Raw genomic sequence first — 144,179 nt, forward strand, 5'->3', positions numbered from 1 at the left:
TGCGTGCCAGTGCGCACAAAGGCTGTGGAGGTTGCCACAGGCTTTCCCTAGTGGAAGGGAGTCAGAGGCTCCTGACTGCACTGAGCCCCAGTTCTGACTGCACTGAACCCCAGTTCCAGGCGAGCCCCTGGGGACCCACGCTCTTGTGGGGGGAATCTGGACTCTCGGGCGGAGACTCGGGAGCCGGGGAAGGCAGAGGTCTGAGGCGCACACGTGCGCGCAAGGACAAGGCTGGCGGGAAGCCAAGACTGTCTGCTCCGCCCTGAGACTCCACCCCATCCAAGCTGAGCACAGAGGCTATTGCAATTTGGCAAGTCTAATCCTATAAGGCTGTCTCCAGCACCGAACTTCTCCCAGCATAGACACAGCTGATCCTTACAGCCAACTGGCCTGGAGGTCAATTCCTCCCAGTGATACCAACAACAATCAAGACTTAATTACAACAAGGCTGTACACACAGTCCACAAAGGGGTGCACCAAGAGTGTCCACCTCAGGTTAACTGGGGAGGCCGACCCACTGGGCCATATAGGAAACCTAGCACACAAATCTACCCTACCAACTCAGGGAAGCAGTGAAAATGCAGCATCAAAGAAACAGATCACAAACGAAAGAAATGGAGGAAAACAAATGACTGGATATAGAATTCAAAACCACGGTTATAAGGCTTTTCAAGAATATCCTAGAAAAGGCCAATAAATATAACGAGACCCTCGAAGATATGAAAAAGGACCAACTAGAAATTAAACATACACTGACTGATATAAAAAATATTATACAGAGACCCAAAAACAGACTAGAGGAACACAAGAATCAAGTCAAAGAATTGAAATACAAAGAAGCAAAAAACACTCAACTGAAAAAGCAAAAAGCAAAAAAAAAAAAAATCCAGAAAGTTGAAGATAGTGTAAGAAGACTCTGGGACAACTTCAAGCGTACCAACATCAGAATTATGGGGGTGCCAGAAGAAGAGAGAGAGCAAGATACTGAAAGCCTATTGGAAGAAATAATGACCGAAAACTTCCCCCACCTGGTGAAAGAAATAGACTTACAAGTCCAGGAAGCGCACAGAACCCCAAACAAAAGGAATCCAAAGAGGACCACACCAAGACACATCATAATTAAAATGCCAAGAGCAAAAGACAAAGAGAGAATATTAAAAGCAGCAAGAGAAAAACAGTTAATTACCTCCAAGGGAGCACCCATACGACTGTCAGCTGATTTCTCAACAGAAACTATGCAGGCCAGACGGGAGTGGCAAGAAATTTTCAATGTGATGAATAGCAAGAACCTACAACCAAGATTATTCTACCCAGCAAAGCTATCGTTCAGAATTGAAGGGCAGATAAAGAGCTTCACAGATAAGAAAAAGCTAAAGGAGTTCATCACCACCAAACCAGTATTATATGAAATGCTGAAAGGTATTCTTAAAGAAGAGGAAGAAGAAAAAAGTAAAGATAAAAATTATGAACAACAAATACATATCTATCAACAAGTGAACCTAAAAATCAAGTGAATTAAAAACCTGAGGAACAGAATAATCTGGTGAATATAATAGAATCAGGGGCATAGAAAGGGAGTGGAATGATAATTCTCAGGGGGAAAGAGGTATGGGGGGTTCAGGAAGAGACTGGACAAAAATCATACACCTATGGATGAGAACAGTGGGGGGGAGGTAAGGGCAGAAGGTGGGGTGGGAACCAGGTGGAGGGGAGCTATGGGGGGGAAAAGGAGAAACAATTGTAATAATCTGAATAAAGATTTATTAAAAAAAAAAAACTGAACATGCGCACAGCTGCCTGCCACATGACTGGGAATAGGGAGTAAGTAGCTGCTACTGTGCTAAGAGCTGAAATTGACCAAAATTAACCATCCAAGCCTTCTCATAAAAGTTGTAAGCCTTATTGATAGACTCCAGAGTTCCAAAATAGTTTATATCAGACAACTTCTGCCAATGAAATTGTTGTCTATGTGGGGAGACATTTCCTGTTGCCTCTTACTCCACCATCTTCCCAGAATCCTCCTTGGCACATCTACTCTAGAGTCTCCTGCCTACTCTCTCGTGCCCTATCACATGTACATATCCATGACCTCCATGAAGAATGCCTCCTGCTGGTGATACCTCCTACCACTTAGGTGTTCAAACCATTGAAGAGGTCGTGAATTCTGCTCAGCAATGGTCATTGGCCAAATGCAGGATTTATCAGTCTAGGAGGACTAAGGACCCACCTCTTTAAATCTCTCAGCTCCTCAATCATGCATCCTTTCACATTTTCTACCAATGTGATCAAAATCCCAAGAAAAAGAGAGGATCTTCATGCTGTGTTTGTATATGTGTACACATATGTGTGGATGTACAAAAACTTCTAACTCCCAAAACCACAAAAAATATATATATTTTAGAGTAAAATCCTATTGAGAAATTTCCCCAACCTCTCCGAGTTAACTACAAACAACAGGATTGCTTGAAATTTTCTTGGCAAAACTTAACATCTCCAAGAACTTGAACAAGGAAAGCCAGCCCATGAGCACATGTGCTTGATGCCTCTGAACTTGGAGCAGGTTCTCTGACCATTAGTAGTGGAGAGAAGTGGTGGCATTTCACCTTCCACCTCTCCCCTCTCTGCCTCTCACCCTCTGTATGATGTTGGTCTCATTGTGGACCAATTAACACTGGGTTGATGTGAGGGGAGACTGCAGACCCCTTCACTCAGCAGGGAACTTACTGGGCTGCTGAACTAGGTCTTTGTGAGAGACTGGTTCCCCCTGACTCTCCTCCCCCACTTTGTAACTGCCCTGGGAGAAAAGACTTACAGGGGAGTGGGTGGCCCTCACAGTTGTGGCTGGCCAATTCCTCACTTGCCTGTGAGTTCCCAGAGGAAATGCAAACAAATCAGACTACACTTGGCTGCTGGCCAGTGAATCTTTGAACTTCTTCAATAAGTCTTTAAAACTTTGATTCTGACCCAAATCTTTTGCTCCAACATAAAAACTGCTGGGCCTCAAGTCTCTCTGTGTAGGGAAACAGTGTGTCTGTGGCATTTGAATAAGGGTGTTTATCTAAAAATGGTTCCTTGAGTTCTACCAGATTGCACAATGAGCTCACTGTGCCTCACCTTCCACCTTCAAACCTTCCTGAATATCTAGTTTGTTCACCTACACCCTTTTCCTCGGCTGTTGGGTGTATTTACTTGTGAATGTTCCTAACTCTTGTCTTCTTTCTTTGTAAGCCCCCAATTGTGCTTTGTAAAAGGGCCCAGAGGTTGCTGAGTTTTCACTGAAACCAGGATGAGAGAGAACAAACGCTCCAGCGGGAGGCGTTTGGAAGGTATTGGCCGAGGGTATTCACTATGCAAAGTGGCTGTGGAGCAACCACTGTTACAAAAAAATGTTTTTAATTTGAGAAATTGGGGAGATATAAGGTACAGGTTTTTTTCTTTTAGACTAAATGGTACATTAGTTGTTGTTATTGTTTTCATTCTCTCTTTGTTGCTTAGTTTCAAAGCAGATTTTATGGCAGATACCTGCTCGCCAAAGCCACATCTCCTGCCCTTATAAACAAGTCTCAAGGGAGAACCAAGTGTTCTAGACCAGGCATTCCTCTGAGTCCCAAACCAATACCCTCCCCACCTTCACTCCCACACCCTCCTGGAAATACTATTATTGGGTTCACTGTGAGATGGAAAGGAAGCCAGTTGCCAGCGAACCACTAAGCAGGGTTTGTTTGTTTGGGGTTTTTTTTTATCTACCCTCCTACCAGTTTACCTATACAGCATGGATATTCCAACAGCAACCAAATCCTTCCCAGGGTGTCTCCTTAGGTACTAGACTTGAGACCTCCTCAACCTGAAACCTGCCTGCTCCAGACCTACAGCAGATCTGGGGATGAGAGGCATCAAGCCAGTTCCCCCAAAGAGCCCTAAATAGCTTGAAATGTAATTGGGAGCAAAGGAGGATTCCAGACTCAAGGAAGGAAGAGAAAATCACAGATAACACCCTAGGCGTCTTTTTAAAGAAAATTGGAGTGATCAATAATTGTTACCCACCCTAGCTGGTGTGGCTCAGTGAACAGAGCAATTGGCTCTTGGACTGAAGAGTCCCAGGTTCAATTCTGGTCAAGGGCTCCAACCCCCACCGGGGTCAGGGCATATGTGGGAGGCAACCAATCAATGTGTCTCTCTCACATCAATGTTTCTCTCTGTGTGTCTCTCCCTTCCTTCCACTCTAAAAAATAATGGAAAAATATCCTCAGGTGAGGATTAACCAAAAAAAAGAAATTGTTAACCCATTTCCATAACTGCTCTCTTAATCAACACCTCCATAGAGTCAGACCTGAGCTGTTCATTTTCATCTGAGTGACTTTTAGTGACAATAGCTGGAAACAGACTCCATTTCAGAATTAGTTTTCTTTATGGCACGCTTCCAGCATGTCACAGGGCATTGAGTGCTGTGAAGTAACATTCTTTGTTCCTCTTAAAGTGTCAGCTTAAACTTATCCTATATAATAAAAGCCCAGTGACCAAATGGCGGAACGACCAGAACGACCAGTCGACTAGTCACTATGACGTACACTGACCACCAGGGGGCAGATACTCAAGGCAGAAGGGTATTCACTATGCAAAGTGGTCAGTGCTCTCCCACAGTGGGCCGATCCCCACAGGCCACGCCCCCACTAGTGCACAAATCCTGTGCATCAGACCTCTAGTATTGTTATAATTGTTCTGTTTTATTAGTAGTTATTGTTATTCTCTTATTGTGCCTAATTTACAAATTAAACTTTATCATAGCTTTGTATGCATAGAAATAATATATATAGGGTTTGGTGCTATCCAAGGTTTCAGGCATCCACTAGGGGCCTTGGAATGTTTCCCCCATGGATAAGAGGCACTACCATACATATTTATTTTATACACTAGTGGCCCAGTGCACAGATTTGTGCACATTGAAAGGGAATTAATTAGAGGAAATAGCTGGCTTTCAGACATATTCTGTCACTGACACCGGCTACGGGGAGGGACCACGAGGAATTGGGCTCCCTCCTCCCTCCTGTCAGGGTCCGGGGTGCAGGTTTATCGGGATTCAGGGCTGTTAGGGCGCCGGCAGAAAGCTAACCAATGGCTGACTCCACGAGGAATCAGGTTCCCTCCTCCCTCCTGTTGGGGTCAGGAGTGGGGAGGGCCGATTGGGGCAGGGTCAGCTGGGCAGAGGGCTGCGGGAGTTTGGGGGAGCCGATCAGCCTGGATCCAGCTGGTTAGACGCCGTAGTGCACAGATAGGGTCCCTAGGCCTGGCCGGTGATCAGGGCCTATCAAAGCTTTCCTTCCCCCAGCTGCCGGCAGCTGGCCCCGCCCCCGCTCCTGCCACTGCTTGCCATCTATGCTGCACCACCCCCCATTCCTCCCCCACACCGGTCACCTCCCTCTGCAGGCAACAGGCATGGGGTGCAATTGCTTGGCTGGCCTGGGCCTCCCTCTGCAGGGCAATCGCTGGCCAGCCCTGCTCATCCACCACAGCATCTCTGGCCGGTGGCCTGGGCCTCACTCTGAGGGGCGATCACGGAGCCCCCCTGATTGATCGCCCCGCCGGCCAGTGGCCTGGGCCTCCTTCTGTGGGGCCATCGCTCATAGAGCCCCCTAATGGATCGTCCTGCAGAGGGTCGCCTGGGCCTCCCTCTTTAGGGTGATCATAGAGCCGCCCCAATTGATCGCCCTGCCAGCCGGTGGCCTGGGCCTCCCTCTGTGGGGCAATCGTGGGGCAATGGCGGGGCTCCCCGACCAATCGCATTGCACCCGCCTGGCTGGCCTGGTGCCAGTGCATGTCATGGCGTGGTCGTCCAGACGGACATTCTGCTGTTTGGCTGTTCGGTCTATTTGCATATTACACTTTTATTATTACAGATATTTTTTACTTAACTGAAAGTAAATTGCATACATGATGTTCCTTTATCCCTTTATCCCACTCCAGTGGATATTTCCTAAAAACAAAGACATTTTCTAACTTAATCTCAGTACAGTTATGAAGATTAGGAAATTATCATTGATATAGTATTCTATCATCTGATCTCAGACATTATTCAGATTTCCTTCATTGTCCAATAATGATCTTTTTAGCAAAACAAATTCAAAGTACAGTATAAGAAACATAGTTAATAATCCTATATAGCCCTAACCGGTTTGGCTCAGTGGATAGAGCGTTGGCCTGTGGACTGAAGGGTCCCAGGTTTGATTCTGGTCAAGGGCATGTACCTTGGTTGCGGGCACATCCCCAGTAGGGAGTGTGCAGGAAGCACCTGATCGATGTTTCTAACTCTCTATCCCTCTCCCTTCCTCTCTGTAAAAAATCAATAAAATATATATTTTTAAAAATATTAATAATCCTATATAATAAAATGCTAATATGCAAATTGTCCCCTTGACTGGGAGTTCAGTCAGGAATTCAATTGGGAGTTTGACCAGAGGGTGGGACTGGCCCACCAACCATCCGTGGCCCCTCCCCCCAGCTGGCCCCTCCCCTTGGCCGGCCCAGCCCGATCGGCCCGATCGGCCCGATCGGGGCAGGCCGAATTCGTGCACCAGGCCTCTAGTATGTACATAAATGTGCTGGGCCTAGTATTTCAGGACACCACCAAATCATTTACAAAGATGGACACCATCATCAGAAAAAATATGAGCTTCCAAAGATGCCTGCTCCTCGCATTCCCTATTTAGGCAACCTTTTTCTTTTTAGATGTGTTGATAATCACATCATCTTCCCGCCACCCCCAAAAAGGGTTTACTTTAACCACCCATAAAACAACTTCATATTCTATCATAATATTTGTGGATTAAATGTGATACTTGACCTCATTTTGTTCTGTTTTCATTTTTTCTGTACCCATCATATTCAGATATTTACATAGAAATTTCTAAAATTGGCCAGAACTCTGACAGAGCAGACAAGTTATGAGGGCCGATGAAATAACATATTCATGGATATTTATGATGTTGTTACTTTCTAAAATGCTGTGAAGTCAACTCCTCATACAAAGATAATATTGCTAGTGCTGGTATTTATGGCAAGTCATAAATGAAAAGGTGGGATGCCTATTTTGGGTAATGGCTGCTGTAGGTCACTTTGACATTACTCTCTGCTATAGAGAATTTCAGGATGGCAGTTTAAGAGCAGGCTGATCTTGGAGGGAGGCAGCCCAGGCTACATGTAAAGGGGTGCAGTCATTGTCACCTGCCCAGGTAAAGAGTGGTTTCTGCCGTCCTACCTCGGCTGCCTTGAGGTAGGTGGGGAGTCACACTGTGCACTCGCTTCTGCTTCTATCTTTGTGCTAGTTATCCCCACAAGAGCTAGGACCTCATTGCTCTGGAGCTCAAACACAATTACAGAAATACAGAAAATCCAGTAAGCGATGGCTCAATGTCCCTAAGGAGATTACTACCATGGTGTGAAGTGGGCAACATTAAGCACCCAAGAATTATGACCAAAAGAAAATAGGGGAGCTGTCTGAACCAACCAACATTCAATCAGGAAAACAAAAAGCACTCCAGACATTTCAAACAGAGAGAGTTTAGTATAGGGAATTGATTGCCGAGTTGACGAAAGAGCAAAAAAGCCTAACAGGATACAGTAATGCACCCCAGAGATCGGCAATAACCATAAACCCAAATTCCACCAATCTTTAGAGCTGGAGGTACCAAGCAAGGGAGGCAATGTTACTTGCTCTCAGGAGCGAGGGCATCCAGTTTGGATAAAAATGTGAAGTAGATTTTGGGCACATTCCAACCTCCATTTCCACCCCTTTTTCAGGAATCCCAGCCTGGGGGGCAACGCTTTCTTTATAGATTACTTAAAAGGTTAAAGAAAGCCATTGTACCTCATGGTACTCAGTCTAGATCCCATTAAGTAACAAAGAAATGTCGGGTCCTCTCAGGTCTTTGAATAAACATAAAGGAGAATAACAAATACAAGTGTGGCAAAAGTAGGTTTACAGTTGTATGTGAAACAGTTTATTCTTTTTTAAAAATATATTTTTATTGATTTCAGAGAGAGGGAGAAAGAGGGAGAAACATCAATGATGAGAGAGAATCACTGACTGGCTGCCTCCTGCATGCACCACACTAGGGATTGAGCCAACAACCCGGGCATGTGTCCTGACTGGGAATTGAACCATGACCTCCTGGTTCATAAGTCGACACTCACTGAACCATGCCGGCTGGGCTTAAACAGTTTATTCTTGCATTATTTTGCATATGAACTATAAATCTACTTTTGCCTCACCCTGTGTATATTGTTATTAACATAATAATCATTTATCCTATATAATAAAAGGCTAATATGCAAATCGACCGAAAGGTGGAATGACCAGTCGCTATGACACGCACTGACCACCAGGGGGAAGATGCTCAATGCAGGAGCTGCCCCATGGTGGTCAGTGAGCTCCCACAGGGGGAGCGCCACTCAGCCAGAAGCTGGGCTCATGGCTGGCGAGCGCAGCGGCAGTGGCGGAAGCCTCTCCCACCTCTGCGGCAGCGCTAAGGAGCAGCAAGCCCAGCAGTAAGGAGCAGCAAGCAGGCAGGCGGTAAGGAGCGAGGGGTCCCAGACATCCCCTGAGGGCTCCCATACTGCGAGAGGGCACAGGCCAGGCTGAGGGACCAGCCCTTACCCAAGTGCACAAATTTCGTACACCGGGCCTCTAGTATTAATATCTATATATATAAAAGCCTAAGCAACTGAACGACTGATCAACCAGTCGTTATGATGCACACTGACCACCAGGGGGCAGATGCTCAATACAGGAGCTGCCCCCTGGTGGTCAGTGTACTCCACAGCCAACCTCCTGCAGCTGGCCAACCTCCCGTGTTCTCTCCCCGCCAGACTAGGCGAGACAGCCCCAATTGGCCCCGATTGCTGGCCAGGCTAAGGGACCCCACCCATGCACAAATTTGTGCACTGGGCCTCTAGTAAAAACCTAAAAGATTTTATCTACCCTTGCCCCTGCCCTCCCCTACCCCAAGCTGGCTCTCTCCCACGGTCCATCAGAAGTACCGAGACCAGATGTCATGGTTTGCCAGGGACAACTATAATACACTTAATGTCCTGGTATCCCATTTTTTTAGTATGTGTCCTGGAATTTTTATCTTTTTTAAGAACTAAAACTTGAAAATGCTAAGAAGGAAATATAGGTGAAAAATCTGTGTGACCTTGGATTCAGCAACATTTTCTTGGATATGATACCAAATGCACAAGCAACTGAACAAAAAAATAAAACTGGACTTCATCAAAATTAAAAAACTTTGTGCTTTCAAAGGATACTATTAAGAAACTTGGAAGACAACCCACAGAATGGGGAAAATATTTGCAAATCATACATCTGATAAAGGTCTAGTATCCAGAATATCTAAAGAACTTAGAGCTAAACGATAAAACAAGTAACCCAATTTAAAAGTGGGTAAAGGATTACTGTTATTTCTCCATGGTGTTAAGTACATGAAAGGATGCTCAACATCATTAAAATTAGGGAAATGCAATCAAAACCACAATGAGATGCCACTTCACCCCTAGGATGGATCTATACTAATAAAAGGGTAATAAGCTAATTAAACCGGACATCTTCCAGACATCTTCCGAATGTCCTTCCAAACAAAGCCACGGTGGCAAGGGCTGAGTAAGAGGCAGTTAGGGGTGATCAGGCCGGCAGGGGGGGGGGGGGCAGTTAGGGAGCGATCAGGCCAGCAGAGGAGGGCAGTTGGGGGGTGATCAGGCCAGCAGGGGAAGGCAATTAGGGGCAATCAGGCCAGCAGGGGAGGGCAGTTAGGGGACAATCAGGCCAGCAGGGGATGGAAGTTAGGGGGTGATCAGGCCGGCAGGGGATGGCTGTTAGGGGGTGATCAGGCCGGCAGGCAGAGGCAGTTAGGGGTGATCAGGTTGGCAGGCAGAGGAGGTTAGGGGCAATCAGGCTGGCAGGGGAACAGTTAGGGGCATCAGGCAAGCAGGCAGAGGTGGTTAGGGGTGATCAGGCAGGCAGGCAGGTGAGTGGTTAGGAGCCAGCGGTCCCGAATTGCAAGAGAGATGTCCAACTGCCCATTTACCGGCAGTCAGACATCCCCCAAGGGGTCCTGGGTTGGAGAGGGTGCAGGCCGGGCTGAGGGACCCCCGCCCTCATGCACGAATTTTGTGCACTAGGCCTCTAGTATAATATAAATAACAGACAATAACAAGTGTTGCGGAGGATGTGGAAAAATTTGAATACATTGCTCTATGGGCCTCATTCTCCAATGGGGGGTCTGGGGACAACCGTGGGAAGCCTGGTGTGACCACTGGCACTTGCTCCCTCTCCTCCCTAGGCTTCTGGGACTGGCAACCACACCCCCCTTGGACCACACAGTAAACCTCAAAATGTGGCCTCAGACAGCCGGCCACCCCTGGCCAAGACACGCATCCTGAACTCTAGTCCTCCAGCACTGGGCTTGTTCCCAGCACTCTGGACAGGAGCTGGCCGTCTGATGCTTCTATATTATGCCCTGTTGGGAGCAGGCAGGGCACATTAGCTGAGAAACTTTATATTCAAAGGGTCTCAAATTGATGTAGCTGAAATAATTCATTTATTTTAAAAAGGCATTTCATGTATATAAATAAAAGTTAATAATTTCAAACACATTTATTTCATTAAGTAATTATACATATACCTGTGGGTGTATCTGTGTGTGCATTCTAGATTAATCTGATTATCACTCACTTTTAGGTGATGGTTGTTCTAATACGAAACACACACAAAATATCAGTGAATAATCAATTATCAATGAATGACTCATTGAAAATAGTATTCCTCTGGATTCACAATTACCTGCTTCAATTAAATAAAATAATTGTAGCATAATTTAATTTCCTGACAACTGCCAAATTAATCTAAAATTAAAAAATGACTGTAATTTCTCAATTTTCTTTAGACTACCTGGATTCTCAGCATTCAGAACAGCTTTAAATCTGGAAGTAACCAAGAAAAGAAAACGTAAAACGTGTCTCTCTCGAGTAGAAAAGGAAGAACCCTTCCAGCGACAGGCTTGTCAATCTGCTCGCAGAAGTTATGGCACCTTGTAATTGGCAGAACTCCCAACGGGCCAGCTGCTTCTCACCAAAGCCAAGAGGTATGGAAGGAAAAAAAGAAAAAATGAAATAAAATAGGCAGAGGATATTTAAGGACGATCATAATATCCCAGTCTAAGTACTACCTCTGCTGCTATATATCTGCATGACCTTAGGAAAGTCACTTAAGTTCTCTGAGCCTCAATTTTCTCATTAATAAAATAGGGAAATAGCCCTGGCTGCTGTAGCTCAGTTGGTTGAGCATAGTCCCATATACCAAAAGGTTGCCAGTTGATTCCTGGTCAGGGCACATGCCCAGGTTATAGGCACAATCCCCAGTAGGGGATGTGCAGGAGGCAGCTGATAGACGTAGCTCTCACATGGATGTTTCTCTCTCTCTCTCTTCCCCTCTTTCTAAAAATCAATAAAAAATCTTTTTAAAAAATAGGAAAATAATAATCTGTGTTCAGGGATTTAGGGAAATCAAGCACATGACTGTGTTTGGAACAGCTTTTGACCCAGTGGCAGTCAATAAATGTTTCCTTGTTTTTGTAATGACAAATTAATTTCTTTGGAGACCTTTAGGATTTAATTAGGGATTGAGTATCATTCTAGACTAGAGGCTCAGTGCACAAAATTCATGTACTTGGGAGGGCCCTCAGCCCAGCCTGCATCCTTTCGCAGTCCGGGAGCCCTCGGGGGAATGTCCAACTGCTGCGGAGGTGGGAGAGGCTCCTGCCACCGCTGCGTCGCTCACCAGCCGTGAGCCCGCCTCAGGGCTTCTGGCTGAGCAGCGCTCCCCCTGTGAGAGTGCACTGACCACCAGGGGGCAGCTCCTGCATTGACCGCCTGCCCCCTGGTGGTCAGTGCACGTTACAGCAACCGGTCATTCTGCCATTCAGTCAATTTGCATATTAGCCTTTTATTATATAGGAGAGTAGATAAATTATAGAGAGTAAGACTGAGGTACTTGCAGTCTACAAGCTGGGAACCCTCTAATGTGAGGGAGTTTGATACTTTAAACCAACTCTGTACTCCTTAAGGTAGAGGGCAAATAGGCTCATTTCAAATAGCTAACTCAGACTAACCAGTGATGGATGCCTGAAGCGCTGTGGTAGGAAGGAAACTGAAGCTGAGTCTTGAGTCCAGAGATAGGAGGAATGTGGTAGGTTGCAATGTCTGCCCTGAGCTCAGAAGAGGAAGTGAAGGCACGCTGCATTCCTGATCTTCTATGAACAAAGGATACACCTGCCTTTGGTTGTGGTAGCCAACTTCAAAAGAGAAACTCAGACAAGTAATACTACTTCTTAAACCAAGAAATAATTTAGTAAGAGAACCACTCCATTTAAAGAAAAATCTAACAAAAATGCCAAGACTGGTCAGATCCACGGCATGACAAGGACACTGTGAATACAGAGGAAGAGGCTGGGACAGGAAACTCTGTTGTGCAGCCCAGGAGCTGACATTTTCAACATGTGTAACTTTCATGTCTATTAGGAAACTTTAAAAACAAGAACACTCTCACCTGTTTCTCCAAAAAACAAACAAAAAGCCCTATTATTATGCACAGACAAATCAGTAGTTCAAAGTCCACAGCATTCTCTCACAAAGAACATTCCCAAATAGCACTCCCAGTGCCAGGGAGAGTTCAGCTCGGACCAGCCTACCATAGAATTCTTAGCCTGAGGCTGCCTCTGCTTGTGCCCTCCTGGCTTGTCAAAAAGTGCTTGTGGATGCAAAACTTCAAAGGCTTCATTCTGATGGGAAGATTTCAGAAATTGTTTTCTACTCCATTCTGCTTTCTTAACACCTTACTGCCATGCCAACCACATAAGGGGCTCTTCCTTTTTATCCTAATTGAACATTCTAAATGTAGGCTTATATCTTTAACTAGGGTCCCAGTGCACAAATTCGTGCACCTTGAAAGAAAATATGGGCTGCAAGGCTGTGGTGGGCACAGGGGCAGGTCTTAGCCCATCCTCCGCACCCCCTCCCAGTCCCTCCTGCCGTGGCCCTGGTCCCGTCTGCTGGCAGCCCCGCTCCCACTACCACCGTTCCCATGCACTGACGGTGCCGGCCCTGCTCGCACCCACTGACAGCGCGGAGCAATTGGGGCCCGCGCCAGCAGTGGGTGCAAGTGGGGCCGGCACCGTCAGAGGGTGCAAGCAGCAGCGGCTGCCCCAATCACCCCTCAGGAGCAGGGGGAGGTGGAGAAACCCTCAGGGGCAATCGGGGCCAGCAGCTGCCACTCGCACCTGCTGACAGCACCAAGTGATCGGGACCAGTGCTGGGCACTGGCAGCAGGTGCGAGCGGTGGCTCTGGCACTGGCTGAAGGTGCAAGCAGGGCTGGCACCAGCAGTGGGTGCAAGCGGCAGCTCTGGCGCCAGCTGCGGGTGTGAGCGAGGCCGTCACTGGCAGTGGGTGTGAGAGGCAGCTGCCGGCCCCGATTACCCCCCAGGAGCAGGGGGAGGTGGAGAAGCCCTGAGGAGTGATCGGAGCTGGTAGCCATTGCTCACACCCGTTGACGGCACTGAGTGATCGGGGCCGGCGCTGGGCTCCAGCAGCAGGTGTAAGTGGGGCCGGTACCAGCAGCAGGTGTGAGGGCCTGGCGAGAGCGTGGCACATGGGAGCAAATAATTTTCAGTAACCACCAGAGGCTTGCTCCGATGACAGCGACCGGCACCCCACCTTGGTCTGGCACCCTTGCTCACCTGTTCCACCATCCTGCCACGGCCAACACCTGCCATGTTCTGCATTCTGCCGCCTGCTGCCGCCGTCTGCCCACCATGTTCCACGCACACACCCTGGTGGTCAGCACACATCACAGCAACCAGTTGTTGAGTTGTTCAATTGTCCAGTTGTTCAGTTGTTCTGCCGTTCGGTTTATTTGCATATTAGGGTTTTATATATATATAGACTAGATGCCCAGTGCATGAAATTCGTGCAAAGGGGGGTTCCCTCAGCCCAGCCTGCATCCTCTCCAATCCAGGACCCCTGGCTCCTAACTGCTCACCTTCCTGCCTGCCTGATCGCCCCTAACTGCCCCCCCCCCCGCCAGCCTGATCACCCCTAACCACCTCTACCTGCCAGCCTGATCGCCCCAAACTGCCCAACCGCTGGCCTGGTCACCCCTAACAGCCCCCACCCGCCAGCCTGGTTGCCCCTCATTGCCTCCCCTGCCAGCCTGGTCAGCCCCAACTGTCCCCCTCTGCCAGCCTGGTTACCCCTAACTGTCCCCCCCGCCGGCCTTGTCACCCCTTACTGTCCCCCTGTCAGCCTGGTTGCCCCTAACTGCTCCCCTCTGCCGCCTGGTCGCCCCTTACTGCCCGCCCCCCACTGACCTGGTCACTCCCAACTGCCCCCCCACAAGCTGGTCACCCCCGAATGCTCCCCGCCCCCGCTGGCCTGGTCATCCCCAACTGCCCCCCTGCCAGCCTGGTTACCCCACGCAGCCTGCTGTTCGGTCATCCATCTGGTTGTTTCGGTTGTGATGGCCCCTGGCTTTTTATATATGAGGATAACCTGACCAAACCTAAAATATACAGAGAAGGGTTCTGTGTCTACACACAGTAATACAAATCTCTTCCTTCCAAATTCTATATGGAATTTGATCAAGGGCCTCAGAAATTTCTAGAACAGGATAGGGATGTGTCCCTCACAAAAGTAGAACCTGGCTAGGGCACTAACCCTTCTAGCCAAGAATAACACAGACTGGATTTACCCTCCTGCCTTAAACAACTAAGAAACTAGAGAAATTATATGAATATCTTGAATATTTTAGGCACTGAAAACTAATCAACACAGGACTCTGATTTCCCTGAAACATGGAAACAAGAACAAGGCAAGGCCTGTGACTGCCCCAACTTACTGCCTACACACAGTTTCCAGGGCACAAGATAAAGAGGAAAAATTCTAAGAGTTCAGGAAGGCAAGGATGGCTAGAATTTGGGGTGGAAATAGTTTATGTTTCCACCAAGCCACAGTGCCATCATGATACAGAGGTAGAATCCTCAGAAGGGTGTTTTCTTAGTGGGGATATATTATCAATAAAGACTGCTCTGGACTCGACATAATAAAGTTTATAGGCAGCTCTTGAAATGAGCAAACTCCAAGTGATCGAACTGTGCACCAAAACAAACTCTAACACTACATAAAAGAATACAGTAAAATCCAGCAACCAACAGGGTAAAACTCACAATGTCTGACATCTAGTAAAAATCACTAGGCATGCCCTAGCTGGTTTGGCTCAGTGGACAGAGTATCGGCCTGTGGACTGGAGGGTCCCAGGTTCGATTCCGGTCAAGGGCATGTACCTTGGCTGCAGGCACATCCCCAGTAGGAAGTGCGCAGGAGGCAGCTGATCGATGTTTCTCTCTCATCAATGTTTCCAACTCTCTATCCCTCTCCCTTCCTCTCTGTAAAAAAATCAATAAAATATATATTTTTTAAAAAATCACTAGGCATGCAAAAAGGCAGGAAAATACAACCAATAACTAGGAGAAAATGTAATCAGCAGAAACAGACACGGGCCCCATAGTGCAATGGTTAGCATTCTGGACTCTGAAACAGACAGAAAGCACAGAGATGGCAGAATTATCCAACAAAGACATTATAACAGCTATTACAAATATACTCCATAAGTTTAAGAAAGTAGTAGGAAACATAATCATGATGAAGAGAGAAACTGAAGATACAAGAAAGACCCAAATGGAACCTCTAGAAATGAAAATTATTATATCTGAACTGAAAAACATGTTAATAGCAGTTTAGACAAAGATAAGTTAGATATAGAAAAAAGACAAATACAGGACCAAATAAGAATTCTTCCAGAAGTAGAGGGAAATTCTTTCTTTTAAGAAGACATAATTCTGAGTTGCCATTAAAGTTTAAGAATAATGGATTTAATGTGAGGATTAGCAGTAATGTATAGAATAATCACTGATTGCTTTTTCTCGATTTGATCTTTACAGGACTATAAGTTGAGATTTTTTAAGTAAAAAATATGTTTTTATTGATTTCATAGAGAGGGAGAGAAACATCAATGATGAGAGAATCACTGACCAGCTGCCTCCCACACACCCCCTACTGGGGATTAAGCCCACAACCTGGGCATGTGCCCTGACCAGGAATAGAACAGATGACCTCTTGGTTCATTGGTTGACACTCAACCACTGAGCCACACCGGTCAAGATAAATTGAGATCTTGGTTAAACATTAGATCTAAGAGAGGACCATCCAATCCTATACAATAAAGAGGTAATATGCAAATTGACCATAACTCCAACACACAAGATGGCCACCCCCATATGGACATAAGATGGCCTCCACAAGATGCTTGGCACGGGAGGGCAGTTGTGGGTGATCAGGCCAGCTGGGAGGGCAGTTGGGAGGGACCAGGCCTGAAAGGGAGGGCAGTTGGGGGCGACCAGGCCAGCAGGGGAGGGCAGTTATGGGTGACCGGGCCAGTAGGGGAGGGCAGTTAGGGGCAACCTGGCCTGCAGGGGAAGGCAGTTGGGGGCAATCGGGCCGGCAGGGGAGCAGTTAGGCATCAATCAGGCTGGCAGGGGAGTGGTTAGGGGGTGATTGAGCTGGCAGGCAGAAGCAGGTAGGGGCAATCAGGCAGGCAAGTGGTTGGGAGCCAGCAGTTCTGGATTGTGAGAGGGATGTCTGACTGCCCATTTAGGCCCGATCTCACCAGGATCAGGCCTAAACAGGCAGTTGGACATCCCTCAAAGGGTCCCAGATTGGAGAGGGAGCAGGCTGGGCTGAGGGACACACTCCCTTCCCCCAAGCATGAATTTCGTGCACCAGGCCTCTAGTAAAAATATAATGAAATGCAGTCACATATGTAAGTTTAAATTTTTCTAGTAGCCACATTAAAAAATAATAAGAACAAGTAAAATTAATATTTATGTTTACTATTTTACATTTTTGTACTAAATCTTTAAAATCCAATATTTATTTTATACTTAGAACACATCTCAATTCTGACTAGCCATATTTCAAGAGCTCAGTTACCACATATGGCTAGTGGCTAATATATTGGACAGCATGGGTCTAAGCAGTTGCATCAATCAGGGTAAAGCTGGGTGCTGAAACAAACCCCAAAATCCCAGTGGCTTAACACAACCCAATAGTTATTTTTAATTCAGGTTACAGTCCAAGGAGGTTGACAGGAAAAAGAACTTGGCTTCATCCCAAAACCCAAGCTTCTTCCAGCCAGTGGCTCCACTGTCTCCTTTCTGGAGACTGTCACTGGACTTTCTTTAGCCACCACCTGATGAGCAAAGGGTAAGGGATGCCACTGAAGGAGCTGCAGCTACCAGCTCACTATCTCCTCATGGCTAATCACAACTATACAAGAGCCCAACCAGACCACATACACATTTAAGACCTCTGCTCTCTGCTCTCTCCTATTACATCACCAAAGAATGGAGGGAAAGAAGAATGAAATGTCACATCTTGTGGATGGTTCAATGTGAAAAGTCTTTGGAAAGGAGAGACACTAAAACTGAGCAAATGATGTGTTTCCTTCTCCACAGGCAGTGGTAGTCTTGCTGCCCCCATCTTCTCCAAAGAAGATACAACATAGATTAATGTATTATAATTACTATAGATAATCCTATATAATAAAAGGCTAATATGCAAATCGACCAAATGGTGGAATGACCAGTCGCTATGATGCGCATTGACCACCAGGGGGCAGACGCTCAACACAGGAGCGATAAGGATGTCCAACTGATGGCTCCCGGACTGCGAGAGGGTGGAGGCCAGGCTGAGGGAAACCGCCCCTCCACCCCTGAGTGCACGAATTTTATGCACTGGGCCTCTAGTAAATAATAATATGGACTGAAAACAATGATCATTACAGGAAATGACAAACTTCACACTAGGGGCATCTTAATGACCTACAACTTTTTAGAAAACCCTTTTTTAAAGCTGTAAAATAAACCCTAGACCCAGAAAATTGCATTCTACAAATGAGTAACTTAACAAACTATTAATAAGGGGGAAACTATTGTTATGCCACTTAGATTTAAAAAAAAATACTTTGCCAGTCCCACAAAAAGCCCCATTCCAATCATAATTTCCTGCCCCCAAAATACTACTACCCAGGCTGTTATTTCAATCACTTTCTTGTATTTCTTTTAGTTTTAATACCCAGCTGTGCATCCCTGGACACTATAGTCCTGCCCATTTTTAAGAAACTTGATATGTCCCTTTTAATCTGAAGATTCCTCTTCATGCCTTTCTTTTCCTTATCTGTTGAAGAACCCAGGCCATTTGGCCTCTAGGATTTTCTAATCTGAATTTTGCTGATTGCAAATTTGTGGTGCAGTTAAACTTATTCCTCTGTCCTCTGTATTTTGAGTTGCAAGTTGGCAATTCAATCTAAAGACTTAAACAAACTCACATTATTCTATCATTTTTTATAAGACCATGGGTGATTTGTATTCTTTCATCAGGAGGCACAAAACATCTGGTTGCCATTCTTTTCAATATTAGCAGTCATTAATTGGTGTCCACTGCCTAGATCTATTAATACACTGAACATTGCAAAGTGTAAGTATTCCATCTATTTGTTTTCATTTATTAGCAGGAGTACTTAAAAGATGCTTCTCTTTGTCTATTTTGCTACCCAGTGGTTTAATTTCTGTATTTGGTAGTTTTCAAGACAATGAATTTATTCCCTAGTAAGCAATATAAATTCAAGGATTTAAGCATATTTGGATTTCAATGCATACGTGTACTGAAGCTCAAATTGTGTAATGTTTGGCCAGTGGGAGTCTCTTCAAGTTAGCTACTGTGTCTTTTGTAATGACTTAGTAGTTTTTGATAGATTATTCACTACATGGTATAAAAGGCATTCTAGGCTCATTTTGTACAATTTCTGCCCCAGACCTGGAATGAACCATTTCTACAAGTAGCCTTAGTTTCTTTCAGTGGGAAATGGTGTTATAGTATTTCAGGACCATAATGTGGGTACTAGGGGTGTGTATGTGTATCCTCAACACAAAATGAAAACTAGAGTTTACTCACCCTCTTCTATAACTGTTTACTTTCTTCCACTGAGAATCCAAAGATACAGATTATGACAAAATTAATATAGCCTATAATCAATCATTTGTTTTATCCCACATTAGAATCTTAGATAATACTACCACTGCCAGTTACTAAAGGTGCTTTTTAAATTTTGCATATGCTTTTTCTACTTCCCCTTTTTTTCCAGTTGTACTGTATCTACCTTGTCAGTGCACATAGCCATTACATACTGTACTTTCTTCCTTTTAATTCTCTCTGTTCCTAGTTCTGCATGTATTTTATGCTTACAACCAGCCCTATGAACCTCATTCTCTAGGAAGTTCCTCAGGAAGGGTTCATAGGAACAATATTCTGTGACTCCTTATATGTTGACAACATTTTGTGCTCTTTATACTAGTACTTGAAGATCAATTTTACTGAGCATAAAATTCTTGGTTTACATCTTTCCTGGAATATTTAAAATGTATTATTCTATTTTCTTTTGGTGTAAAGCAAGTGTCAAAAAGTCTGATAATAACTTAACTTCTTTTCCTTATAAGTCACTGGCTCTTTTTTCTTAGATGGCCAACAAATTTTTTCTATTTTTAAAATGGTTTCGTAATCTTACTAGAATGTCGTCTTGGTGTTTGCCAGTTGAGATCCTCGGGTATGCAGTGTCTTTTTAGTTTCAAATCATTTTTTTTATTGTACTTTCAGGAATGTTTCCTGGAATTATTGTTTCATATTAGTTTTGGTTCTGTGCTTTGAATGTCTTCTATAGGAGCTCTTACAATCCATATGTTGGACCTTCTTTGCCTAGCTTCAATATTTAACACTCTCTTTGAATATTTACCACCATTTCACTTCATTTGAGTTTATAAAGCTCTAATTTATGTTGTGTTCTTCCTCTTTCTCTCTCTCTCTCCCCCTCCCTCCCCACTCCTACCCCTACAGAGTTTATATGGGATTTGACCATGGTATCCTTTTCTGTTGTTTGTATCTCTATAAAATTAGTTTTCCTAAATATTTAGGAGGCATGTTTCAGAGTAACTTTTCTGACTTTACAAAGCATTTTTTCTGTGTTTTTATAATGTTAAAATACTAGTAAAATGGCAACATGCTTTCTGACTCTGTTAACTTTTACCACTTTTATCTGGACCTTCTCTTTCCTGTATCTTTATTGCCTTCTCTTTGTTTCTTTTCTCATAATGATGCTAAGAAACTGATACAGAAACTGACAGATCATGATCACATGAACCACCATGTGCATTAACTCATTTCACAGTCCTGTAAGGTAGGTATTATTATCCCCATTATACAGATGGGAAACTGGAGCAGAGTATTTAAGTAATTTCCACAAAGGTATAAATTAGTAATAAGTGGAGCCAGGAATATAATTTGACAATATACCAGCAGCTATGTATCCTGCTCAATTTTGATACCTCTCCAAGCAGTTTCTACTCAGTATGTTGTCCTTTTCTGGAAGAGAACCATAACTAGTCAGTTTCAAGGGTTCATACAGTCTAGAATGCTTCAGACCTTACTGTGACTTGCACTCATTCCCTGTGAATTGTGCAAGACCCTGTACCGTTTCAGATGCTAACCTCAATTTGATTCACTGTGCCTTCCAGAGACCTGTTGGCTATTGTGGAGTTGTCCTGTTCTCGGGTCTATTACACAACCATTGCTTCCCTTTGCTTCCTCCTGCAAAGATGCAAATAAGATGCACATATTTTGGCTTTGATGACTTGTTACCATCTTCTTGAATTTTGAGACCCTGTCACTTAAGTTTTGTTGCAAAAATTGTATGTGGGTTTTTGGTTTTGCTATCTAGTTTCTCTGACCATTTTTGTGTGGAGATTCAGGAAAATTCAAACCCTAACTGCTACTGCCACCATCTCCCCAGGACCTACATTTTATACTCACACAAGATTCCTCTCCCACACCTGCCCAATCTTTCCAAATAATTCCCTTACCTCCCAAACACTTAATAGCGAATTACTTGTAATCAATCTCAATTGCAGGAATGGGTATGGGGAAAACACAATCACAAACAATCCCGCTGAGGACGAGGAGGGTGAGACAGCATCTAAAACAGTAGTTCTCAAACTTGGCTGTGCATGTAATTACCTGTGCAGTTTAAAAATTACTGAGGCCTGAGTCCCACACCTCAGAGACTCTGATTTAATGGCTTAGGGTATGGAATTTTTAAAAGGTCCCCAGTCTAATGGACAGCATGGTGATTATCCTATATAATAAAAGGCTAATATGCAAATCGACCCAATAGTGGAACCACCAGTCACTATGATGGGCACTGACCATCAGGGGAAGATGCTCAACGCAGGAGCTGCCCCCTGGTGGTCAGTGTGCTCCCACACGGGGAGCACCGCTCAGCCAGAAGCCGGGCTCACCGCTGGCGAGCACAGTGGCAGTGGCGGGAGCCTCTCCTGCCTCCGCATTAGCACTAAGGATATCCGACTGCCAACAGGGAGCGGGCCTAAGCCATCAGTTGGACACCCCCCGAGGGCTCCCAGACTGTGAGAGAGATCAGGCCGGGCTGAGGGACACCCGCCCTCTGTGCACGAATTTCAGGCACTGGGCCTCTAGTAGTAAATAATACTGTATTATATACTTAAAATTTTCTCTAAGATCTTGTGTTTTTTACCACACACACAACAAGTAACTATGAGGTGATGAACGGGTTAATTTGATTGTGGTAATAATTTCACAATGTATGTACATTAATTAAATCATCATTTATACACCTTTTTAAAAACCGCATTGTACAACCTAAATATAAAGCATTTTTGTTAAATGATGCTTTTCTTCCACACCATGAAGCAATTCTCTAGTTCTCAGCAGACATACACTAGGTGTCCCACAAATAAACTCAATTCTGACACTATCTACCTGGAGACAGCATCACAAGTTAAAGGCTCAGTCCCACAAGACTGCCCCCACTTCAGATGCCAATCGCAAGTCCAGGTTGTCACCTGTGCTTCTGACCAACTGACTATAAATTGGAGGCTCCCACAACCCTCTTCTCAATTAATTTGCTAGAGTGGCCCAGAGAATTCAGAAAAATATTTACTTCGTTTACCAGTTTATTACAAAGGATATTATAAAGGTTACAGATGAAGAGGTACATACAGTGAGAGACAGAAAGGTCCTAAGTGCAGGAACTTCTGTCCCCATGGAGCTGGGGTGCATCACCCTCGCAGGATGTGGATATTTTCACCAACATGGAAACTCATCAAGTCCCATTGTTTTTATAGAGCTTAACCTCTAGCTCCAAACCTCCCCTTTCCTGAGGTCAGTGGGTGGGGCTGAAAGTTCAAACTCTCTAATCATTTGGTCTTTCTGGTGACCAATCTCATTCTGAGGCTAAATACAGGCCCCACTCTGTCCGCTCATTAGCATAAACCCAGGTGTGCTCAAAAAGGCTCCTCAGGAGTAACAAAAGATACTCATCACTTCTGTAGGTGAAGACTGGTCCAATGTTTGGGTTCAAATCATTTCTTTTTCCCCATAGCTCACAATAACTCTTCTATTTAACCCCATCAACCATTAATCAGTCAACTAGATGAAAAAATATAAATTCTTATACCGTGATATCTATCATCAAGGGACCAGCTTGTTCTAATCACTGGTTTTGCCCTTACCTTCATTCAATTATGTGGTAACAATTCAGACCAAATGCCTCTCCCTAAGAACACCCATACCTTGCCTCTTGTTCCTACTTGTCACATAAGCGGTGGAGAAATGTACAATTAAATAGCTTTCTAATTACTTTTCTCTCACTGAAATACAAATAATCTCTGGGCTCCAGCCTCTAACCATTTGGCACATGTCCTGCCAGACCCCATTAGGGAAAAACTTCCTGAGGTCAGCCATTTAGTCACATTGGCAATTTAATGTTTTAGGGAAGTAAAAGTACTCATCCACTTAGGAAAACAGTTTAAAATAACTAAAGAAAATTGATTCCTTCCCTTGGAACAAAGCCCACAAACAAGCTGCAACCCACTGCTTTTTCAGCATTACAGCTGCTCTAAGCAACTCCTGAGTTCGCCATCATCTGTACTTTCCTCACATCCAGGCCCATCTTCAAGTGCTCAGGGTTCTCTGGGCCCCATTTTTGGGGGTACTCTATCTTGGATTCATGCACCTAGCATAAATTCTCCCATGTGATACAAATGAAACACATTTCCTTTTAAGTATCTCCTTTTCCTGATGTTTTATCCCACAGGGCCTGTTCCTTCCCTATTTTGCTGATGCTATTAACCCTATTAATGTCAACATAGTTGTCTCTTCCATTATCATTATGCTTTTCTAAATAGGTGATGCTAATTTAGCTGGTAAATCTGCCTTGTCATAGTCACTAACTAGCTCCCTATATTTAACTTTAACTTCACTGATCAAATATCTACTGCTTTCTGTCCTAGCACAAGTTCTTTTAGACCGGTAAAAACTTTATGGACATCTGCCATAATTCAGACAGGTCCCCCTCCTCCAAATCATAATTTCTTTATATATATATATATATATATATATATATATATATATATATATATATGTATGTATTTTTAATAGATTTCAGAGAGGAAGGAAGAGGGAGAGAGAAACAGAAACATCAGTGATGAGAGAGAATCATCGATCGGCTGCCTCCCGCACGTCCCCACACTGGGGATGGAGCCTACAACCCTGGCATGTGCCCCGACCTGGAATCGAACCGTGACCTCCTGGTTCATAAGTCGATGCTCAACCACTGAGCCACGCCGGCCAGGCTCAAGTCATAATTTCTAAGAGATCTCTTAAATGCCATGCAAGTTTTCACAGGACTTAGCCTTCAGGCTGGCAAGAATCTCATCAAGCAGTTATGTTTCTTCTCTCCAAATTGGCACAAGGTATTTTCACTGTAACCCTTTTTCACTGATTTATATCTGTAAACCACATCAGATCACTTTATTTCTGAGAGAGCCACAGTATTACTAAAATCAATCCCTGGACATTATTTGGTTTCAGATTACTTATTTTGAGGGAGTAGGTCATTCATTCAATAAACCAATTGCCTACTACTGAGTGCCTATTATGAGCCAGACAAAAGGGACATAAAAACATACAGATGGTTCCACCATAAAAAGCTCAGTCTCTCATTACGCACACAAACCAATAACTTTCAATCATTAACCCTGGTCCATTTGGCTGCAAGCCACTCTGCCCTTCAAGAGCCCTTTTCCTTTCAATTACTACTGTGGGCCTTTAAACTCCTCAGTGCCCCAAAGATGGAGCTTCAAATCTTAGTACTAGTATGTTTTCCTGCCCTACATTTCAGCCAATAGGAGGCATAAATCAGTGAGATTTAAAAGCCACTTCTGATCTAGCTTTGTGTTTTACAATATGCATACAACAAGATGGCCCGAAGATCCAGAGTCTTATCTGATTTACGTGGTTCATCCATCTGGAGGCAGCTGTAAGGAGAGGGCATTAATGAAAGAGAACTCTGGGATCTCTGGCCAGGCTAGACTGAAAGCAGGGGATCTGGACAGGCACCTGAAGATCATCCACACTCTAACCTGTCGGAAGCCCACAAAGTTCTCTCAGAACATAACATAAAAACAGCAGTATCTTTATTTTTAATAACTAATTAGAGCAGATTCTTATGGGCCTTAATGAGTTACGTACTCTTTTCACCCCATTCCAATTGTTTCTACTTTTTTTAAGCTAATGCTTATCAAATTACTGAATAGTACTACTTACTATTCAGCTATTTAGATAAAAAATACACAGACCAAAGAACAGTATAGATCACTTTGTATTTATTAGATGTTTAACTGAATTATTTCAAATTACAGAATTCAACTCCAAAACAAGGTAATTAATGGTTACTAAGTTGTTATTCCATTGCATTTTTCCCTCCTAAAATTTTAACACAGCAAAACACCTTAAAGACATATGAATAGGTTCAGTGCACTTTAGTGGCTCACAATCATGAGACAAAGACCACATTTATCCATAAAAATTAAGACAAATAGCTCAATACTTTTAAATATTATTGACATGAAATAATAAAGGAAAAAAATAAAATACTGCATTTTTGCCACAACTATTTTGGTAGATGATAGAATATTGTTTAAACCAATGCTCCTCTGCAGAGCATAGGCTGTGGTTGGCACGCTTGGCACTTAAGCACTTGGTACCTGCTCAGCTCCCATCTGCAGTTTCTTAGAAGGATCCTTACTCAGACCCACATTCCCTGAGCCTGCTCTGCCCTCCTCCGCAGGGACTATTCTGGTGGGAGCTTGATCCTTCTACCTGCTTTTAAGACTTTGCTGTCTTCCCTTCATTCCTTCCAGATTCACACTTGCTGCGACCTGCATTCTCAGCAAAGATGCCTGGCACAAAATTCACACAGGTGAGTAACCCCACCTCCTCGCTTTTATTCCAGATGATGCCCTTCACTTGACTAAATTATGACTATAAGGTGAGGAGATGAGCTACCAACAGCAATCATTCTCCCTACTTTGTAGTCACATCTATAATACAAAAAAAGTTAGTGATGTCTGACTTAGAACTTAAAACACTGAATTAGTTTAGACAGAAAATATAGTGCTCTGAAGTTCTTTAAAATCTACTCTTTCCTACTATTGTTTTTAAAACCATAAAAATATAAAAATTGTAAACATTCTACTAAACATTTCAGTAGAAATCCTGTAACCCTACTTTTTATTTAGTGGGTTCAGAAAGAACAAAATAACACCATGCTCCCTTTGGAAGACCCAAAATCATGTTCCCAGCCCTCACCTACCACTGCACATCTCTCACCACTAGACAATCTACAGGCCAAGCACGTCTCTGATGACAACTGCTGCTGCACCCTTGTAACAAAGCAGCAGCTCATTGTAATCTCGCCCAGATCAGCTGTCCTCAGGTTTGCTGGGCACCTTACATCCACGGCTCTGCACTCAACCCAGCCTCTGTGACCATGCAAACACATGGAAGTGAGGACACAAAAAATCAGGGCATCTCCTGTGCCACAAACTGCATCCCTCTGCAAAGTGAGAGGGCACTTCCTATCTCTTTGTCAGAGTAACAGCAGAATCAGGTGGGGGTGCTGCTGACAGAGGCAGGAATAAAGAGGAAGCTGATGATGCAGCCACCAGTATCCACCACACCTCCACAGACATGTTCCTTCACCGTGACACTGCTAGGAGCTTGAGGATGAATCTCACCTTCTATTTAAAAGGAGAAACCTACACAGGAAATTCCAGTCACTTTTCATTGCTCTTATAACAAGATTTTGCTGTGTTTTTAAAAGCATGAAAGTAACAAGGTATGACATTTTTTTAAGTGAATAACTTAAAACTTAATTTTTAAAAATACTGTTTTGTTTTTAGGAAGGAATACCCTAGACACGAATAACTAATGAAATCTATCAGCTCTGGGGAATCCCCTTAGCGTCTTTCAGATCAGCTATGATTAATGAGATAACCTAAAACCAGAATTCCACACTTGGGCGACAAACAGTACCAAGTAACCAGAGCATTAGCTTCAATAACTTAAAACTATATTACCTGAATAGTCTCCATGGTAAAGTGTCAGAAAAAGAGAAACAATAAATATCTCCACAGCACCATAAGGTTTTATAAAATATAATTTCCATTTTTAACCTTAATGTACAATCTCACGATTCTAGTCCATATTAGACTGATAATAGTGCTGACAGAGGCTACAAAGGCACAACTATAACATGAAAATGATGTATTTTACTGAAGACCTGTATGGTATACTTAGTCACTGTTTCGGTTGCATCCACTGAGTTAGTGGATTTAAAGGCCAGGAAAATGGTTTTACCATTTATACTCTAATCACAAATTTCAACTTGCTAAAAGAACCAAAGTGGTAACTAACTAAAAGATATTCCATAACTAAAAAGTCCTTTTATATGTTTGCTTTAGTACTGTGTGCTCCTATGGGTTTTGTTTCTCTATGATAATATTTTGTAAATGGCTCTGAGTTTTTAACATAAAAATACAGTGATTCATTTTTAATATTAAAAATAAACACAAATGGAAAACAAACTTTGTAGCCAAATTATCTGCAATTATGTATAGCAAGTTATCTATTATAACTGTATCAGAGATTGGATCCCCAATACACAGCATGGATCTTTTAAACTAAGTGTGTGCTGTGCCAACTTAGTTCAACACTGATCTAAGCAAAACATAATTGAAAGTAATGACTTGCCTACCAAAAAGCACACACTGCATTCCAAAGCCAAATGTGAATTAGGTCTGGGGTTATCAATTCCATGTCTCGCCCACATTAATGCAGAACTCAACCTTGACTTTACTACAAATCGGCTAGCACTAGAGTAAATTTGCTATAAAATTACTTATAACAAAATAAATATTTTCAGTCCCTCTATACTAAGTGATATATAAAGCATTAGCAGTTTATAACATTAGCTCGGGTCACTCTTTAGGACCCAAACATACTGTACAATCCTGAGTAAAAGGTTAAGGATACAGTTTCTTGGGGATCTTTCTTGATCAGGAATCATAAAGGAAACACATAATACCACAATTTGCAATTATCCCCATTTTCATTAGAAGTACCATGAATTATTTACTTTGGTAAATAAGTTTATGTATGTAAACCATTTGTTTCGATGGAGTAAAATATAAGAGCTTCTGCTAGGATCCCTCCATCACCTTTTGACACTGATACAATAAATAGTCAGGAAGAGTAGAGCAGGAGGATCTAAACCACAGGACTAATACGTCACCATGAACTCGGAAATGCAGCAGACAGGGGATGGATGGGAGCAGCTGACAGGCCAACAGCCCTTCACTGCCTACAAACAACAAAAATTAAAAATTCTTTAATACAAAGAAACTTCAGTAGACATTTCTACAAAGAAGATACACAATGGCCAATAAACACATGAAAAGATATTCAACATCACTGCTCATTAAGGAAATGCTAACCAAACCCACAATGAAATACCACTTACCACTTCACACCCATAGGATGGCAATTATCACAATAAATAAATACAAGGCTTAGTGAGGACATGGAGAAATTTGAACCCTTGTGCATTACTGATGGGAATGTAAATGGTGTCACTGCTGTGAAAAACAATATGATAGCCTGGCTGGTGTGGTTCAGTGGTTGAGCACTGACCCATGAACCAGGAGGTTACTGGTTCAATTCCCAGTCAAGGCACATGTCCGGGTTGCAGGCACAATCCCCAGTAAGGGGTGTGCAGGAAGCAGCCAATAGATATTTCTCTCTCATCGATGTTTCTCTCTATCCCTCTCCCTTCCTCTCTCTCTAAAATCAATAAAAAACATTTAAAAAAATTATAAATGATATTATTTTTCCAAAAATTACATATAGAATTACCATATGATCCAGCAATTCTACTTCTGGGACTTGAACACTGATATCTGTACACCTCTATTCACAGCAGCATTATTCACAGTAGCCAAAAAGTGGAAGCAACTCAAGTGTTCGACAGATGAATGGATAAACAAAATGTGGTATATTCATACAATGGGAAAGTATTCATTAGGAAAATTTGACACATGCCACAACATGGATGAACCTTGAAGACAATATGTTATGTGAAATAAGCCAATCACAAAAGGGCAAATATTGTATGATTCCACTTCTATGAGGTACCTAACATTGTAAAATTCATAGACAGAAAATAGGATGGTAGGTATCAGGGACTGGAGAGGGAGATGATGGGAGCTATTGTTTAATGGGTACAGTTTTAGTTAGGGGAGAAGGAAAAGCTCAGGAGATGATAGTGACAATAGTTACACAACAACACGAATATACTAGGTATACCAGTTAATAATGCAGATTTTTTTCAATAGATGGGGAGTTACTCATTTGTTGATATATATGCGATTTGATATATATGCTATTTTGCTGCATTGACAGCAAGCTTCAAAACTTCATATGTCAAATTTGCTGAAGGTGTTAACATCATAGATATTTTTACGCTTAAAAATGTCGAATTTCGTGCCAAAGAAAAGAGCAATTGCGGGAAGTTTTAATTTATTACTTTATTTTGAAGAAAAAGTTACCATATACTTTGGGAAGCTTATGGTGAATATGCTCCATCTCAAGATACTTGTGAAAGATGGTTTAAACGCTTTAAAAATGATGGTTTTGATGTGAAAGACAAAGGACGTCCAGGTCAACCGAAAAAGTTGTAGACCAACAATTACAAGCATTATTGGATGAAGATGTGTGTCAAACTCAAAAACAACTTGCAGAAAGATTAACATTGCTCAGCAAACAATTTCTGATCATTTATAAGCAATGGGAAAGATTTTAAAGGAAGGAAAATGGGTGCCACATCAACTGAATGAAAGACAAATGGAAAACCTAAAAGTCATCAGTAAAATGTTGCTTCAACAGCACGAAAGAAAGTCTTTTTTGCATTGAATTGTGACTGGCGATGAAAAGTGGATTTATTTTGACAACCCAAACGCACAAAATCATGGGTTGATCCAGGTCAACCATCAACATTGACTGCAAGGCCAAATCGTTTCAGAAAGAAGACAATGCTCTGTGTTTGGTGGGGTCAGGAGGGTTGGTGTATTATGAGCTTCTAAAACCAGGTGAACCCGTTAATGCTGATCACTACCGACAACAAATAATCAATCTGAACCACACTTTAATCGTGAAATGACCAGAATGGGCCAGAAAACAAGGCAAAGTAATTTTGCTTCATGATGATGCACCATCACACACTTCAAAACCAGTTAAAGGCATGTTAAAAGATCTTGCCTGGGAAGTATTAACCCACCCCCCATATTCACCAGACCTAACTCCTTCAGATTACCACTTGTCCCGATCGATGGCACACACACTTTCTGAGCAGCACTTCAAAACATATGAATAAGTGGAAAATTTGGTCTCTGAATGGTTTGCCTCAAAACAAGAAAAGTTCGATTGGGACGGTATCCACAAATTACCTGAAAGATGGGGGAAATGTGTAGCTAGTGATGGACATCACTTTGAATAAAGCACTTGATGTTTCTCTTGAAATTATCGTGTTTTCTTTAATTACAAAATCCGCCATAACCGGTACACCTAGTATTTAAAGCCACTAAACTGTACACTTAAAAATGGTTAAAGTAGCAAATTTTGTTATGTATATTTTACCACAAAAATTCTTTAATAAAATCTGAAGAACACACTCCTCTAAGAGATACTAATAACAGGAAACATGGCTCTAAGAAATCTGACACTTGTGAGAGCTGATGTGTGTTCTGATTGTGAGAAAGCCTTATAAACACGGGATTGTCTTTTCGTAACTCTACGAACCTATAACGTCAACAACATGAAGTCTCAGTTTCTGTTGCAGTGTCTTCAGGGCAGAAGGCAGAGCAGCTTGAGATTCTGACATTTTTACATTTTGCTTCACATCATTTGCGAAGGATAACCAGAGTTTGCCAAAGTCTTCAGTTGAGATTTTTAATGGTCTGAAAATAATGTTTAAAATTAGATAGATGTCCAAAAGAATGAAATGATTCTAAACAAAAAACATATATTTTAAATGATTCCTGGGAATAAAACAATTACTGTAAATCTGGGTCCCACAAAAAATCATGTTTTTAAACTAAATATGATTGGAATGCTAACCATTTTTTCATCCTTCAACCTGAAGCAAGAAATGTTATTAAAGTGCAAATGTTTTTTCAATACGTCACCTAGTTCTTTTCCTGAGTATTAGTGATTTCATTAAAATGTTACCAAGTAATTTAATGAATCAAATATAACATAAAACTTTTCTTTCATATACACTCTGGATTGGGGGATAAGGAGGCACTCTATCAAAGTCATATACAGGAGTGCGAATATAAAGACCCAGCACCTTAAGTAAATTAGACCAAGAGTAAAGATTTTAGCAAATGTACATATTTTAAAAATGGTCCATGAGACTGAAGATCAAATAGCTAACACTGTGGTATATCGAGGTGGAATTATAGAGGACTTTTATATTCTACTTACATTTTTCTACAGCATTTAAATTTTTATAATATGTATATATCAATTTTATAATTAGGAAAATATTTTTAAAGACAGAGGATTTTATTAATATACACAGAAGAATTGTTATATTTATTGTGCTTCTTCAGGTTATGAATGCTTACCATGGGAGACACCTCACAATCAAAGAATGTAAGTACTTATATAGCAACATGAGTATAAATACTTTGACAGATAGACATGTTCATACTAAAAGACTTTAAAGGGTAGGCAAAAACTAAAGTAGTGTAACACAACTGGAGTGTGGAGAGTTTAAAAGTTGTATAGACAATCCCGGGTATTCTGCATTCTTGGTTCAAGCAGCCTTCATTTAAAAAAATGTTTGAATACAGCCCTGGCTGGTTTGTTCAATGGTTAGAGCATCGGCCCATGGACTGAAGGGTCCCGGGTTCAATTCCTGGTCAAGGCAATGTACCTCAGTTGCAGGTTCATCCCTGCCCCTAGTTGGGGCACGTGCAGGAGGCAACCAATCAATGTGTCTCTCTCACGTTGATGTCTGTCTGTCTGTCTCTCTCTCTCTCTCTTTCTGTCTCTTTTTTTCTCTCTCTATCCCTTCTCCCTCCTTTCCACTCTTTCTAAAAGTCAATGGAAAAAATATCCTTAGGTGAGGATTAAAAAATAAATTTAAAAAAATGTTTGAATACAGTATATTTGTAACACTAAATGAGAGAAGAGTTAGGCGGTTGTTTTCAATTATTTTAGTAACACTGAATGGTGTTTAGCATAATGCTAAATACTAATATAATCATCTATACTAATAAAAGGGTAATACGCTAATTAGGGCAGAAGTCTTCTGGACAAAGCCGCAGTGGCTGCGAAGGGCCCAGGCTCAGGCTGGCAGTGGCAGCAGCAGCGGGGTAATGCAGGAAGTGCCTTCCCCTGATCCGCCAGGTTGCCTCCCGCAGAGGGAGGCCAGACTGCAGCTTAGGCCGGGGGCCAAGGCAGAGGTGGTTAGGGGCGATCAGGCCGGCAGGGGAGAAAGTTAGGGTCGATCAGGCTGGCAGGGGGGCAAGTTAGGGTCGATCAAGCTGGCAGGCAGAGGGGTTAGGGGCAATCAGGCAGGTAGGCAGAGGGGTTGGGGCGATCAGGCAGGCAGGCAGGCGAGTGATTAGGAGCCAGTGCTCCCGGATTGCAAGAGGGATGTCCAACTGCCAGTTTATGGGATCGGGCCTAAACTGGCAGTCGGACATCCCCTGAGGGGTCCCAGATTGGAGAGGGTGCAGGCCGGGCTGAGGAACAACCCCCCACCCCTGTGCACAAATTTCATGCACCGGGCCTCTAGTATATAATAAAAAGCTAATATGCAAATCAATCAAATGGCAGAACAACCAGTCACTATGACGCACACTGACCGCCAGGGGGCAGACACTCAATGCAGGAGCTGCCCCCCGGTGGTCAGTGCGCTCCCACAGGGGGAGCGCCGCTCAGCCAAAAGCCGGGCTCATTGCTGGCGAGTGCAGCAGCAGTGGCAGGAGCTTCTCCCCCCTCTGCAGCAGCGCTAAGGATGTCCGACTGACAGCTCCTGGACTACTAGAGGGCGCAGGCCGGGCTGAGGGACAGCCCCCCGCCTTGAGTGCACAATTTCGTGCACCGGGCCTCTAGTGTCTAATAAAAGTATAATAACTTTGCTGAGTAATTTTCTTGCAGATCTCTAAAGCTTAATAAACAGAATTAATCAAATAAATGAAATACAAATGAGAAATTTGAAAAACTTTAAGAAAAGCCATGTGGAATCTTTAAAGTTATTTCAGTTTAAACATTACTTTAATATCAGTTTCTCTCAGAAGTTATCCAGGATCACCAACCAACCCCAACCTAAATCAGGTCCCATAATATAATTGGTCACTGTACCATTTGTTTTCTCTAAAATTCACAATTATGTATGTGTTGATATGATTGTTCAATGTCTCCTCCCTAGGCTGGACAGTAGGGCTGTGTCTAGTTTTGAATTGTTATACTCCCTAGCACACCTAGCATAGTACTTCTGTCCAGAGAAGAGGCCCAATGAACATTTGCTGAATGACTGAATAACCCGTTAACATTCCAGAAAATACTTACCTAATGAAATCTAACAGTGATAAGTTTACTGAAAATTCTAGCTGAACAGCATGAGTGTTCATCATTTGATAATTTATAAAACCAGAAAGATTCCCTTCTGTAAAAGGTTTTTCCATCTGCACACTATATTGAAAGTTTTTTGTGTTCTCTGCTTCTATTATAGGCAAGCAGCATCCGGGTTGCTCAGTGATCTGTAGATAAAAGTAATACAAGTATTGAAGAAGGGATCGATACAGACTATCGTATCAATACCAAATTTCTATTTAATTGAAGTAAAGCACATTACTGTGAGTTGTTAATAACTACATTATGAAGATGAATAACAACTACACTTGAGAAAAATTTACTAGCACAGATAATCAAGAATAGTACAGAGATAAAAAAAAATGTAACAAATGTCATTACAATGAAAGCCTCTGTATAATTTAAGAACCAAAAAATATGTATTAAACTCTAGTCTTGTGGCGCTCAATCCTGGCTAGCACCAGATCTTTAAAGCTAGGAGAGTTAAAAGATATATACACGTGCCTTCCCTTTCCATTCTCCACCCTTACTCAACTTCTGGTGGTAGAGCTCAGGCAACTGAATTGGGTTTGGGTTTGGTTTTGTTTTGTTTTACGTTCTACAGGTGATTCTTATGCAAATCTAGAACTTCTGCCCTGGTCAGGCCCAGGTAATATCTCATTCAACACAATCTAGCTCACAGAAGAAATTAGGTCAGTTTTGTGGAATACTGATCTACTGGTCAAATCTCATTATAACTCCACCAAGGACAGCCACACAATAACACAAATAGCATTATTTCCAGAAATCACAATGGCAGTCTCTTGGAGCCAGGCAAGAAACAACTGAAGCCTGAGCACTCTATAATGCAAAGGCACTATTAATATTTTCACTTTAAATGCCAGGGAACTACGGCACAAAGCAGGTATATAACTTGACTGTGGAACACAGCTAATAAGCAGCAGAAGCAAGATTCAAAGACAAGCAGTCTGAGTCAAGAGTCTATATTTGTAACTACTGTGCTCAATCAAAACTCATTTTATATAGGGTGGAGGAAAAGTAGGTTTACAGTTGTTCACATGGAAAATAATGCAATAATTAATAAATAATATAAGAAATAAACTGTGTTTCATGTACTCACAATTGTAAACCTACTTTTGCCCACCCCTGTATTTGTGGCCTTCTCCAAAGCAATCTTTATTGTGTTTCCTTTGAATAATTCATCCCTACACAAATTAATTAGATAATCTGTCATATGTTGTACTTTTTTTTTGCTAAAGAGGAAGGAAGAATGTGAAAAAAATGCATAAACCATCAGAAGAGCCAACAGCAGAAACACTAAGCAAACACTAAGGCAAGAAATAACAAACCATTCATTGTCATACCTTGAAATTTTCTGCAGGAGCAATTTCTAAGTTAACACCTTCCAATTCCAAACCACTCTTATAAGAAACTAACCACACCATCAATAAACAATCATCTTTCCAAATTTTGTAAGAAGACAATGACATGGTTTCATTATTGCAGACCTCCATAACATCTGAATGCATGGGTTCAGTAGTTTCTTCCAACAAAGAAGCTAAGGAGATTTCATTGGCAAGTGAAGCTGTGGTGGACTGAGGAGGGTGAAAAACTTCCATGTTGTCATCAGCAAACAAAGAAGGTGTAGACCGCCTGCAATTTGAGAGTTTCTCAACCAAGGGCAGTTCTGTGAGTGACTCAGAATCCAAAAGTTCTGCACTGAGAGTAAAATTCTTTAATTCTTTGTCTCTTCTATCCTGCAAATTATCCAAATAATAATCTTCTTCATAAGTCACATTTGTAGGAGAACTAAAGGAAGAACGGGTCATATTATGAGCATTGGTTGTTTCTCCACTTATGGTTTCTTTGACTTTTGATTTCCTTCTGAACTTGTGGGAGATGGTATCTGCTTTTCCTAGCTGTGAAAATGAAACATAATAATATAAAAGGAAACCATTCTTCTAGTCATGAGTTTTAAACATTTTTCTTAATTTCAAATGAGCAATTTAATAGCTTGCTAAAGTTCTATCTATAAAGCACAGATTAAAAAAGAAATCAGAGATAAATAAAATCTTAAGCGCTGAAATTCTGACAGCTATATAACACTGAACTACTAGCTAAATCTTATTTCTCATTTAATAACACATAAAATCAGCCCGGCCATGGCTGGGTGTTTGAGCGTCAACCATGAACCAGGAGATCATGGTTTCATTCCCAGTGAGGGCACATGCCAGGTTGCGGGCTCAATCCCAGCAGGGGGTGTGCAGGGAGCAGCTGATCAATGATCTCTGTCATCATTGATGTTTCTCTCTCTCCCTCTCCCCTCCTCTCTGAAATCAATAAAAATATATTTAAAAATAAAAATAAATAACACATAAAATAAATGTTAAAAAGTCCAATGTAAACAATTCTAAAAACTTGCTAGATTTCAGAATACTAGAGTACAGAATTGCGCAAATTAAAAAGAGTAAGAAACCCAGCTATTTTTTTGTTCTTGAGTTTCCTTATAGAGTTCTCCTCAAATACAGGGATGGCTCAAATTCTGATTCAGTAATATACAATAATCATGATTTCATGGCCTATGAGTCAATAAACAGGGAAGAAAAACTGGTTTTACCTCAAGAATCAACTGGCAGTGGCTGGCTGGAACACAGAGCAGGAAAGAATTTCATAAGTGACTAGTGATGTTTGCTATGAATTTGAGAGATGGGAACAGTAAATTTGCCATCCTTGAGCTAACCCTCCTGAGGAATGGCCTGCAAATCTATGTAAGAAGAAATGACTCAAGTGTCCCCTTGCCCCTCAAAGTCCTAACTAAAATCAGTAGAACAGACTGGCACTCACTACTCTAAGTCTAAGTCCATGCCCACACCTTCCTGGGTGCTGTAACACCACTTGGCCACCCTTCACATGATTCTAGTTAACCAGAATTCTAGTTCCCTGTCCATTCTCTCTCATTCTTTCAAGTCCCAACATCTCTTCCAACTCTCAAAGGTAAGAGATGAGTCTGTCTCCTCCCTTTCAATTCAGAAGTCATCAAACAAAAACTAACACTGTTTTAACATAAAAACAAGTGGAGGTGGGTGGGTGAAGGATTTCCATTCCAGTAGCCATGGGACTTGAATTAGACACACAGTAGTCCCTCTTATCTGTGATTTTGCTTTCCATGGTTTCAGTTACTTAGAGTCAACATCAGTCCAAAAATATTAAATGGAAATTTTCAGAAATAAATAATACATGTTTCAAATTGCAAGTCATTCAGAGTAGTGTGATAAAACCTCTCACTGTCCCGCTACGTACATCCCAGGACGTGAATCATTCCTTTCTCTAGCATATCCAGGCTGTATATGACACCTACCCATTAGTCACTTAGCTCTCTGGGTTATCAGATCAATTGTCTCAGTATTGCAGTGCCTGTAATTCATGTGCCCAAATTTTACTTAATAATTGCCCCAAAGTACAAGAGTAGTGAAGCTGGCAATTTAGATATGCCAAAGAGAAGCAATATAGTGCTTCCTTTAAAGGTGAAAGTTCTTGACTTAATAAGAAAACAAAAAAAAATCATATGCTGAGGTTGCTAGGAACAAATCTTCTATCTGTGAAACTGTGGGGAAGAAAAAAGAAATTTGTACTAGTCTGCGGTAGCAACTCAAACAGCAAAAGTTACAGCTACAGTCAGCGAAAAGTACTTAGTTAAGATAGAAAATACAGTAAATTTGTGGCTGAGAGACATGAACAAGAAACATGTTTTAAATGATGGTAATGTGTTGCTCCAGAAAGCACTGAGCCTACACAAAGACTTCAGCAAAGGATCTCCTGAAACGAGTGACACCAAGCCATTTACTGCAAGCAATACTGTTAGGCTACATTTGTTTTTTCTTAGGAGAGAATGAGTATCAAGTCTGACAGAAATGGGATCTGTAAAAGACAGAGATACAGGTAAAGAATGTAGCCTGGAGTCTGGCCTAGTGTCAACAGGGATGGAGAGAAAATTCCACTAAGGGAGAAGGAGGATGAAAGAACTGGGATAATGTAAAACTGAAGAAAATGTAGCTCTAATCACAATTTTGCACTAGGTACGTTTATCAGACCACCAAATGGAAGATGACATGGAATTTTCAGACACTCAAAAATAGTACCTTGCCCAGCAGGTGTGGCTCAGTGGTTGAGCGATGACCTATGAACCAGGAGATCATAGTTTGATTCCCAGTCAGGGTACATGCCCAGGTTTCAGGATCAATTCCCAGTAGGGGGTGTGCAAGAGGCAGCCAATCAATTATTACTCTCATCAGTGATGTTTTTATCTCTCTCTCCCTCTCCCTTCCTCCCTGAAATCAATAAAAAAATATATTTTTTAAAAATAGTACCTGCCCTTCACTCCAATTTTTCATTCTTTTACTATGAGAATAATACATTAGGACAGTTGTCGGCAAACTCATTAGTCAACAGAGCCAAATATCAACAGTACAACGATTGAAATTTCTTTTGAGAGCCAATTTTTTTTAAACTTAAACTTCTTCTAACGCCACTTCTTCAAAATAGACTCGCCCAGGCCGTGGTATTTGTGGAAGAGCCACACTCAAGGGGCCAAAGAGCCACATGTGGCTCGCGATCTGCAGTTTGCTGACCACTGCATTAGGATAAAAACTTTTGAAAATCACCATAATCGTAATGCCTGAATGTAGTTTCCATTTTTGTATAAATCATTCAATCTCAAAACACTTTTATCTTCTTAACAGTTATAGGCAAGGTGTAAATAGAATTTTATATTATTTTTAATATATCCTAAGTATTTTTTTATTTTATAATGCAGTACTTATCATTTTTAATGGCTGAGTAATATGCTGAGCTAATATAATTTATGTACCCTTTCTCCTATTAGACACCTAATTGACTCCTATTTTTCACTATTAAAAACATAATTTTGAGAAGTACTTTTTCCACACAAATCAATATTGTTGAACTATTATTGTTGACAGTATTTCATCAAACCCCCCTCCCACTGAGAACTGTCCTCCACCCACTGGGGTGAAATACTCTTAGTTATAGTTATAACTTTATTTGGGCCCTGCCCCTTGCCCTAGCTACTAGAGAGAACACTTTACTCAAGCTGAGCCAATTAGATTTTCACTTTCAGGAATACAAAGGTGTGTCATTGGGGGCTCTGGAGCTGGGAAAGCCATTTCCCACTATATATATAGGTAATGGCCAAGAGCTTTCATAGAACAAGGTTTTTTATATGAAACAGGGGACACAAACTCTCAGAGGAATATAACTGGCTACTTACCAAATTGACTGTACTTTCTGATCCTAGCCCAACAAATAATGATGATGCCAGCAGCTGCTTTTCTTTCTCCTCTTTAGATTGGGTAAGGAGTTGAGATGGGTCCTTTTTTGTTATAGTTTGGTCTACATTCTCTATTATGCTCTCTTGAGGAACAGGCGGAGCTTCAGTTTCATCACCAGTTTTGCTTTCCTTTTTTGGAAGATAGCCCTCTTTCCCCCACAATTTCTGTATACCTTCCAGCTTCAAGCTACTTGTCCTAAGAAGATTGATAATGAAATCAAGTCAATTTAAGTAACTGCTAAGCAATTACTTTCTTGTGGCATTTTTAAAAACCTATCCTTGCCACGGCCTTTTAGGAACAGCTTTTATATTTTATTTTGTATGCCCAAAGCAAAATCTAGATCTCTAGATTTTATTTTAGTTACAGCCAAACGCCCCTCCCTCCACCATCCTTCAGACAAAGGATTTAAGGCAACAGAACTCTAGACATAGTTTAAAATTTAGATCATTTAATTTTCATTTAATTGCTTACGTAAGGTGTCCACAAATAGAACTACTGTAAATCAGTTCCTTAACCCCAATGACTTTGCAAAATATCTTCAATTCTGATGAGTTAAAGATGAGAAATGACTCTTAAGTTTTTTAGCTATAATCACTCAATGAAAGCATTAACCCTACATAAATTCATCAAATAAAATCCTGTTGCAAAAAAAAAAATCATTAAAATCCACTCCGATGTGTAAACTTACCTTTGATCCAAAAGGTTTTCTTGATATAAACACTAGCTACATTTTCAACCATTACAATGTACCTTTATAAAAATGAAGTGAGGTTTGATTTATAAAAGAAAAAAGATTTTTGAAAAAAAGCATGAAGATTAGGAGGTTTTTATACCTGAGTTGAAGAAGAATTAAAGTAGTGATTAGAATTTGGGCTCACCTACTGCTGTCCCCAAAGTGACAGTTATGAATCTGCAGTGTCTAATATAACCATAAGTACAGGCTGAAACAGCCAAAGATTGCCTCTATTATGTTCATATAAGAACTATGTGTCCTTGGCACTTGGCTCATTTAAGTAGCCCTGTTGTGGTCCAAAACAGCATTTTGGAAATTTGCACTACAAGATAGGCAGATCATAAAAGAAAGACTCAGAAATGTTTGTACTGATTATTATTCCCTTCTAATTTGTTAGAATTGTGATCACTTTGATTTTCTGTACAATGCCAGTAACAAAAATAGGTAGTTATATTCCATACTGAGCGAAGAACTAATAGCTATTAAGTACTAATTGGCTGAAAGAAAATGTGAATGTTAATAAAGAATGATCTACAGGGAATCAGTCCATTCCTCCTCAATAAATTTTGCTGCTAAATGGTCCTTTACAAGTATCTTCATTTCTCTCTTTCTTTCAGGTACCAAAGAATTTTCTAAAAAGTTATTAAGCCCAGCCAGGATTGCTCAGTTGTTGAGTGTCAACCTATGTACCAGGAGGTCACAGTTCGATTCCCGGTCAGAGCACATGCCCAAGTTGAGGGCTCAATTCCTGGCGGGGGGGGGGGGGGGGGGGGTGCGGGGGTGCAGGAGGCAGCCAATAGATGATTCTCTCTCATCATTGATATTTCTATCTCTCTCTCCCTCTCCCTTTGTCTCTGAAATCCATAAAAATATATTTTAAAAAATAAAAATAGCCCAACCAGCATGGCTCAGTGGTTTAGCGTCAACCAAGAGGTCATGGTTCAATTCTTGGTCAGGACACATGGCCAGCCTGGGCTGCAGGCTCAATCCCCAATGGGGGGCCTGCAAGAGGCAGCCTATCAATGATTCTCTCTCATCATTGATGTTTCTGTCTCTTTCTCCCTCTTCTTTCCTCTCTGAAATCAATAAAAATATATTTAAGTAAATAAAAGTTATTTAAAAAATAAAAACTGTTATCAACCTCTTACGAGAAAACTGGTTGTCCTTGCATGAGCAGATCCAAAAGTGCTCATGGTAGCCACTAAAATGACTCCCAGCATCTCTAGGGTGCTCACCAGCAGCAATTCAAAGGGATTCATAATGTTCACAGCAGGATTACAGAGTTTCTATAACCCAGTTTACCAAGACATATCCTTTAATGATTTTTTTTAAAAAGCAAGTCCCCAAGTTTTACTAATAAATGATTCAAATACTAGTTTTTAAAAAAAGGCAGGTGTGTTGGACACCAGTATGCTCCATACAGGTCTCCTTTCAATGCAAGACTATTGTCCCTGCTGTTGGCAGTGCAACCCCCTCACTGCATTAGGGGCACAGGGCCACCTCACTAAAGATAACGCTGCTTCCGGAGCAACTCACACAGAGCAACTCACATGCAGTGACTGATGAACTTAAGCACAGAGTCCTGTCCTCCCATTTTGTCCCACCTGAGGATAACTCTGAAGGGCCATTCTAGCTTCAGAGCTCCCCATGGGGTCAGTAAAATCTGTCATTGCACTGCATGGCATCTTAACTACTTCCTCTGCCCAAACCTGCTTCTTTCCCCTTCCTTCCATAGGTATTGAACTCAAGGGCACTCCTTAATATTCTACACGCCAAATTCCACCACACTGTGTGCTTCTCAGGAAACCCAACTCCCAATAAAGGGCAAAATGAGAAAGGGGAAGAAAAATAAGCCTAAAAGTAGCCTTGCGCTATTTTAAAGGTTTTTCTGGCTCATTTCATCTGCACAACATGCCTCTCATCAACATAAATTTTCTTTGTCATGCATTATATACAGACAGTCTAAAAAGCAGGCAAGTAAATAAGAGAGCAGCATAAAGCCTTCATATACAAAATATGACATAAAACATATTGTAAAAAACGTTTTTAAATATGAGTCGGTCTGGATTTTGATAATAAAAAAAACAACCTAATACAAATGGTATACTTTGTATTATTTTGGCTCAGACCACTCGAACACAGAAGTAAATTCTGGCCAAGCAACCTTCAAAAGATTGGGGACATATTTTAAACTCAGCTCTAGGAATTCCCCTTTGAGGTATGGTGCTGCCTATAATAGGACTTAGGGTAAGAAATTCTAAATTGGGCTGGCAACTGCTTTACTATCAGCTTGCCAGAGAATACAGAAGAGTGACTGTCTCCTCCCTAAAGCTGATTCACCTGGCCAATTACCACAGAAGGGAGATTTTCATATACATTTTACTAATTTTCTTTCATCTCTGACACTTCTATTATAGAGAAAGGGCAAATAGCAATATTAAAATATTTCCTCTAATTAACTCCCTTTTAATGTGCACGAATTTCGTGCACCAGGCCACTAGTCTGAAATGAGTGAGCTGTGGTCCTCTTTGGAAAAGAATTGTAAATGTACCCTTGTGTTCCATTTTATGGTAATACAGCATATGTGTAATTCCTTAACTGCTTTGCCAAATGCCCTTTCTCTAAGAGTAGTACATGTGTGCACATAGAATTTACAAGGCCCTGTTTAGTATTTAGTTCAATACTAAAAAGCAGATGCTGTCAATTGTTATGCAGGTAAAAGGAACTACGTCTCCTCCCTGGGTTTGGAGCGTTACTGTCTCTCCTTCCCTTACCCCTCAGTTCCCTGTTTGAGGCACTTAATTGTTATCACCTCCACTATCACATGCCTACAAACCATACCTGCTTCCCATGCTTGGAACACCAAAAATTAAATGTCTGAGAAAAAAATGGGTGTCCACAGAGCAGGAAAAAAGGCTAAGGAAGAGAATTTGAACTTATGCCACTTCATTCAGCATATCATTCTATATTCCTCTGATCTATGTGTCTTTGTTCTGAGAAATACTTCTTACAACCACCTCCCTGGAAGACCGACAAATGCAAAGATGAACATTAAATAGGGTGAATGACTTCTTAATGAATATATGAAAACTAAAAATTCAAATGTCATCTTTGAAAGTTGTCACCTGTAAGATTTTATCACATTTATTCCAACAATGCTGCCATTACTCAAAACACTTGAATTCTTTTAGAAGAAGCTCCTACACAAACAAGGAAGCCATTTTCATTTACTTCATATCACAACAGAATACCGACCAAAGTCATCCAGATTGATCAGAAATTTTATTTGATAAACTCAGCTTTTGCATAATGATAATGATGACAGCTACCATTTATTAATCACTATGTACTCAGCTATATGAGGCACTTTGCATAATTATCTCATTTAATTTAATCATTTTTCTGAGAGTAATTTATTTATATTTCCAAAATCAAAACCTACTTTAAAAGGTTACCATTTGGCTGCACATAAGACGTTTAGACATCTGTATCACCAATTTTCAAGGAAAAAAACTCTAAAAGCATTTTGAGTAAAGCACACAACTTCCTCAGGTGAAGTCTATCACCTTAGTTTATGTTCATCTCTATATCTGTCAATCTTCCAATGAGATAGTTATGAAAAGTTGATTATGAGAAATGTAGAATTATATCCTCAATATTCACCTGGGTATATAAGTTGTGATATACTTCTTTAAATATATTTTACACACACATATATACACACATATACATACAATATGTAGTAATAACACACACATCATTACTATGTGTAAAGGTTGTATACATCCTATGCTGTCTTGGAAATAAGCAAACTCACTCTCTTTTTTATTTTTATTTTTTTGTTAATCCTCACCCAATGATATTTTTCCATTGATTTTTAAAAAGAGTGGAAGAGCCCTAGCTGATTTGGCTCAGTGGATAGAGCATCGGCCTGCAGACTGAAGGGTCCCAGGTTCGATTCCAATCAAGGGCACATGCCAGGGATATGGGCTCGATCCCCAGTAGGGGGGTGTGCAGGAGGTAGCCAATCAATAATTCTCTCTCATCATTGATGTTTCTTTTTTTTAAATACATTTTTATTGATTTCAGAGAGGAAGGGAGAAAAGATAGAAATATCAATGATAAGAGAGAATCACTGATTGGCTGCCTCCTACACATCCCCCTCCCCCCACTAGGGATCGAGCCCACAACCTGGGCATGTGCCCTTGACAGGAATCAAACCTGGGACTCTTTAGTCCACAGGCTGACGCTCTCTCCACTGAGCCAAACCAGCTAGGGCATCATTGATGTTTTTATCTCTCTTTCCCTCTCCCTTTCTCTCTGAAATCAATAAAAATATATTTTCAAAAAAGAGAGAGAGAATGGAAGAGAGGGAGAAAGACAGAAAGAAACATCGATGTGAGAGAGACACATCGATTGGTTGCCTCCCGCATGCACCCCGACCCAGGCCGGGGATCGAGCCTGCAACCGAGGTGTGTGGCCAGAATCGAACCTAGGACCCTTCAGTCCATGGGCTGATGCTCCATCCACTGAGCCAAACCAGCTAGGGCGCAAACTCTCTCAAAGTATAAGGATATTCTGTATCGTATCAACACTTTGAGAGCAAGTAGAAACAACAGCCCAAGCAGAATTTAGCTTTCAGGAACCCCTCTACATTTAAAGACATTTAAATATTCCCAATGTTCTCAATTTTGATAAGAAAGGAACTTACTCTTTCAGCCCTGTCTCTGCACTGTTTCCAGATACATCTGAACCCAAAGAAATGCCAGCAGGAGACTGTCGTCCAGTAAAGCCAGATGAAGAAAAGGAGAGTCCATATGGTTCAAAATTGAGAACTAGAAATTTAAAACAATAAGAATGGTTCATATTTAAAACAAAGCCAAAATTATTTTTAAAAAGGCAAAAATTATCAAAGTTACCAGTTATTTTATTTATTACTGAAATAAAATAACTGAAGACTAGAATCCAGTGACAATTTTTAAACTGGAAGGGAACTTGGAGATGATCTAACCAAATATTTATAATAATAATAACAAAGCAGCTATGATTTATTTAATACTACTACAGTCTTCATACTGTTAGCTGATCAAAGACAGTACTTCATTTTTATCATTTTACCTCCCTTAGAACCTAAAAAAAAAAAAAAACTCAATTAGGAAAGACAGCTAATAAACCAGATCTACTGAAAAGTTGCTGCTCTCAAGCAAAAATGTTTAAGCAGCTATGAATGAAGAGATGACTGTATTTTGCTTAACAAAATGGCACATTCCTGTACCGAATAGACTGACATAGCCCTCAATGTTAAATCTCCCTTACTGATGAAGAACAGGTTTACTCAGGTTCAGATTCCATTGAGCCTGTATACCCAAATGAATTCGATCAGAGCCATGAAAATTCATATTGTTATTGTGGTAGAGCAGATGCCAATATACATTCTCTTCTTTCTAAGTAACAGAACCCTTGATTCTTAGCTAGGTACATGGCCACCCAGAAAAGAGATGACATTTCCAGACTCCTTTGACATCTTTCTTCCCTCCTTTCCTCTTCTATATTCATGAAGCCAACATTAATCCTAGGCTGGCTATTTATGATTTCTTTAATGGGAAAGAGCAATAACCTTCTGCTTTGTATAAAGTCCCACTATGTATATTTGTTTTCCTAACTGCCACATTTATCTTTTTTCTTCTTAAATCATAAAAAGTACCTAAGAATATATTAATGTGGATATGCTCATTTTACAAATGAAGAAATTGTGGCAAAGAGGTTGCCATGAACTTACCCAAGATTACAAAGATAGGAAATGATACAGGCAGATAAGAAAGAAAAAAAAAGGAATCAGGCACTTTGGTTCCAGAGTTTCACTCTCAACTACTATATTACATTGCCTCATCCAAAGAAACATAGCCCTCAGTGTGAAATCTCCCTTACTGACAGAGTACCTGACCCAAAGAGTACCAAATAAATGTTTGTTAGCTAAATGAATGATATAGAAGAGGAATCAATGTGCAGTAGAAAAAAGTAATGGGCAAATTGATAATCAGGAGAACTGAGTTCTTGATGTAGGTCAGGTGTTAACTAGGTATACCAACTAGAGTCCAGCCTTGGGTAAACTACAGCCCGCGGGCCGGATCCGGCTGTTCTATCCGGTTCTCTTGCTCTCCCCTCCGCTCCTTTACTTTGAATTTATATTAGTTCACAAAAACACTCCATCCATGCTTTTGTTCTGGCCCTCTGGTCCAGTTTAAGAACCCATTGTGGCCCTCGAGTCAAAAAGTTTGCCCACCCCTGAACTAGACCCTCATTTCTTTATAAAGTTAAGAGTTCAAACTAGGTCAGCAGTTTCCAAATGCTGATGTGACAACCAGAATCAAGCTGACTTCACCGAACACCCACAGGCCTTTGTGTACATACAGCCAAGCTTTCAGAGACTTAGATACAGAAGGTATAGGGATAGGGCTATGTCCTGTCTTATACTGATTTCTCTCCCCATGATGTAACAGATAGCCTAAGCTCATGAAATTTGGATTTCACTTTAGAAAACTTTTGAAAAATAGATTTTGGAAGAGAAGGGAAGAGCCTAATTTGAGAACTTAACCCCATTTATAATGATGTTCTATGGGGAAAGTACTTGGCGAAGGAATTCCAGGACTATCTATTACATTTATATCAGCCACTTAGCTTATTTTAAGAATAGAGACAGGCAGTGCCAGGAACTAGGCTCTTCGTCCTATCTCCCCTTCCCTAACCCACCCCTGAATTGTAGTAATAGCAGGCTGATGGCCCAGACACACTGAACATAAGGAATGTGGCAAATGGACCACATCTCCCACTCTGGAACACCAGATTTTCACTCCTTGCCCTGGATGTCATAAGGCTATATGCACTACAGTCACAGGTCGGGCAATTATAACTCAAAATTTTATTTACCACCCCTCCACACACACACACACACACACACACACACACACACACACACACACACACACATATTCCATCAATACAGGGTATCACTGTGCTAAACAAAAACTTTAAAAGAACAAATACTTCTAAAAAAAGATAACATCATGCCTATTATTAGTGTTTATACTTTTGGGTCTCATTTTAGGATCAACCATTTAGTTGTACTCCTATGCCTAGCACAGAGTCTGGAAAATATTAAGTACTCAACAAAATCATTAAATGATTTAAATTAGTGGTTGGCAAACTCATTAGTCAACAGAGCCAAATATCAACAGTACAACGATTGAAATTTCTTTTGAGAGCCAAATTTTTTAAACTTAAACTTCTTCTAACGCCACTTCTTCAAAATAGACTCGCCCAGGCCGTGGTATTTTGTGGAAGAGCCACACTCAAGGGGCCAAAGAGCCGCATGTGGCTCGCGAGCCGCAGTTTGCCGACCACGGATTTAAATCATTAAATAATTTCCTCCTTACTAAAATCATGACAGAAATCTTTCCTTGACAGGCTACATTTCTTATATGTAGTTTAAGTTATTCTTTCCTGTCTTAGCTGTTCCTAACATCACTCATCACATATTTTGTTGGAGGAAGTGTTCTAACACACTTAAGATATATAAGACTGCACAGAATGAAAATGAAACTCACTAGTCCATAGAACCAGTTTTTTCCTGAAACTGTTTCACAGGTATGCTCACACTACTATCTGTCAGCCCTCTATCACAGTGACCAACATAATAATTCCACCTGCCAGGTCTTTTGAAATTCCTGGATAGCTATCATACCTTAGGCACTGCTGTATAGAAAGCCTATGACTTTAGGAATACCTCTAGGCTAACTGTTTTTTCCTGGGTTTCCAAAGACCTAGTCAGGGTAAACAAGTCACAACAGATTTAAAGAGGAAAAATAGAAGTAAATACCCTCAATTATTTACTTTTCTTTTTTTAATATATTTTATTGATTTTTTACAGAGAGGAAGGAAGAGTGATAGTCAGAAACATCGATGAGAGAGAAACATCGATCAGCTGCCTCTTGCACACCTCCTACTGGGGATGTGCCCGCAACCAAGTTACATGCCCTTGACCGGAATCGAACCTGGGACCCTTCAGTCCGCAGGCTGATGCTCTATCCACTGAGCCAAACCGGTTTTGGCGATTATTTACTTAAATGCATAAAAAAAGATGTCCCACCCTGGCCAGTTTGGCTCAATGGTAGAGTGGCGGCCTGCACACCAAAGGGTCTCAGGTTCAACTCCTTGTCAAGGGCATTACCTGATTGCAGGTTCGTTCCCCAGCCCCAGTATGGACGCATGCAAGAGGCAACCCATGGATGTGTCTCTCTCACACTGATATTTCTCTCTCTCTCTTCCCTCCCACCCCCTTCCACTCTCTCTCAAAATCAATCCTTACCCATGGATATTTTTTCCCTTAAGAAAAAAAAAAGATATCCCTATAACCTAGCTCCGTGGTTGGCAAACTCATTAGTCAACAGAGCCAAATATCAACAGTACGATTGAAATTTCTTTTGAGAGCCAAATTTTTTAAACTTAAACTTCTTCTAACGCCACTTCTTCAAAACAGACTCACCCAGGCCATGATATTTTGTGGAAGAGCCACACTCAAGGGGCCAAAGAGCCGCATGTGGCTCGCGAGCCGCAGTTTGCCGACCACGGACCTAGCCTATAAACTCATAAAAAATTACCTTTTTCCTGGGAAAGCTTTTCCTCCTGCCGTTGGTGGTGAGGTTTGTAAGGTGCTGCCCCCTGACTGAGTTCTTCAGCCACATGACTATCCAGAAAAGATAAGGAAGCATCTACCTATATTAAATTGAAGCAAAAATCAGGAATTAAAAAATTTACCCTAAAACAGTAGACTATACATTCACATAAGTACTTTCATCAGCCCATATATCCTAAAAACATTTTTTAGGTGAAAAGCAGAGATTCAATTCCAAAAGTACTACCTAACTCTGTAGCTTTCTGAAACATCTATAATCAAATCACTCAGCTAAGTCATGTGCAGTTATTACTAATTTCACTGCACTGAGGAATACATTTTTGAGTACCCAATATATTAGGGCATCATGTTAGGTCCTATGATAGAGACAAAAGAAGACACAGTTCCTGCCCTCATGAGACTTGTAACCTACCAGAGGATAAGACACATCAGATACTAGAGCTATAATCTGTATTAGTTTCCAGCTGTTGAGGGGTAAAAACAAGGTGCTGACAACACTCATTCCTTTCTGAGGCTCCAGGGGAGAATAAGTTCCTTGTCTCCTCCACCTTCTAGAGGCCTGCCAGCATTCCTTGGCTGTGGCCACATCCCTCTGATCTCTGTTTCTATAGCTACTCTGCCTTCTCTACACTGAACTCTTGCCTCACTTTTCTAAGGGCCCTTGTGATTATCTCATGCCTACTTGGACAATCCAGGATGAAATCCCCCCATCACAAAATCCTTAACTTAATTACATCTACAAAGTCCCTTTTACCATGTAAGGTAACATACACACAGGTTCCAGAGATTGAGATGTGAACCTCTTGGGGAGCTATTATTTGGCCTCCCACAGTGCCTTTGATTTAACTATCCAATTCCTTTCTATCTGAAAATGCTTTTTCAAAAATCTATGGAAAATTACTTAACTAATTTCAACAGGAATAGAAAAGTACAAGAGAATGATTAAATGAAAAGAAAAAAAAACAAGAGATGGAGAATGAGTAAGGAAAAAAGGAGAAGAGAAAAAGTAAGAAGAGAAAGAAAAATGAGATATACACAAGAGGATAGCAGTGATAATCTCAGAAACCAGAAACTAGCTTCTCCTGATTTAGCCAAATGTATGCAAACAGCTGATAATTTAGAACAGCAAGTAAGTCTCAAACATTTAAGTGGCTTGTCACACTCTGAATTTGGAAAGGTTTAGTTTCACAAAGATTCTTGGAGAAATGAGGAAGTGAGGTTATTTCCTAGTTTAATTTTATATACAGCATATTTATTGATCATCTCAATGAACATCTCTGAAATGTCTACCAAATGTTAAAGCAAGGCCTCTGCCTTTGAGGACCTATTGAGAGAACAAAGGAACAAAGCTTCAAAATTAATACAAGTCATGAAAATCTGATTCAGAATTAGTGGGAATACTGCCCATCCTCTCCTCTTTATCAACTATATGACATCTAACATATAAAATTTGAGCAAATCTGGTTTCCTTTTGGAAGTTTTCTGATTTACACCAATCTGAGGGACAGACTGGTACAAATTCAGAGGGTGAGCAGTAACCGAGTGCATTGGGTTAAAAGGGGTGGTGGCTAAAAGGAGGTGAGAGAAAGGTTGGCGGCAGGTTCCAAAGTGGTAAAGAATTTAGACAGTGGATGGACGAAATAAAATGGAGAACTATCTTTTACATTCTCAAAGAAAAGAGAGGAATAATAAAACAACATATTAGAGTTCAAAGGAGATCAAAATTCTTGAATTATTATATATTCAAAGAGATTGTCAGAGCACAAATCCCTTCACTGCAGTTCTTCAGAAGAGACACTCTTCAATTCCTGACTTAGGATCACTACTGCACAGAAGCTCTCAAATTCTCTTATACTAGTGTGAGAAAAATTCCAACCTACAGAAACTATATTTTGATATATTCCTGACATATCACAAATGCAAAAATTATTCTGTTTAAAGATTATGCAATTTTTAAAAAGGTGGAACACAAATGTCTTACCACCATGTCTTCACAACTCCTATTTACTGGAAGCAAACTCTTCATAAGTTCTGCATTCTCATGCAAATGCTTTAGTTCAAATGCATGCTGTCTCAGACAAGTATCCAAAGATACCGTAAATTCCTGGATTAATCTCTCAACAATGTTAGAAGAGTGTGCCTGAGGTGTCAACTTAGTCACAGCAGCAATTAGCCAGGCTTTTGTTTCTGAAGAAATGGAGTCATTCATAAGTAACTTGTAGAGCTTGGTTATAACTTCTTCTGGCGTTTCCTTATCTAAGAGGTAGGAATACTCCCCTAATACCTATGAGTAAAACAAGGAGATGTTTATATACAAATATCACGTTATACAGCAAACTATACTTGGAAATCTAAACAAAGTGCCTATTGCTAAAGTGAATTTAATTTAGATTAAACATATTCTCATAGTAAAAAAAATACATTAGATAAAGATTAAATTGTACATATTAGTTCAAAATTATACCAAGATTGGAATTCAATACAAAAATGTTTTCTACATCTTGATCATTAACAAAATACAAAACAAACACCTTTACCAATTAGCCTTCTTCTGAACTTCCACGTTTGGTTGTTGGTTTTTACAAGCATTTTCACATTCTATTATTACTTTCCAATAAAGTATTTAAATGAGTGGTTCTCACATGCTAGCATACATGAGTCACCTGAAGTGTTTCATTAAAATATAGATTTCGCCCTAACTGGTTTGGCTCAGTGGATAGAGCATCGGCCTGTGGACTGAAGGGTCTCAGGTTCGATTCCGGTCAAGGGCATGTACCTGGGTTGCGGGCACATCCCCAGTGGGGGGCGTGCAGGAGGCAGCTGATCAATGTCTCTCATCGATGTTTCTAACTTTCTATCCCTCTCTCTTCCTCTCTGTAAAAAATCAATAAAATATATTAAAAAAAATATATATAGATTTCTAGGCTCTAACCACAGATACATTAAAAGAGATTGTCAAAGAGTACAAATCCCTTCATTGCAGTTCTTCAGAAGAGACACTCTTCAATTCCTGATTAGGATCACTACTGAACCAAAGCTCTCAAATTCTCTCTCAAACTAATGTGAGCAAAATTCCAACCTACAGAAACTATAGAATGCCTGTGGTGATAATCTGCACTGCACATTTTGAACAAGCATCAGCTGATTCTAATGAAGATGACCCACAGAACTTTGAAGAACACTGATCTATGTTACATATCATTTTTCTTACATCTAACTTATCCAGGAGATATATAATCCTACTGGTCTAAAAATCACTAATAAACTGACAACTCATGAAGTGTGAGACCTTTCCTAAATAGTATTTATTAAGTATTTTCATGTCGTTGGTGTAATATTGGCACTAGCAAGAAAAAAGAGGGAGGTGAGGTGACAGTCAAGGGAAGATGTATCGCTTAGTAACAAGAAGAGGAAGAAAAAGAAATACGACTCATTGCCCTGGCCAGTTTGGCTCAGTGGATAGAGCGTCAGCCTGTGGACTGAAAGGTCCTGGGTGCCATTCCGGTCAAGGGCATATGCCTGGGTTACAGGCTTAATCCCCAGTAGGAGGAGTGCAGGAGGAAGTCAATCAATGGTTCTCTCTCATCATTGATGTTTCTACCTCTCTCTTACTCTCTGAAATAAAAAATATATTTTTTTTTTAAAAGAAAAGAAATACGACTCATTAAGTTCAATCCTTAAGTAGTAAGGTAATTTTTTGAGTGCTTTAATAAAAGTGGTTACCTCTCTACAAGAGCAGGTAACATAAATCCCAGTTCAAAAATTGGTGAATTTATATTTCTAGGAAGATAGAGTAGAAGCATTTTTCCCATATTCTTCCCATGAAATACACCTAAAAACCCTTGATGTTACAAATAAAACACATGTAAAAAGACTCTGAAAGGTGAAGAAAAGGCAAATCGCTAAGGACCTTGGGACCTAAGGAACAATACAGGGAGTTATCTGTTGCCTCATACACCCCAGACTGGATACTGGAGAACTAACAACCTGGAAACACCAATGGGCTCAAACAAAAAAGTCTCAGGAAAAGCCTGCCCTCTAGCCAAATAGCCAGGAAGACAAAAAGCTTGGACTCCAGCTAAGCACCACACAGAAAAAAACTGCAGCCCTACCCATACCAGCAAAGGCAGAGTGGAGGGCCAAGACTTCAACCCCTGCCAGGCTGTAAGAGGCACAACTCCCCCACAAGGATGGTGACAAAGAGGGCCGAGTGGGGGGTCAGGACTTTCATCCCACCAAGCTGCAGAGGCCCACGCCTTGGCTGTGTCCGTAAAGGCCCCACAGGAAGCCTACATCACCTCCACCCAGGTAAAAAGAGGTGCCCTTCCCCTCTCTGCTGGGGTGTGGTCAGGGGAAGCCTGTGGAGGGTCAGCACTTTCCCCATTGCTCAGCAATAACAAGGCCATCCCCTTCACAGTGTCAGCAGAGGCCACCTGTTTAATCTTAACACCCTTGTCGCAACATCATCTGCAAAAGAATTTAGTCATCATTTATGGAACACACCACCCAGAAGCAGCAGAATGCCCATTCTTTTCAAGCACCCACAGAACATAGCACAACCCAGGCAATATCACAGGCCGTAAAACAAACCTCAACAAATTTAAAAGGAACTGAAATCACACAATATTTTCTCTGACAATACACTCAAACTAGAAATCAGTAACAGAAAAGATAACAGGAAATTTTTCAAACACTTAAAAACTAAACAACTCTCTTCTACACAATCTTTCCAAAAAATAGAAAAGAACACCCTCAACTCATTTTATGAAGCCAGCATTACCTTGATACCAAACCAGAGAAGAAAAATATGAAAACTACAGGCCAATATCCCTCATGAACAGAAATGGAAAAATTCTTAACAACGTTTCAAGAAATCTACAAAAACAATTCTAGACTGCCAGGCAACAAACATATAGAAACCAAAATTAAAAATACATTTTCTACTGCTCTAAAGAAAATGAATTACTTAAGTATAAATCTAACAAAACATGTACAGGATTTATATGCTGTAGAAAGAAATAAAAACACTCTAAATATATGGAACATAAATAAATAAATAAATAAATAAATAAATAAATAAATAAATAAATGGAATGACATGTCACGTTCATGGAGGAAAAAAACAAATGGCCACCAAATATAATAACCAATTTAGCGCAAGGATTATCAATGCTAAAAGCACTGGTGAAAGAGAGCTGAGGAAAAGATGTTCACAGAGCCTCACAGAATCACCTCACAGATTAGTTATAAATTACTAAAGAGAAAGCACTCCTTGACAATGGAGAGATCTGAAGGTCAATGTCTTCACCAAACAAACTTACAATCACCGATAATTGAAGGAACTAAAATTACATGCCACCTGATATGATGCAGTACGAAGTACATATGATTGCCAATGTAGAAGTCTTGCTAAAAATGTTTACAGAACCAGAATTAACCAGAGAAATTCAGAAATGTTGGACATTCTACAACTCAATAGCATTCATCCAAAATAAATCAATGTCATGAAAACAAAAAGAAACTGAGGCTCATTATAAAATGCTTAAAAGGCCAAAAGGATATAAATAAATAGAATTTGCAAACCCTTACTGGATGTAGGATTGGGAAGAGCAGAAAAACAGCCTTAAGAAGACTTTTTTTTTTTTTTGGACTGTAAATATAAACTGTATCTTAGGTGATATTAATAAATTAATATTTCTTAGGTATAATAATGATTTTATCATTATCTAGAATAATGTCATTCTTACGAGATTCATGTTCAATTTTTTATGGGTCAAGTGTCATGATGTCTACAACTCAATTTTAAATGGTCCAATAAAACAAACTGGATAGAGGTAGACCTAGATATAGGTATAGGTGTTGATAGAATAAAGCAAAGATGATTAAAAATAATAACTGGGATGCCCGCCTGGTGTGGCTCAGTGGATGAGCATCAACCCATGAACCAGGAGGTCATAATTCAATTCCCTGCCAGGGCAAACGCCCAGTAGGGGTCGTGCAGTAGGCAGCTGATCAATGATTCTCTCTCATTGCTGATGTTTCTATCCCCCTCTCCCTTCTTCTCTCTGAAATCAATAAAAACATATTTTTAAAAATAAAATAATAATAACTGGGAATCTAGAAGAAAAGTATAGTGGTACTTGTTATTACTAGTCTTTCAACTTTCCCATAGATAAGAAAATTAAAATTCTTAAATAAAAGTCTGGATAAAATTTAAGTTAACATGCTAAGTTTTGGCAAAACTATAAAATATTAAAATGTGCATATCCCGCCCTGACCGGTTTGGCTCAGTGGATAGAGCGTCAGCCTGCGGACTGAAGGGTCCCAGGTTCGATTCCGGTCAAGGGCATGTACCTGGGTTGCAGGCACATCCCCAGTAGGGGGCGTGCAGGAGGCAGCTGATCGATGTTTCTCTCTCATCGATGTTTCTAACTTTCTAGCCCTCTCTTCCTCTCTGTAAAAAATCAATAAAATATATTAAAAAAAAAAATGTGCATATCCTATGACCCAAAAGTTGTACTTCTCCAAATCTCCACTATAAACACTTACCCATAAGCATAAGAAGGAATACACAAAGATGATGGGATATATGTGATTATATATGATTAAATTACATAAGATTATGACTTACATCTTACAAAGAGATGATTTCCCTTGCTGGCTTTGATGAAGCAAACACCCATGTTGGGAAGCCCACATGGCAGGAAACTAAAGGTCATTCTAGGAACCTACAATTTTACAGCCGAAGAAGCTGATTTCTGAGCTTGTAAGTGGACTCTTTACCAGTCAAGTGTCAGATGAGACAGCAGCCCCAGCCAATACCTTGACTGTAACCCTAAGAGGCCCTAAGCTAAGCCATGCCTATACTCCTAACCCACAGAAACCATGAGATAATGTTTTATGTTGTTTATGAGATTTATGTTGTTTTAAGCATTAAGTCTGTGGTAACATTGTTTTACAGCCATTGTTAACTAATATGTCATCATTACATGAATAATCACACATTCAAATATAGATTCACAAAGGAAACACAACAAATGTGTTGTAGACAGAGAAATCTAAACAAATACCCATATTTAAAAGACTAGACATGTGAGATAGCAGAGAGAATGAGCAGACAAGTAAATAGTTGAGTGATAGATGGCAGCTGGCCACTAGGGGGCAGGGGGGAATTGACAGCTGAAGGAGTTAGCCGAATAGTAGAACTGAATGATTTCTGAAGGAAGTATATTGTTAGCATTTGCTTTTATAAAAATATAATTTTATAAACATTTATGATTGAATGTACTTTGCTCACCCAACTCATAACTTGAAGAAATCTCTGTGGATAGAACACATTTTCCACATCTAGTAAAGTGAGATAAGATTGAACTGCATAAAGCCTTAATTGTTGATCTTCTGTTTCATCATCAAAACCTACAAAGAAATTGATATATCATTTTCATTAAACTCTCTAAGGACTCTGTAGTAAAAACTTTTAATTTAAAAGTCTTTACTTTATAGAATGTAATAGTTTACTAACCTTCCGCTAGCAGTCTCAGGAAGTTATTGGGAATATCAGGATGCATCACATCTCCTCCTACTGAAAACACAGCATTCATTGTCTGAATAAACCATGCATTATCAGGAGCATATGTGTCCACAGTGTTAAGAACAAGTACACATCCAAATGCCACTTATTAAAATTATCCTTTCTGCATCAACCTTTTAAAAATAACCAATTCATCCTAGTTTGGCATTTTCACCTTTAATCTCTGCCAATAAACTGTTCTATATTCCAGTTTTATGTAAAATAGGTGTTCAATAAATCTTATTTAATAAACTTTAAAAACCAGTTCATGTCGCTTTATCTAGCACTCTGCCTTGTACATAACAGGCATCCAATAAATAAATGTCAAGTAATTGAAAGAAATGTTCCAGCGAATTACGGACAATACAATAATGGAAAATAATATACACTTCAGAGAGACTGAATGTTGTGATGTGTTTACTTGAACAAGTTGTTTAACCTCCTATCTAATCTGCTCCTCTTCAGTTCTAATATTTTATCGTTTGCTGGCCAAACCTAGAGCACGGCCTAGGATTTAAGCAATTTCCAAAATAATTTAATTAACATTATTCATTCATTCTTCCTTAGCTTTAACAACAGACATCTTAAAGAGAATGCAACCCTAAGAGGCCCTAAGCAGAGAATCCAGCTAAGCCATGCCTATACTCCTGACCCACAGAAACTATGATATAATAAATTTATGTCGTCTTAAGCATTGAGTCTTGACCAGTAGAAGTTCTTCTGACTTTTAAAAAACTAATGTGAAGAAAAGTATGTGAATGGAGCTCCCAACTACTTTACTGTGACAATTTCTAATATAAACAATACAGGGGTGAGCAAAAGTAGATTTACAGTTGTAAGTATGCAAAACAGAGTTTATTCTGGTATTATTATTAATTACTAGAGTCCCAGTGCACAAAATTTGTACACGGGTTGGGGAAATGTCCCTCAGCCCAGCCTGCACCCTCTCCAATCTGGGACCCCTCGAGGGATGTCCGACTGCCCCGTTTAGGCCCGATCCCACCTAAACGGGCAGTCGGACATCCCTCTCACAATCCAGGACTGCTGGCTCCCAACCGCTCACCTGCCCGCCTGCCTGATTGCCCCTAACCGCTTCTGCCTGCCAGCCTGATCACCCCCTAACCACTCCCCTGCCAGCCTGATCGATGCCTAACTGCTCCCCTGCTGGCCCGATTGCCCCTAACTGCCCTCTCCTGCCGGCCTGGCCACTGCTAACTGCCTGCCCCTGCCAGCCTGGTTGCCCCCAAATGCCCTCCCCTGCAGGCCTGGTTCCCCCCCAACTGCCCACCCCTGCAGGCCTGATCGCCCACAACTGCCCTCCCCTGCCGGATATCTTGTGTCCACATGGGGACGGCCATCTTGTGTGTTGGAGTGATGGTCAATTTACCTCTTCATTATATAGGATTGTATTATTTTCCATACAATGTAAACCTACTTTTGCCAACCTCTGCAGTGTGAAGGATAAATGTTAGCATCCTGATCCCTCCACCCAACCCACACACCCCTAAAAACAACAAGAACTTTTACTCAGAAAAGAAACTGAGCAGGAAGTAAAGTCAAAGACAAGGAGGGACTGATAGAGAAATCAGGCAGAGGTTCCTGTATCTTCTTGCTCATAATACTGACCAACTGAATGAAAAGAGCCAGGAAAAAAGCCATCCCCTAAGAAGTCTACACAAATTCCTATTTTTAACAAGAGAGGCTTGAATATCAGGAATGGAAATTATGCTGGGTCTCTGAACTCAACTTGCAAGTAAACATGTCCATACCAATCATTTTAAACCACTGTGTAACTAAAGGCATTGTATGATTATGGTTCAAACAAAGGATATTTTTCAGCCAGCTCAGCTATTTTGCCAACCAAATTAACGATAATATACTCTTCTTTGCTCTGATGTAAATATTCAAGCATTTTCTGGACAATCACTGTTATATTCTGTGCATTAGTAATTCTGTAAAGAAGTTCCAGCGTCTATTTAAGGAAGAGAAATAAAAACAGTATTATAAAACTATGCATGATAACACCAATAAATACAGTAACATATGTTTATAACATGGTTGATTCTTTCACTTTTACTAGTATGTAGATCTCCTGAGCAGGCCATTTAATAGGTGTGCAAAAAATGCACAGAACTTAATAATGGTAACCGTTAGAAATAAATAGAACTTAAGAAAAATAAAACTGCCCTAACCGGTTTGGCTCAGTGGATAGAGAGTCGGCCTGTGGACTGAAGGGTCCCAGGTTCGATTCCAGTCAAGGGCATGTACCTTGGTTGCGGGCGCATCCCCAGTAGGGGGTGTGCAGGAGGCAGCTGATCGATGATTCTCTCTCATCGATGTTTCTAACTCTCTATCCCTCTCCCTTCCTCTCTGTAAAAAACCAATAAAATATATTTTTAAAAAATAAAGAAAAATAAAACTATTTTTAAAAAAATTAATTATGGCCGTAGCCCTTGAAGGGTCTCGGGTTCAATTCCAGTCAAGGGCACGTACCTCGGTTACCGACTTGATCCCTGGTCTGGGTCAGGATGCGTGTGGGAGGCAACCAACTGATGTGTCTCTCTCACATAGATGTTTCTCTCTCTTTCTCTTTCTCTCTCCTCCTCCTTCCCTTCCACTCTCTCTCTCTAAAGATCAATGAAAAAAATATCCTCAGGTAAGGATAAATAATAAATAATAAGAATAGTTTTGTTTCAAACACAGTACCTTTTAAAATTCATAATCTTTTTTAAAAATTACAATTGTTTAATGCAATACAATGTTCTCTCAATAACTACTTTTAACTCATTGCTTCTAAGTAACTTACATGTTTAGTGGCCCTTTTTATCTTTAGTACTTTTAAAATCAGAAATAAAACTATCCACTCTTCTTAACTAGGTCCTATGTACCATTTTAAATGAAGGTATAGAGTGATTTCTCTACATGAGAATTAACAGAAATATTTATATAGACATCCAAGCAATTTTATAAAAGGAAAAAGTTGAAAGAGATTAAGCAAATAACACACCTTTCCTTCCAAGAAGTTAAAATCATTTTAGGAATGTTTCCATACATTCCTACATATGTAATAGGGAATGAATTATCCCATTTTACAAATATTATAGAGAACAATGAAAGATTATTAACCATCATATAATATATCTTAAAATGGTACTAATAAAAAACTGAGAATAAAATGCAGGTCTTCTATTGATATAATATCTTGGACCAAAAAGATATTAATGAATCTATACAGGTAATTGGACCTAATTCCTCCAACTCATAAGTTAAAACCATTCCTGTGGATACTGACACAAGAAGTTTTTAGAAAAGTTTCTTAAATTTAGCAGAAAGAATAAAATGCTCTCAAAAGTTAAAATACACACATCCACACACACACACACACAAACACACACACACACTGCCCACCACTTTAATTTCTCTCCATAATGGCAATAAAAAGTTTTAAAATTGTAATACTTTCACATACATAATTCAAAACATCAGCTTACCTCTCTTTTAATAATGGGATCAGGATGGTCTAAGCATTCAATTATTGTCATCTGGTGTTGAAGAGCCAGAGTGGGATCCTGTTGGATAACATAGGTAAGAGCCTTCAGTCCTAAAAGCAAAAATCACATTATATGAAGTGACTTGCAACAAATATCCAGCAAATTTCAAAAGGTCTCTTTGTAATTTTTGTCAAAAGAACCAATCGTCTTACCTAAATATTTGAGATTTATTTTAGGTGACAGGACAAATTTTCCAATGCACTTGGCAGCCTTCTCAAGTAATTCTGACTTGGGATAAATAGAATAGACTGTATGCACACATTCAAACAGAATGGCTAGAGAAAGAAAACATAAAAATGTCAGGGATCATGTTAAGGCATAATGAAAGAAAGTGTTTGTGTGGAACTCATAACAAAGCAAACTAATTAGAAGGCCAGTTGTAGTCAAAAATCTTTTTGGAAAATTTTCAAAGATATAAACGTTATTGTTTTCAGATTTACATAGTTTTTAGGATTATGTATGTTAACAGTACAATTTAAAAAGAATTTTGTATAGTAACAGATAAAAATAATGCATTCATTCATGCAACAACTATTTACTGAACACCCCTATGTGTCAGACATTGTTCTAGTAGTACGGATACAGCAGTGAACAAAACAGAAAAAACCCTTGCCCCCTCAAGGAGCTCACAGTCCAATGACACATAGGTAACATTTTCATTGTTTCTATATAAATAGATATTTCTATTTGAATGCTTTAAAATAATTTAATATAATTTATTTATTTAAAGTCTTTTATTTTCTGGCCATTTCTACCACTTGTATACAAAAACTCTATATGTGATTTATTTCAATATAATCATTTTGGGATACTTTAGCATTTATTTCAAAGTAGAGCCACTACTCAAAAATCTTCAAATCACTTCTTTAAAAATTAACCACAAAGAATATAAAACCACCTATTGAACACCTTGATAGTGTTCAATATGGTTTTCTTATATAGTCAAAGATCTGATAACTATGACAGATGACCTAAGTGACACTAACATATTTTTCAAACTCTTTTAAAGAGCATCAGTCGTGGGGCTGGAGCTTTGCCACGGTAAAGAAGAATCACGTAGGCACCACTAAGTCCTGCATGGCCTATGCAATCATAGCATGAGAAGTGAGACAGACTCTGCAGCCTTAAAAACAGTTCTAATACAAGCTGAAGCACATTAAGTGTCCCTGACAGAATCACTTCTCTATTTCCAAAAGTTTAAAAAAACATAACAATCGGACACTTCTTACACTTGCCTATCAATTGAGGCACACATAAATACTGTGTAAAAAAAATTTTATATAAACTCTTTCGATAGAAAGAGAGAGAAATCAGAAATATAAAGTGCTAATTAAGAATGGAACTGACTTAAAAAAAGAAGGGAACTGACTTGCCCTGGCCAGGTGGCTCAGCTGGTTGGAGTGTCATCCCATACACCAAAAAGATTGCGGGTTCAATTCCTGGTAAGGGCACATACCTAGGTTGCAGGTTCGGTCCCAGATCGGGCTGCATAGGAGAAGCAACCTATGTTTCTCTCTCACACTGATGCCTGTCTCTATCTCTGTCTCTCCCCCTCTCTCTAAAATCAATAAATATATTCTCAGGTAAGGATAAAAAAAAAATAACAGGAGGAAAAAAAAGACAGACTTTTTTTCTTTACTTTAAGAAAAACCTACAAAGTAAATTAACTGAACTTAAAAAGATACTTTGTATATTCGGATGCCTCACTATAAAATGTCTATTCTGTGCTATGAAAAAGTTGACTTTACAACTTTATGAACTAAACAAGAGCCTTAACCAGCTACCCTCAGCCTATTTTTGCAAGCCTGTGAACTAAGAATTGTTTTTACATTTTTTAATTTAGATATAATTGACATATAAAATTATATTACTTTCAAGTGTATAATTACCATTTGTTTTGAATATTTTTATTTATTTCAGAGGAAGGGAGAGAGAGATAGAAACATCAATGATGAGAGAGAAACATCACTGATCAGCTGCCTCCCGCACACCCCACACTGGGGATCAAGCCTGCAACCCAGGCATGTACCCTGACCAGGAATCAAACCGTGATCTCCTGGTTCATAGGTTGAAGCTCAACCATTGAGCCATGCCAGCTCTCTAATTACACTTTTAAAGGTTGTAAAAAAAAAAAAAAAAACACACACACACACACGCAAAGGAAAATAAGTGACAGAAACATATGTGACTTACGAAGCCTAAAATATTTACTATTCGGTTCCCTTTTCAGAAAAACTTTGCCAAACCCCCGAACTAATAATGTGACAGCCCTGAGCAAGATTAAAAATGATGATGCTCCATTTTCTATCATAATTGACATTTCTTCCTTATTGGATTCCTGCCATTCAGAACTCTCCTATTTTACTACAAAAACTTATTACTCATCTGAAATCTAAACTTTTATATATAGATGCTCATAAGATTTCTGGAAAGCTAGTATAGGTAAAATTAATAATTCAAAAACTGCATTTACTAGTCAACTTAGGCATAAATGAGCTGAAAATGAATTTAATAGGTGTTTAAATTATTTTCCCACCTAGAACTCAGTCCTTTTATTCTCCAACTCTACAAAATTTGAATATAAGTTCATAAAAGCGGTCTTCTTTCCACAATGTTTAAGAGAAATGTGCTTCTGAAGATTTCTAAACATAAAAATATAGCTTGGAGCTTTATTTACTCTTCCAGAGAAGCCCAGGTCCTAACCAAAATATCATCAAGCAAAAGTTACCAAATTAAAAATTAATAGCTTTCTAACATCCACGACATTGTGAATTTATCATAGATATATTGGTTTGGAATATGCACAACATTTGAAGAAGTTCTACTAGTACCTTATCCTTCAGATGACGTTACTTTCATTTTAAATAAGTTACGTCTCTTGTCTACTGACACCACTCTGGCAGGGAGATGGGGTACCACCCAATGGAGCCCAGGTTTTCCACGCTGCCTCTATGACACTTTCAGAGGAGGGAATCCTGATTCATTCTGGGTGGGAGGTGCGAGTAGCTGCTAACACGACCCTGCCTGGGAGAGGAAGGGATACTTCATTACTGCTCCCTATGTTGCCTCCACTGACACTGAGGGGGTGGCCTTCACTAGCTTCCTCTAACACCAGCCCAGCAAAGGGAGGGAGCGGTATCTCGCTTCTCCCTACTCCTGGATAAAGCGAAATCCAGGCTTCCCACATTATCTACATTGATAATGAAGGGGGGGTGCCCCCATTAACATCTGGCAGGAATGAAATTCCTACTCCCCTCCTGGGCTTCCCTGCCACCAGCCCAGTGGGAGGGTTGGGGCACCTCCTTACACCTGGTGAGGGTGGAAATCTCAGCTCTCCTCTAAGCCTTTGCTGCAGTTGGTGGATCCAGTTTTCTTGTGTGGTGCTTGGTTAGGATAGAGGGGCTATTCTCTAAACGTTTCTATCTTGCTAGCTTGCCCTTTTCTTCTTGGGGTGTTCTGTCTGCACCTGCTGGCATTTCCAGGTTGCTGTCTGGAGTATGCGAGGCAAAAAGAAAACCCAATACTCACCATGGTGTCATTCCTTGTGTACCAAGGTCCCTAATCTGTCTACCTTCATGTCTCCACCTTTCAGAGTCTTTTATTTATTTTACATATAATGTCCAGGGTTTTTAGGTATACTTAGGGTGAAAAACAGGGAAAGGTACTTATATCTACACCTGATGGTTCTGTATCTTGTACTCCATTTTATATAATTCTCCCAATTTACCAGTCTACTAAAAACGTCATTCTCATCTTATCAGTACCCTGCCCAAAAATCTCCCATACCTCCAGATTTATACAGTATGAAGTCCAAACTCGTTTGGCTACCATGAAGAGACCACCACAACATGGCCTTTCCCCTGCTCCCACTATGAGCTGTCCATTCAGGCTAGTGAGTCAGTGTTCTCTGAAAGTGTATTAAATATCTCCAGTTCTGCACCATTTCTCATGTTCCCTCTTCCTAGAACTCTCTTCAACATCCCTTCTGGCTACCTAAATCCTACCTACCTTTCAGGGTCCTATCTATAATAATAAAAGCGTAATATGCTAATTAGACCAGACATCCTTCTGGACATCCTTCCTTCCGGACAAAGCTGCAGTGGGCAGGGGCCGCAACAGAGGCGGCAGAGGCCCCCCAGCTGCAGCCACAGCGGGTGGGGGCCGGGGGCAAGGCCCTTGCATGAATTTCGTGCATCGGGCCTCTAGTTACATTAATAAAGCCCCGTGATCTCCATCACCTCTGAACTCTTGCAATACTGACTCCCTGTGCCATCCCTCTACATTCTGTCTTATACTGGTATTATGCTTTCATAAATAAGTTATGTCTTCCATTATATTATAAATTCCTTAAAGGCAAAAACTATATTTTATACTTCTTCATATTCTCTACATCACTTTATACAACACCTGACATATAGCAGATACTCAATAAATGTCTCTCATGTGATTTATTTCTTGATTTGACACTAAGGTAAATTATAATAATGGAACTTTCATAAAAATATGGTTTAGAAAATATTAAGGCTGAAACTCAATCAAATAGCTAACCAATAAAGTATAATAACTTTCTCTTCCTTCCACTCAGTTAAAACATATTACTCATTGATTAATCCAGTGCCAGATACTGGGATATGCTGATGAATAATTCAGACACAGTCCCTTCCCTTATGAAGTTTATAATTTAAAATTCACCTTTTTAAGCAATCAAATATTTATATTAGGGTTACTAGAGAGTACTATTGATAAAACCCATGTTAGCTATAAACAATATTAATATAAATATGGAATAAAAAGCATAATGATAGAAATAAAGAAAACAACCAAAACTGTAAGGTTTCTGTAGAAAGTGATATGCTGGACTGACAGCCTACAAAGAAGCAAACTGTTGGTGTTGACTGGTTCCAGCAATCTTAATAAGAGAAGGGTGTCCCAGTGGAAAACATTAAAAAATATCTCATCAGGTATACAGTATTCTGCAAATCAAAAGGAACAGGTAACAGTGGTTATCTCCAGAAAAGGGAACTGGGTGGTGGGTGATAAGGATTGAAGGGACACTTACTGTTCACTGAATACCCTTTTGTACTTTTTGAACCATGTGTATATATTACCTATTCAAAAAAAATAAAAACATTGAAGCTGAAATGCGATTACAAAAAAAAATGGGCTTTCTTCAAGAAAAACAAATTCTTAACTAATTTTAAACAGAATTCCTGGAGAGCCTTTAAAATATTACCCTAGACCATTGGTCGGCAAACTGAGGCTCACAAGCCACATGCGGCTCGCGAGCCGCAGTTTGCCGCTCTGTTGACTAATGAGTTTGCCGACCACTGCCCTAGACAATGACTGATTATATCCCAAGGAAAACTTTTTAACTTCCTTTAGCTGCCTGCAAAGACTCTGACACGTCTCTGGATCTTCTGACAAACCACCTGCCTCAGTAAGGGTCATCCTTACCTCTGGGCCCTTAGTCTTCTCATTACATAGCAGGATCCTAGATAATGTCAACTGTTCATTATACTGTACTAGAAGCCCGGTGCATGACATTTGTGCATGGGAGGAGGGTCCCCTCAGCCCAGCCTGCACCTTCTCCAATACGGGACCACTCAGGGGATGTCCGACTGCCGGTTTAGGCCCGATCCCTGTGGGATCGGGCCTAAACCGGCAGTCGGACATCCCTCTCACAATCCTGGACCACTGGCAGTTGGACATCCCTCTCACAATCCTGGACCGCTGGCAGTCGGACATCCCTCTCACAATCCTGGACCGCTGGCAGTCGGACATCCCTCTCACAATCCTGGACCGCTGGCAGTCGGACATCCCTCTCACAATCCTGGACCACTGGCAGTCGGACATCCCTCTCACAATCCTGGACCGCTGGCAGTCGGACATCCCTCTCACAATCCTGGACCGCTGGCAGTCGGACATCCCTCTCACAATCCTGGACCGCTGGCAGTCGGACATCCCTCTCACAATCCTGGACCGCTGGCAGTCGGACATCCCTCTCACAATCCTGGACCGCTGGCAGTCGGACAACCCTCTCACAATCCTGGACCGCTGGCAGTCGGACATCCCTCTCACAATCCTGGACCACTGGCAGTCGGACATCCCTCTCACAATCCTGGACCGCTGGCAGTCGGACATCCCTCTCACAATCCTGGACCGCTGGCAGTCGGACATCCCTCTCACAATCCTGGACCACTGGCTCCTAACCACTCACCTGCCTGCAGGCCTGATTGGCCCCAACTGCCCCTGCCCCCCGCTGGCCTGGTCGCCCCACGCAGCCCGCTGCTCAGTTGTTTGGTCATCCCTCACTAACGCCCCTGCCAGCCTGGTCGCCTCACACAGCCTGTTCGGTCGTCCGTTTGGTTGCAACGGTCGCTTAGGCTTTTATATAGATAGATACTCGTAAGGGCAGGGGCTGTGTCTACCTTGTTCTTCCTTTAATCTCCCATACTGAGCATGGAGAAATATAAGTCAATTAATTCTTTCCTTAATCTGTACCTAGTTTACAAATCAAGGTTTTGTTTTGTAGGCATTCAATAAATACGGGTCGAACAAGTGAATAAACCACTCTTACTGACTTTAATCACCATTTATACATGCAAAACCTAACTCTATCCTTTTAAACTTACTATCTCAATTCACTACCATTTGCATTATTTTTCCTGTATGAGTCTTATGCACACAAACCTTTCTCCTTATTCCTACTGCATCTTTGTCAAGCTCTTTTATTTCAATTAAACTAGTTCAATTTCTGCCCTCTACCCTACACTTCTACAACCATTATTCTTAAAGATCAACAGTTTATCACTGTCTGAAAGAAACAGCAACACTCTTCACCCCCATCTTCACGGTACTTCACCAGATTTAAGAAATGACTTCTCATTTGAGTTATATCTCTCAATGCCTCTTCTACTACCCTTCTGCATAGCATGCAAAATTCAAACTGTTTTATATCTATCTCTTAAATACCCCAATTTCTTCACCCAGCTTTCTCACATTGATCAATAAAGAACTAATAGTTCCTCCCTCTGGCTATTATGATTGGAAGTGTTTCTGGTTACTTTTCTGAGTTCTCCCCCCTTCTCCCCTCAAACTTGTCTCCTATCACTAAATTACTTTTTCAAATTACATAAAATATATATAAAGAGCTACAGTCTCTTCACAAAACACTGTTATTATTCCATATATATATATATCCTGTCTAATAAAAGAGTAATATGAAAATTGACCATCACTCCAACACACAAGATGGCTGCCCCCATGTGGACACAAGATGGCCAGCAGGGAAGGGCAGTTGGGAGGGACCAGACCTGCAAGGGAGGGCAGTTGGGGGCGATCAGGCCAGCAGTGGAGGGCAGTTGGGAGGGACCAGGCCTGCAAGGGAGGGCAGTTAGGGGTGACCAGGCCTGCAGGGGAGGGCAGTTAGGGGCAAACAGGCTGGCAGGGGAGCAGTTAGGCATCAATCAGGCTGGCAGGGGAGTGGTTAGGGGGTGATCAGGCTGGCAGGCAGAAGCAGTTAGGGGCAATCAGGAAGGCAGGCAGGCAAGCAGTTGGGAGCCAGCAGTCCTGGATTGTGACAGGGATATCCCAGATTGGAGAGGGTGCAGGCTGGGCTGAGGGACAACCCCCCCCCCCCCCCGTGCCGTGCACAAATTTCGTGCACCAGGCCTCTAATATATATATATAAAATCTATATCCTACTCATCTTTCAGTTGTGTTCTTAAATATCGCTTTTTCATAAAAACCTTCCCTGTTCTCTCCCTCACCTAAGACTAGCTGCTGTATTCTCCCACAGCACCCTGTAATTCTCCTTTATAACATTTACAGCACTGGCTCTTTCTAGTCAGTGAGCTAAATGATAACACTGTTTTATTCACAGCTGTATTCCAAGTATCTTGCACAAGGCCTGACAACAGAAATTTTTAAAATATTTCACAACTAGTTGACTAATTGATGTATTTAAGAACTATCCTATTAAATATGGAACAGGTCTACTAAGTTGATGAATATTTTCAATAAAAAGATAATTTCTCTTAAAAAATAAAGTCTTAAAAGAGAGACAAATATAAAAATGAATTTAGGTCAACATTTAAAATAATGCCATAGCCCTAGCCAGTTTGGCTCAGTGGATAGAGCATCGGCCTGCGGACTGAAGAGTCCCAGGTTCGATTCCAGCCAAGGGCACATGCCCAGGTTGCGGGCTCAATCCCCAGTGCGGGGGGACATGCGGGGAGTAGCTGATCAATGATTCTCTCTCTCTCATCATGCTTCTATCTCTCTCTCCCCCTCTCCCTTCTTCTCTGAAATCAATAAAGATAATATTTTAAAAAATAATAATGCCATAAGTTCAAATTATTTCCACTAGTTATTCAATGCTTCCATTGAAAAATAATAACCCACCCGGCTAGTGTTGCTCAGTGGTTGAGCATCGACCTATGAACCAGGAGTTCACAGTTTGATTCCCAGTCAGGGCGCATGCCCGAGTTGCGGGCTCGATCTTGCGTGGAGCGTGCAGGAGGCAGCCAATCAACAATTCCCTCTCATCATTGATGTTTTTATCTCTCTCTCCCTCTCCCTTCCTCTCTGAAATCAATAAAAATATATTTTTTTTAAAAAAGAAAGAAAAATAATAACCCAAAGAATCACCTTAAAAATTGACATAAAATTCTATTGGAATTTGTAATATTCTAACACAGATTCAGCTATAATACTGAAAAATACTGTTAGTCGTTAAAGTAGCATTCACATGTTACCTACCATATGTGACATTGTGATTTAACTCGGCTCTTCGTAAGGATTCATCAAGAACATCATACATTAATTCACTTGTCCTGTTTAAAAGATATTTTATTTGCAGTAAAATTATAGTATTAAAACCCAATAAAACATAGTTTTTCAAACTTCTCTCTCTTTAAAACTGAGAATCTACAGAAAAGAAGTGAAAAAATTTCATTTTATGAAGCTATGGGAATTTCACTTTAAAAATTCCATTTGCTCTTTTTCATGAGTTTAACTTCCTGCTTTATCAAAGTTGACTAGTCAATGAAGATAAACATGTCAATCAACTCTTTCCTAAACCTGTACCTAGTTTACAAGTCAGGCTTTTGTTTGGTTGAACACACTATCTTTTAGTTTTCTTTATAATAAGATATTTCCACCTGTTCCAAGTTACTACAGTAATACCTCAGAGATCCAAATTATTCCAGACAGTACATTATCTGTATTTAAACCACATAATTTTTTAAAATATTCAAGCACTAGTCTATGAGCAACATTGAGTTCTTCAGAAAGAAAACTTTAGCTTTCATTTGTGTTAAATATAAAGAAAATTAAGAAATCTGTCCATTCCTAAGCCATTATGAGCACTGATTACTGCTTCGATAACTGGGTGGAGGCAGATGCTGTAAGAAACGCAGTGCTTTACAGAGTCCTAGCACTCATCCTCCTGCCTAGAAAAGTCCTCTACAAGATGCCAAAGTGAAAACTAAGGCTTCTCAGCTGGTATTTTTGTATGTTTTACAAATTCAAAAACTACTAACAGAAATAAAAACTACTTCAACCTAGCATGCACATAGTAGTCTTACAGAGAAAGTACACAGTAAAGCAAACAAGCAAAAACATCAAAGTAATCTGGGGCTACACAAATTACTTAATCATGTATATCTTTATCAAAAATGTCTTCTTTTTCTCCAAATACACAACTATCAAATTCAATCTGAAGTGTTTGTACTTTGATTCCATCTTGACCAAAGTATAAATATCCAGTGAGAATCCATAATCATATTCTAAAATGCTTCATTTTACTGTGTAAGCATTTCTTCCACAGACAAAAACCATATAGTAGATGTTACAAATTCTCCTTCCCCCCCCCCCCAATTTAGTAATTCTACACCTGGATTACAATCTAGTTTCTTAATTATAAAAGCCAATATCTGGCATAAATCATATTTAACCACATGAAATGTAGAAACATTTGCAGACATGATCAAGCTAAATATAAATAACCTAAGAAGCAAAATGCTGTAAAACACAAGAAAATACTCAAATAATAGATATAAAAATCCATCAATAAATAATAAATTAGTAAATTATTTCTTTCAATTAAATACATTAGAATATGTTATAAAATAACGTTTTTTTCTTTGGCACATTGAATTAATCATTTCTAAAGAAATATAAGGTTTATGTTAACATAAAATCTCATTAGAGTTGGGACAACAAAGAAGAAAACATTTTAATGTTCCACAACATTGTAAGAGTTCTAATCTTTATTCACTTTAATTGTGCCTAATTTCTATTCAACTGAGCCCTTTGAAGGTAAGCGCTCTTAGTCATCTTTGTATGTATTCTCCAAATTCATCCATGAAAGAAAGGGAAGATGATGAGTTACTACATTTAGTAAATTCACTAAAAGCCTCAAAGTTCCTTCCTGACAACATCTGATGGCATTAAATCTTTTTAGACCAGTAAGGAAGGCCTGGGTGCATTACTATGAAATTTGTGGTTTTAAAAGAGAATTCCAGTGAACTCCAACTAGAGCTCCACAACAAGATAAGTTGGGTTACATAAAATAAAATGTATTTAGGACAAACATTTTTCATGTGTGTCTGCTCCATCAGATCCCTAGATTTCAATCAGGGTTGAGATTCATAAATACAGAAAAAAATTAACTAGCAATACACCAAGAGTGATATAGCCCAGTTAGCACTTATCAGGAGTGCAAAGGGAAAATGGATGCTGACAAGGCATGACTAGGAGTGACAGCCTCAAGGACAATCCCTTGGTAAAGATAGGCTAAGAATCAGAATGTAAATGAATCCTACCGCATGAAAGAGAACCAAATCTCGTGAAGTCAGAACACTGAAACTCTTCAGGGACTCAAGCCATGGTCCTTACTCTCAAGGGAACTAAAATCTAATTGGACTTGCTCTCAATAGTTCAGAAAAAAAATAAAAAGAATGTGTGCCCTACCTGGATTGGCTCAGCAGTTAGAGCATTGGCCCTGGGGTTTGATTCTGGTCAAGGGCACAAACCTCGGTTGCAGGCTCAATCCCAAGCCTGGGTCAGGGTGCATGTGAGAGGCAACCAATCGATGTCTCTCTCACATTGATGTTTATCTATCTATCTCTCCCCCTCCTCCTCCCTCCCTTCCACTCTCTCTAGAAAAAAAAAATTTTTAAAGAAAAATATCCATGGGTGAGTTTTAAAAGAATAATGTGTGCACATATACACATACAGAAAGAGAGAAAATGCAAACAATTAATAAATCTAGATAAAGGGCATAAGAGAGCTCCTTGTACTATGCTTGGAACTTTTCTGTAAGTTTGAAATATATTTAATAGAAAAGATACCCATAAAATATAAATTATTGGTTAAAAGAGTATTCAGATAAATGAGTTAAGGTGAAACACATCCAACTAGAGCCGAGGGTCAGCAAGCTATAGTCTGCAGGCTCTAATACTTAGCTGGTCATGTAATTTTGTATGGCTGCTGGCTAAGAATGGTTTTTACATTTTTAAATGGGGGGGAGATCAAAATAATAACATTTCACAACACATAAAATGTATGAGATTCAAGTTTTAATATCCATAAAAAGATTTTTTTATTAATTGTGCTCATTTGTATACTGTCTATGACTGCTTTTGAGCTATACAACAGCAAAGTTGAATGGTTGCAACAGGCAACATATAGCTCACAAAGCCTAAATATTTATTATCTGGTCCTTGAAAAAAAAAGTTTCCCAACTTCTAAAGTAGAATGACTGAGAAAGCTTCAGAGAAGACATAAAGCTTCACCGGTACCTTTCACTATGAGTAGGATTTAGATAAGCAGAGAGCCAGGATTATCCCAGCAACCTGAATTATATACTTCTTATAAAGTGGTTTATTTATCACTACTAAGCAAACCCAAAGCATTAGAAGAATCTGGCTTATCTTGAAACCTCCATGTGACTATCAAATTTACTTAAGTTTACCTTTGATCATCTTTTCCTAGAAGTCTTAGTATTCTCAAGAGCTGGATTTGTAACCATGGTGCTGGAACACTGTGGTAATTGAAATCTACTGGGAGCTTTCCTCCAACTACTTGCTTCAAAATTGTTACAAAACTCCCAGTCAAATCTTTATATCCAGATGAATTCTCCTACATTCAAAAAAATAAAAATAAAACCAAAAATCTTCCGTTAATAATAATGTCTTAACATATATAAAATAGACTTGGTTGAAATGCCGTATAGAATCTAACTTAACACATGTTGACTTAGAAGTTCCATGTTCACATTTAATGAAAGTGTTCTAATCTGCTTAATTTCTTCCATGATGAAACTCCTCTGGCTACCGATCCAAAGCTGAATCATCCCCCAAAAAGCTTCCACCACTCCCTACTTGTTCCCACACACAGTATAATCATATTTCAAAAGTTCTTATAACGACATCTTGTATAGAACCTTTAATAGTCAATACCGGCAATAAATAAAAAGGTAAAAAGAACTGGCATACTGAAAAAGGGCTGTAATATCTCTACTTTTGAGGAAAATTAAGACCTGTTTGCAATCTCTAAACTTTGCAGAAGTCTTCTCATGTAAATGAGCTAAATGTGTTCTGGGTGGAAGAGCACAGAGCACAGCTAAGACTACTCAAACATGTAAACCCTCCAAAGTCAGTGAATCTGACTATTAAAAACTAATCAGCCCTATAGTACTTAAGTATGTTGGGGTTCTGAATGAGTGTACCTTGATTATATATCTGACTAATCTCTTGGCCTGGGGGAATTAAATACATATTCCTCAAAATGAACACTAGATTCGTCATCATAATTTTATTATATATCAAGGACACATTTTTTTGAAAGGAAATAATAGCTCTTTCAAAGTTTAGTAAATGTTAGAGGAAAAATAAGATTCAATATCAAATATCTATTTATATCATAATGTTCTAGAACACAATGCATTAAAGATACCTTCAATTCTATAATTTTAAATTAAATTCAACAGCATATTCCATTTCATTATGAGGTACTCAAGAAATCTCTCACAAATACATACTTTCAGATATAAAGTGTTTCAGGCAATTCAATGGGGCTGAATTAGTAGAAATCCATGTCACCAATTAGAAAATTTTTTTCCACACCATTCAACCCTCCTAGCTTTTCTGATATAGTATCAATGTATGGCATCAACACTAGTCTCTACCTTGTGCAACCCTTATAGGCTCTGCTCATTTCTATAAGCTGCTATGCATCCCATAAAGTTGTATGAAACACAATCACTACTTAAAAAACCACAAATCTGAACATTTCAATCACTTTCCTACCTATCATTTTTCTACGCTTCTTCAGTAACATGAAAAAATTTTAGTCATTAAAAAAAAAAAAAAAAAAGACTGCCATGGCAGGTGCTGTTCAATGGTTGGAGCACTGATGGCTTCTCAGGTTCAATTCCCAGTCAGGGCACATACCCAAGTCACAGGTTCAATCTCTGGTCAGGGTGCATATGGGAGGCAACCGATCACATGGATGTTTCTCTCTGTCTCTCCCTCTCTAGAATCAATGAAAAAGCATATCCTCAGGTGAGAATTAAAAAAAAAAAAGACTAATTCTATAATGTGCCTACTACTAAAGCTATCAACAACTTGCAAGGATTACTACTTAAAAGTCAATAATAAAAACTTCAAATTAAGCATTTGACTGAAAAATCTGAAGGGATTTTTTTTATTATGCTATAATTTTATTTTTCTAATGGCAACTACTGAAATTTTCAACTTACCTTAATCATCCTATGGTATATGTGCAAGGAAGCGGCCATGACCCCAACATCTCTGTCACAAAGTGCTTTACGAAACTTAATATGGATATGTTGTACTTGATTAGGAGCAATGAGATGGAATTTGTATAATGCCAGAACAGCTTTTCTTCGTATAATCTCCCTAAAGATAAAAAATGAAATTTGAACAAACCATCTGAATTTTCAAGCATTTAATTTGAAAAGATTACAGACCAAATGATTTTAATATATTAGCTATCACCTTAATCTAAAAAGAGAATTATACATTCATTAATTTCCTTTCTTAAAATTTATTTTTATTGATTTTAGAGAGAAAGGAAGGGAGGGAGAAGTAGAGGTAAAGAGAGAGAGAGAGAGAGCCCTACCAGTTTGGCTCAGTGAATAGAGCGTCAGCCTGCGGACTGAAGGGTCCCAGGTTCGATTACAGCCAAGGGCATGTACCTTGGTTGCAGGCATATCCCCAGCAGGGGGTGTGCAAGAGGCAGCTGATTGATGTTTCTCTCTCATCGATGTTTCTAACTCTCTATCCCTCTCCCTTACTCTCTGTAAAAAATCAATAAAATGTATTTTAAAAAAAGAGAGAGAGAAAGAGAAACATTGATTTGTTTGTCCCACTTCTTTTTACATTCATTGGTTGATTCTTGTATGTGCCCTGACTAGGGATCAAACCTGCAAACTTGGCTTATGGGGACAACACTCTGACCAACTGAGCTACCCAGCCAGGGCTATTATTAATTTCTTTATTCTAATCCACCAAACTATAAAAAGTGGTTCTCTCTAGGTTAGATGTTAAGAGCCTTTACCCATCTTATCTAATAATAAACAAACATGTAAATTGACTGTTATGCCCACAGCCAATCAGAGTGAGTATGCAAATTAGTAGGCCAAAGATGGTGGCCCCCAACTGCTCCAGGCTTGGAGTGGCCAGACTGGGCAGGACGCCTGCTATGTGTGTGTGGGGGGATGGGGGGGCGGCGAAGGGATCTACAAGAGCAGAGTGCCGCTGCAAAGACAAGACTGCAGACTCTGGAGTCTGCAGCGAAGATGAAGACGGCAGACTCTGGCCGGAGCTAAGGCCTGGGTCCCGGGTGCCAGAGGAAAACCAGTGCTGGAAGCCAAGGGAAGGAAGGCCTATTGCACAAATCTCTTCACGCAACAGGCCTCTAGTATTATATAATTATCTAATTACTAGTAGCCCTGCGCACGCATCTGAGAGCCAGTAGCTCTCTGCTGCCCTCCTGTAGCTCTCCACCCCCTGCCCCGCCCTCCTGGAGTTCCCCCCCCTTATAGCTTGCTGCCCTGCCCCCTCCTGTAGCTTTTTGCCACCCGCTTGTAGTTCACTGCCCCACCCTCCTGCAGATCCATGATATGGTCGTTATGTGGTTGGTCCTTAAGCCTTGAGAGGAAAATTAGCATATTCCTCTCATTATATAGGATGGAATTTTGGGGTAACAAGCACATATTACTTTTAAAACCAGAACAACAGGAAAGATAAATAAATTCCTTAATTCCCTATTCCACTTTTAAAAGTGTATCTCTAGAAATTGGGAAAAGAAGCAACAGTAAGTTTAAATCAGTAAGAGGTAACTACAGCTAGTAATATTAAAGTCTTTATTAATATTAAGTCTCTTTAACATTCTAGCTTTTTATCTTACTTTTTTTATATTATGAGCAAGCATAATCCAAATATTTTAAGGGGGCAGGGGAGGAAAGGATTCACAGTAAATGATGTTACTCCTCTCCTTGCTCAGCTCATATTTCAAAAACCTCTTTACAATGAAAAGGAAAATATACACAAGTCTTGCACTTCGTTTGTCACAGATAATGTCTAGCACACAAGAAGTAAAAATAGCCGAAACCGGTTTGGCTCAGTGGATAGAGCGTCGGCCTGCGGACTGAAAGGTCCCAGGTTCGATTCCGGTCAAGGGCATGTACCTTGGTTGCGGGCACATCCCCAGTAGGAGGTGTGCAGGAGGCAGCTGATCGATGTTTCTCACTCGTCGATGTTTCTAGCTCTCTATCCCTCTCCCTTCCTCTCTGTGAAATATCAATAAAATATATTTTTAAAAAAAAAGAAGTAAAAATAGAGCTCCTATCCTATGTTCATAATGCAGTTTCCAAGCGAGTATTATATTCCTTGTTATTCTCTCATGTCTACATAGCTCATAGCCACTGATTTTGCTGACACTGCTCACAGCAGCAGCAAATGGCACAAAAGAAAAATACTTGCTTTTACTTTTATGTACTGCTATTACTTAAAATCAGAGAATATCAAAATTGAGATTATTCAAAGCAATCCTCTGTGTTCTATTCAATAATTCCTTTCATAAGATTCCTAACAAATGGTCATCTAGCTTCTGCTAAATTCCATTAACAAGCAACTCACTCTCTTCCTAGCCAAACTATGCCATGATGAAAAATTATTTTCACGTAGAAAAAATTAACAACACACTTGTCATTAGTATTAATACTATGGTGACTGTAAACAACATCCCAATGTATTGCTAGTGGGTATTAACCAATATTAGTCTGTGAGAGAACAGGTAAATGAGATCAGAAAAAAACAAACTCTGAGCAGGCTCAGGAATGCCCAAGCCTAGCCCTAAGTGATGGTACTAACACAAGACCTCAAGAGACCTGGATTCAAGCTCTAAGTCTGGCATGCAAAATACAGCAGGGATTCAAAGTCAAGTCCAAACCCTGTCCACATCTTCTTTGTGACATCCACTAGCCTACCTGTAGCTCTGTTCCATATTCTTTAGCTTCACTCCATAATATGGAATAGAGATAGCCATAACTGCAGAATCAGAGTTTCAAGTCTAAACTTTACTAGTAGAAGACAGGAAGTCCAGGATTTGAAATTAGAGTAGATGGGAAACAGTAAGAAAAAAATTAAAAGGGTAAATGGGAAGCAATAAGGAAAAAAATCAATTCCCAGAAGAATCTACATATATATAAAAGGCTACTATGCAAAGTGTCCCCTTAGGAGTTCAACCAGAGATCAGGAGTTCAGTCGCTCACTATGATGTGTACTGACCACCAGGTGGGCGGCACGGAATGAAGAAAGGCCCTGGCCAGCAGCCAGGGAAGGAAGGCTCAGCTGGCAGCCAGAAGGCGCCGATCGGCCCTGATCGCCAGCCAGGACTAAGGACCCTACACATGCATGAATTTTGTGCACCGGGCCTCTAGTTTCATATAAACAATCAGTATGTATGATTACCACAAGAGTGGTGGTATGAAAGTTTTATATAAAAATATGTTCTGGCCCTGGCCAGTTAGGCTCAGTGGATAGAGCATCAGCCTGCAGACTGAGGGGCCCCAGGTTCGATTCCGGTCAGGGGCATGTACCTTGGTTGCGGGCACATCCCCAGTAGGGGGTGTGCAGGAGGCAGCTGACCGATGTTTCTAATTCTCTATCCCTCTCCCTTCCTCTCTGTAAAAAAATCAATAAAATATGTATTTAAAAAAAAAAAATAAAAAACAGGCTCAGCTGGTGTGGCTCAGTGGTTGAGCATCAACCTATGAACCAGGCGGTCATGATTCGATTCTGGTCAGGGCACATGCCCAGGCTGCGGGCTCAATCCCCAGCAGGAGGCATGCAGGAGGCAGCTGACCAATGATTCTCTCTCATCACTGATGTTTCTAACTCTCTCTCTCTCTCTCTCTCCCCCTTCCTCTCTGAAATCAATAAAAATATATTTAAAAAAAACAAACAGCCCTTGACGGTTTGGCTCAGTGGATAGAGTGTTGGCCTGCAGACTAAGGGTCCAGGGTTTGATTCTGGTCAAGGGCTCTTATCTCAGTTGCAGGCTTCCGGCCCTGGTAGGGGTTGTGCGGGAGGCAACCAATCGATGTATCTCTCTCACATCAGTGTTGCTCTCTGCCTCTCCCTCTCCCTTCCACTCTCTCTAAAAATGAATGGAAAAAATATCCTCAGATGAGGATTAAAAAAAGTAAAAAAACTATAAGTCAACAATTTATAACCTTAGAACACTAAAAACACTGACTTAAAGAGGCATACGAAATACAGAATATTGAGTAACAAAAAAATCTTTATCAAGAATGTACGCATAATTCAAATACTATAATCACAAAGGAAAAATATAAAATAATTGCAAACTTTTTCCTAGCTTTAAAGGTTACAAAGTTAAGAAACAAAAGAATTCAAGTATGGTGAAAAAACAAGCCAAGCATTAAGGAAAGAGTTAAGGAACCTTACAGGATAAGATTAGCAAACTACTGAAAGTTAAGGTTTATTATGATACATTCTACTATAAAATAGTATTTGAATACTGCAGTTTTAATATGAAAGCATCCCCAATACATGAAGCTCTCTGCATTCCTAGCATTTGAATTATTTCTAAATGTTTTCCATTATTTGACTTTATCCTCAAACAACTTTGTGAGAATTAAGGAGCTTCAAGCAACCCCACACAACCAAGGGAAAACCAGGCCCATGGCTGGCTAGCGGTAGAAGTGGGAGGAAAGCCAAGGACTCCTGACACTAAGCTCCTCGCTGCCTCTCAGTTTAACTTCAGAAAGCTGCCTGGTATTTTTCTAAACCCACATAAAAATAAAGGGCGATGATATCAGGGATTTTTGTATTTTATCTGACAAAGAATATCCTCTATCTTGGTAGAACTAAGTAAGTTATAATAAATTTTTAATGCAAATTTTTGTTTTGAAATATATGGTATATACACCTATCCAAAAGAATTTACTTACTTAGAATGTTGGAGTTTATCTTCTATTAATGGAAGAACAGCTGGAATCATTTCTTGAGGGAAAATCTGGCTAACGATAGTAAGTGCCATACATACTTCCACCAGGTTAGTGCTCTGCAAGTCCTGACACAATCATTAAGCAAAGAAAACATTCAGTGCAAAGTTCGAAACTAGGTATAGCGAGCACAACATTGCAATGGCCCCACTTATTTAATAGTTTTCTACTAACTTTATAATTAAGTTGTACATTTAGCTCATCTTTTATAGGAATATCCCTGTTTCATTTGCTTTAACAGTCAACAAATAAACACAGCCAAAAAGCAATTGATCCAAAAGGAAATTGTATTTCTGTTCTGACACTGGCCCAAGTAGTCTCCTTTAAAACAGCTTTTAAAACTTTTCTCAACTAATAGCAAACCAACTTTATGAATTTTCCTTGTTAATCAATGAGTGAAAGTTTAAAAGTAATTCTCAAATATCCTATATAATAAAACCCTAATATGCAAATCGACCGAATGGCAGAACAACCAGTGGAACAACCAGTTGCCATGACATGCACTGACCACCAGGGGGCAGACATTCAATGCAGGTCAGTGCACTCCCAGAGGGGGGGGGCACCACTCAGTCAGAAGCTGGGCTCACGGCTGGCGAGCACAGCGGCAGTAGCGAGAGCCTCTCCCACCTCTGCTGCAGGTAGGCAGTAAGGAGCAAGGGGTCTCAGACTGCAAGAGCCCCGGACTGCGAGAGGGATGTCTAACTGCAGGCTTAGGCCCGATCCCCGGGGGAGACCAGGCTTAAGCTGGCAGGCGGGCATCCCCCAAGAGGTCCTGAACTGCGAGAGGGCGCAGGCCAGGCTGAGGGACCCCCACCCCAGTGCACGATTTCGTGCACCAGGCCTCTAGTATACAATAAAAGGCATGAATTCATACATACTTAGATATGCACAAATTTTATTAATCATTCTAACAGAAAATGAAAAACTATTTTTAAAAGCTTGGAAAAACTTAAGCTACTAGTAATCTTAATAGAGTATAAGACTTAAAATTCAGAAAGTACTACACACACACAGACCCACACATCAAAAGACTGAGACAAAGTAAACATGAAAATGCTCAACAATTCAATTATACTTCATTACCAGTTTTGATTAAAAACTTAACAGGAGCCCTAGCCAGTTTGGCTCAGTGGAAAGAAGGGTCCCAGGTTCAATTCGGGTCAAGGGCAAATGCTCAGGTTGTAGGTTCGATCCCTAGTAGGGGGCATGCAGGAGGCAGCCGATCAATGATGCTCTCTCATCATTTATGTTTCTATCTCTCTCTCCCTCTCCCTCCCTCTGAAATCAATAAAAATATTTTTAAAGAAGTAATTTTTAAAAAATTTAACAGGAAAAAATATTGAGTATGGATTAAATTGTGTTTTTATTATCTGTACATTCCAGTTCCAATCATATTCTACCAGAGGCACCAGTGGGATCCTTCGGCCTGGCCTGCGGGGATCGGGCCAAAACCAGCTCTCCAACATCCCTCAATGGGTCCTGGATTGCGGGCCAGGCCGAGGAACCCCACCGGTGCACAATTGGGGCAGGGGAGGGTTTGCAGGAGGGCTCCAGGGCGTGTCCAGCCCATCTCGCCAAGTCCCAATCGGCTGGACCCCAGCAGCAAGCTAACCTACCAGTCGGAGCATCTGCCCCTTGGTGGTCAGTGCACATCACAGCGACTGGTTGAACAGTCGAACGAACAGTTGGACACTTAGCATATTAGGCTTTTATTATATAGGAGGAGGATTACTTTTAGAATTTAAAATAATGATTCAGTTTACATCTCCATCCCTTTAGAACAGATCCCAGAGAAAGAGACAACAACATGTAAGTACCCAGAACTAAGAGTCTGGAGATCTGAGTTATAAGTTTACAGCAGCAGTAGCTACCACTACTTTACATAGTGTTTCATCCAACCTTCACAACTTAGTTAAGTTCTATTATTATCCCCATTTTGCAGATACAGACACTGATCTAAAAGATCTTTCTAAAATAAATAAATAAATAAATAATAAAAAGATTTTTCTACGCCCATTCTGTAAACCTACCTTCTTCCAAAAATATCTAATTCAATATGACTAAGGAAATATGTCAGGTGCCTGCAGAAATAATTTCCGACTTCATAATAACCAACATACAATACAGTACCTTTACAACTGTATTCACAAGGAGAAGCAACAGTTCATGACTTTCATGTAGAAATAAAGACACTGCCAAATAACCTATAAAATTTGAAGGGAAAAGTCTCATCACAATGTTTCCCAAGAATTTAAACAAAGCAATCCTATATTCCAAAATTAAGTGTCAAAGATACCAGTTGTAGGTAAATATGAAAACAAGTTGTAAAATATGAAGATCAAAACCTCTAGTAAGAAAGATTTCAAGAGTTCTTCATCCTGAAATCTTTGAGAATTACATATTTCACAGGATATACCTAAAGTGGAAAAGAGACTGTGTGTACCAACTTAAAGTCGTGTAGACACTAGAAATATAAGCTATGTTTTGTGCATATCTCTACAAAATCTATCAAAACATTTTCTGTCCTGTAACCAAACACAAGAGTTACTCAAAAACTAATAGCTACTAGAGTTAACAGTGTGTTACTGGCTATCTGTGTTGTTGAATGAGCTACCACCTAATATCAAGCCTTATGATGTAAATCATATACTAAGCCATAAACAATACCTCAGGAACATTTGTTAGACAGTTCCTATGGGTCAACTACATTACAAGCCTCACCTCATTTAATCCTCACAACTCTATGGGATAGATATTATTACCCCTGATATAATAATGAAGACCCAAAATGGTAGTTGCCCAAGGTCTATACCTATTACATGGTAGAGCCAAGGCTCAAACCTAGCCAGGAGGAGTTAGTTCATGTTTTTAACCCCTATGTTGTTCCTTCTCTCCACACAGTCTACCGTGAGGCCCTATCCCCTGAATCCTGTCTTCATTGTTTTTCATTCTTCCCAAATCTTTACAGCCCTTTCATTAGTGATTCTATTGTTAACTATACCCATCATTACACACCACCTACACTATATGTGTGTGTTTGGGAACATGGGAAAAATATGGAAAGTTCCTATTCTGAGTCCCTTGAGATGTTGCTTTCAGGTGTATCCTCTGCTTGGCTAAAATCCTATATAATAAAAGGCTAATATGCAAATTGACGGAACAGCAGAATGACAAGTCGCTATGATGCGCATTGATCACCAGGGGGCAGACCCTCAACACAGGAGCTGCCCCCTGGTGGCCAGGGCCCTCCCACAGGGGGAGTGCTGTTCAGCCAGAAGCCAGGCTCGTGGCTGGCGAGCGCAGCAGTGGTGGGAGCCTCTCCTACCTCCGCGGCAGCACTACGTATGTCTGACTGCTGATTCATGCTGTCAGTTGGATATCCCCTGAGGGCTCCCGGACTGCGAGAGGGCACAGGCAAGGCTGAGGGACCCACCCCCGAGTGCATGAATTTCGTGCACCAGGCCTCTAGTAAATTTATAAAAATTCCCTACAGGTTTGGATGTTTTTCTGTTTACACTATCATCAGAGACTGGGAGTTGATGCCAAATGGATCTGCACAGAAACCTATTAAAAGAAGCTCTGGAGAGGATTAAAAATGGCGGCGGAATAAGTGCATGCTGCATGGGCAGGCTCCCAGGAACAAACTGGAATTACAACTAAAATACAGAAAAACTTCCTGAATAATCAATGGAAGACTCGCTGGAGAGAACCCTGGTACCCAAGGACCGAAAGTGGAGGTCAAATAGAAACTGACAGGAGGGGCAGAGGCACGAAAGGGCTGGCTAGGCGCCCACAGACAGCAACTGAAGTTCCAGAGAGATATCTCAGCTGTGGGGGGTTGCCACTGAGAACTCTGGGGTCTAATCCCCAATCTGGGCCCCCCAGCAGAGAGCACCAGAACTGAGAAGGGGACCCACATAACATCTGGCTGTGAAAAACAACTGGGTTGCTGTCAGCCAGGGAGAGACAGCTGGAAATTCAGGTACTCTCTTAAAGAGCCAAAGCACAAAATTCCCTGTGGAGCCACCCACCTTGTGCTCCAGCAGAAGGAGGGCAGAGTGGACTGGAACTGTGTGAGCAGAAGCCAGGATTAGGGATTCAGGGATTAGAGCTCAGAAGGCAGACAACCCCCAGCTCCCCTGGTTTCCTGTGCTGAGTCATTCCCTCACATAGTGAAGGACTTCTTTCACACACACACAATTGCTATACAGGCAGCCTTATCTGAGGGGAAGACAGTTGAACCACGCTAATGGAAGACACCTTGCCCCATGGTGTGGCATTCCTGAAGCCACCTAAGAAACTAAAAATAACAATTAAGCCTCCAGGCAGAAGCAACTGCCCCACCCTATTAAAAAAAACAAAAAACTCTCGCCACACCAGAGGATGACTGCCTGAGGGCAATTCAAGTCAAAATCCTATCAGTCTGTAGGCAGAGGAGGTCTCTGGAGGCTTTGAGTCTTTTCCTGATCTAATTAGTCAGAAACAGAATTTGACACTGTCTTGCACTAGATATTGAGAGGTGTAGAGGATCTACCTAATACATAGTCACAAACCCAAACAGGCAGCCAAAATGAATCCCCAAATGAAAAAAACAATCCCCAAATGAAAAAAAAAAACAAGAGAATTCTCCAGAAAAAGAGATAAACGAGATGGAGACAAGAAATTTATCTGAAGCAGAGTACAGAGTAATGATGGTAAAGATGCTCAACAGCATGAGAAAAGATATACTAACTATGGAAAGAGAAATAAAGAATGACATAACACAAATAAAGAACACATTAGAAGGAATGCACAACAGATTAAGGGAAGCTGAGACTGAATCAGTTAATCAGAAGACAGGGCTGAAAAAAATCGCTCAATCAGAGAACCAAAAAATAAAAAAAGAAGAACAACAATTAAAAAAACAGGAGGACAGCTTAAGGGAGCTGTGTGACAACGTGCAACATAACAATATTAGAATAGCAGGTTTGCCAGAAGAGGCAGAAAGGGAGAAAGGGATAGAAAACATGTTTGAAGAAATAATGGCAGAAAACAACCCTAACCTGGTAAAGGAAAAATTCACACACGTTCAGGAGGCACAGAGAACCTCAAGCAAGAAGAACCCAAACAGGGCCCACCCAGACACTTTATAATTAAAATGCCAAAAATTAAAAACAAAGAATCTTACAGGCAGCAAGAGAAAAGCAAACTGTTACCTACAAAGGAGCTCCCATAAGGCTGACACCTGACTTCTCATCAGAAACTCTACAGGCCAGAAAGGAATGGCATGAAGTACACAAAGTAATAGAAAGCAAGGATCTGAGACCAAGATTGCTATATTCAGCAAGGCTATCATTCAAAATAGACGGTCAACTAAAGAGCTTCCCATACCAAAAAAAAAAAAAAAAAAAAAAAAGGCTAAAGGAATACATCACCAGCAAGCCAGCATTACAAGAAATGCTAAAGGGACTGCTGTAATGAGAAGAAGAAACAGAGAGAGAAACCTAGGCATACAGAATTAAAATAGCAATAAATAAGTACCTATCAATAATAACCCTAATTGTAAACAGATTAAATACTCCAATCAAAAGGCATAGGGTAGCTAAATGGATATGAAAACATGATCCAACTATATGCTGTCTACAAGAGACCCAACTCAGAATAAAAGACTCACACAGGATGAGAGTGAAGAGATGGAAAAATATTTTCCATACAAATGGAAAAGAAAAAAAAAAAAGCTGGAGTAGCAATACTCATATTCAACAAGACAGACATCAAAATGAAGGCCATCACAAGAGACAACAAAGATCACTACATAATACTAAAGGGGTCAATCCAACAAGAGTATATAACCCTGGTAAATATATATATGCACCCAATATAAGAGCACCTAAATATATTAAAAAAAAAACTTCTAGAGGACTTTAAGGGAGAAATTACAATACAGTCATAGTAGGGGACTTGAACACCCTGCTGACTTCACTGGATAGATCTTCCAGACAAAAACCTAGCAAGGAAACAGTGACTCTAAAGGACACACTGGATCAGATGGATTTAATTGACATTTATAGATCATTTCACCCCAAAGCTGCAGAATATACATTCTTCTCAAGTGCACATGGATCATTCACAAAGGCCACATGCTAGGGCACAAAACAAGTCTCTACAAGTTCAAGAAGACTGAAATCACATCAAGCATCATCTCAGATCACAGTGGAATGAAATTAGAAATCAACTACAGTAAAAACACCCAAAAACATTCAAACACATGGAGGCTAAATAGCATGCTATTAAACAATGAATGGGTTACCAAAACGATCAAGAAAGAAATAAAAAACTTCCTGGAAACAAATGAAAATGAACCCAAAGTCTCTGGGATGCAGCAAAAGCAGTCTTGAGAGGGAACTTCATAGCACTATAGGCATACCTCAAAAAACAAGAAAAATCAACAATAAACCATTTAACCCTACAATTTAAAGAACTAGAAAGAGAACAAGAAAAGCCCAGAGTAAGTAGAAGGAAGGAAATAATAAAGATTAGAGCAGAAATAAGCGGCATGGAGACTAAAAAAACAATACAGAAGGTCAATGAAACCAAGAGCTGGTTCTTTGAAAGGATAAACAAAACTGATGAGCAGTTAGCCAGACTCATCAAGAAACAAAGAGAGAGGACCCAAATAAAATCAGAAATGAAAGTGGAGAAGTAACCACTGACACCACAGAAATACAAAGGATTGTTAAGAAAATACTATGAACAACTATATGCCAACAAGCTGGACAATGTGGATGAAATGGATAAATTCCTAGAAAAATACAGTCTCCCAAAACTGAATCAGGAAGAATCAGAAAACCTGAATAAGCCAATTACAACTGATGAAACAGAAGCAGTAATAAGAAAAACTCTCGCCCTAGCCGGTTTGGCTCAGTGGATAGAGCGTCGACCTGCGGACTGAAGGGTCCCAGGTTCAATTCCGGCCAAGGGCACATGTCCAGGTTGTGGGCCCGATCCCCAGTAGAGGGCGTGCAGGAGGCAGCCAATCAATGATTCTCTCTCATCATTGATGTTTCTATCTCTCTCTCCCTCTCCCTTCCTCTCTGAAATCAATAAAGAAATATATTTTTTAAAAAAAAGAAAAGAAAAACTCTCAGCAAACAAAAGCCCAGATCCGGATGGCTTCACATGGAAGTTTTACCAAATATTCGAAGAAGAACTAACACCTATACTCCTCAAACTATCCCAAAAAATCCAAGAGGAAGGAACACTTTCAAACTCTTTTTATGAGGCCAGCACTATCTTAATTCCAAAACCAGATAAAGATACTACAAAGAAAGAGAATTACAGGCCAATATCCCTGATGAACATATATGCTAAAATCTTCAACAAAATACTAGCAAATCGGATCCAGCAATATATTAAAAAGATCATACACCATGACCAAGTGAGATTTATTCCAGGGATGCAAGGCTGGTACAATATTCACTAATCAATAAGCATGATACATCACATAAACAAATTTAAAAATAAAAATCACATGATCATATCAATAGATGCAGAAAAAGCATTAGACAAAATCCAACACCCATTTTTGATAAAAAAAAAAACAAAAACCTCTCAGCAAAGTGGAAATAGAAGAAGCATATCTCAACATGATAAAGGCCATATATGACAAACCTACAGCAAACATCATACTCAATGGGCAAAAACTAAAACCATTTCCCCTGAGAACAAGAACAAGACAGGGATGTCCGCTTTCACCACTCTTATTCAACATAGTACTGGAAGTCCTAGCCACAGCGATCAGAAAAGAAGAAGAAATAAAAGGCATCCAAACTGGAAAGGAGGAAGTAAAACTCTCATTATTCACAGATGACATGATATTATACATAGAAAACCCTAAAGACTCCACCAAAAAATTACTATATTTAATAAATGAATTTGGCAATGTAGCAGGATACAAAATCAACACCCAAAAATCAGTGGCTTCTTTATACACCAATAATGAATTCACAGAAAGAGAAACTAAACAAACAATCCCATTTACCACTACAACAAAGAAATTAAGATACTTAGGAATAAACTTAACCAAGGAGGCAAAATACCTGTACTTGGAAACCTACAGGACAATTGAAAAAAGAGATAGAAGATATAAACAAGTGGAAGAATATACCATGTTCATGGATTGGTAGAATCAACATCATTGAACTGTCCATACTAACCAAGGCAATCTAGATTCAATGCAATCCCCATTAAAATACCAAGGGCATATTTCAGAGAGCTAGAAAAAATACTCCAAAAATTTATATGAAATCAAAAAAGGCCCTGAATAGCTGCAGCAATCTTGAAAAATAAAAACAAAGTTGGAAGAATCACATACCAGATTTCAAGCTATACTACAAAGCCACTGTTCTCAAACCTGCCTGGTACTGGCACAAGAACAGGCACATAGATCAATGGAACAGAACAGAGAACTCAGGAAATCGACACAAGCCATTACACTCAATTAATATTGGACAAAGGAGGCAAGAGCATACAATGGAGTCAAGACAGTCTCTTCAATAAACAGTGGTGGGAAAATTGAACAGATACATGCAAAAAAAATGATATAGACCACCAACTTACACCATACACAAGAATAAACTCAAAATGGATAAAAGACTTAAGTTTAAGTCGTGAAACCATAAAAATCCTAGAAGAAACCATAGGCAGCAAAATCTCAGATTTCTCTCAACTACACTAATAAGAGTAAGATGCAAATTGACTGTACTTTCACTACGCCTACCAGCCAATCAGGAGTGAGTATGCAAATTAACCCAACGAAGATGGTGGGTTAATTTGCATACACAGGCGCCGAGGGGGCAGGATGGGATGTCTGCATTGTCGCCATGGCGATGACACAGGCATTCCACACCACCCCAGCCACTCTGGGCCTCTGGGCAGCGTGGGAAGGCGGAAAGGCGGCTATGGCCAGAGCGAAGGCGGTGCCGGCAGCCAGGGAAAGGAAGGACCATTCTTGCACAAATCTTCGTGCATCAGGCCTCTAGTAGCAATATGTTTACAGATACATCTCCTAAGGCAAAGGAAACTAAGGAGAAAATAAATGGGATTACATCAAAATAAAAAGCTTCTGTACAGCAAAATAAACCATCAACAAAACAAAAAGGGAGCCCACTATATGGGAGAACATATCTGGCAATGATACATCTGAAAAGAGTTAATATCCAAAATATATAAGGAACTTATACAACTCAACGAAAGGAAGACAAACAAGCTAATTTTAAAATTGGCAAAGGACCTAAATAGACACGTCTCCAAAGAGGACATACAGATGGCCAAGAGACATATGAAAAAAATGCTCAGTCTCTGATTATCAGAGAGATGCAAATTAAAACAACAATAAGGTATCACCTCACACATGTCAGAATAGCTACCATCAACAAATCAATCAATGATAAGTGCCGGCAAGGATGTGGAGAAAAGGGAACCTTAGTATACTGCTGGTGGGAATGCATACTGGTGCAACTGTTAGGTCTGATCAAATAATTGAATCAATACCCCTTCACCTGGGAACTGACCTTTAGGCCACTTCACAATGGACATTTCACTTGCTTAGACCACATTCCACTTGCTAAGACCATTATCTCTCTCCTCCGGAGTTTCCCAGAATCCAGACCTGCACAGAGAATGCTCCACCCAGAAAAAGCCCGCCTAGAGTCCTTTAAAAACCTCTGACTCCCGTCTTTGGGGGCTGGTGCCATTTTGGGGCTCAGCCCATCTGGTATCCAGATGACTTAATCTATACTAATAAAAGGGTAATATGCTAATTAGACCGGACACCTTCCGGACATCCTTCCAGACAAAGCCACAGTGGCGGGGGCCAAGGCAGAGGCAGTTAGGGGTGATCAGACCAGCAGAGGAGAGCAGTTAGGGGCAGTCAGGCCAGCAGGGGAGGGCAATTAGAGGGCAATCAGGCTGCAGGGGGGAGCAGTTAGGGGCAATCAGGCTGGCAGGGGGGAGCTATTAGGGGGCGATTAGGCTGGCAGGGGGGAGCAGTTAGGGGCGAACAGGCTGGCAGGGGTGAGCAGTTAGGGGGCGATCAGGCCAGCAGGCAGAGGCGGTTAGGGGCAATCAGGCTGGCAGGGGAGCAGTTAGGGGCATCAGGCAGGCAGGCAGGTGAGCGGTTAGGAGCCAGCAGTCCTGGATTGCAAGAGGGAGGGATCAGGCCTAAACCAGCAGTCAGACATCCCCCAAGAGGTCCCGGATTGGAGAGGGTGCAGGCCGGGCTAAGGGATCCCTCTTCCCCCCGCCCCATGCACAAATTTCGTGCACCAGGCCTCTAGTAAATTTATCATTCTTCACCCCTTTTGGCCTCATATGTTCCTCCTTCAGAGACTCTAACAGCAACCATTATGAAAAACAGTATGGAGTTTCCTCAAAAAAATAAATATGGAACTGCCATTTGACCCACTGATCTCACCTCTTGAATATATCCTAAGAAACCCAAAACACCAATCAGAAAGAATGTATGCACCCCTATGTTCATAGCAGCATAATTTACAATAGCTAAGATCTGGAAACAGCCCAAGTGCCCATCAGTAGATGAGTGGATAAAAAAGCTGTGGTACATTTATACCATGGAATACTATGCAGCAGGAAGAAAAGAAGAATCTCTTACCCTTTGAGACAGCATGGAGGGACTTGGAGAGTATCATAAGTGAAATAAGTCAGTCAGAGAAAGAAAAGTATCACATGATCTCACTCATATGTGGAATCTAAATAACAAAATAAACTGATGAACGAAGTGGATCCAGAGACATGGAAGCATGGAACAGAGTGTGGAATCTCAGAGGGAAGGTGGGAGGTCATCAACCAAAGATCTTGTATGCATATATGCATATAACCCATGGACACAGACTATAGTGTGCTGAAGGCCTGTGGCAGGCTGGACAGGGTCAATGGGGGGGGGGGGAAAGGGGACGTATGTAATACTTTCAACAATTAAGATTAAAAAAAGAAAGTTCCTATTCTCACAACCAAGTAGCGTGACCGACTACAACATCTTCACCAAAGGAGAAGTGCTGTTACTCGCACAATCATGAAAGGGAAACTAAAAACCTAACCAGGGCCAAGAAAGAGATGAGAAAAACCCTAGAGAACATTAAAGCAGAGATTAGGTCTTATCAGATTGCTAAGAACTCATCTGTTCAGCTAGGGTATCACCCACATCCAAGTCACCAATGTCAAATTACAAGAACAACAAACTAATCCAAAGATTATCTACATGAAATCTTAACTCTGTTACAAAAATTTCCTAACTGTTTTCACAATCAGGAAACGAGGGGAAAAAAAAGATATTCTATGACAAAAGAATGAAAAAGGTTTCATAAAAACAAAGAATGACAACTATGATTATAGAGTATACTCGCTATGACTAAGAATGAGGTATAGCATAAGAATACAGGCTTTGACTCATAGAACTTTGGGTTCACATTCTGGCTCCACCATTCATTAGCTCTATGACCTTGGACAAGTGACTTGATCTTTCTGAGCCTCCATTTTCTCCTCTATAAAATGAAATACTATCTCACAAGATAAAGCACCTAACTTAATGCCTGACTTAATGGGTACTGAAATTCATTTACTTAACAATATTAATATGAAAAATAAGAAGGCTTTCTTCATCAGAGAAAATACCAAAAGTAGCATTAATAATCTCACGAGAGTTAATGAGGCAATAGTACCAGAATGAAGACATGTAAAAGGTGGAGAGACACAGAGAAACAGCGATGTGAAAGAGACACATAGATTGGTTGTCTCCCCACATATACCCGACCGGGGCTGGGGATCAAGCCTGCGACCAAGGTACGTGCCCTTGACCAGAATTGAATCCGGGATCCTTCAATCCGTGGGCCGATGCTCTATCCACTGAGCAAAACTGGCTAGGGCCACATATTTTTTTTTAATATATTTTATTGATTTTTTACAGAGAGGAAGGGATGGGGAGAGAGAGTTAGAAATATTGATGAGAGAGAAATATCAATCAGCTGCCTCCTGCATACCCCCTACTGGGGATGTGCCCGCAACCAAGGTACATGCCCTTGACCGGAATCGAATCTGGGACCCTTGAGTCTGCAGGCCGACACTCTATCCACTAAGCCAAACCGGTTAGGGCTAGGGCCACATATTTTTAAAATAAGTGAAAATGAAAAGAATTACATGGAAGTCTAAAAAGCAGAATATAGAAAGAGTTGTACAAAATACCACCAACAACAACCATCCAATATTTATTGACTATCTAGTGTTGTCAAAATTTCCTGCCGTTAGGGATCTTAGAATTAGTTTGGGAGCTAAAACATTAAATGTGAAAAGACAACACCGTAAGATAACAGATGTAGGAGCCACCTAAATGATGACAGAAGAGTTCAAACTTCATTTGGAATATGAAAAGAAGAGACAGGATGCCAAAGGACATTCTACTTGAGGGAAGAAAACAAGTCTAGAATAGGAAGCCTATTTTGGGTAGAGTGAGGTTCAACAAGTGGAATATTGTGTGTATATAGTCTGAGAATCTTTACCAAGACATCTCCCCCGCATCCCACCATATGACAGCACAAGTTACTGTAACTTGTGAAGAATGCTGGTCCTTGACAACATGACACTATCAACTCCTTTCAATAAACAACATGCTCTAGTCCTTTATTATTCTAAAGTGCTTCCTTCTTGGGATTCTGATATAAAGCCAAATCTATATGAATAGAAGTTTTAAGTCCTTGAAAGAATTTTTCCTAATAGCCCTAAAGGTTGATCATAGAGACAAAAAAAATGTTTAAATGCCTCTAGGCCTTGGCCGGGTAGCTCAGTTAGTTAGAGCATCATCCCCATACGCCAAGGTTGTACCTTTGATCCCCATCAGGGCACATACAGTTAACCAATAAATGCATAAGTAAGTGGAACACACAAAACGCTCTTTCTCTCTCCCTCCTTCCCTCTCTCTCAAATCAATAGATAGAATTTTTTAATAAATAAATAAAAAGATGCCTCTAATCCTCATAGCTAACATATGTGAAACTGAGAACAGGATATTTAAAATTATTCAAGTCAATTTCAGTTTTATTCTATAAAGAAACATTTCTGATCATTAAGCTAATGAGGTTAGACAGACTTTTAAAAATTAGCTTTACTGAGGTATATATAATTTGCACATAAGAAAGTTCACCCATTTTGGTTTAATGAGGTTTTTTATAATATATTTTTACTAGAGGCCCAATGCACGAAACAAAATTCGTGCAAGGGGCTTGGCCCTCACAGCCCCAGCTTCATCCGGAAGGTCGTCCGGAAGGTTGTTTAGCTGTCCGATCTAATTAGCATATTATACTTTTATTATTACAGATTGACTTCAGAGAGAGGAAGGGAGAGGGAGAGAAAGATAGAAACATCAATGATGAGAGAGAATCATTGACGAGAGAGCATCATTGATCAGCTACCTCCTGCAAGCCACCTGCTGGGGATCAAGTCTACAAGCTGGGCATGTGCCCTGACTAGGAACTGAACCATGACCTCCGGGTTCATAGGTCGACATTCAACCACTGAGCCAGGCCTAGTTTAATGAGTTTTGACAAATATATATACACTAGTGGCCCGGTGCACGAAATTTGTGCACATTAAAAGGGGATTAACTAGAGGAAATAATTTAATATTGCTATTTGCTCTTTCTCTATAATAGAAGTGTCAGAGATGAAAGAAAATTAGTAAAATGTATATGAAAACCTTCCTCCTGTCAGAGTCTGGGGCACACCACGGGACCCAGAGTCAAGTCCCCGCTCACCCACATGCACCTCAAAATCGCATGAGACCCTGACCCAGCCGCCCCCCCCGCCCACATTGGGCTAGATCCAGACCCGGCCAGTCCCACCCTTGTCAAGCCCTGCCAGGCAGGGGGCATAGCCTCAGGTCCCCTGGCCCAGCAGCGGGAGGGGTAACAGCCTCAGGTCCCCTGTCAAGCCCCATCGGCAGGGGGGCGCAGCCTCAGGTCCCCTGGCTCAGTGCTGGGGCGGGGGGTGCAGCCTGAGGTCCCCCGGCCTGGTGCCAGGGTGTGGGGGTGCAGCCTGAAGTCCGCTGTCAAGGCCCACCTGGTGGGGGGCATGGCCTGAGGTCCCCCGGCCTGGCACTGGGGCCAGAGGAGCAGCCTGAGGTCCCCTCGCCTAGCACCAGGATGGGAAGCACACCTTGAGGTCCCCTGTCAAGCCCCGCTTGGTGGGGGGCGTGGCCTGAGGTCCCCTGTCAAGCCCTGCCAGGTGAGGGGCACGGCCTGAGGTCCCCCGGTCTGGTGCTGGAGCAGGGGGAGCAGCCTGAGGTCCCCTAGCCCAGCACCAGGACGGGAAGTGCACCTTGAGGTCCCCTGTCAAGCCCCACTGGGTGGGGGCATGGCCTGAGTTCCCCCGACCCAGCACTGGGGGTGCACCTTGAGGTCCCCCATCAAGCCCAGCCAGGCAGGGGGGCGCAGCCTCAGGTCCCCTGTCAAACCCCACCTGGTGGGGGGCGTGGCCTGAGCTCCCCCAGCCTGGCGCTGGGGCAGGGGGAGCAGCCTGAGGTCCCCTAGCCCAGCACCAGGACGGGAAGCACACCTTGAGGTCCCCTGTCAAACCCTGCCGGGTGGGGGGTGCGGCCTGAGGTCCCCTGTCAAGCCCTGCCAGGTGGGGGACATGGCCTGAGGTCCCGTGTCAAGCCCCACCTGGTGGGAGGCACGGCCTGAGGTCCCCCGGCCTGGCACTGGGGCGGGGGGAGCAGCCTGAGGTCCCCTAGCCCAGCACCAGGACGGGAAGCACACCTTGAGGTCCCCTGTCAAGCCCTGCTGGGTGTGGAAGGTGGCCTGAGGTCCCTGTCAAGCCCCACCAGGTGGGGGGCGAGGCCTGAGATCCCCTGCAAGCCCTGCTGGCCTGACGTTCCGTCAAGCCCCACGGGGGCGGGGGAGGGCGTAGCCTCAGGTCCCTGCTGATTGCTCGTTAAGGCTCCTTATGGGAACTTGGACTCAGCTGTGGGTGCAGCCATCTTTGTGACGGAGTGATGGTTAATTAGCATATTCCCTCTTTATTAGATAGGATAGTCATCCAACCATCATCACAGGAACAGACAATTTTTAATCTCTATAACTTCAAAATGCTATGAATCAGGAAAACTGACTTTATTTATTGGCTCTGAGTTTTGAAGTACTATTACCTGTATAAAACTTTGGAAACTACAAGGCAATGTTCTAAAAACATACTATACTAGAGGCCCAGTGCACGAATTCGTGCACAGATGGGGGTCCCTCAGCCTGGCCGGCAATCGGAGCTGATTGGGACATCTTGCCCAGTCCTGATCAGGGCCAATCAGGGCCGATCAGGACCAATCGGGAGGTTCCGATTGGGGTGATCGGGGCTGGCCGGCCGGGGGGAGGGGCCACAGGAGGTTGGCCGGCCAGGGGAAAGGGTCACGGGAGGTTGGCCGGCCAGGGGGAGGGACCGCGGGAGGTTGGCCATGGGAAAGCACTGACCACCAGGAGGCAGCTCCTGTGTTGTGTCTGTCCCCTGGAGGTCAGTGTGCATCACAGCGACAGGTCGACCGGTTGTTTGGTCGTAATGGTCGCTTAGGCTTTTATATATATATAGATACCTGCCATCATTCATTTTATATAGTAACTAAAGGCCCGGTGCACGAAATTCGTGCACGGGGGAGGAGGGTGTCCCTCAGCCCAGCCTCCACCGTCTCCATTCTGGGACCCCTGGAGGGATGTCCAACTGGGATGTCCCACAGGGATTGGGCCTAAACGGGCAGTCGGACATCCCTCTCACAATCCAGGACTGCTGGCTCCCAAATGCTCGCCTGCCTGCCTTTCTGATTGCCCCTAACCGCTTATGGCTGCCAGCCTGATCACCCCCTAACCCAGGGGTGGGCAAACTTTTTGACTCGAGGGCCACAATGGGTTCTTAAACTGGACCGGAGGGCTGGAACAAAAGCATGAATGGAGTGTTTGTGTGAACTAATATAAATTCAAAGTAAAGGAGCGGAGAGGAGAGCAAGAGAACCCTCCGCTCTTTCGGCTCCGCGGGCCGGACAGAACAGCCGAACGGGCCGGATCCGGCCTGCGGGCCATAGTTTGCCCACGGCTGCCTTAACCACTCCGCTGCCAGCCTGATTGATGCCTAACTGCTCCCCTGCCAGCCTGTTTGCCTCTAACTGCCCTCCCCTGCAGGCCTGGTCACCCCTAACTGCCCTCCCCTGCAGGCCTGGTCACCCCTAACTGCCCTCCCCTGCAGGCCTGGTCCCCCCCAACTGCTCTCCCCTGCAGGCCTGGGTCCCTCCCAACTGCCCTTCCCTGCAGGCCTGGTTGCCCCCAACTTCCCTCCTCTGCCGGCTTCGTCATCCCTAACTGCCCTCCCCTGCAGGCTTGATCACCCCCAACTGCCCTCCCTTGCAGGCCTGGTCCCTCTCAACTGCCCTACCCTGCAGGCCTGATTGCCCACAACTGCCCTCCCTTGCAGGCCTGGTCCCTCTCAACTGCCCTACCCTGCAGGCCTGATTGCCCACAACTGCCCTCCCTTGCAGGCCTGGTCCCTCCCAACTGCCCTCCTTTGCTGGCCATCTTGTGGTGGCCATCTTGTGTCCACATGGGGGCAGGATCTTTGACCACATGGGGGCAGCCATCTTGTGTGTTGGAGTGATGGTCAATCTGCATATTACTCTTTTATTAGATAGGATAGAGGCCTGGTGCACGGGTGGGGGCCAGCTGGTTTGCCCTGAAGGGTGTCCTGGATCAGGGTGGGGGTTCCCTTGGGTCGTGAGGCGGCCTGGGGGAGGGGCCTGTGGTGGTTTGCAGGCCGGTCACGCCCCCTGGCGACCCAAGTGGAGGCCCTGGTATCTGGGGTTTATTTCTCTTCTACAATTGAAACTTTGTAGCCTGGAGCAGAGCCAAGCCTTCTGCTTGCTCCGAGTCGACAGCCATTTCTGTTGAGATTTATGTATCTTCTATAAATGAAACTTTATAGCCTTAAGCGGAGGCCTGGGCCGGCTAGGGCGTGCGGAAAGCTTGGCTTCCTCCATCACCGGGGGCAACCCTAGCCTCCTGCTCTTTCCAGCTCCATGGCTGCTGCCATTTCTATTTGGGTTTATGTATCTTCTATCATTGAAACTTTGTAGCCTTGAGTGGAGGCCTAGGCCGGCAAGGGCAGGCGGAAAGCTTGGCTTCCTCCATTGCTGGGGAAACACAAGCCTCCCTCCTGCTCTCTGTGGCCACAGCCATCTTGGTTGGGTTTATTTGCATATTCGCTCCTGATTGGCTGGTGGGCGTGGCTTGTGGGTGTAGCGGAGTGGTGGTTAATTTGCATATTACTCTTTTATTATATAGGACTGGAACTTTAAGGACAATATTAAGTCTTGAACACATACATACCTACTCTTTTTTCTAAAAGGTTTCCTTGTTGTGCCAACTTGATTGCATGTATGTAGCCAAAGGAAGCATCATATCCAAGCATTTCGCAATATATAAGTCTCACCATACATTCCTTCATCATTTTCTGAAAAGAAAAATATCCAGTAACTGTGAATAAATAGAATATTTTATTTTTTTATTATGTTGTAATCATTTAACAAGGAAATCCTTTAATCCTGGCACTGAAAAGAGTGTGTGTGTGTGTGTGTGTGTGTGTGTGTGTGTGTGATAAATTAATCACCTTAAGTCAGACTTTATAAATAAAAGTTGCTCCCTAACTTAACTACCAACAGTATTCATTTTAGTAAAATAATTTCAATATATTGTTAGTCGCAATACTATAAAATAAATCAACTACTGTAGCTATTTATAATTCTAGATGACCCTCAAGTAAAATTTAGGCATAATGTGAGACACAGGATCGATCCTCAGACAAAACATTACCCATAGTAATGTGAGTTGGCTTCTAGAATGCCAACTATTTTAATATATTTTATCATCTTGAAGCATTCATAAAATTCCCATGTTGGTAATAATTTCTGTAATAAAATATTTTTCACACTTAAAAACAAAATTGCACCCTAGCCACTTTGGTTCAGTGGATAACATCGGCCTGCGGACCAAAGGGTCCTGGGCTCGATTCCGGTCAAGGGCACAATTGCAGGTTCCTCCCCGACCCAGGCCCTGGTCAGGGCTTGTGCAGGAGGCAACCAATCAATATATTTCTCTCACATCAATATTTCTCTCTGTTTTTCCCTCTCCCTTCCACTCTCTCTAAAAAAAAAAAAAAGAAAAGAAAAATATCCTCGGGTGAGGATCAATAAATAAATAAATAAATAAATAATTGCATATGAACTTCTTCAGAATTATTATGCTGTATATAACATCCATCAGTTTGCTATAGGCATTCTTTTTCCAAAACTCTCACAATTATTATGAACTACAAGATATGATTTCATAATGGTAGAGCCATTCCAATCTTTAATCTTTTAACTGGGTCTTTCAATATTTACAACACAAGTGAATAAGTTGTGTTAGAAGAGTCTATAAATTTGTTTATTAATATATTTGCATTTTTAATTATTTGTATCACTGAGTATTCTCAATACTTATAGCAAATTTTAATCAGAAATAAAAATAAAACGTTTCAAAATTTAAAAAGCTCTAACTTCTAATATTTAAAAATTAAAGTTAGTATACTATAGGATTACTGAATTACAAATCCTTAGGAAACAATAAAATATTTTATTATTTTTCTAAAATTAAGAGATTACATATATTCCCTTTTTCCCCCCATTGACCCCTTCTAGCCCGCCCTGTCCCTCTTCACCATATACACTGTCTGTGTCCATGGGTTATGCATATATGCATACAAGTTCTTTGGTTGATCTCTTTCCACCCACCCACCCCTACCTTCCCTCTGAGATTCCAGAAACAATAAAATATTTTAATGTAAGCAAAATAATGTTTACTATTTCATTTTTATATGTGTATATATGTAAAATAAAGAGTTTAAAAAGAAACCATAGGAAAATCTTAGGGGAATAAGGTTTAATTCAGGTCACTTGTATTTAAAGTAATATGTTAATTCATTACCACATTAAGACTACAAATACTGAAAAAACAAGCTTATAAGATACTGAAAGACCCTCTTCAAAGGGCTTCTATATAAACTAGAGGCCAGGCGCACAAAGTTCATGTGCAGGTACAGTCCCTAGGCCTGGCCTGCGATCAGGGCCATCTTCCCCAGGTGCCCACAGCCAGCTCCGCCCCCACCACATCCCCTGCCGCCACCCACCCCCGGTTCCCCAGTTGCCATCGGGTGATCAGTGCCTGACAGCTGGGGGAAAGGACCGAGAGGTTGGCTGTTCCCACCTGCTCGCCAGCCCCACCCCCGCCGTGGGTGGCGATCAGGTGATCAGAGCCTGCTGGCTGGGGAAAGGAACCAAGAGATGGTCAGTGCACCTCATAGTGACTGGTCCAGGGGTTGTTATGCCGTTAGGATCAATTTGCATACTACCCTTTTATTATATAGGATAGAGGCCTGGTGCATGGGTGGGGGCCGGCTGGCCTGCCCTGAAGGGGGCCCTGGACTGGGATAGGGGGTCCCCGCTCGGGGTCAGAACTGGCCTGGGCAAGGGGCGACGGACAGTTTGCAGGCTGGCCACGCCCCAGCTTTGTCAGGAAGGACGTCCGGAATAACGTCTGGAAGACATACGGTCTATCCAGTCTAATTAGCATATTACCCTTTTATTAGTATAGATTAGGAATAAAAGTGTTCATTTAAGCCATTAAGTATCAACCTTGGTTTTATAACATTTATCTCAGAGTTTTTCAAAAGTCATTATGTACTTAAATTTATATTACAGACATTGCTTTTCTCTTAGCTTTAGAGAAGCAATATTTCCCATTGCAGGAATTCTCTTTACAATTGTCTAACAAACTCACCCAACCTCTTCATGACCACCTCAGGGACAGACTACTCTGTAAAACATGTCAAGAGTTGGCTGGCCATATTATAACATCTTCTTCCTAACTTCTACCTATTTATCTTAGTTCTGCCCTCACCAGGTTTATGCCTGGTAGCAAAAAAAATTATACTTATTGATGCCAATTATAGAAAACTAGAGGGCCGGTGCATGAAATTCGTGCATGGGGTGGGGGGGTCCCTCAGCCCAGCCTGCACCCTCTCCAATCTGGGATCCCTCTCACAATCCAGGACTGCAGACTCCCAACTGCTCGCCTGCCAGCCTGCCTGATTGCCCCTAACCGCTTCTGCCTGCCAGCCTGGTCACCCCCTAACCACTCCCCTGCCAGCCTGATCGAAGCCTAACTGCTCCCCTGCTGGCCCAATCACCCCTAACTACCCTCTCCTACCAGCCTTGTAACCCCGGTCCTCCCCTGCAGGCCTGGTCGCCCTCAACTGCCCTCCCCTGCTGGCCCAGTCACCCCTAACTGCCCTCCTCTGCCAGCCTGGTCCCCCCCAATTGGCCTCCCCTGCTGGCCCGGTCACCCCTAAATGCCCTCCCTTGCCAGCCTGGTCACCCCTAAATGCCCTTCTCTGCCAGCCTGGTACCCCCAACTGCCCTCCCCTGCTGTCCTGGTCACTCCTAACTGCCCTCCCCTGCTGGCCTGGTCACCCCCAACTGCCCTACCCTGCAGGCCCGGTTGCCCCCAACTGCCCTCCCCTACAGGCCTGGGTCCCCCCCAACTGCCCTTCCCTGCAGGCCTAGTCCCCCCCAACTGCCCTTCCCTCCAGGCCTAGTCCCCCCCCAACTGCCCTCCCCTGCAGACCTGGTCACCCCCAACTGCCCTCCCCTGCTGGCTTGATCCCCCACCAACTGCCCTCCCCTGGCAGCCATCTTGTGTCCACAAGGGGGCAGCCATCTTGTATGTTGGAGTAACTGTCAATTTGCATATTACTCTTTTATTAGATCAGATGGAAATCTAACATACTAAAAAAGTGGGAAACCATTTCTACTTAACATGCCTATTAAGTACTACGAAACACAATGATTTTATAGATACACACAGACTTATGTACACACACAAACATCTACACTAATAAGAGAGTAAGATGCAAATTGTCCGTACCTTTGTGACACCCACCAGCCAATCAGGAGCATGCAAATTAACCCAACAAAGATGGCAGGTTAATTTGCACACGCAGGCGCCGAGTGGCCAGGGGCGGGGTGGGATGCAGGCGTTCCGCACCGTCCCAGCCGCTCCAGGCCTCTGGGCAGCGTGGGAAGGCGGAAAGGCGGCTCCGGCCGGAGCGAAGGTGGTGCCAGCAGCCAGGGGAAGGAAGGCCCGTTCTTGCACGAATCTTCGTGCATTGGGCCTCTAGTATATACATAATATACATAGATACATCAAATTAGTTAAGTTTTGAGTTTCCTTTGTCCACATATTTTGATCATAAAAGGAAATATATACATTCTCTCAGACTTTACAAGTGCTCTATTCATGTACATGCATGTACTCATGCAAAATGATCACCCAATATTTTTATTAGAGGAAGAGGGAGAACATTCCCAGTGACTTACACACAGAAAGCACTCACTAAAACTCTGTTGAATAAATATTGCTTGGAAAAATCTAATTATGTGAAACCATATTAAAATTAGCAAAGAAAAAAAACACACACAGGTCTTAATCTAACAATGTAGGAACAGTCCTATAGTGACCTGCATAAAGTAGCCACTCATTAAAAAGTTTATGTGCCCTGGCCAGTCTAGCTCAGTGGGTGGAGCGTCAGCCCACAGACCAAGGGATCTCAGGTTCAATCCCTGGTTAAGAGCACATATCTGGGTTGCAGGTTTGATCCCCAACCTCTGGTCAGGGTACATGCAGGAGGCAAACAATCAATGTGTCTCTCTCACATTGATGTTTCTCTCTCTCTCCCTCTCTTTTTCTCCCCTCTTCTTCTCTCCCTCCTACTTTCTCTAAAAAAAAAAAAAAAAATCAATGGAAAAAATATCCTCTGGTGAGGATTACCAAAAAAAAGTTGATGAAATTAATGCTGTTTGAAAAATCTAACTATGTGGAACCAAGTTTAAAAACAACTGGATTGTGATTTAGCTGCTAGGCAATATACTTAGTTTTATAGTAAGAAAACCATTTTCTTATCTTGTCAGTCAGTCAACCTATACTCCAAGATATATAAACCTATACTCCAAGATATATAACAGTAATGTGTCAATTTGGATCTGAAAATATTATTTTAAATGATATATACTCACCTTTTCCCAGAGCACAACATTAAAACAGCAAGATCAGCACTAGGGTCTCAGGAGTATTGCCACATTTATGTAATTACTAGAGGCCCGGTGCATGAAAACTAATGCACTGGAGGGGAGAGTCCCTCAGCCCGGCCTGCCCGCTCTCACAGTCTGGGAGCCCTCAGGGGCAGGATGCAACCCGGCGATCAGGGGAAGGCAATGCCACCATCACACCTCTGCTGCTGCCACTGCCAACAGCGCAAGCCTCGGCAGACCCTGGTTACCTGAGCCTCGGGCAGCCCTGGGTGGCTGGGCAGCTGCCATCCAAGGCTTGCCTGCGCCTCGGGCATCAGCTGGGCAGCCGATATCTGAGGCTTGCCTGCACCTCGGGCATCAGCTGGGCAGCCGACATCTGAGGCTTGCCTGCGCCTTGGGCATCAGCTGGGCAGCCGCCATCCGAGGCTTGCCTGCACCTCGGGCCGGCTCTGGCTGGCTGAGGGGACTGGAGGACTCCAGAGGCAGCCGCACGGAGCAGCCGGACCTGCCTGGGGGCAGGCTCGGCCGTGCCACATGCCTGCCGCCCCAGCGGGGATGAGGGGACTGGGCGCCACCATCCTGTGCAGTGGGCACCGCCATATTTGAGGGCGTGGCAGTCAATTAGCATATTCCCTCCTTATTGGCTGTGGGTGCCACCATCTTTGTGAGGGCGTGAGTCAATTAGCATATTCCCTCTTTATCAGATAGGATCATCACATTGGCATTAAATTGACATTAGTCAAGCAAATCTTGCTCCATGCAGTCAGTCAATAATAAAAGGCTAAAGTTAATATCTGACTTACTACCACCCATAACTAATTGTGATAAATTAGGTTTTAGCAAGTGATCCATTAGATGTCACTATGGAGTCCACAGTGGACCAGATTTCAAATTCCAAATGTGCTGGCGCTGACTATGCAAACTTACCAGTGTTGTTGTAGGAGCAGAAACCACTGCTTTCAGATTACTTAGTTCCTGCTGGATTAGTTTCTCTTCCTCCTGAAAAAGTGAGAATATTTAAATGCATGAACAACTGTCTTTTTAAACTACACAGTATTTTTAAAACTTTTTGTTTATTTTTAATATGTTTTTACTGATTTTAGAGAAAGGGAGAGTGAGAAAAACATCCATCAGCTGCCTCCTGCAGGCCCCCTACTGGGATTGAGCCTAAAACCCGGGCATGTGCCCTGACCGGGAATCGAACTGGCAAACCTCTTGGTGCATGTGTCAATGCTCAACCACTGAGCAACGCTGGCCAGGCTGTAACAGTATTTTTAAAGGGAAAATATAATTTATAATACTTTCAATAAAAATCAACATTATTTTAAAGGAGCGTTATAAAAATTATGTGCTTAAGATTTGCTTAAAGGCATTTATCCAATCCTCAGACTCATTCTTGGAAAGAATAAATATTTCCAAGTCTAACCCATCTCCCTCTTTTCTTCACTCAATTACTGACCCCTTAAAGACAGTTTAGTAGGAAAAAAAATTTTTTTATTAACAGTGGAGAAAAAGAAAAATTCTTCATGTACTGGCCAACAAAAAGGTTCTCACATCTTTCCCTTAAAATTAAAAAGCCTTCATGGAATAGAGAAACAGGGTAAGGCAGAAACAAAATCAGTCTGTTTCCCTTACACTATATTCTTCTCTATCTTTCCCTCCTTATTTCTCACATCCTTTCCCTCACTTCTTATCTCTAACACACAATAAATATATCAATGTGGCCACTTCTACTCTCTGCATTGTATTTTACCTTCTTAAAGGCACTTGAAAACTGGCCCCATTTTTGGCTAATATAATGCTATCTTTACACATTGAATTAGCAGGTATCCATTTGGTGGCTAACCAAGAACTACTGGTAAAGCACTACCTCATATAGATACCGTACATATACTAGTAGTTTCAAACCTCAATTTGGGACCAAATTTTTTTTTTCATTCAGCATCTTATAAAAATTAGCAAAGGACAAAACGTTAAGACAACATTAAGTCCACAAATAATGAATTTTGAATGTGAAGCAGACCCTCCCCAGTACAGCAGCATCTTATTTCAGTTTTAAAAGAACTTTTTAAACACGCAGAGCACTCTGAAGAAAAGCCTTCCCTCTTTGCCTTTTCCTCTCTCCTGGCACTTATATCATTGTATACCCTTATACTTGTCCAAGCCCAAGATGAATGACCCATTTCTTGGGAAGAGGAAGCGTGTCCTCCATGTCTCCCACATAACCTCTTCCATAAATATATCTGAACAAATTATGACACAGTAACGTGATTTTGTAAAGATATAAGCTCCTTGAAGCTTTGAACCAAGAACTACCGGTAAAGCACTGGTGAGACACAACCTGTGCAACTACCCAAAGTTGTGGGAACTTAATCACTTGTAAAATAACTGCTCATCTTCAAAGCCCATCTGAGGCAGTGACTCACGCAACAATTTGTACATTTTGGAAGAATTATGCTTTTTCTCTTTGCCCTACGCATTGGTCTAACTAAACACCACAAGCCCCCCAAAGATATTGGACAACAGGTTCAGATGGCAGGGTCTGCTCCAGTGGGTGACATCTGGCAGAGAGGAACTGGGGGAGAGAAGGAACTGAGGAGGGAAGAAACTTTGCAGGCGGTGAGTGCTGACACTTGTTCTGCGCTTGTATTTTCACTCGCTTGGTGTCTCACCCAATCCTCCAAACAACCTATGGAACATGCATTGGTATTTTCCCACTTCAACGTTCAGGAAACACAAGCAGGTTCAAGAATTAGAGATCTGCCCGCCGATCATGAGTCGGTGTCAGGGCCAATGGAAACCGGCCTCCCGGTTCTCAGTCCCGGCAGGAAAGTGACGCGTCCAGACGGACGCAGGGATGGACCGACACACGCGGTCCGAGCCCCGCGGAGGACCAGCCCCGGGCTGGCGGCGGACACCGGCCTCCCCGCGCGGGGCCTCCCGGGCGTCCAGACCTCCGGCCCGGCCCGCACTTACGTGCTTGGAGGTGAGCGCGGTGATGCCGCGGATGAGGCCGCCCAGCCGCGAGGAGAAGGGCGCCCTGGCGGCCGCGGGCCCGCCCGCCCCTGGCGTCTGCAGGAAGAGCCCGGGCAGCGCCGTCAGCGTCTTCTCCACGATGTCGCTCATCGCCGCCGCCGCCCGCGCCCCGGCCGCCTCCCGGCTTCATGCCCGGCCCAGCCCGCCGCCCGCCCGGCCTCCGTAGGCACTTCCTGTTTGTTTGAAGAAGAAATCTTTATTAATGCTCCGCGTGGACAAGCATAGTGCAGTTCCCCGCAGAGGCCGCGTGGGGGCGCGAGAGGCCGCGAGGAGAGGCACTCGCACAGCTTGCGCGCGAGGTTTGACTTCGGGCAAGAAAGAAAAGGGCGGGTTTCAGCTGCAGCCCGGGGGTCCCGCGCCTGGTGGTCCTCCCCAGGTGGCCGCTGGGACCCGTCCCTCTCGGTTTCCCTCTCCGGTTAGCAGCCTCGTGCCGCCGAGACCGCCTCAAGGGGTGCCTATTTTTGGTTCCGTTGGGCTCCACCGCTCACTCCCTCCACCGCACCACGAGGGGCCGAGCGATGCGGGTCCCCGGCGCCACGCGGTGCTGGGGTCCCCGGCGGTGTTGAGTGACAGGTGGCAGGCTGCCCTGCGAGTCCATCCCTCTCTTCTCCTGGGATTTAGGAAACCGCCAGGACGGGCCAGTGGTCGGGAGGCCGGTCCCACCCCGCCAACTCCTGCTCGCGGGTCGCAGGGTCAAGGTCACTCTCCTGGAGCGGACCACCTGGCCCCGCAGGCAAGCCAGGATGGGTGTCCCTGTCCTAGCTCTCGCACGCGCCGTTCTTTTCCAGTGTAGAACTGATCACAGCCGCCACTGCATGAATATGTATCTCCCCACAGAGAAGTTATCCATTGCTCTTGCCTCAGTTTCTACCTGGAACAGAATCTAGTACAGTGGTTCTCAAAGTGCGGTCTGGTGACTTCTGAGGGTCCCTAAGACCCTTCCTGGGGATCCATGAAGTCAAAACTGTATTCATCTTACTTAAATGTTATTTGTTGTTTTTACTCTCATCCTCTCCAGAGTGTCCAGGGAAGTTTTCAAGAGAATAGCTAATATACAATCGCTCTATTGGCAAGTGAAATGTGTGCTTGAATCGTGTTTTCTAGAATCTTCTAAGGTTCACATCATATACACATATAGAATATATATATATACATATAGACTATATATGTATATCCTATATAATAAAAGTCTAATATGCTAAGTGTCCAACCATTCGTTTGACTAGTCGCTATGATGCGCACTGACCACCGCGGGGCAGATGCTCCGACCAGTAGGTTAGCTTGCTGCTGTGGTCCGGCCAATCGGGACTGAGCAAGTGGGCCTGACTCACCCTGGAGCCCTCCAGCGGTTCCTCCCTGGCCCTCTCTCAATCCAAGATCCCTCGGGGGATATCGGAGAGCCAGTTTCGGCCAATCCACGCAGGCCAGGCCGAGGGACCCTACCGGTGTACCGGGCTTCTAGTACTTCTAGTATCTATATAATGTTAGTTTTCAGAAACTAACTCAATTTGTCCTCAGTACTTCTAGTGTTTTCTTATGCACTATCTTCACTTATACCTAATCTCTGTAACCTCATTAGTCCTCCAACAAATGGTTTTATGAAATCCCTAAATTGTCCTAGTACCTAGGCAGAAACACAAGAAAAAGGTCTGTTTTGTTGACTTGTTTTAGGAGAATATTTTTAAATTTATTGAAAACTTTTCTAAATATTTAAATTTTATCTGAAATTGTTCTCCTTTTAGACATTAATGTCTTATTCTAAAATAAAATTTTGTTTATGTTTTGTTTTGTTTTTAGGATTTCATTGGCTTACAAAAGGGAGATTAGAAGACTTGCTTTCTCAACCCTCCCACATCTAAAGATGCTGAAAAAGATGACCTTGACATCAGTACCAGAGAATTCTCTCACTTGGGTAAAGGGATGAATCTTAGGGAAACTGCAAATAAGTAAGGAAAGCATAACAAAAGCTTCTTTCTTTTCCTTGGCGTTAGGGATGTTAACAATTTACCTTATCTTGTCTTATTCGACAAGACAGTTTCAAATACTATTATGGTTCCAGTTAAGTTGAGGCATGATTTTGAAACCAATAATTCAGTTTAAATGAAAGGGAATTTAAGATTTTAAACATGACAAGATCTTTAAATGGCAAAACTTTTGTGTTTCCACTTTTCAAACTAGAAAGGAAAAACCCCCGGAAGCATCTCACAGGTTAAATGATTGTGTTGCACTGGCTAGAGAAGGGCACACAGTAACTGAGACACTAATAAAGTCTGTACATTATTCAGTGAATGTCTGCAACATGAAAAGTCAGTGAAAGAAATCGTGGCAGTGCTACTCTCCAAAGATGCAGTAACGCACCAAATTAGGAAATTTGTTTCAAACACAAAGACTGAATTAATATCTCATCTGCAGAATTACACTGCCTTTCAGATAGACAACAATTATATAATTATAGATGTAGCTAGACTTGTTGCTTTGTTTGTATTTATCAAATACAAGCAACAACAAATCCCTGAAGAAGAGCTTTTATATAAATGCTTGGCACTAGACACAGGTGCAGAAATAAGTGTTGAACAATTTTTTTTTAAATCTCATAGTTTATCTTGAAAGAACTATGGTATTTGCACTAATGGTATTAAAAAAAACCACTGGCAGCTTAACACAAATCAAGGCAGAAGCTCTAAACTGTACTCTTTACCACCACACACTCACTTTTTTTTTTTTTAATCCAGTTTTGCCCTGGCCAGTGTCCTCAGTCATTACAGCATCAGCCACCAGAAGCTGGAAGAGGCAAGGAACGAATTTCCCTCTAGAACCTCCAGAGGGAGCGCTTCCCTGCCTACCCCTTGGTTTCTGCGCAGTGAAACTGACATGGGACCTCCGGCCTCCTGAACTATAAGAGAATACATTTCTTGTGTTCTTATTTTTTGTGTTTATGTTTTATATTATTTCTTTATTTCAGAGAAGAAAGGAGATGGAAAGAGAAATAGAAACATCGATGATGAGAGAGAATCATTGATCTGCTGCCTCCAGCACACCCCCTACTGGGGATCGAGCCCACAACCTGGGCTTGTGTCCTTGACTGGAGTCGAACTCCGGACCCTTCAGTCCGTAGGCCAATGCTCTATCCACTGATCCAAACTAGTTAAGGCATCTTGTGTTCTTATTTTGAGCCAATTTCTTACAGCAGCCCCAGGAAACATACAAACCCTAAAGCAAAAGATTAAATGCAGAACGAGGCATGAGAATCCAGCTGTCTTATATTAAGCCTGACAGTAAAGAGATTTGCAAAACTGAAGAACAATGACACTCCTCTCACTGAAGTTTTTTCTGTTTTGAATATATACCCTTTTTTTTTTTTAAGTTGTTGGCATGTAATTGTGGACGAAAGGAGCCACATGCTGAAATGGAATTTTTGGACTGGAACCCAGATTCTTTGGCAGTTGGAATCAAAGAATGGATCCAGCCGAAACTGGTTTGGCTCAGTGGATAGAGCGTCGGCCTGTGGACTGAAGGGTCCTGGGTTCAATTCCGGTCAAGGGCATGTACCTTGGTTTCGGGCACATCCCCAGTGGGAGGTGTGCAGGAGGCAGCTGATCGATGTTTCTCTCTTATCAATGTTTCTAGCTCTCTATCCCTCTCCCTTCCTCTCTGTAAAATATCAATAAAATATATTAAAAAAAAAAGAAGAATGAATCCACGGACAGAGGATAGTACAGCAAAGGTGGAGACTTATTGAAGAACAAGTACAGACTCCCATGTAGGGAGAGGGAAAGAGTCCCACAGAATGGACTCCCATGTGGGGAGGGGGAAAGGGTCCCACTGACTTCCTGTTTCCATCTATACTAATAATAGACAAATATGTAAATTGACTGTACCTCCGCAACACCCACAGCCAATCAGGAGTGGGTATGCAAATTAACCCAACAAAGATGGCAGGCCTGTGGCAGCCTGCACGTGCACAGGTACGAGCAGCCGGGGGCGGGGCGGGACACCCCAGCGAGCGAACAGACAGCAGGGCCCTGCTTGCCCCTGGCCGTGGCAGCGAGGGGCAAGCAGTCCCCCTCAGCAAGCGAGCAGACAGCAGGGCCCCACAGAGATCAGACACCAGGGCCTGCGGTGGTGTCAAGCAGGCAGGTTCGCAGAGAGCAGAGAACCATGGGGAGCAGGCCTAAGCCATCAGTAGGACATCCCCTGAGGGCTCCCAGATTGGAGAGGGTGCAGGTTGGGCTGAGGGTGTGTCTCTCCCTGCTCCCCCTCCCCCCACATGAATTTCGTGCACCGGGCCCCTAGTGGTTTATAAAGGCTGCAGATCCTGGTGCCTTGATATCCCCTCTGATTGGTCACTATTCCCTTAGACTGAGTTACATGAACTGTGAACTCAAAGGTCAAACACCACATGGGGCATGTGAGGCGCTCCTCCCTCATTGTTCTTTTCTTTCTGGGCTTTCTTCTTCTTTATTTTGTAAATATAGACCTTGTTGGCTACTTCCAGCTCCCTGGTCTTATGTAAATGCAACTGTTGCTGCTCCCTGTGCCTGGGTTCCTCGTGTTATGGAGATGTACTTGTTGCTGCTTCCTTGTTTTATGGAAATGTAACTTCTCCCCGTCTGTAGTCCTATGTCTTTTTCCCCCATGGACCACAATTCTAAAAATTCCCCAAACCTGCCTATGTTCCCCTAAAATTCTTGTTTCAATGCTAACCTGACAAGCTCAGGGAAGGCCTGCATGGCGGTCTTGCAAACTCAGAGACCTAAAGTAACCACAAAGGATGGTCTGAAATTAAACTTTAACTAAAAGCAGTTATGGTGGGTAGTTATATCCTAGGCCGGTATCTTCACTGACAAGGTCAACCTTTACCTTAACTGAGCCTATCTGTCTTTTTGCATCTGTGATAACATACCCTTGAAATGTCTGGGTAACTTATAACTTCCCTTTTTCTGGACCCCTTGGGGCACAACCTAACTTGCCTGGGCGCCATGGACAAACACCACAAATTCCTTCATTGTTATGTTAATTGTTCCTGCACCCACCTAAGTATGTGTCTATCATTTTACTTCTTATCCAATCCCAGGGGTTTCCCTGCTTTGCTGTCTCCCACCTCTCTAGGTATCACCAATGGATTTCATGTAACCCACCTACATCCCTTTCCTTTTATTGCAATGTATAAATACAGATGTAACCTGCCATTCTCCGGAGCATTAGCTCAATTCATTGAGGTTCTGCTTCCCAGCAGATGTCAGCAGTTTGGCTCAAATAAACTCACAAAAATTCTTCACAGGTTTCAATGGTTTTTTACGCTAACATAATGGATTTATTGTGGCTATTTTAAAGTCAATTAATGGTTTAAATTTCTCTCCACTTTATTTTTTAATTCAATAAATACCTATAGATATAACCCATATAAACAAAGGCTTTTGGAGGCCCTCAATAATTTTTAAGCATTTAGAGGAGTCCTAGGATCACAAAGTTTGAAAACTGTTTATCTAGTACATATAGTAGGTGCTCGATTATTTGTATAAATAATCATTATATTTATCATTCAGTCACATCAATTGATATATGAGTATAGGCTAGTGAACAGCAAAAGAGTTTAAAGGTAAGGTGAATGGTTGCAAGAAAAGACAAAGGAATTCTTAGAAAAGAGAAATTTGGTTAAAAGACAAAACTATTCCAATTGACCAGGTTATGAAGAAGTTGCTGGAGCAACTTCCAGAGCTTTCTCCCCTGTGATCCAGACACAAAGATGGTTGAATTCTCATCAGTTCCTGCAATTCCTCCTCAAGCTTCTACCTTAAAAGTGAAAAATTTAAAATAAAGCCAAGAAACAAATGTCAAAAGCCCAGAAGTGAAATTCTTGGTAGGAAAAGCTATAAAATTATATAGCAGGACTTCCTGATATTTAGAAAGATGGGATATGGGAATTCAAAGAAAAATTGGAGGTTATCAACCCATCTAATTACCTAATTTTGTAAAAAAAAACAAAAAAAACAGATATTGTACTCAGGCTTTGGAAGTCACTTGACCAACGTCACACAGCCTTAGGGGTAGACTTTGAGCCTGGAGCTTTGGTCAACACCCTACCCTACTTCCTTTCCCCATACTTTCGTGCTATTGACAGAGAAGTAAGTGGTTGCCTGTGGCTTCCTGTTCTGAGACTCTGGCTCCAAGCCTTGCCCTGAAATGAAGGGAGGATGAATGTTCTCTTTTAAGCTTATAATTTTGGACTGTCCATTTTCCCGTAAATATGGACTCTTCTTCCTCCTTTTCCCATCTTTCCTTCTGTCCCAGGTAATTTCACTCAGAAAGCCATGCTATCACGGGGATTGCACCTAGAAAATTAAACCCTCTAGAACTGGATGTTCTTTGTATCTTCCAGTCAGGAAGGAGGGTAGCATCACTGAGCTAAAAATAGGGTAGGGAAGTGACTCAGTACATCAATGAGGTGCATGTTCCTTAAGAAGAGAAGATGCAGTGGTCCTAGGACAGCAGGCAGGGGCAGGGGGGTTGGTGGTGGAGACAAACTAGTGTATTCCCCATAAGAATATCAGCAGCCCCACCACAAACTTTCTAAGCAGGGCTATCTCACTTAGAAATACATGCAGATGTGTGAAAGGACAATAAAAAATTTATTTCTCTTCAGTGTATTTCCCAACTTTCCTTTTAAAAATCTTTTACTTTGGCCAGCCAGTGTTACTCAGTGGTTGAGCAGCAACCTATGAACCAGGAGTTCACTGTTTGATTCCCTGTCAGGACACATGCCCAGGTTGCTAGCTCAATCCCCAATAGAGGGCCTACAGGAGGCAGCTGATCAATGATTCTCTCTCATTGATATCTCTCTCTCTCTCTCTCTCTCTCTCTCCCCCCCCCCCTTTCCCTTCCTCTCTGAAATCAATAAAAAATATATTTAAAGTTAAAGTAAAAATCTTTGCCCTAGCCAGTTTGGCTCAATGGATAGAGGTCGGCCTGCGGTGTGGGGCGCGGCTACAGTGTTTGGCCAGGTTCAAGCCTTGGGCTGATGAGAGGGCACAGTCCTCTCGTGGCCACGTGCAAGTCCCAGCTTGGAGGGCAGAGCCTCCCAGCACAATTATAGCCAACAGCTATAGTTGTAAGCTTGAACCTATGGTCCGAACACGTGGCCCCACATGCCTAAGTGAAATAGGCCGCAAGTAAACAAAGCTTGATCAGGTGCATGTAATTGAGTAGGATCAAAACTCACGAGAATGCTGTAAACATCTTGACCACGCCCTTACTTTGCCTCATGGCATCTGGCTATAAAATAAAGACAAGTCTTGTAGTCCACGGTGCTGTCTCTCCGTGAGGAAGCAGCGTCCCACCGAGACCCAGCTTTCATTCTCTTGTCTGTCTTTTCTAAGCCTTTCAGCCGCCCCACTCAGGGTCACTGAACCTGGCAGAGCTGGCGTGGCACATAAGGCGCCCTGGGGCTGAGTATGCCATGGCCGTGCCGGCTCACCACACTGCGGACCGAAGGCCAGTCAAGGGCATGTACCTCGGTTGCAGGCTCCTCCGCAGCCTGGGCCCTAATTAGGGCACATGCAGGAGGCAACTAATTCATGTGTTTCTCTCACATCGATATTTCTCTCTGTCTTTCCCTCTCTCTTCCACTCTCTCTAAAAATCCATGGAAAATAGCCTCGAGTGAGGATTAACAAAAAAATAAAAATCTCTTATTTTGAATAGATGTTAAATTCATTTTATTAGAAGTTCAAAATGTACAAAAAGTTATACTGAGAAAAGTCTTTTTCCCCTCCCATCCCCCAGCCACCCACTTTCTCTCCCTAAAAGCAACCGCTATCATCTATTTCTTCAGAAATATTTTATACATAAACATTAGCTTTCTCTTTGAAAGTCTTAGGTTCCACCCCCATGTCCACAGAGAATTCAGCCCCTTTTTTCCAGGATATATCTCTAGGGAAGCTTTTCTTCACGTAACAGCTTTCTGAAAATGTCTGCCCTCAATTCAGTGGAACTATTGAAGACAGACAGCAGTTGTTCATGCGCACTTGCTCCAGGCTGCCATGCCGTCCCGGGAATTGGCCTGGGAACCATCTGAAAGGGGAGTTCCAGGACACACACATATCCGTTCAGTTCTCTCCCTCTGTCCTTGGCCAGACTCTTCAGTAGGCTCCAAGTCATCCATTCTATTCCCAACCTCCTACATCTCAACTCTATTTAGGTTTCTTCATCCCCTTGCCCTATGCGTTTAACATTTGGCAATACTTTCCCTGCAAAACCCTTGTCAGCTTTCACCAATAATTCTGATTTCCCATTCAGCTAAATTGCCTTCTTTACCTCTAATAACATGCTTAATACACCCCCATTGCTCCATTTTCTCTGCCACTATCTTGCTTTAGTACCTCATCTCTGTCCTGGATTATTATAAAAATACTCTAATTAGTCACCTATTATTACCAGCTTCTTTTTTCAGCCAAACATTCAGAGAGAGCTTTGTATTTTAGAAATCTGATCATATTATTTATTCTCAGTTCAAAATAGTCTGAATCCAAAATATCATGTATATGACAAGTCCCATTTCACATCTCCAAGAGCAAGGCTGTGAGCAGAATACAGTGTGCAGCATTTTCCAATGAATTTTGCCACAGATTACCTTTTATAATAAATATTTATTAACAACTTAAAAATACCATTTGGTAAAAGCTGGGATCAATGAACTGTTTAGACTTTGGAACAAACACAGGGTGGGGCAAAGGTAGGTTTACAGTTGTGAGTACACAGAACAGAATTTATTCTTGTATCATTATTTGTTAATTATTGTATTATTTTCCTTTTTAAAATATGTTTTTATTTATTTTTAGAATGAGGAAGGATGAGGGAATAAGAATATGTAAACAATTGCGGGCCGGTGTGGCTCAGTGGTTGAGCGTCGATCTATGAACCAGGAGGTCATGATTGGATTCCCAGTCAGGACACATGCCCGGGTTGGGCTGTGGGCTAAATCCCCAGTTGGGGGCATGCAGGAGGCAACCTATCAATGATTCTCTCTCATCATTGATGTTTCTATCTCTCTCTCCTTCTCCCTTCCTCTCTGAAATCAATAAAAATATATTTTTTAAAAAAGAAATGATGATTGCCGAGACCGGTTTGGCTCAGTGGATAGAGCGTCGGCCTGTGGACTGAAAGGTCCCAGGTTCGATTCCGGTCAAGGGCATGTACCTTGGTTGCGGGCACATCCCCAGTGGGAGGTGTGCAGGAGGCAGCTGATCGATGTTTCTCTCTCATCGATGTTTCTAGCTCTCTATCCCTCTCCCTTCCTCTCTGTGAAATATCAATAAAATACATTAAAAAAAAAGAAAGAAAGAAATGATGGCTAAAAACTTCTCACATCTGATTTTTTAAAAACAGAGAAAAATATTCAAAACAGCAAAAGAAAAACAATTTATTATGTACAAGGGAAAACCAATTCAATTATGGCTGACTTCTCATAGAAGCAATGGCTAGAAGACAGTGAGGTAATATATTCAAAGAGCTGAAAATTCAAGTATATATCCAAAGCCATGCCCGGGTAGCTCAGTTGGTTACAGCATCATCCTGATTATGCCAAGGTTGCAGGTTCAATCCCCAGTCAGGGCACATTCAAGAAACAACCAATGAATGCCTACATAAATAAGTGGAACAACAAATCAATCTCTCTCTCTCTTTTTCTTCCTTCCTCCCTCTAAAAATCTATCAAGAAATAAATAAAAAGAATTCTATATCCAGCAAAACTGACCTTTAAAAATGAAAGTGAAGGTCTTTCCTTTTGAAGGCTCTCATGTCACATAAAACTTAAATAATGTGTATGCTTTTCTCCTGTTTAAAGAAAAAAAAAGAAAGTGTAATAAAGACATTTCAACATAATCAAAGAATTGTTGCTAGCACACTTGCCTTAGAAGAAATACTCAATAAATTTCTTCAGGATAATAGGAAATGACACCAGATAGCAACTCAAACTATACAAAGAAATGAAGAGCACAGAAAAATGGTAAATATATGGGTAAACAGACTATAAATATATATTTTCTCTTTTCTTCTAAGAACTTTTAAAAAATGAAAGATTTTATAAAGTAAATCATGACACTATTGTTGGGTTTATAACATATACAGATGTAATATGTATTATAATATTTACACAAAAGAAAGAGCAGTAAGTGGAACTATATTGGAGCAAATTTTCTATAGTATTTTACTGAAATATTATTATTATTCCAGTTATTATTAATCTGAAATAGATTGTGATAAATTAAGATGCATATTGTAATTCCCAGAACAACCACTTAAAAATAACCCAAAAATATAGGAAAAAATAAACACAGTAATTAAAGTGGGATACAAAAATATTTATTAAACATAACAAAAGACAATAAAAGAGGAACAAAAACACTTGGCATATAGAGAATAGCAAAATGGCAGACATGAATCCAACCATATTTATAATTATATTAAATCTGCATGAGCTACCTGTATTTTCTTCATTCTATCAATGTAGTATAATGCATTGATTGATTTTTGTATGTTGAATCACCCTACATTCCAGAAATAAAGCCCAGTTGGTTATTGTGTATCATTCTTTTAACATTCTATTGAATTCTGTTTGCTGGTATTTTGTTGAAGATTTTTTGCATCAATGCTCACAAGAGATATTTGTCTGTGGTTTTCTTTTCTTATAGTGTCTTTGTCTGACTTTGTGGTATCAAGGTAATGCTAGGTTCTTGATTTATTTGAGTTTGGAAAAGTGACTTTTTTTTTCTTTTTGGAAGAGTTTGAAGAGGATTGGTGTTCATTCTTTAAATGCTGGTAGATTCACCAGTGAGCCTCATCTGATCCTAGGCTTTTCTTTGTTGGGACATTTTGTTTGTTTAATTTTTTTTTTTCAATTTTAGAAAGAGAGGAAGGGAGATGAAGAGAGAGAGAGAAACATTAATGGGAGAGAAACATCAACTGGCTGCCTCCTGCATGCCCCGTACTGGGGAAAAAGCCCACAAGCTAGGCATGTGCCCTGACTGCGAATCAACAGACGAACTCTTGGTGCATGGGTTGACAATGAACCACTGAACCACACCAGCCTGGTTCATTGGGACGTTTTGATTATTGATTCAATCTTCTTAATAATTATGGGTCTGTTCAGATTTTCTGTTTCTTCATGATTCAGTCTTGGTAGGTTTGTGTTACTAGGAGTTTATCTGTTTCATCTGGGTTATCCATTTTGTTGGTGTGCAATTGTTCATAGTATACTCGTATAATCCTTTTTATTTCTGTGGCATCATTTGTAATGTCCCCTTGTTAATTTCTGATTTGACTTTTTTGGGTCTTCTTTTTTTTTTAAGTCAGTTTGGTTTGTCCATTTTGTTTATTTTTTTGTTTGATATTTTGACTTCTTTATTGTTTTTCTATTTTCTATAGTATTTATCTCTGGTCAAGTCTTTATTATTTCCTTCCTTTTGTTAGCTTTGGGTTTTGTTTTAATCTTCTTTTTCTAGGCACTTAATATGTACAATTAAGTTACTGATTTGAAGTCATTTTTCTTTTTTTTAAGTATTTTTTTTGTTGTGGTTTTTTAAAAATATATTTTTATTGATTTTGGAGAGGAAGGGAGAGGGAGAGAGAGCTAGAAACATCAATGATGAGAGGGAGATCGCTGCCTCCTGCACACCCCCTACTGGCGATTGGGCCTGCAACCCAGGCATGTGCCCTTGAGTGAAATCAAACCCAGGACCCTTCAATCCTCAGGCCGATGCTCTTTCCATTGAGCCAAACCAGCTAGGGCTTAAGTATGTTTTTATTGATTTTTAGAAAGAGGAAGAAAGAGGGAAAGAAAGAAATATGGATGGGCTGCCTCCTGCATGCCCCCTACTGGAGGTCAAGCCTGAAACCCTGGGCATGCGCCCTGACCGGGAATCAAAACAGCTACTCGGTGCATGGAATTATGCTCAACCAAGTGAGCCACACTGACTGGTTCATTTTTAATGTATATGTTTATACTTATAAATTTCCCTCTTAGCACGATTTTTCTGCATCCCATAAGTTTTGGAATGTTGTGTTTTCATTTTTGTTCACCTCAAGGTATTTTCTAATCTCCCTTATGATTTCTTCTTTGACCTACTGATCATTTAAGAGTATGTTAATTTCCACATATTTTCAGTTTTCCTTCTGTTATTGATTTCTAGTTTCATTCCATTGTGGTGAGAAAAAAATACTTTGCATGCACATATGATTTCAAACTTTTAAAATGCATTAAGATTTGTGTTGTGGGCCCTACCTGGTTTGGCTCAGTGGATAGAGCATCAACCTGTGGACTGCAGGGTCCTGGATTTGATTCTAGTCAAGGGCACATGCCTGGGTTGCGGCATCACCAATCACCAATAGGGGGCATGTAGGAGGCAGCTGATCAATGATTCTCTTTCATCATTAATGTTTCTATCGCTCTCTATCTTTCCCCTCCTCTCTGAAATAAATTAAAATACATTTTAAAAGATTTGTGTTGTGGTCAAACATATACTCTATCCTAGAGACTATTCCATCTGCACTTGAGAAGAACGTATATTCTGCTGTTGTTGGGTAGAGTGTTTTGTATATGTCATGTCTGTTAGGTATAGTAATGTACAGCATTGTTCAAGGTCTCCATCCTATATAATAAAAGCCTAATATGCTAAGTGTTCATTGTCCATTAACCAATCAAAGTGTAATATACTAATGATATGCTAAGGCCGCTCAACTGCTTGCTATGACTTGCACTGACCACCAGGGGGCAGATGCTCCAACCGTTAGGTTAGCTTGCTGCTGGGGTCCAGCTGATCGGGATTGAGCGAGACAGGCCAGACATGCCATGGAGCCCTCCTGCAGTCCCTCCCTGGCTGGCCAACCTCCCACATCCTTCCCCAGTCCCGATCGTGCACCAGTGGGGTCCCTCGGCTTGGCCTGTGCCCTCTTGCAATCCGGGACCCCTCGGGGGATGTCGGAGAGCTGATTTCAGCCTGATACCGCAGGCCAGGCCAAGGGACCCTACTAGTGCACGAATTCATGCACTGGGCCTCTAGCCTATATAATAAAAGCCTAAGCGACCGTTACAGCAGAACAACCGGTCGCTATGATGTGCACTGACCGCCAGGGGGCAGATGCTCAATGCAGGATGAGTGCTGCTCAGCCAGAAGCCAGGCTCACAGCTGGCGAGAGCAGCTGCCACAGCAGGAGTCTCTCCTGATTCCACAACAGCAGGCACAGTGGGCTGGAATGAGCTCGAGCGGTGCCTGGCCCCCATTCGGGCTCCTCCCTGGCTGTCTGCCACTTGGCACACTGCTACATCCCCCAAGGGACCCTACTAGTGCACGAATTCATGCACTGTGAGAGGGATGTCCAACTGCAGGGATTGAGCCTGGGCTGGCAGTCAGACATCCCCTGTGGGTCCCAGACTGCGAGAGGGTTCAGGCTGGACTGAGGAACCCTCCCCACCCCAGTGCACAAATTTTGTGCACCGGGCCTCTAGTTTTATTATGTTTCTGTCTGGTTTTCTATCTGTTATTAAAAATGGTTATTGAAGATTCCAACTATTATTGTAGCCTGTATTTCTCCCTTCAATTTTGTCAATTTTTGCTTCTAACGGTAGATACTAGTAGACTTAAGTGACTGGATAGATATTCCCTGTTCATGGATTGGCAAGAACCAATATTGTGATTGCAGATCTCCCCCAGATTGACCTATAAATTCTAACAAAGCTGCAGCAGCCTTTTTGCCACAGACAACCTGATTCTAAATTTTATGTAGAATATCCAAAACAATTTTGAAAAAGAAGAACAAAGCTGGATGGCTTAAAATTTCAAAATTTACTATAAACCTACAGTAATCAAGACAGTGTGGTATTGGTATAAAGATAGGCATATGAATTAATGGAACAGTATTAAGGGTCTTACATTTATGGTCAATTGATTTTCAAGGAACTAGCTGACAGTTTGGAGAAAAAGACATTATTTTCCACAGATGATGCTAGGACAATTTGAAATTCATGTGCAAAAAAAGTTACCTCACACTATATACAAAATTAAATCAAAATGGATCTTACACCTAAATGTAAAAGTAAAACTACAAAAGTTCTAGGAGAAAACATAGGATAAAATCTTTATGACCTTGGACTAGGCAGAGTTCTTAAATATGACATCAAAAGCACAGTTCACACCCACAAAAAGTAATAAATTAGACTTCATCAAAATGAAAATGTTTGTGCTTCAAAAGATACTCTTAATAAGTTGCAAAGACAAGACAGAGACTAAGAGAAAATATTCACAAATTATATATCTGATAAAGGACTTGTATCCAAAATATACCAAGAACCACTAATAAAAAGTTTAACAATCTGCTGAAACCGGTTTGGCTCAGTGGATAGAGCGTCGGCCTGCGGACTAAAGGGTCCCAGGTTCGATTCCGGTCAAGGGCATGTACGTTGGTTGCGGGCGCATCCCCAGTGGGAGGTGCGCAGGAGGCAGCTGATGGATGTTTCTCTCTCATCGATGTTTCTAACTCTCTATCCCTCTCCCTTCCTCGCTGTAAAAAATCAATAAAATATATTTAAAAAAAAAAAAGTTTAACAATCCAATTAAGAACTGAGTGAAACATTTGAATGTACATTTCACCAGAGGGGATATATGAATGGCTAAAGAGCACTTGAAAAGATTCTCAAGATCATTAGTCATTAGGGAAATGCAAATTAAAACCACAATAAGATAGCATTACATCTTATTACCCACTGGGGCTTTAATAAAAATGACAGATGATAACAAGTGTTGGAGAGGATGTGGGGAAATCATATATTGCTGGCAAGAATGCAAAATGAATCTTGGTAGTTTTTTAAACAAACTTTCCATATGACCCGGAAGTTCCACTAAAGTGAACATATACTTTAATTTCTACCCAAGAGAAATTAAAGTATATGTTCACACAAAGATTTGTACATAAATGTTCAAAGCAGTACCATTCATAAGAGCCAAAAACTGAAAACATCCTAAATATCCATCAACTGGTGAATGAATAAACAAAATGTGGTATACCCATACAATTGACTATCTTTCAGCCATAAAACCAGTAAAGCACTGATACATGCTACAACACAAATGAAACTCAAAAACATTATATTAAGTGAAAGAAGCCAATTGCAAAAACTCATCTACACTAATAAAAGAGAAACATGCAAATTAACGATCACTCTGCCACACCCACAGGCCACGCCCACCAGCCAATCAGGAGTGAGTATGCAAATTAACCCAACCAAGATGGTGGCTGGCCACGGAGCTGGAGCAAGTAGGAGGCTTGGATTGCCCCTGGTGATGGAGGAAGCCAAGCTTCCCGGCCCTGGCCGGCCCTGGCCGGCCCTGGCCTCTGCACAAGGCTACAAAGTTTCAATTATAGGAGATAAATACTTGCCCTGGCCTCTGCTCAAGGAGATGCTGAAAAAAAAAGAAAAAAGAAAAAGAAAAAAAAGAGGGTCTGGGACCTTGGGTCCCCAGGGGGTGATCAGGCCAGGATGGGACGGCAGGGGCCATTGGAGGTAAGCAGACCAGCAGGGGGGCCAGTTGGGGGTGAGCAGGCTGTCAGTGGGGGTCAGTTGGAGGTGATCAGGACAGCGGGGGGGGGGGGGGCAGTTTGGAGTGAGCAGGCCAGCAGGGGGCAGTTGGGGGTGAGCAGGCCAGTGAGGAGGGAAGGTGGGGGTGAGCAGGCCAGCAGGGGGGGCAGTTGGGGGTTATCTGGCTGGTGGGGGGGCATTTGGGGGCGAGCAGGCCGGCAGGCAGAGTGGTTGGGGGCAATCAGGCAGGCAGGCAGGCAGGTGAGCAGCTGGAGCCAGCAGTCCCGGATTGTGAGAGGGATGTCCGACTGCCGGTTTAGGCCCAATCCCTGTAAACCGGCAGTTGGACATCCTTCGAGGGGTCCTAGATTGGAGAGGGTGCAGGCTGGGCTGAGGAACACCCCCCACACCCGCCGTGCACGAATTTCATGCACCGGGCCACTAGTATTTTATAATTTTGTCTGCTTCTTGTGACCAGAGAAGCAGGTCAGTAATTGCCTGAAACTGGAGGTGAAATTGAGGATTGATTGCAGATACTCATGAGGGAACTTTACGGGGTTTGGGGAATGTTCTAAATCTAGATTGTTGGCAATGGTTGCACAGCACTATAAATTTATTAAAAATAATTGACTATACACTTACAATGGGTGAAATTTATGGTATATAAATTACATTTCAATAAAATGATAAAAAAATTTTTAATGAATTTCAGAAATACTTGTCCATTGTTGACTGACAGCTTGCTCCAGGTTTTTTCTGGGATTTAGTGACCAGAGATGCATGCAGAAATGGAAAGAGAAAGAATTTTTTTAGAAATAGTAATACTGAGGAGGGTCTTAGAGCAGTGGTTCTCAACCTTTCTAATGCCACGACCCTTTAATACCATTCCTCATGTTGTGGTGACCCCCAACCATAAAATTATTTTCGTTGCTACTTCATAACTGTAATTTTGCTACTGTTAATGAATCGTAATGTAAATATCTATGTTTTCCGATGGTCTTAGGCTCTACAGCAGTCGCAACCCACAGGTTGAGAAACGCTAGCAACGTCGCCTAAGACCATCGGAAAACGCAGATATTTGTATTACAATTCATAACAGTAGCAAAATTACAGTTATGAAGTAGCAACGAAAATAATTTTATGTTTGGGGGTCACCACAACATGAGGAACTGTGTTAAAGGGTCGTGGCATTAGAAAGGTTGAGAACCACAGCTCTAGAGGGACAACCAGAGAAAACTTTCAAGAGATCAGCCTTGGGAATGGCCAGAAGTTGGTGAGGAAACTATCCAGGCTGAAAAGCAAGAATTAGAAAGGGAGACTTACTGGATAGAGTTGCAGGGACTGAAATGGTGGGGATTTAGGCAACATTAAAGAACACAGTTCCACCTTCATGCCCAAGGGGGCACCAGAGGAGCAAGTCCCAGTTGTGACCGTAGGCATTCCCAGCCCCTGAAGGCAGGGCACTCTCCTGGGTTCATTCAGAAACCACCCCAGGTTCTTCAGCGACCAGGACTCTCGGTTTCCTTTTATTTTCTTTCTTGGGCAGAAGAAGGAATTTGTCTGAAGGCGGCTTCCCTCTGTGTCTGAAAATGCGGCAGGAAGAGCCAAGTGAGGCCTTGTGACTCTCCAGGGGAGAAGCAGCAGGTACAGCCAAAAGAAACTGCCCTGAGAGTAGCTTTTTCAGAATGACACATGCTATTTTCTTCCTCTCCCTCTGTGACTCAGATGCACATTTCACACAGACCTTTGCCTGTGTTTTCTTTCCTCTGCCCTGACTGCTGGCCAGCAGACTGTGTACACAGTGTTTTCCCACCCCTGCTCCCCACTCTGAATCAGCCTGGTAAACACATCAGCTGGGAGAGAGCTATGTTTAGCAGGTAAACTCCTCTACAACAAATACCTTGGCAGTGAAAATCTTTAACGAGGAGTCCTCCAGAGCCCAGGGTATGTCTAACCTAGTTCAAGCTGTAGTCAATGAAACAAAATTCTAATCCATACCACGTATTTGTACAGTCCAGTAGTGCTTACTTGTGAAAAGGTTTGACCTGTCATACTTCCGTTTCCCCAAGGAGCCTGAGAAATAAGTAGAGGCAAAAACAGAGCCCCCTCTGTACTTGGAGAGTACTTTCCCACAGACACTTGTTTCAAAAAAATGCAGTTCCCAGGAAGCCTTTGTACGGACTTTTCCCAATAGTCTACCTAATCCTGGACAAGAAAAAGAGAGAGGCTGCAGATTTGATAAGCAAGGATCTTCTCAGAAGGAAACCATGGGAACTTTCTCAATATTCAAATAGGCCCTGATCCCAAAGCACTGTAGAAAGTGATCAAGGGACCCAGAAATGAATCATGTTAAAGGAAGCAGAAGTAGCGTTCCACAGGTGATAGTACTGTTGAAACCCAAAGCTATCCTAATGTACTAATGAGAGTCAAGTCTTTAAAAATCCAGTACCTAGGTGATACATGTAATACTTTCAACAATAAAGAATTTTTAAAAATAAAAATTCGGTACCTAGATCATCTGACAGAATCAGTCACATCGACTGTTCTTACGTACTGCTAAGTGCAATATGTTCCTCAAGGGGCAGTATTGCTGGGGGAAGCCATTATCTCCCTCTCCTCACTCCATAAAATAGAAACTTCCACTTTAAAATTGTGAAGAGCATTTGCCTTCCTGTTACTCCCCTCTCAGTTTTCCCAAGGAAGGAGTGACCCATCTGATGAGGCATTGGGAAAGGAGCGGAGCATGTGCAGCCCCTTCTGCACCTTCGCCTGGGACTAGCCTGCCCACCAGACAGGTGCACCCAGCCCCAAGCCCCTCACACACGTACACTCCTGCTTCCCCAGAAGGTCTAGGGGGTGAGTTTTAGAAAGTCTGGTTGTCTCCTCCACTTTGGCCTCACCCCATCAAAGCTGACATTTTTATCTCCATGTGTCTGATTTGTGTGTCTGTTTCTCAAAAGGTTCTGAACGCAGAGGGGTAAGAGCTGTGGTTTATTGGACTTTTCAAAGCCCCCAAATTAAGACTTTAAGTAGCCCTGCCACTGAAAAGTTTGAAAACCAGAGAATAACTCAAAGAAATGAATCTAGCAGGAGATGAAATTCACCAAATGCCCTTGAGCTCCTCGGTTAGGAAGGGAGGCACCTCTTCTAGAAGACAATGCAGCTTGAGGGGCTTGCACACGAGGGATGAAGGACAGCTTCACAGGAGCCTGGGGTGGAGAGACCAGCATCACTACCAGACTCCCTCATATCCCAAGTGTGAAGTCAGTTGTGGTGAGAGCTCCAAATTGAGAACCAGAAAATTTGAGTTCAAGTCCCAGCTCATCCAAAGTGCAGCATTTTGAGCCTCAGTTTCCTTATTTGTAAAATAGTGGTCCGGTGCACGAAATTCGTGCACTCGATGGGGGGGGGAGTCCCCCAGCCTGGCCTGTGCCCTGTCACAGTGTGGGAGCCCCAAGATCCATCACTCCAAAGAGATAGGCCCCGCCCACCCATCCGGGGCTCCTCGATGGATTGGCCCAAAGAGGTAGGCTGGAGCCGAAGGAGGCCACGGCCCCACCCCTGTCCCCGATGCTGCAAGTCCCCACCCACCTGCGCCTGCTGCGCTCGCAGCCTCCAGCTGATCGGTCGTTACGCGTGAGGGCGTCCCAACCATTTGCATATTACCCTTTTATTAGTATAGATGAGCATAAATATCATTTCTATCTTCCCCATAGGGTTACTGTGAGAATCACACAATACCTTGTACGTGCATGCTCATGTACACTGGAAAGCATGACAGAAAGATAACATAGTATGAAAAAATGGTGAGGAGAAGGTACAAGAAGACATTTTGGGTGAAAGTGCTACTATTTGCCATTTGCTCTTCCAGATTCACTCTCCACTCTGATCTGTGTCGTGCAGGTTGCTCTTTCTGAACTGAAATTAATGGTCTCCCTTGTCTTTTGGCTGCTGGTTGAGTTTAATGGATGAGTAGCAACAGAGGGGATTGGAGGGGCAGCTATTCCTCTGGGATTTGATTCCCCCAGCATCCTCCCTGCTGGGTCTCCCCAGGTTGGCTGCACCTCTCTACGAAGGGTACAGCTCAAGTCACACTGCCTTCTCCATACAGTGTTCTCCCAGCCCAGCAGCACGGCCCTTGTGCAGGAGGAAAAATAATTTTCCTTCTACCCTTCTAAGTTCTTCTGTCTGGTCTAATAATCAAATTGAGATGAGGCAGATTAGCAGGAGAAAATAACCAAGTTTATTATGTACGTACAGGTGTTCCACAAGACTATGGGGGCAGAGGACAAATCGGGCAGTTGAGGCTTAAATTGCCACCTTGAGCTAAGAAGGGAGGGGGAGGGGTTGTAGTTTGGGACTTCAAAGGGCAGGAAGGCAGTTCAGATGCGTTTGGTAAACAAATGTTTGCTGGGCCCTCTTTAACATCTGACACAGAGAGGACTTTGATCAACATTGCGAGGTCCCTCCCTGTCTATCACACTCAGACCCTATTAAACTGTATTTTATCTATGATAACAGTTCCCTGAAACAGGATCTCTAAGTTCCTGTAGGCAGGTAAGGGAGAGGGTCAAGGTCCTTTCTGAGTGTTTTGTTTCCTAAAATTAACAGGCTTAAAATAATCAATATTCGAAAAAGCATATTTTGGGAGTGCAAACTCCACTTTCCCTCACCATCACCAGGGACTTTGTGAGAAATACAAATGCCCCAGTCCTACCCCAAACCCACTGAAGCAGAAGGTCCAGGGTGAGGCCCAGATTCTGATCCATGTGAAGTTTGAAACCACTGCTGACACTAACTGCTCCCTTTCCTTTGCTTGCAGTTACTAACTCTGGGATACTGTCCAATCCCTTGTTATGTTCCCCCCAAAACCCTGCTTATTTTTGTAAATAGTCCTTTTGTTATGGTCTCCTCAGATTTCTCATTTTGAGTGTGCCATTGTTTCCACAGGACCTAACATCGTCTTTTAGGGGCTTCTTGGGATCACAAAAATAAGACAACTGCTTCGTATTCTGCCTGTGAAAAAAACAGGCCCACTGTGCAAGGAGGAAAAATATCTGCTAATGGGATAACTAAGTAAGGAGATCTAGTTTCAGATCATCCCCAAATGGTTTAGGCCCGTGGTTGGCAAACTACGGCTCTCGAGCCACATGCGGCCCTTTGCCCCCTTGAGTGTGGCTCTTCCACAAAATACCACGGCCTGGGTGAGTCTATTTTGAAGAAGTAGCGTTAGGAGAAGTTTAAGTTTAAAAAATGTGGCTCTCAAAAGAAATTCCAATCGTTGTACTGCTGATATGTGGCTCTGTTGACGAATGAGTTTGCCGACCACTGGTTTAGGCAAACTTTTGCAGTGGGTCTCTGTTTTTCAGGAAATGTCTCTGTTTAGTAAACAAAGAAATGATGTAACATCCTTGTGAGACATATGACTAAAATCTGAGGTTTTCGTGTGGGCGTGGGCTGTAATGTTGGTTTTTACTAAAGGCTTTAGTCTGAACAGGGGAAAATGCTAAATTAAGTTGCTGCTTGCAGAAGGCAGCTGCTAGTATTTCTGTCCTTTAATTAAGGCCAAAGCTATAGCGAGCTAAATTCATACCATTTGTTTTTCATCCAATATGAAAGTTGTATGGGCCCGATATAGCATTTGAGCAGCTGTAGAGAATAAGCAAGTTCAAAAAGTGAGTCTGGCTACAGTGTACAAGGCCTAAAACAAAGAGACACTGTTTATAGGTGTTTGTTTCCTCAGGAAATAAATATTCAACAGGGGGCAGGAAAGGAGCCTAGAGTAAAACTGAGACGTCCAAACAAGTCTTTTCCTTGGAAATGTAAAGGTTAAAGAGTCTAGAGTTGCCCGGCTGGTGTGGCTCAGTGGATTGTGCATTGACTCATGCACCAGAAGGTTGCCAGTTTGATTCCTAGTCAGGGCACATGCCTGGGTTGATCCCCAGTGTGGAGCATGCTGGAGCCAGCTGCTCAATGTTTCTATCTATCTATCCCTCTCCCTCTCTCTCTAAAATCAATAAAAACATATTTTTTAAAAAGAAGCCTAGAGTCAGGGTATGAAAGAGGCTTTGGGAAAACTTAACCCAAAGTGCTAAAACTAACTCAGGTTTTTCTTGTCTGTGTGGATTGAATCTATTGCTTTCCTTGCAAATGAAGAAACTGGTTTTCCAAATAGCATCTCTTATTTATGTCTTATGATTTATTAATTTAATCCCCTGAAACATGGTGAGGCAGGCTGTTTGCCTCCCAATTTCTTGTTTAATTCACTTTTTTAAAACAATTTCCCATCTTCCCCACTCGCCCACCCCAGAGTCATGGTATCCTCAAGCCTGTGTGTTCATAGCCATCACTTCAGCGACCTTCCCAGGTTTTCCCCTCTCTGAACTTTTCCAGAGAACACTCAAATCTAAAGGAACAGGGTCCTATTCCTCAGGGCCTGATGTGGATGTGACTAGCTGATTAACAACTACGGTAGTAATCCTCTTGCCTAAGACAGCCCAACAGAGCAGACTGCTCTCAGGACTGAAGGCCTGCCACTTAGTATCTGTGTGATCTTGGGAAAGTTACAAGAAAGGTACAAAGAATCATAAATTCTTGGGCTTGAAAGTGACTAATGCTTGAATACATATTCTAACACCTTATCGAGGTGTTATCCGCCTTCTATTTAACTTTCTACTGAAAATAACTTCTACAACTTATTGAGAACCTCCTATGGGCCAAGGCCCAGGCTAGGCATGTTGTAGACATTGTCACGACTCCTGAAAGTAACCCAGCAAGGTAGCTGGCACTAGCCCCATTTCACAAATGTGGATCTGAGACTCATAGAGTGACATAGTCCAAGTGGCAGAGCCGCGGTTCATACCCAGGTACAGTTGGCCCGGAAGTCAGTGCTTATGCAACTTAACTGTGTGATCTCCTGAGAGACCCCATTCTAACCCTTTAGAGGGGAACTCACTTAGAGATGCAATATGACTCTAGCAGCAAAGGCATCTGGGAAATATTGGACTTGGCTTAACCTTCTGTGACTGTTTAACTGTAGCCTCAGGCTTGGCTGACCACCTAGAAATCTGGAATTCTGTCCAAAGATAAACATGCCTCCAGGAAGGAGGTTAATGAACGTACAGGTGTGGATACCTGCCTGATGCTACCTGTTAACTTAGAAATGCACTGTTCTTTCTGGTGGTCTACAGGCCTCCCCCACCCCCATATGGTTTTACTATTAACCCCCTATAAAAAAGAGACCCTATCTTGGGAGGGGTCTGGATAATTCCCGGCTAGCCACCACTGGAAGCAGCTGCTTTGCCCATGTATGTAAGTTTCTCCTATTAAAGCTCTTATGAATTTGAATAAGACTACATGTCAGTTCTTCATAATGGATCCTAAATTTAGACTTTTGGGGCTCCCCTCCCCAACACCCTGCAATTGAAGCATCCTTTATAATGAGCTGTAATTTGTCTGCCTCTCCCCACCATCACCTCCAAACTCTACCCTCTTGATATAGCAAGCAAAGTTGGCTTCCTCTTCCGCATGCCACTCCTTCAGATGTCTGAAAACTACTTTGACCATCTTGAAAACGTTAAACTTCTCCTCCTAGGAAGGTTTAAAGTCCCTTCACTGTCCTACGGATTCCTCTTCAGTTTCTTTGTGTCTGACTTCCTTTGTCCAACACTGTGAGATTTCCATGTCATAATATGTGGAGCCACAGTTGGTTCATTCTGTTTTCTATGTACTTTAAAAAAAATTGTGGTAAAATATATGTAACATAAAATTCACCTTCTTAACCACTTTTAAGTGTACAATTCAATGGTATTAAGTATATTCACAATGTTGTATAATCATCACCACCATCCATCTCCAGGACTTCATCTTCCCAAACTGAAACTCTGTAACTCCCCATCTGCCCTCCCCCAGCTCCTGGCAACCACCATTCCACTTTCTATGAATTTGACTACGCTAAGAACCCTAAGTGGAATCCTACAGCATTGACTTTTTGTGACCGGCTTATTTCACTTAGCATAATGCCCTTAAGGTTTACCCATGTTGTGGTATGTGTCAGAATTTCCTTCCTTCTTAAAGTTAAATAATATTCCATTGTATGGATGTACCACATTTTGTTTATTCTGTGTGCTTTTTAAAGTGCGTCTCTTTATATGGAACCCAGTGTCCCCCATGGGTCTGGCGTGAGCAGGCCCTCTGCTCCACCACTGCCCCGCTACTCCCTTTTCACTTGCTTCTGAATCTGACTCCCCTCTAGATAGGGTGCCCCTGTGCCTTCTCCATCTCTGCTTCCCCAGCACCTAGCTCAGGGTAGAAATTCAGTGAATAATATCCTATCTAATAAAGAGGAAATATGCTAATTGACCCTCACGCCATCGCAAAGATGGCAGTGCCCACAGCCAATAAGGAGGGAATATGCTAATTGACTACCCCGCCCTCAAAGATGGTGGCGCCCACAGCCACAAGATGGTTGCGCCCAGTCCCCTCAGCCTTGCTGCGCACCTGCCTCCGGAGTCCCCTAGTCCCTTTAGCCCCCCAGCTGCCCAGGGCCGGCCTGAGGCGCAGGCAAGCCTTAGATGGCGGCTGCCCAGCTGATGCCCAAGGCACAGGCAAGGCTCAGATGTCAGTTGTCCAGCCGCCCAGGGCTGGCCCAAGGTGCAGGCAAGCCTTGGATGGTGGCTGCCCAGCTGCCCAGGGCCGCCTGAGGCTCAGGTAACCAGGGCCAGCCAAGGCTTGCACTGCCAGCAGTGGCAGCAGAAGGGTGTGATGGGGCGTCGCCTTCCCCTGATCGCTGGGTCGCTTCCCGCCCTTGAGGGCTCCCATACGGTGAGAGGAGGCAGGCCTGGCTGAGGGACCCCCTCTCCAGTGCATGAATTTTCATGCACTGGGCCTCTAGTCTCTTAATAAAGAAATGAGTGAAAGTATAAAGCCCAGAAGGTCCCTCCTCTTTACCTCTCTGAGCCTCTGCTTCCTCATTCTTTTTTTTTTTTTTTTTTTAACATTTTTATTGATTTCAGAGAGGAAGGGAAAGGGAGAGAGACAGAAACATCAATGATGAGAGAGAATCACCGATTGGCTGCCTCCTGCACGTCCCCCACTGGGGATCGGCCCGCAACCCGGGGCTTGTGCCCCAGACTGAAATCAAACCGGGACCGCAGGCCAGGGCTCCATCCTCTGAGCCAAACCAGCTAGGGCCTCTTCCTCATTCTTGAAATAAGTTTCTCAAGCCTGCCTACCTTAGCATCTCTAATTTTATGACATACTTGCACTTAACAAGGCTCTTCAGTGACCTAGTCCTAGGGCTTGACTAACAAAAACAATAGCAGTAATTTTAAAAATTACATTTATATGTTTCAGTTTACGTAATTCCAGCTTATCCCCTTGTTAAGTAATGTGAGAATTTAAGGTTCTCTGAGTGATGCTTCTGGACAAAGAGACAGACTTGCAAAGTGGGTCATTAAGGTAATCTCTGTTAGGGAGAGGCTTGCAAACCTAATTTCTCTCATTCCACATCTGAATTGACCCAACTGCTCCTGGTTACAGGGAAGCTGCAATTCCTAACCCAGCCGCTAGATGGCCACTTAGGTGCACTCAGAGAGGACAGATGAGGAAAACAACTCCAGCCCGGAGCCAGATAGTCCCCAAAAGGCAATAAACCACGTTGGGCTTTTTCTGGAGCCTTTACAGATACAAAATGGCTAGGAAGCCCTGGATATTCTGAAATACACTATGATGAACATTCGACTTAAAATGCTCCTCACTCTGTTCCTGGATAAGTTAAAATATGACCAGAATATTTTATCCTCCGTTTTGTGACTTCTAGACCTTATTCTCTCCTCTCTTCTTTCTCCCTCACTCATTAGAATGTATGAGAAAGGCACAAAGCCAAATTCTGACGGGCCCAAGATTGAAACACACTGAATTTTAAAATGTCTCAAGGGACGGTAAGTTCACGAGCAGATCAGTAGCTCTCCAGATGGGATTTTTAAAGGAGACCGAGCCTACTGTCTTATGAATGAAAGAGAATACTCTCACTTATTTCAAGAACATTTAGAAACTTCTGTGTGAGATCAGATGAAAGTCCATACAAATAAATATGCTGTCCCTGCCTGACAATTACTGCTAATAAAGTGGTATGTATGCCTTCAGACATTTTCCCCCTAAATATCTACTAGCATATGTTTCTTCTTTGTAAAAACTAGCACTTGCAAATAATCTTTAAAATATTATTATAAAAAGGATTATCGATTAAATCACGATATCTAACTATTAACCTCATGACACATTCTCTTCTCTTTCTTTGACCATTTATGCATTTTGGTAAAGTTGTGTTCAATTATTTATTTTTTCTTTTAAAAATAATTAGTATAAATTTATTTTGGCCTCCTCTTTGTTATTGGCATTTCTGCAAAGATGTTCTTTGCCAATTCCTACCAACTTTCTCCAAGTTGGTAGGAATTCATATTTCTATCTCTCTCTCCCTCTCCCTTCCTCATATTTCAGAGAGGAAGGGAGAGGGAGAGAGAGATAGAAATATCAACAATGAGGGAGAATCATCGACCAGCTGCCTTCTGCGCGCCTCCTACTGGGGATCTAGCCCACAACCAAGGCATGTGCCCTTGGTTGGAATCGAACCCGGAACTCTTCAGTCTGCAGGCCAGCGCTCTATCCACTGAGCCAAACCAGCTAGGGCCCTACCAACTTTCTCTTATCCTTTCAAATTGCACATTTGCTGAACCTCGGTTATATTTTTTAAGTTGATTTAGAGCTTTTGAAACACGTGTTGCTCTATTTTATCATTGTTGCTTCCAAGCACTACAGACTTTAGGGGGATTATAGCACACTTTACTGTTCTTCATTCTATTATCTTCATGGAAGTTCTATGGCCCTCTTGTTGTATTCATTCTTCAGCATTTAGAATGTCCCAATGGGTTAGAAGCAGACGGAGAATCAGAGCCTAAGTAAATAAATGAATAGCTATTTGGAGACCACAGAGAACAACTTCAACCTACACATTGGGGTTTTATAATATAAAACGAAATAGTGAATGCGCAAGCTCTTTGAAAAATACAAAGATATGCCACGCAAATGTAATATTTGGTTCACCTTCAAGTGGAAACCAAGAACTGCTAAAGTAATAGCTTCTTAGGATTTACAAATGCCTGGGGTCAAATATCTGAGGAAGAACTTGGAGACACTTATCTAGCATAGTTTTAAAAATATATATATTTTATTGATTTCAGAGAGGAAGGGAGAGGGAGAGAGAGTTAAAATATGACCAGAATATTTTATCTGGTCATAGAGAGAACCATTGATTGGCTGCCTCCTGCATGCCCCCTACTGGGGACCAAGCCCACACCCGGGCATGTGCCCTTGACCAGAATCGAACCAGGGACCCTCCAGTCCACAGGCCAACACTCTATCCACTGAGCCAAACCAGCCAGGGCTTAACTAGCATAGTTTCTTAAACTAATTGGCTACCATTGTGACTTAACACATCTTAGTAACAAAACAATGGGAGAAGGCTTTTTTTCCCCCCAGTAACCTAGAGGTTCCAACAAATATCAGGGGACATAAATCAGCACGAAGTCTTAAAAGTGGCTGATCTGACAAGATGGAGCCAGTGTACTGTGGCTTTTCTTATTAGCTTGGCTATAAAGTTGGCTATTAACTTAGCACTTAATTGGATCCTCCTACAGTGGAATCACAAGAGCATTCAGTCCTGCAGGCTAGAGAACATGTTGTACCTGTTGAATAGTGTTTAAGGTGCTTTAAAAGTCTGGTTATAATTGAGTAATGACTAAACACGATTTTATTATATCGGACTTTTAGAGGTGGTAGGCGCGGTGCGCACCCACCCACACAGAACTGTGTCTGGAGCGCTGCGTCTGAACCCTAGCTCCACCAGTTACAAACTGCAGGACTTTGGTATTTTTACCTCTGTGAGCCTCAGTTTCTTCATCTGTTTAATGAGTATCATCCTTATTTCACAGAATTAAAGGATTAAGTTAAACCATGCACAGACAAGAGCTTTGGAGACTTAGGTACTATACACACATTAGTTACAATGTTACAATTACCGAGAGTAACCATCATATTTTACCAATGAGGAAACCATGAAGCTAAATGTTTTGGCTAAGGACCTATGGGGGCAGAGTTAGATAAGATTTCTAAGGCCCCTTTTCTTGGCAGTGTATGAATCAGTCCTATCTTTTGACATTTGATAAACTAAGGTCTCCATCTATGACTCACTTACATACAATTTATTATCCAGCTATAAAAGGACATTAAAATTTAACTTTAAGTTTATTAGAAACTAGATTTACTTGCCATATATGTGTATATGCATTACTGAACTTCCAGCTAAAACTATAGCTAGGTTAGCCCCTGAAGGAAAAAGATGTTTGTTTATATTTTGCTTGTCAGTGCTTGGCTAAAACTTCTATTTTTATAAGAGTCACATGAGATAATCTATCTAATTATAAGGAAGAATCTACAAAACAAATTCAAACCTTGTATGAAAGCCAAAACTTTCATTATATTTTCAGTCTTCATAAAGTAACTTTTTTCACCTTTATCCTAACATATATTTCAAACCTGTAATTTTACCATTAATATAAAAAGGACCAGTCATGGCCTCAGAGATATCTTATCCTAATATAATTTTTGTCTCAATATATTCATGTATCAATAATGTGTCAATGAAAATAGCATTATTTCTATATAAAGTCATGTTTTTGTTTTAAATAAGGCCATTCTGAGTTTTTCCTTATACTTAAAATTTATGATGGATTTGGATTAAATAATAACTAGAATTTGCTTATACCTCTAAGCTCCAATGGTGTAGAATTCATCAGTACTTATTTTTCCACCTATAGTCACATGGAGATTTGGGGCTAGTTTCTTTTCTGCAGAAAAATATACATAGGGGCATATTCAAACTTGAGGCCTTATTAAGGAACTAGAGGCCCGGTGCACGAAATTTGTGCACGGGGTGGGGGGGGGGAGAGGAGGTTGTGTGTCCCTCAGCCCAGCCTGCACCCTCTCCAATCTGGAACCCCTCAAAGGATGTCCAACTGCCCAGTGGAATCAGGCCTAAATGGGCAGTCGGACATCCCTGTCACAATCCAGGACTGCTGGCTCCCAACTGCTCACCTGCCTGCCTGCCTGATTGCCCCTAACCGCTTCTGCCTGCCAGCCTGATCACCCCCTAACCACTCCCCTGCCAGCCTGATCGACACCTAACTGCTCCCCTGCCATCCCAATTGCCCCTAACTGCCCTCCCCTGCCAGCCTGGTCCCTCCCAACTGCCCTCCCCTGCAGGCCTGGTCCCTCCCAACTGCCCTCCCCTGCAGGGCTGGTCACCCCTAATTGCCCTCCCCTGCTGGCCTGGTTCCCCCCTAACTGGCCTCCCCTGCAGGCCTGGTCACCCCTAACTGCCCTCCCCTGCTGGCCTGGTCCCCCCCCTCCCCTGCTGGCCTGGTCACTCTCAACTCTCCTCCCCTGCAGGCCTGGGTCTCCCCCCCCCCCAACTACCCTCCTCTGCCAGCCCGGTCACCCCTAACTTCCCTCCCCTGCTGGCCTGATCGCCCCCAACTGCCCTCCCCTGCCAGCCATCTTGTGGTGGCCATCTTGTGGCCACATGGGGTGGCCATCTTTGACCACAGGGGGGCAGCCATCTTGTGTGTTGGAGTGATGGTCAATTTGCATATTACCTCTTTATTATATAGGATGTCTCTCAAAGTCTTTGAGTTTATAGTAGTTCAATTTGACAGCGTTCCACAAAGAAGAATGCATGGAATATGTATACCTAAAGATTTGGGCTCATGTCCTGGCAGATCTTGAGCAAGATATTAAGCCTCTAAATCTCAGTTTTCTAATCTTTGGAATGGAGTTTTTTCAACAGGATGCCCAGACATTGTAAGATTTTAAAAGGTGAGGAAAAGCTATTGTTTCAGTCTAGAAAGAGGCAAAAATTTGACTACTCATCCATGTCACCATTTGTTCTGGTGAAATGAACCCTTTATAAAAAGTGAAACTCAATTGTTCCCTGGGTCGTGGAGAGCACTTTGAGGAAACCTAAATGCAGATGTTCTCAGCGGAGAACTGGACGAGGTGTTCTCATTGGTAACCTAGTTGTTGACTTCTGAAATTGTGCTTCACCTCTGCCTGCTTTGTCTCTTCTGAGGTGGAGGTAATGTCTCTTGTCTTTCCATATGAATCTAAATGGATTAGGGCAGCCTCTTGCTTGTACCAAAAAAAAAAAAAAAAAAAAGTGTATTCTTGCCAGAGAAACTACTATCTAGAAATCTGAAACGGAGGCCCTAGAGACTACAAGGGTGTTCACATCTAGAAAGTAAGGACAATGAAACTCACCTTGGAATATGGTGGTGGGAATTAAGTAAGCTAATGCACGTAAGGCTCTGGCACATAACAGATACATAGTAGATATTATGAATATAGCCAATATTGTTTTCCCAAGTCCTACCATGGTCTCTCTCTCTGGCAGACATCAGAAGCGGCAGGAAGCAGGGCAGCTCTCAGCTGTCCGTGGGCAGCCCTGTGCAGGTACTGTCCTTTGGTCCCACCTTACCCCCCGGGCATGCACCTGCAAACCTTGGGCAGGGCTCTGAAAGGCATCTGGACATGGTTAACAGCAGGGGTGAGAACCAAAGGCGGTCTGTACACTCCGCATTCTCGCAGGGCTGGCTCAGGGAGGCATGTCACCTGGAGTTCAGCAGAAATGTAGGCAGGGGACATTCCCTCGGTCCCTAGTCTAAACAGGCTTGCGTTCACTTATTGAAGCTTCAAACAGAAGAGCTGCAGTAACAGGAGGCAAAGGTATACTGCTACCAGGGAGCATGCCCAGGGCAGTGCTATCTTGATTAGTAAATATTCTGCCGTTTAAGTACATGACATCTAGAGTAGGAGCATGAACACAACGCTGAGCCCCATCTTCCAAGGGCTTGCCAGATGTGAGTCAGGGAGGAATTGGGGTAATGGGAGCACATGGAAGTTTCCTCTGGTTATTCATATAAGGAAATAGTAATCAAGGTGACCCTCAAAGTACAAAGGGGCAGCAGGTTGAACTAGCCATCCGGAGGAAGGAGTGGGCCATGCAAAGGAATAGTCAGGCAGCTTGGGGTACCCATGATCATAAATTTAAATGGAGTCCAGTGGCATGGTTGTATTTTTTCAGCCAACATTTTTACAGGTGAAATAGAGCTTTTTTTGTTTGTTTTGTTGGTTGTTTGTTGTTGTTAATCCCCTCCCCCCGCACCCAGGATATATTTTCCCATAGAGAGAGTAGAAGGGAGAGAGAGAAACATCGATATGAGAGAGACACATCCATTAGTTGCCTCCAGCACGCTAATGCCGGGGTGAAGCTGGGGGTGAAGCCTGCCACCAAAGTATGTACCCTTAATCAGAATCAAACCCAAGACCCTTCAGTCCACAGGCTGACACTCTAACCACTGAGCAAAACTGGCTAGGGCTAGACAGAGCTTGTTTTAATTAGAGTTAGCACTTTGTCAGGCAAGTAGAAGGAAAGAGGGGCAACAAAACGGGGTGTATTCAAGGACCATGAATCGACGTTGCCTAAGGAGGAAAGTAAAGGTATAACGGGGGGTGGAAATTCTTTAAGCAAATATCAGCATTGCAATTTTTTTAGGTGTTTAAGAGTGGGTCACTTCCTTGCTGTTTTCTCACTTTATCTTCATTTCCACTTTTTTCCTTCATTTTCCCCACAGTTTAAATAGTAAGTTCACGAGGTGTTGTTACTTGCTTTGCTGAGGAAAAAAAAAAAATCCTTTTCAGGGCAGATTCTTGTACTTCTGGCAAAGAAGGAGTTAAATGGTGTTATTTGGAAATCCTTTAACATTATCCAGATTTGGCTGAGAGATAGGATTATGCTGATGTCCTTTATTTTTCTCCTTAATTTACAAAGAGCTCTCTTATCTCAGACATTTTGGTGCTTTGTTGGAATATTCAATTCTGCGGTGCAGCCTATTACTGAATATTTTTCAGGAGAGCTGCAATCTGACCTTTAAATTGGGGCAGGATTCCAGCAAAATAGAGGCCTCGGGCCAGAGCTTCTGCTCAGGCTCCTAACAGGAACGCACTCGCACCAGGCTGGCTGCAGAGGCCATTGTGTCAGTTTGTCGTGCTGGTTCTTTCACCCACCTGAAAACTCTTAAAATGATCGCTTCCCAAGTGCAGTGACAGGGCAGCCTGTTTACACTCAGTGAGCTCCTTGCTGAGAACGTTTGCCCTGGCGGCTGAGGCGCTGTAAAGGAGAACAAGCAGTTCATGTCGGCACAGAAAGGAGGGAGACTAGGATCTGCAAGATTTTTGAAACCACAACAATGACCCACTAATATGTCCACCATTCCTGATTTGCTGAAGGGGACCTTGAGTGGTCTCCACGTCCATCTTTCTGCCTGTACACAGGACTACAGCAAAGCTGTTCTAGACAGAGAGCTTCCTGCCCACTGGGAAATTAGGTCTAGTACGCTGTCAATGTCTCAGGAATTTTTAAAATTTAAGCACACTTATCTCATATTTATCTTTAAGCACATTTACTCTTTCACACTTTTATTTATTCTTTTGACTGTTAAGAGATATTCCCAATTTGGGCAACAATTCACTGCTTGATACTATAACAAACATGACTAATTTTTAAATTATCTGATTACCACGAGAAAAATTAATTACAATCATGTAGTTTTGACTTTCTGGTTTTTTAAATTTGTGAAAAGCGTAGCCTGTATGACTTGTTTCTCCCTGAGTTCAACCACCTCACCTTTCCTGGTGCTATGGCCAACGGAGGAACAGAGCTGAGGTCCCAAATCCCCATTCTGCTGTTACAAGCTGCATCTCCACAGTTCTATCATCAGAATGTAAAGCCCCAGTTTCCTCATCTACAAAATGTGAAGAAGCATACGGATGCTTCAAATAATTCAGGTAACAAATGTGAAAAGCATTTTCTAAGTGATAAATATTATAAAAGTGTGTCTATTCTTAGGGTTAACTCTCAAGTACCCCATGTTAGCTTGTTTGGGGTCCACACCTTCGCTCTTTTCTTTCTTTGCCCAACTTCCCCTCTCTGTTCCTTAGTGCCCAACTGTCCTCCATGAAATGTTAATGCAACAGAAATTTCAGATCCTACACAAAAGCTACAACTACAGTTGAATCTTGAACAATAGAGGTTTGAACTGTGTGGTCCATTTATATGTGGATTTTGTTTCAATAAATATCTGTATGGCCCTAGCTGGTTTGGTTCAGTGGATAGAGCATCAGCCTGCGGACTGAAGGGTCCCCGGTTCAATTCCAGTTAAGGGCACATGCTGGGGTTGTGGGCTCCATCCCCAGTGTGGGGCATGCATTAGGCAGCCAATCAATGATTCTCTCTCATCATTGATGTTTCTCTCTCTCTCTCCCTCTCCCTTCCTCTCTGAAATAAATAAAAACATATTTAAACAAATAAAAAGAAACCAATTTTTTAAAAAATTAAATACATAAATATCTGTATGGTTTTTGATCTGCGGTTGTGAGTTCATGGGTGCAGAGGGATGACCGTATACATTGATCTATGCCATTTTATGTAGGGGACTTGAGCACCCGCTGATTTTATTATCTGTGGTAGTCTTGGAACCAATCTTAAGTTTAGGGGGAGTCAAAAGTTAAATACAGATTTTCAACTGCATGGGTGTTGGTGCCCCTAACCTCCACATTGTTCAAGGGTCAACTGTATAGCCAAAGAAGAAATTATACAGGCACCTTCTTCCTGCTAAACACACTTCTTAGCGGGTACTATAAGGCTGGGCAGAGGAGGACAGAGATAAGAAAAGGCAGGTTGGAGATGCCACTGACAAGAGAGCAGGAGACAGGAGAAGAAAGAGCACAGGGGGACCAAAGAACCCACTAAAGAGGGAGGAGCCCAGGACTCGCATCACCCCCAAGCCTCTGAACCTGGTGAGGAGAAGGAAGAGCATAGACAGCATGATTCCGACAAACCATGAAAGTACATAAAAAAAGGTTTGTACACAAAAGAGCAAAGGAAGCACAAGAGAAGAAAATTCTTTTCAGAGAGGGGAGTATCAGGTGGCTGTTGCAGGTAGGCACTGTCATAAACTGAAGTTACAGTGTAAACTGCTGAGAATAGTTTAATGAGAGTATGTGACTCCTACAGCCAGTTACTAGAAGGAAAGTATAAATCACTTGTTATATTTGTATTGCAGATAAATTCTATTATGGCCAAAAAAATATAGAAGAGAGACTTGCTTAACATGTGGTTGGGATTCATGCTTTTACACTGTATCCATGTGATAGAGAGAATGTAGGAGATAAGCTTGGAGCAATACCCATTCCCCTCTGCATGCTTCCCACCCTCAAGGAATCAGGTGGTACTCTGCAATAATTTGGAATAGGAAGACAGGTGTGATGGACACCAGGCGTGGGAACTGGAAGAATGAAGGAATTGGAGGAGGAATCACCACTAAGGAATGAGCTGAGATACACAGAGGGACTAGAGTGGCCTAGATGGAGCAGCAATTCTATTAGGGACTAGACACTTTCTAGTGGAATTTCTTGAGAAAGGAAACTGTTAATGCCCAAGTCTACCTTGTAATTAAAGGGAGCTAACAAGCCCATTTGCAGACCTGGGTCCCATTATCACCCAATCCTCAATCTCTCCTGACCTGTATATAATCTGTCTTTCTCTCAGCCTGGGTAAAGACAGTAGCAGACCATGTTATAGAAACTAACATTAGGGGTAGCAACCAGGATAGTGAGCTAAGGTTGAGAGAATTATATTTTGCATCTTCAAACTCCGCAAGGAACAAAACCACAGAGGTAAAATATTTGTTTCACGTTCCAAAAGGATACTATGTCTCATGTAATTCCTTTTCTTTGACTGGTCCTTCTCTTTCTGATCACTTCCATCTCATCTGAGGCAAACCTAACCTTTGTTACCCTACTGTGTGCACAGGATGGGTTTCCCATATGGTGGTGTATTGAGATTCACCAAGTTAATTTCATTCCTGCTTTGGCTGCTCTGAAATCAGACACTTTATGCAAAATTGAATGTAGGTGCTGTATTTATTTATATTTTATTTATTTTTAAAAATTCGTTATTGTTGAAAGTATTACACATGTCTCCTTTTTCCCCCATTGACCTCTCCCAGCCCACTCCCCCCACCACCCCCCAGCACAGGTCCTCACCCCAGTACTGTCTGTGTCCACTGGTTATGCTTATATTCATGCATACAAGTCCTTTGGTTGATCTCTTAACTCCCCTTCCACCCTCCCCTGTCTTTCCTTTGTGGTTTCATGGTCTGTTCAATGCTTCTATGTCTCTGGATCTATTTTTGTTCATCAGTTTATGTTGTTCATTATATTCCACAAATGAGTGAGATCATGTGATACTTATCTTTCTCTGAATGGCTTATTTCACTTAGCATAATGCTCTCCAGGTCCATCCATGCTGTTGCAAATGGAAAGAGTTATTTATTTTTTATAGCAGCGTAGTATTTCATTGTGTAGATGCACCATAGTTTTTGAATCCACTCATCTGCTGATGGGCACTTAGGCTGTTTGCAAATCTTAGCTATTGTAAATTGTGCTGCTATGAACATAGGAGTGCATATATTCTTTCTGATTGGTGTTTCTGAGTTCTTGGGATATATTCCTACAAATGGGATCACTGGGTCAAATGGGAGTTCCATTTTTAATTTTTTGAGGAAACGCCATACTGTTTTCCACAGTGGATGCACCAGTCTGCATTCCCTCCAGCAGTGCACGAGGGTTCCTTTTTCTCCACATCCTCTCCAGCACTTGTCGTTTGTTGATTTGTTGATGATAGCCATTCTGGCAGGTGTGAGATGGTATCTCATTGTCATTTTGATTTGCATCTCTCAGCTGATTCGTGACTTTGAGCATGTTTTCATATGCCTTTTGGCCTTCTGTATGTCCACTTTCGAAAAGTGTCTATTTAGGTCATTTGCCCATTTTTAAAAAATATTTTTATTGATTTCAGAGAGGGAAGATGAGGGTTAGAGAGATAGAAACATCAATGATGAAAGAAAATCATTGATCGGCTGCCTCCTGCACGCCCCCCACTGGGGATCGAGCCTGCAACTCAGGCATGTGCTCTTAGCCGGAATTGAAGCTGGGACCCCTCAGTCTCAGGACGATGCTCTATCCACTGAGCCAAACCCGCAAGGGCCTTTGCCCATTTTTTGATTGGATTGCTTATCTTTCTTTTGTTAAGTTGAATGAGTTCCCTATAAATTTTGGAGATTAAACCCTTATCGGTGATAACATTGGCAAATATGTTCTCCCATGCAGTGGGCTCTCTTGTTGTTTGTTGATGGTTTCTTTTGCTGCACAGAGCTTTTTATTTGATGTAGTCCCATTTGTTTATTTTCTTCTTAGTCTCCATTTTCCTAGGAGATGTATCAGTAAACATATTGCTATAAGATATGTCTGATATTTTGCTGCCTATGGATTCTTCTAAGATTTTTGTGCTTTCCCATCTTACATTTAAGTATTTTATCCATTTTGAGTTTATTTTTGTGTATGGTATAAGTTGGTGGTCTAGTTTCATTTTTTTGCACGTATCTGTCCAATTTTTCCAACATAGGTGCTGAATTTAAGATTGAGCAGATGCCAGTGGAAAGAGAGGCCCCTTTTGTTGGCAGGGAAGACTGGACTTTCTTTCCCAGATGATTCAGATAAACACCCCTGCAGCCAGCCCTGCAGCCAGCTTTCACGACCATAGGTTCTCTGCGTATGCTCTGTGGCCAAGGAAAAGAGAGAAAAAAAATCCTAGGATACCCCATTAACCTCAAAATGATAACTTTTGAGGTCTGACCTCACTTGCAGGTTCGTAATCCCAAAACTGTGGCTTCTACTTTCACATCCATTCGGGTCTCTGTTTCTCTAGGTCATTGTGTAAGGGAAAGCACAGAGGAAGAACTAAAACCTTTTGCCTTCAGGCCAAAACCCTTCAATTTTCACTTTGAATAGAATCAATGATTCTGAGCAGAAAACATCTTCCATAACTACCCGCCAGGTGTTATAACAAGGGAAGTCAGGCACAGATCCTTTGCGTAAATTGGGAATGTTCTGGTTCTTGAGATGGGAAAGGATCTTAGGAGAGCCAGTCTTGTACTCAAATATATAGTAACTAGTACACACTGCCCCTCTAGGCTGTGGGGCTAAGAGAGGTTTATCTTTTTATTGATATGGGAAAATTAAAGAATATCAAATTATACTGTATCAGGAAAAACCATCGAGCTAACAAGGAAGGAATCTTCTAGGGTGCCCCTTGTTTCTCTGTATTTTCAAAAAGACTGTCATTTTTTACATCTCAGTTTGATGACTGTACCTCTGAGAATGTTTGGCACAAGATGATTTTCTATTTGCAATTTCCTTTAGTTTATTCTCATGCAAGGTTCCTATGACCTTGTTAGTGTGGGTGCAGGGATGAGTGGTGACATTGGTAGAAAGTCAAAGCCACACTTGCACTGGCCAAATAGGATCCTACTGTCTGTTGAAAAGCAACTAGGGGGAAGTCATTCATTTGTATTGCAGGACACAAGTATGGACCACAGTCTGAGTGATTTTCACTGGTATGGCAGGTTGGATGATGGCCCTCCAAAATGATCATCTAAGTTCTAACCCTTGGTACCTATGAATCTGACCTTATTTGGAAATAAGGTCTTTGCAGACATATTTAGGATTCTCAAGGTAAGATCATCCTAGATTTAGGGTGGCCTAAATCTAATGGCAATGTCCTTTAAAGAGAAAAGAGAAGGAGCTTTTAGATACAAGAGAGACCCAAAGGAAAAGCCATGTGAAGATGGAAGCAGAGACTGGAGTTACATAGCTTCAAGCCAAGGAATGCCAAGGATTGCTAGCTACCACCAGAAGATGAGTGAGGCATGGCATGGATTCTCCCTCAGAACCTCCAGGAAGAACCAACCCTTCCAACACCTTGATTTTGGACTTCTGACCCCAAGAACTGTGAGAGAATAAATTTCTGTTGTTTTTAGCCACCCAGTCTGTGGTAATTTGTTATGGCAGGCCTAAAAAACTGATACAACAGGTATGAGGCATATTCTCACAGAAATACCCTGATGAATGATAACAAATGACTCTCAGATTCTGAGATGGCCTCCATTTGGTCATTTATTCACTCCTTTTCTCATTCATTCATTCATCAAATATGTACTATATACCTGGCTTTAAATATGATGGGAAGTTTTTAGATTCTTTGATACATTCTTATCCACGGTAAGTTTGTTTACTCCTAACTCTGTAGGTGTAGGAAAGTTTACATAGCTATTTTGTACTTCTAAAGCTCTGTTATCTTCTAGATTCTTCATAAATGACTTAGACACTCTGCCTAACGGCTAACCAAGGGCAATGAGAAGATGTAAAATATGATTTTTCCATCATTTGAGAATTTCATCTAAGGCCACAGAGTTTAAGACAAAGGGTGATAAAGACTTCCACATTGGAAGGAAATGTGCTAAATACATCTTTGCAGGATATACAAAAAGATAAAACCCTTATCTATCTACATGTAATCAAAATATGAGAAAAGAGGTTAGAAAAGGAGTCACTAAAAGGAATTCACAGAAGCAAAGGCTGTTGAGACTTTTTCTTCTTGGGAACACTCCTTACAACTGAGCTAAGTGTACATTGCACAACTACAGGGGGCACCATTCACTCCACACTCCTTGGACATTTATAGAGTTATCACAATTTTCCAGCAGGTGGCAGTAAAGTATCTTGAGGAGTAAGGTCCTTTTTTTAATCCACACAAGGTCATTGTGCTAAAGGTGCTGCTCCTTTTCCTTCTCCCCATCACCCTCCCCTAAGCCAGGTACTAGAGTTCGGAGAGAATCTTCATAGATATTGAGATTAACTGCAACAGGAGAGATTAGCTGAATGAATGCTGGTTGAGTTCTAGGAACTATAGGCCTGCCCCAGGGTACTTACCATCAGAGCAAAGCCAGGGAATCCTGGGAGAGCCTGATAAGTGTAGCAGGAGTCTTAGCCCTGATGCCTTCTCTTTATGGGGAGAAGCTTGAAGGCAGGAGACTTGCTACAGCTACCATGACAGCAAGACAAGGCCAGAGTGGTCACCCTGCACTTCCACGACTGGGCATGGCAAGAGTACATGAATTCCTTGGCCAAATGGAGCCCCATGTAAGCTGTCTGAAAGAACCTTGTCTGAGGGAACTGACCACTGAGTGACAGCTTTTACCTTCTGGCCAAAAAGAGGGAATGTGCAAATAGAAGACAGAAAAGGTGAGGGGATATCACCAAAAGTCACCCAGAGAAAAGATTACCTTTGACACAGAAAGGTGTGGGGAGACCCCTCCCCCCACAGGTTTGCCACAGAACACGTAAACATGACCCACAAATAAGAGACATTTGGTCACCTGCTATAATAGAAGGCATCTCACAGCCAAGAAAAAACGGTAAATAGCACCAGCCTTTGCCTATTTACCTGCCATACATACACACACACATACACACCACCTTGAGGAGCCAGAACTGCAAAAGAACAGAAGGAGCAAAAAATAAACCATGTTCCACTTCCCCATCCTCAGTGTGGGTTCTCAAGGCACCAAGTAAGCCAAGCATGTCAAACTCAAAGGCTAACATGGGCCAAATAAACAAGGTTTAAATTTATGTGGGTCACAAAAAAACAAAAGCTTCAATTTTCATAGAAATGTAGGTTTATTTCGATAGAGACATGCTGAGTACAAAGGGCTGAAATAAGTGGGTAATTGTTAACATAAGATAATAGAATATTTTAATAAAAATTAATATTTTTTTCTTGAACATTAACTTACCAGACACTGAATAACTGCACAAATTAATAAGCGTAACACAAATAAACCTATTTTTCTTGTTCTCCAAAGCAAAATATTTCCTGTTGCACACACCAAACAAGTCAGTCCAAGACTAATGATGTGGTAATCAGCTGCTAAAATATTCCAGTATTAGTGGAGAGAAATGGCGCGCCTGCACGTAAGGCCTGTAAGGGAAATGAATGCAACATGATTATAGTAATCAGTCATTAATGAGCATTGTAGTTTGTTATTAATAACTAGTGACCCGGTGCACGAAATTTGTGCACATTAAAAGGGGATTAATTAGAGGAAATAATTTAATATTGCTATTTGCCCTTTCTCTATAATAGAAGTGTCAGAGATGAAAGAAAATTAGTAAAATGTATATGAAAACCTTTCTCCTGTCAGAGTCTGGGGCACGCTGCGGGACCCAGAGTTAAGTCCCCGCACACCCACATGCACCTCAAAATCGTGTGAGACTCAGACCCGGCTGCCACCCCCCACTGGGCTGGATCCAGACCCGGCCAGTCCCACCCTTGTCAAGCCCTGCCGAGCAGGGGCATAGCCTCAGGTCCCCTGGCCTGGCGCCATGATGGGGGGCATGGCCTGAGGTCCCCCAGCCCAGACTGGGGAAGGGGGCGTGCCTTGAGGTCCTCTGTCAAGCCCTGCCAGGTGGGGGACATGGCCTGAGATCCCCTGTCAAGCCCCGCTGGGTGGGGGGGCATGGCCTGAGGTCCCCCATCAAGCCTGCCAGGCGAAGGGGCGCAGCCTCAGGGCCCCTGGCCCAGCACCAGAAAGGGGGCGCAGCCTCAGGTCCCCTGTCAATCCCCGCTGGGTGGGGGGCATGGCCTGAGGTCCCCTGTCAAGACCTGCCGGGCAGGGCGTGCGGTCTGAGGTCCCCCAGCCTGGCGTCGGGGTGGGGGGCGTGGCCTGAAATCCCCTGTCAAGCCCCACCTGGTGGGGGGCACAGCCTAAGGTCCCCCGGCCTGGCACTGGGGTGGGGGGAGCAGCCTGAGGTCCCCTAGCCGAGCACCAGGATGGGAGGTGCACCTTTAGGTCCCATCAAGCCCCGCCGGGCGGGGGGGCGTGGCTTCAGGTCCCCTGGCCTGGCACCAGGGTGGGGGCCATGGCCTGAGGTCCTCCAGCCTGATGCCAGGGCGGGGGGTGCAGCCTGAGATCCCTGTCAAGCCCCATGGGACGGGGGAGGGCGTAGCCTCAGGTTCCTGCTGATTGTTCGTTAAGGCTCCTTATGGGAACTTGGCCTCAACTGTGGGTGCAGCCATCTTTGTGATGGAGTGATGGTCAATTAGCATATTCCCTCTTTATTAGATAGGATTATGTATAACAGGATATTATAAAAATTAAGTTATGAAACTTTTATTAAAACGTTTTTTACATACCGTTATATTGGCTGGGCTGCAAAAATATTCATTGTGGGCTGCATGTGGCCTGCGGGCCATGAGTTTAACATGCTTGAAGTAAGCCCAAGGAATTAGTTCTCATTATATACCCTTCAGTTCTGTCTAAAGAGAACCTAGATTTTTAGAGGCATACCTTTTTGCTAGTGAAGGGTCTTGCCTTCAGTTTGTAAAAAATGCAACATCTATGAAGCACAATAAAGCAACGCTCAATAATATGAGGTATGCTTGTATTTGGAGTTTCCTCTCTCCCATGCAACTCATGTGCATTAGGGGAAGCTAAACATACACCTAACAACAACCCACTCTCCAAACCCCCGGCATTAGTTTGTAAGCTCTGAAAACTATAAAACATTGTTAAAAGAAAATTTAAAAGATCTAAATAAAT

At 42.0% G+C, this 144,179-nt stretch overlaps 1 protein-coding gene across 1 annotated transcript; it reads right to left on the bottom strand.

Annotated features, from left to right (window-relative positions):
* Positions 1–24,887: 24,887 nt before the first annotated feature.
* AP4E1 (adaptor related protein complex 4 subunit epsilon 1) lies at positions 24,888–103,101 on the bottom strand. Its single transcript, XM_080642556.1, has 21 exons — positions 102,880–103,101; positions 100,831–100,902; positions 95,108–95,231; positions 79,834–79,907; positions 77,650–77,771; positions 72,907–73,066; positions 71,119–71,285; positions 67,902–67,975; positions 59,294–59,416; positions 59,082–59,191; positions 57,423–57,562; positions 55,543–55,655; positions 55,318–55,436; positions 50,002–50,304; positions 47,986–48,100; positions 44,040–44,163; positions 38,535–38,790; positions 34,612–35,166; positions 33,224–33,414; positions 30,440–30,597; positions 24,888–27,947 (listed from the first exon to the last, which is right to left on the bottom strand). The coding sequence occupies exons 1-21, from the start codon at positions 103,027–103,029 to the stop codon at positions 27,787–27,789; spliced, it is 3,411 nt and encodes a 1,136-aa protein (XP_080498682.1). The 5' UTR covers positions 103,030–103,101; the 3' UTR covers positions 24,888–27,786.
* Positions 103,102–144,179: the final 41,078 nt, after the last annotated feature.

Source organism: Plecotus auritus (genome assembly GCF_963455305.1).
Source record: "Plecotus auritus genome assembly, chromosome: 1".
Classification (NCBI taxonomy): domain Eukaryota; kingdom Metazoa; phylum Chordata; class Mammalia; order Chiroptera; family Vespertilionidae; genus Plecotus; species Plecotus auritus.

Bases quoted from the DNA above. Each gene is read 5' to 3' on its own strand.
- AP4E1 (XM_080642556.1), bottom strand. From the start codon at position 103,029: ATGAGCGACATCGTGGAGAAGACGCTGACGGCGCTGCCCGGGCTCTTC. The intron at 59,192-59,293 runs GTAAGACGATTG...TTTTGCTTTTAG, and splicing joins AATAAATCTCAAATATTTAG to GACTGAAGGCTCTTACCTAT. The intron at 48,101-50,001 runs GTAAGACATTTG...AATTTAATATAG, and splicing joins GGAGTTGTGAAGACATGGTG to GTAGATGCTTCCTTATCTTT.